The following is a 144,179-nucleotide window of genomic DNA, read 5'->3' on the forward strand; positions in this document are numbered from 1 at the left end:
TTCTTCTTCTACTCCTCCTCCTCCTCCTCCTCCTCCTCCTCCTCCAAACATCTGTTTTGTGGTATCATCAGGGCTCTCTTGGGGCTGGGCAGCCTTTTCATCAATGGCCTTCTCATCAAAGATTGATGACATATTCTCATTAACGGCCTTCTGTAGAGCTGAGTTAAACCTGTTGACACAGTAGGTGTCCACGCCGGATGGATTTACGAAGATAATAGTCTTTACCCATGCTTTGAAATGTTTTGGAGAGTGCATAATAGCTCCTCAACACTTTTCAACCCACGTTATCTTTTGTTGGTGTGTTTAATTTTCTTTACATTTTTTACAATATGTTTTGGGGGATGTTTTTAACGCTATAAACTCGTCTATGGGGGTTAGGCCTGTTTTCAGGGCTGAAATAAATGAATGCATAATTAGACTAAATTAAAATGTTTCTCTGACTTTAAGCTATGCATCGGATCGCATTCATTATAGAACATCTATCACACACATTTCTACAACCAAGTCCTACACTTGTCCAATTGGCAAATCATGTCAGTCAAAGTTCTGAAGCACATCGAGGAAGACGATTCGAAACCATCGAAGGCAATGACCAATCCAGAGGACAACAACCCAAATTATGAAGAGGAGACAAATATGAAGGAAAGAAAAAAGAATGAAAGAAAAAAACAAGTATTTTCATTGCAAACCCAGAACTTACTGGCTAACTCTAATTGTGCTTCGACGTTCCATTGCCTCCATTTACTGTAGCCTAAGTGTGTGATGATGTAGCAAGTTATGAACTGGCTACATTGTAAGCTCACTTTCAGACGTTCTTCTAGGTCCAATGCTGTGAAATACGTACAGTTGAAGTTTACATACACTTAGGTTGGAGTCATTATAACAAATTTTTCAACCACTCCACATATTTCTTGTTAACAAACTACAGTTTTGACAAGTCGGTTAAGACATCCACTTTGTGCATGACACAAGTCATTTTTAAAAACAATTGTATACAAACAGATTATTTCACTGTATCACAATTCCAGTGGGTCAGAAGTTTACATACACTAAGTTGACTGTGCCTTTAAACAACTTGGAAAAAGATGCCATGGCTTTAGAAGCTTCTGATAGGCTAATTGACATCATTTGAGTCAATTGGAGGTGTACCTGTGGATGTATTTCAAGGCCTACCTTCAAACTCAGTGCCTCTTTGCTTGACATCATGGGAAAATCTGCTCAGCAAGGCTGCTCAGCAAGGAAGAAGCCACTGCTCCAAAACCACCATAAAAAAACAGACTACGGTGTGCAACTCCACATGGGGACAAAGATCGTACTTTTTGGAGAAATGTCCTCTGGTCTGATGAAACAAAAATACAACTGTTTGGGCATAATGACCATCATTATGTTTGGAGGAAAAAGGGGGAGGCTTGCAAGCCAAAGAACACCATCCCAACCGTGAAGCACGGGGGTGACAGCACCATGTTGTGGGTTGCTTTGCTGCAGGAGGGACTGGTGCACTTCACAAAATAGATGGCATCATGAGGAAAAAAATGATGTGGATATATTGAAGCAACATCTCAAGACATCAGTCAGGAAGTTAAAGATTGGTTGCAAATGGGTCTTCCAAATGGACAATGACCCCAAGCATACATCCAAAGTTGTGGCAAAATGGTTTAAGGACAACAAAGTCAAGGTATTTGTGGGCAGTACTGAAAAGCCGTGGGCAAGCAAGGAGGCCTACAAACCTGACTCAGTTACACCAGCTCTGTCAGGAGGAATGGGCCACAATTCATGTATGTAAACTTCCGATTTCCCCCATTTTTGATTGTCTCTGTTTTTGCACATTTTCGACACTGAATTTTGTCAGATCTTCAACCAAAATGTAATTTAGATAAAGGGAAACTGAGTGAACAAGTAACACACAATGTGGATACTTGTTTCATTTATTTTATAAACAAAGTTACGCAACACCCAAAGTCCCTGTGTGAAAAAGGAGTTGCCCACTTACACTTAATAACACTTAAATAACCTTTAGCTGAAATGACTGCAACCAAACACTTCCTGTAGTTGTTGATCAGTCTCTCACATCGATGTGGAGGAATTTTGTCCCACTGTCCTACTCGTTTCATGTCCTGCCACAACATCTCAAATCGGGTTTAGGTCTGGATTTCCAAAATATTAAATGCGTTGCTTTTCAGCCACCCTGATGTAGACTTGCTTGTGTTATTTGGATTATTGTCTTGCTGCATGACGCAGCTACGCTTCAGCTTGAGCTCACAGACGGATAGCCTGACAACCTCCTGTAGAATTCTCTGATACAGAGTGGAATTCATGGTTCCTTCTGTTAAGGCAAGTCATCCTGGTCCTGAGGCAGTGGTAGTGTGATGTGATGGTAGATGCTTTGCTGCAATCATTGCAGCTACAGGTGAAAAAAAGTTATTGAGTGTAAGAGGGCACCTCACACTTCCCCAATCTCTCTCACTCTCTAGTCATTGCATTTACTGTTGCCTACAACCAGAACAAGCTGCTGATCGGAGAGCGAGGCCTCATGCTGTGTTTCAAAGACGACCTGATCAGTATGACGCTCTATGTGGGGGGCAAGATCAACCTCTGCCTTGGCCTAGACCCCCTCCATCCTGTGGTTCCCGGGCTGGACGTCATGGATGCTAACCTGGATAGCATTGTCCTGGTGGGGATGGCACTGTCAGGCTTTGTGTTGGTGACTATAACCGCAATGCTTGCTCTTTGGGGTTTTAGGCTGGGTTTCTGTATAAACACTTTGTGACAACTGCTGACGTAAAAAGGGTATTATGATTACATGTGATTGATTTATTGTAAGTCCCTCTGGATAAGAGCGTCTTGAATGACTAAAATGTAAATGTTTACCTTGGCTTTTGTCTGTAGAACTGCTGTGGGAGACTTTACCCGTACACGCTAAGTGACATACTCTGCATTTCTGGTGTCCCTTTATTGGTTCCTGCAGAATAATACCGCTTAAGTCCCTCAGACCATTCTTACTCCCCTGAGAGCGCTAGCCTTCCTGATCCTTTTCTCCCATAGCTGTCAGAACAATATTAGCACTGTCTGTGTAAGTCTGGTTCTGACAGCATTTACTCTGATCCCTCTCTCCCGGCTATCAATCTGTCTCTCTCCTTCTCCGCTATCCATCTCTCTCCTCCCTCCCCCTCTACTTTCTCTCTCAGCCTCTCATTGCCCCCTCTTTCTTGCTCTCTGCTACCCCCTCTCTCCTATCTCTCTTTAATATCCCCCTCTTTCCTTCTCTCTTACTGTCTGTTTGATCAGGGCTGTCAGAGGTGTCATGTCAGTTGAGGCGTGTCCAGGAGCACTAGCAGAGCCAGAGGGTTTGAAACTCCACTCAAATTAGACAGTCCAATAACTGATGGAATTAGACACACTCACTGACAGGGAGCTTGTGTAGAATGTGTGTGTGTGTTTGGGGAGTATGCATGTGTGTGTATAGGGGGGAAACAAAATGTGAGCAAAAAGGGTCAGCCAAAATGTTCCTGTTGATAAATGGAATTAACATCATAGAAGTGTACAAAACACTAACACCTGTTTTTCCAGACTGACCAGTTGGACACAGGTGAAAGCTACGATCCCTTATTGACGTCACCTCCAAAATCAGTGTGGATGGGGAGGAGACAGATTAAAGAAGGATTTTTAAGCCTTGAGATATGGATTGTGTATGTGTGCCTTTCAGAGGGTGAAAGTGCAAGAAACAAAATCTTAAAGTGCCTTTGAACAGGGTATGGTAGTAGGTGCCAGGCGCACCGGTTTGAGTGTATCAAGAACGGGTTTTTCACGCTCAACAGTTTCCTGTGTTTATCAAGAACGATCCACCACCCATAGGACATCCAGCCAACTTGACAACTGTAGGAAGCATTGGAGTCAACATGGGCCACCATCCCTGTGGAACACTTTTGACACCATATAGAGTCCATTCCCCCGATGAATTAAGGCTGTTCTGAGGGCAACTCAATATTAGGAAGTTGTTCCTAATGTTTTGTACACTCAGTGTACATACAACCTGATGTAGCAACAACGGGCCATTGAAGGGAACAAAGACCCTACAGAATACATATTCGGACTGTCACTGCATATTTAGATCTGAGGTTATCGTATCCTCATCTATGCTCCTAATGCCCCTAATGTTTTGTACACTCAGTGTATACCAACAACATATTTTGATTAAGAGATGTACGTATTTTAAGAGAGATCCCTACCAATGAAAAAGGAGCTTGTTTCATGTTTTGCACGACTGTTGCTTCTCAGAACCCAAATACATTCCACTAATAATATGTGTATGTGGAACGTCAGTCTGGTCATAAAGTTGTCTCCTGATGTAATACATGCATTTACAATTCAATACAACTGCTGCCCTGTAAGATAGATACCCCCATAATACATTTAAAACATAACTTTTATTAAAAGGTTGCTATGTCGGCTGGCACATCAAAGATGAAAAAATACATTCATTTATTACCCAATTGCAACTCCATAAAATACATATTTGCCATTCTTTCGAAAATTATCTACAAACAGATGATTCAAACATTCTATGGTCGAATTTTAGAGCTTTTTCATTATTTACATTTAATTGGTCTGCTAAGATCTCATGGCAGATGTCCAGTTGCACTGGCATGATTAGAGAATCTGTAAACAAGCATGTGGTTAGTGTGTGAGTGTGTGTCCTATCAGCTGCTCCATGTAAGCCTGAACCCAGAAGGCAGGACAGAATACTGGGCGTTGAACACGACGTAGACGTGGTGTGAGGATGCTGTGAACGGAGCGATATTCGTCTCCTTTGAACGACAAGAAAGAAGGGAGGGTTAGGGGAGAAAAACGGAACCCTTGCCCTTATATGACAACAATCATTAATCATATGTTATAATCTGTATATTAACTGTATAATAAACGCTATTGATACATTTTTACAAATGCCACATAATCCAGATATGCTCTTTTGTTCCTCAATAAAATGTCAATTATTTTCGTTTGCCCGCTGAAAAGCAAGGAAAAATAAGTGGTCTATTTTTTAGTGCGAATCACCGTTCATTTTCTGAACATCATTGTTTATTGGTTCATCGCACCAAAATAAGACCATTTGAGGTTGAGTACGATGATACCTACGTTCCCCACAATAAAATGGAAACAAATCAACAAAGTCATCTAAAGTTAAATAGGAATTCCTATGTTACGTACCGCTCCACAGTAAGGGCCAATAGGAGGAGTGCTGGCATCTTTCCCATCAAACAGCTTCAGGTAGTTGTTCTGGCAGTCTCCTGGGTCATCAATGCTGATCTGGGCGAAGGTGACAGTCACCACACGCCCATTAGGAGCCTTAATGCCCCACTCACAGTGGGTACCGTTGGCATAGTTGCCAGGGTAATTAGGACTGGTCACCGAGCCGTGGTCTCCGTATAACCGCCCTCCACAACCTGGGGAGAAAACACACATGAAAATACACATCCTGCACTGACCCACACCTACAATATAAAAGCGAGCAACTTCTCTGTTGATATCCCCTTATACAATTGTGTACTACAGATACACTGTTAGAACCTTTTGGCAGGATCCTTTTTTAATAAACCAAACAGCTATTTTGTCATTAGAAATGGATAGATCTTAACCATTGCCTCAGTTGCATCATATGGTAAACTACAGAAGGAGGAGATGGTTTAGGACTAGGAATGTGTCACTTGTCTTTCAGGATGGGGACGCCCTATAGGGTTAAATCACTCACCCTCTGGAGAAGAGGTCCAGGTGATCTCAAAGCCATCCTTGGCACCAGAGAAGTCACTCTTGAAGCGCATGTAAAGCTGGTTGGTGCCCGGGAATATAGGATTGGGAAGTGTGGACCCGCAGTACTTTCCTAACAGTGGGGCAGATTCTGTACTGCCATTCCGGACCTGAGGAACAGGGACGAGACGTTGCCTTTTATAAACATACAACACCAAGAAATGACTGACTGGGATACACAGAATTCATAAAGCAGCTAAATAATATTTTATGTGGTCATCCAAATGCCATCAAAATGGAACATTCCAAGATATGAAAATGGGCATAAAAAACTAACTTAGAACAGACTGTCAGGAGAGAATTTCAACCACGCCCTTGTATGGTATAAAATGGTCATGCATCAAGTAAAGTGGCAGACTGAGACAGTCTGTGTCCTCACCTCTAGGTAATCATAACTACAGGTGGAGTGGGACTCCAGGTTGAAGCTGTTGAAGAACAGAGAGATGGAGTTGTTCTGGGGGGCCATGAGGATGATGGTACAGTCGACATTGTGGGGGTAGATGTTAGGCCAGTCGGGGCTCTTCAGGTAGCCGTAGGCCTGCTCATAGGTCCTGCTGCAACCTGGAGGAACACACAGGAGAGACGAATAATCAGACAAGGGAGAAAACACCAGACAAATACATTAAAGATAAAGACATGGGACAAACACAGATGTTTAAAATAAGTCACTAGTAAAAGGAGAATAGGGTAAGAGGGAGCCTCTTAACAGTTGGAAGTCTGCTATCACCATACCTGCCACCTGATAGGTCAGACTCATTCCGTTGCCGGTGATGAAGGCATCAGACTTGAAGACGATGTGCATGGTCCTCCCGTAGCTGTAGAAGTCTGGGATGTGGTCCGCAGCACAGAACTTGTGTGCCTGTCCGTAGTCTCCCTGTGAAACACACAAGACAGAAAGATTAAGGGTATTAGAGTAAGTCTTTTTAGGAGACTCACAGAGTGAAGACGGACTTTCTAAAATAATATTCCCAGTCCTGACATGCAATACGTATCGGCTTCACAAGGAGGTGCAAGTATGCCTGTCAGTACAGTAATGGTGTCGGCTATTGTCACAGTTTAAAAGAGCTGACATCTAGAGTAGTAGTATCCTACAAATTTAAGTATATAATACAACGTTTAATTGTAGGTGACTTTCAAGTGACCCAAGAACACTCTGTACAAATAAACACATAAAAAAGCAACAGAAAATTGGCTAGCCTGTCTCACCACAGGCCAGTCACTCATGTGCAGGAAGTTGGTGTTACAGCTCTGGCTGGGCTGCAGGTTGAACTGCTGTACGGCTACTTTAACGCTCTCCTGAGGAGGGGCGTCCAGGACCCAGCGACACGAGATGAACGGGGGATAGGCGTTGGGGTACATAGGAGATGTTATGGTCTGGACCGCATTTGTAGCGTTCAGAGTGCCTCCGCAGAGTCCTGGATAACGCGCACGCACGCACACACATCCACACACACACACACACAGTCACACACAGTCTTGTGAATCGCAATACCCACACGCCAATTAATATACAGTACCAGTCAAACGTTTGGACACACCTACTCATTCAAGGGTTTTTCTTTATTTTTACTATTTTCTACATTGTGGAATAATAGTGAAGACATCAACACTATGAAATAATACACATGGAATCATGTATTAACCAAAACAAGTGTTAAACAAATCAAAATATATTTTAGATTCTTCAAAGTATCCACCCTTGATGAAAGCTTTGTACACTTTTGGCATTCTCTCAACCAGCTTCATGAGGAATGCTTTTCCAAAAGTCTTGAAGGAGTTGAGCACTTGTTGGCTGCTTTTCCTTCACTCTGCGGTCCAACTCATCTAAAACCATCTCAATTGGGTTGAGGTTGGTGATTGTGGAGGCTAGGTCATCTGATGCAGCACTCAATCACTCTCCTCCTTGGTCAAATAGCCCTTACACAGCCTGGAGGTGTGTTTTGGGTCATTGTCCTGTTGAAAAACAAATGATAGTCCCACTAAGCGCAAACCAGAAGGGATGGCTCAGTGCTGCAGAATGCTGTGGTAGCCATGCTGGTTAAGTGTGCCTTGAATTCTAAATAAATCACAGTGTCACCAGCAAAGCACCCCGACACCATCACATCTCCATGCTTCACGGTGGGAACCACACATGCAGAGATCATCCGTTCACCTACTCTGCATTTCACAAAGACACAGCGATTGGAACCAAAAAAATAATAATCTCAAATTTGGACCCATCAGACCAAAGGACAGATTTCCACCATGATTGGCCAAGCAACTCTCTTCTTCTTATTGGTGTCCTTTAGTAGTGGTTTCTTTGCAGCAATTCGACAATGAAGGCCAGATTCACGCAGTCTCCTCTGAGCAGTTGTTGAGATGTGTCTGTTACTTGAACTCCGTGAAGCATTTATTTGCGTTGCAATCTGAGGTGCAGTTAACTCTAATTAACTTATCCTCTGCAGCAGAGGTAACTGTGGGTCTTCCTTTCCTGTGGCTGTCCTCATGAGAGACAGTTTCATCATAGTGCTTGATGGTTTTTGCAACTGCACTTGAAGAAACTTTGACATTTCCGGACTGACTGATCTTCATGTCTTAAAGTAATGATGGACTGTCGTTTCTCTTTGCTTATTTGAGCTGTTCTTGCCATAATAAGAACTTGGTCTTTTACCAAATAGGGATATCTTCTGTATACCACTCCTAACTTGTCACAACACAACTGATTGGCTCAAACGCATAAAAGGAAGGAAATTTCACAAATGAACTTTTAACAAGGAATATCTGTTAATTGAAATGCATTCCAGGTGACTACCTCATGCAGCTGGTTGAGAGTTTTCAAAGAGTGTGCAAAGCTGTCATGAAGGCAAAGGGTGGCTACTTGGAAGAATGTAACACTGTTTTGGTTACTGCACATATATGTGATATTTCATAGTTTTGATGTCTTCACTATTATTCTAAATTGTAGAAAATAGTAACAAATAAAGAAGAACCCTTGAATGAGTAGTGGTTTGTCCAAACTTTTGACTGGTACTGTAAATATGTGTTCAATATTTGTATTAATAATAGTGTGATGGATTAGCCAATGAGTGCAGGGCAGGTGAACTTTTATAGAAAGAAAGGAAGGGAATAGATCAAAGGGTGTCTTACTGTCCTGTGCCCTGTAGGTGGCGTTGAAGCCCCTGTAGCTGATAGAGCTGTCAGTGACGAAGTGTACAGTCAGGAAGTTACTAACAGACACAAAGGGACCCGGGATTACATCACGTCCACAGTACGTCCCCACCAGAGGGAAGTTCATATTGTCTCCGTCAAAGATCTGATGGTGAAGGGTAGAAGGGGGGAAGAAAGAAAGAAAGAAAGAGCAGATTAATGAGTGAAAGAATGAACAAACGAGAGAGCAAATAAACAAATGAGTGAACAAATGAATGGAAGGAATGCTAGATCTCCTAACCTTGACGTAGTCGTAATGGCAGGTAGATGTAGACGTTCCCTCCAGTTCAAACGAGGAGAAGGTGAGGTTAATGACTTTGTTGATGGGCATGGTGATAGTCCACAGGCAGTCCATATTGTACTCATAGTTCCCATCACCGTTAGAGTCCGGAGAGCCAAACATCCCTATAGGTGTAGAGAGATAACCCCCACAACCTTGTGCCGGGCCTGGAGAGAGAGACATGGGAGGAAGAGAAAAGTGGAAGAGGGTAGAGGAAGACATGGGCATATGTGATAAAGAGTTATGATATAGCGTGTGGGCTTTGGGAGTTCTCATGCAGGCTTCCATAAGTGAACAGCAGATAGCGCTAAATATCCATGAATTCTCAAAGAAGGCTGTTACTACACATGTATAGGCCTACATCATCAAACAAGGGTGGTACACATTCAAAACAGTACTTGTTGAGTATCCACCCATCAAGTGATATTTAATATCACATCAAGATATCACATGTCCCCATATACCCAGTTGTCCCTCCTGCTGTTGCTGTATGCATCAAAACTAACTGAGGGACTGGATGTCTGAGCTCTGAGGGGGTATGCTGTGAACACTGAACATAATGTGTTAAAACCTATAGAACTCCCAACATTCCCAGAGACAGAGGAGTGTTTGTGTGCGCCATCATAAATCTTCCCCCTCTGCCCAGTCTGTTCAGCTGCTCACATCCCTCGGATGGCCTTCAGCTCCATGGGAAACAGGGGTAACCACAGCTGGAGATTGATTTAAGTGTAACACAGAGTGGGGTGATTCACCATGGCTCTCTTCTATGACAATGACGGAATCTTGGGATTCTTTTTCAGCCCTCTATACTTTATAGAGCCTTTTGTATCTACAGTAGACTATCAAACACAAATCAACCCTCTCTATACTTTATAGAGACATTTGTATCTAGACTATCAAACACTAATCAACTAGATAAAATGCATTAAAATAAATGGCAAAAGAGATAAAAAACACAAAAAAAACATTCTTGCCCTTTATTCACGAGCTTGATGCATGCAGAATGCCTCTCTCACTCTCTCTTTTGTCCTGGTCTGAGTACACTAATATGGCTGGCTGGCCCAATGCCCATCGGATGGACAAAAGGCTGTTTATGCGCAGCGGGGCAGTCATTGGGAATGTACAGCCCCCCACTCCCCACATAGCGATTTAAGACATGTGGGTTAATATTGGAGAGAGTAGAACAACAATCCTGGCCTCTCACTTCTCTAGAGTGAGTGTAAAACAAACTATATTAACTGAACGTTGACAGTAGCTTGAGGCCTGAATAAGTATAGGACAATGTAAGATATGTACCCATCTTTTATATAGATACAGTCCGTTGTTTTCAAATAGCCCATATAGTGTCTGGGACACTTAGATAAGAAAAATTTAACACCATCCACTGTTTTAAAATAGACAAATAGAGAAGCCGGGTGTAGGATGACCTACCCAGAGTCTCAATGTAGGTGGCCCTCCAGCCAATCCCAGACACAGATGAGTCGGTCGTGAAGGCGATAAACATCTGATTGGTTGTGGACTGGAGGTTGGGCGGGAGTTCCGTGCCACAGAACTGCCCCATTATAGGAGCCATGGCGTTGGGCCCGTCGTACACGATCACATAGTCATAGCGACAGGACGACGATGCCTCCAGATGGAAGGTGTTCCACCTGATTGGTGGAAGGAGAGGCAGAGGGTAATGGGACATCTGAGGAGATGTGGAGGTCACTTAAAGCCTGACACGACTTTCTGGAAGAGGTGTCAACCTGTTCATGTGGGTCTGTTAAAGCAATGCCACGCACAGAATGTCCCTTAGGAGGAAAGTAATTGTTTTGAGTTAGGCTGTGCCTGGTCCATAGAGGAAATCTTTCCTCACACACACACACACACACACACACACACACACACACACACACACACACACACACACACACACACACACACACACACACACACACACACACACACACACACACTCTCTCTCCCTCTCTCTGTGTGTGGGGGTTATGGTGTGACACAAAGGCATTAACACCTGCAGGTGGAAACGGGGGACATGAGACGGTCTGTTCTCAGAATCAGAATGATCTTACTACACTACAGACATGAGGTACTTATTGTTAGCTAAGAATGCAGTCTGTATGTGCTTTAGGCTAAGTCAACACTTCAGCTTAAGCCTTGCATTTGCTCCCTGTTCTTATTTTGAATGATGATGGATTGTGTTGGTTTTCTGATCATTATTAGACCTTCTCTGGGTTAGTAGACAAAGCAGCATGTCCCTTGGACTCACTTGAGGTTGATGACCTTGTTTTCAGTAACGACGATGTGGTAGGTACAGTTCATGTTGTGGTGGTAGTTATCGATGCCAGCCGGGCTGCTGACCGTACCAGAAGTGCTGTTGAAAACACCTCCACATGCTAATAGTAAAAAAAAACACACTGATTAATACCATTCTGACCATACCAGAAACACCAATCCCTTAATTAGTCTCCTTCCTCCCCCTTTTTCTGCTACTTGAAGTAAATATACTTGAATGAATCCTACTTAAATGAATTCGGTTTATTTTCAGACTGTATTTTGTTGTGTTTCTTGGGCTCTGAGAGAAGAGCTGTTTTCACTATGAAGCACGCAAAAAAATAAAGCAATAAGTCTTTTTGTTTTTGACTACTCTGAGCTTTCAATGTGCAGCCAGTCACGTTTACCCTGCCACTCCAGACATGAATCATCTAAAAGGCTTGATGGAGAGTGGTGTCTCCCCCATTATAGAGGCTATAATGGCTGCCCTGTCTGAAGTGTGTGGGTGCCCGTCTGAGTCATTTAGCTACTGATGATGATACGTATTTACTGTTCTGTCTGACAGGCTGCATGTCTGAATATTACAGAGGTCAGAGTTTAATCCTTATGAATTGAAGGGTGTGTGTGTGTGTGTGTGTGTGTGTGTGTGTGTGTGTGTGTGTGTGTGTGTGTGCGCACGTGTGCATGCTTTCAGAAAAGTATTCACACCCCTTGACTTATTCATTTTGCTGTGTTACAGCCTGAATTCAAAATGATTAACAAACAAAACAAATCGCACCCATTTACCACAATACCCTGTAATGACAAAGTCAAAACATGTTTTCAACAACATTTGTTGAAAATGAAAGTAGATTTAATTAAGTCAAAACTGTAAATCAGCAACTCTGGAACATTCACGGTCTTCTTGGTAAGCAACTGCAGTGTAGATTTGCCCTTGTGTTTTAGGTTATTGTCTTGCTGAAAGGTGAACCCATCTCCCAGTGTCTGGGGGAAAGCAGACTGAACCAGATTTTCCTCTAGGATTTTTCCTGCACGTAGCTCAATTACACATTTATTTTATCCTGAAAAACTGCCCAGTCCTTAATGTTTACAAGCACACCCATAACATAATGTAGCCATCACCTTGCTTGAAAATATGTAGAGTGCTACTCAGTAATGTGTTGTATTTTTGCTCCAAAACATCACACTTTGTATTCAGGATAAAAGTTAATTGTCTCGCCACATTTTTTGCAATATTACTTTAGTGCCTTGTTGCAAACAAGATGCGTGTTTTGGAATATATATTAAAAAAAATCTATTAGGTTAGTACTGTGGAGTAACTGCAATGTTGTTGAGCCATTCTCAGTTTTTTCCTATTACAGCCATTAAACTGTTTTAAAGTCATAATTGGCCTCATGGTGAAATCCCTGAGCGGTTTCCTTCCTCTCTGGCAACTGAGTTAGGAAGGATGCCTGTATCTTTGTAGTGACTGGATGTATTGATACACCATCCAATAGAGAAATTCATAAGTGCACCCTGCTCAAAGGGGTATTCAATGTCTGCCTTTCATTTTTTAAATCCATCTAGCAACAGGTGTCCTTCTTTGTGGTTGAATCAGTGTTTGAAATTCACTGCTCGACTGATGGACCTTACAGATAATTGTATGTGTGGGGTACAGAGATTTTTTAAAATCATGTTAAACACTATTATTGCACACAGAGTGAGTCCATGCTACTTATTATGTGACTTGTTAAACACATTTTTACTCCTGGACTTATTTAGGCTTGCCATAGCAAAGGGGTTGAATAGTTATTGACTCAAGACATTTCAGCTTACATTCTTTTAATAATAATAATAATTCTGCTTTGACATTATGGGGTATTATTGTGTGTAGGCTAGTGACCAAAAAAAAAAGCTATTTAATCCATTTTAAAGTCAGGCTGTAACACAACAACATTTGGAAAGAGTAAAATGGGTGTGAATACTTTCTGAAGGCACTGTATGTGTGTGTGTGGGTCTATTGTGTGTATGTGTTGTCCCTGGCCTGGTATCCATCTGCTGTGGCCTTGTATCCAGAGCCCTCTTCTCCTCTCAAATCCCCTCTAATTGTTAGAAAGCGCAGCCTCTCTCCATTCCTCACATTCTCCACTGGGCTGAATGGAGCGCCAGCGCAACGGCAGCATTCCCCTCTTAATGGTAAACAACCCCAGAACTATGAGGCCAAAAGCCCAAAACTCTGAGCCCAGAGGCTCAGACAGACCCAGTCAGGGCCAGAATGCACTGATACTCAATATGGTAATAGCTCCCCCTTGCCTTTTGTAGGCTAGGTGGACGTTTTATCACATTTGCTTACACAAATAAAATCTTCTCTGATTTTTTCAAGTGCATACAGCAAATGCGTCAAACTCCAGTCCTCTGAAGGTAGTTAGGAACTCTCCTCACCTTGTTATCTAGGTCGAAATTGGAAAGGAAAGGAAATAACAAAAACCAGCAGAGGCACGGCAAGGAATTGAGTTGGACACCTCTGGTAGATGGCTTAGGGTCCATGGGTTGATTTAGAATTGGGCCTCAGACTTGAAGCATGAAACTCACGTATAGCTCTGTACTCAGCCAGGAAGCCGTTGTCGTTGATGATGGAGTCGGAGTAGAAGTTGACCAGCATGGGTCCCAGGGTGCTGAAGGGCCCAGGGATGGAGCTGCCACACACTGTGGCCACAGGGGTCCCCGTAGGGTGGGTACCACCGTACACCTTCACCCCATCAAACATACACGTGGAGTGGGCTAGGACAGGACACAAAGGACACAGGCTAGGACAGGACACAAAGGACACAGGCTAGGACAACATGGGGGGAAAATAACTGTCAAATGAATCATAGTATTATGAATGTGATTTGAAGGTAGAATAAGCGACACACATTTCGGAAGCAGCATATCGGGCGGACTTTCTCAACAGCAAAGAGCAAGAGACAAATCTCTTGTGCAGTTGTTACACATCTATCATGTTGCAGGAGAGCCAAGATGACCATCTTCTTACCTTCTACCTGGAAGGTGCGGAACTCCAGGATGACAACAGTCTGGGGTCCAACGTCTATGAGGTAACTACAGTCGGAGAATAAGGGGTAGTCGGCTGGGTAGTTGGGTGACACCACCCGGCCGGTGGGGGCAGTGAAGTTAGCTCCACACCCTGAGAGAAGACGCCAACAGACAGAACTTTATAGTAGTTCAAATACACTGATATATTACGACTGTAAATGTGTACCTAACAGACAGTAGTAGTACTCTACTCACGTGTGATGTAGTTGGCTGAGAAGCCTCTTCCTGGGGTTCCAGTGGACTGGAACCTAGTGGTGATGGTGTTGTAGGGAGCGATGATGGGGGCTGGGGCGGTGGTACCACAACCTGTAGCTAGCAGTCCATCAGCGGTCTCACTATCACCTGACCACACCTACAGGTAATACAACAGAGATAGTAACAAACAGACGTTATGTTCAGTATGTACTGAACAGTAGGGAGTGATGATGTCAACTGGATCAGTGCTGTCACACCCTGCAGCTAGCGTACCACACACCCCTGCACAGAACCATTATACAAAATAATTCCCACTCCTTGGGTTCATTATTTTAGTCATATGATGTCAGCGGAGCATCAACCTTGCAATACCAAAGGTATTGCGCAATCTTATCAAGCAAGTGTAGGAGCTAGGAGGTTCAATAGTGTGTGTTCACCTTGATGTAGCTGCTCTGACATTGCCCGTTGGCATCAGGAATTTGGAAGTCAGAGTTGAAGTTCATCTCCAGGTGGTTACCCTCGTGGGCGATGATGGTCCAGGAACACTCAATGTTGGCAGGGAAGTTCTGGGGGTAGTTGGGAGACTTGATGACGCCAGTGTCGGCGTGTATCACTCCTCCACAGCCTTTAGGGATACAACAGTACATCATATTTTCACAACATATCACACAACTATCACAGAACAATCCCAAGACCAGGGCTGGGGTGAATTCCATATAAATTCAGTTAATCCAGAAAGTAAACTGAAATTCCAAGTCCGATTTCCATTCTTGCTTTTTAAAATTACTTGGAATTTTTGTTAACTCCCAGAGTTGACCTCAACCCTGGGCAAGACGACATTCTGGTCATTCATCGGCCCATAGCCTACCTGAGGAGTCAGTTGACCAGGTGGCCACAAACCCTCCTCTGGACACTGAGTGATCGGCCAGGAAAACCACCACCAGCTTGTTGGACCCTGATTGGATGGTTCCTGGGGAGGTGGTTCCACAGTACTGGCCAATCACAGGAGACCCTGGGGAGCCCCCGTTGAAGATGGTGACAGAGTCCCAGCCACAGGTATTGTGAGGCTCCAGGTTGAAGTAGCTGAAGGTGAGCTGAGGGGGACAACAGAGGGTAAATGGAGGGGTGGTTTGAATGTTTTTAAGGTAAATCTGTATGGTATGTGATGGCTGTTTGTGTTGCACAAGTTGAGTTTATATTATACCATCCAATTTATAGCACCAGCTCTGCATAAATACCATACACTACATCAATGTTACTATTAATGTCACTATTACCTAAGAAATTGACCATCCAGGTAAACAAATATAACAATCACACCATCTACCAGAAGACAATAGAGAAACGCATCACAAATCCTCCTCACTTCCCAATATGGCTAGCTAGCTAGTTCACATGCTGATTGATATTAGTCTTACAGTGTTAGCTATGTAGCTAACTTTAGCTACCTAACCACACACACAAGATTTAACCCAGCTCCAGGACATGCTGCTGAGGGATTCTCTACTACTCACAGTGATGGTGTGGCCCTCAGGGGCCTCCAGTAACCAAGTACAGCGGCTGGGGCTGGGGTAGAGGTTAGGGTAGGCAGGGCTGGAGATTACACCTCCCTGTCCGGTCTGCCAACCACCACATTCTACAGGGAAGTAAGGAGACAGAGGTAGAGGTTAGGAGCTAGACACAATGGCTGAGTAAAAAGGTAAATGTTTGAGAAGGCAGGATTATACCTCCTTCCCCAGTCTACCAACCACCACACTATATAGGGAGATGGAGAGGTTATGTCTCAGTGGAGCATCTATATCTTGATGCCTTAGTGGAGCATTGATCTGTGCCCGATATCCCTCAGAATAAAACTAGTGGTGCTTGGACCACATGATGTTGAGTTTAGAGGCATTGAGGAACTGTACGTGAGAGATGGGGCTAAGCTCACCGGAGAATAAGTACTTGGCCTTGAAGCCCAGGTCTCCTATAGCTTGGTTGGTCTGGAAGTGGACCCAGAGTTCAGGGGTGGACACCACCAGGGGAATCATCGGAGTGGTCTGGCCACAGAACTGGGCCAGCAGCTCCCCGCTAGAGTCACCTAGGAAGGGAAGACATCCACACAGTTACACAGCCTGTTTATGGGGATCAGTTACAGAACGGTTAGGCACATAATCACTTGTCTTTATCACTTAGGGGAAATTTCCCAGATACAGATTACGATTAGTCCTGGAATAATAAGCAAGCTCAATGAAGAATCTCCATTAAAAGTGCTTTTTAGGGCCTCCCGAGTGGCGCAGTGGTCTGAGGCACTGCATCGCAGTGCTAGAGGAGTTACTACAGACCCGGACTCATTCCCGGGCTGTGCCACAACGGGCCGTGGCCGGGAGTCCCATAGGACGGCACACAATTGGCCCAGCGTCATCTGGGTTAGGGGAGGGTTTGGCAGGTGGGGCTTTACGTGGCTCATCGCGGTCTAGCGACTGCTTGTGGCGGGTTGGGTGCCTGCAGGCTGACCCCGGTCGCCAGTTGAATGGTGTTTCCTCCGACACATTGGTGCGGCTGGCTTCCGGGTTAAACTGGCGGGTGTTAAGGAGTGCAGTTAGGCGGGTCATGTTTCGGAGGACGCATGACTCCCCCTTCGCCTCTCCCGAGCCCGTTGGGGAGTTGCAGCGATGAGGCAAGATTGAAAATTGTGGAGAAAAAAGGGGTAAAATTTAAATATATATATATATATATTTTTTTCTTCTACGGCTATGCTTAAATCTGTGTCTGTGAAACTGCCCCAATGAGTAGTTACTTTGGATACGAACACAAACATTCTTCGATCAGCAAAACGACACATCCAGCATTGTGACTCACCGAGGCGGAACTCTATGTAGTCGGACTCGCAGGTCTGATGGTTTTCCAGGTGTAGGTCTTCTAGGATGACCACGATGGACGAGTTGATTTGTGTAGGGTTCTGGATCAGCCACTCACAGTTCAGGTTGTTGCTGTAGTTAGAGGTGAGGTAGCCCGGGGAGGTGAAGTTACCTCCAGCTGGGTCACTGAGGATGCCACCACACACTATGGAGAAGGACATAGAGGTTTAGAACAAGAAAGCACTGAAGGGTATTTTAAATGTATGATATTTCCCTTGAGAGCAGTTCTGATAATTCAAATCCAAATGTTAACATCCCTATGAGGATGGCAAAACACTTCACACATTAAAGACATGCTTTGCATTAAAAGTCTGTTTAAATGTCTCTTGAAAGAGGTCAAAACGGAACCCTTATTAAACCCTGAGAAAACATGATCTTATACTAAACACCCTGGGGAAGGTTGCGAGGGAGAGGAGAGGAAAGCTGTACTCACATGCATCTTCATTGGAGGAGTAGGTAGCTGTAAAGCCTCCATTAGAGACAGAGGAGTCGGTACGGAACACTACAGTCATGGTGTTGCCCGACGACTTAACCTGGTAGCCTGTTGGCACGGTGCCACACAGCCGCTCGATATGAGGGGCGGTTACCGCCACGCCGTTTAACACCTGAGGGAGGAGAACCACGCCATCAGAACCAGTTAGAACAATTAGAACTGCTTTAGAACCAATAAAGTCATACTGGAACCATGGATGTGACCGAGCTGATTATGTGCTAGAAGGATTGAGTAGATTTTAGTCTTAGATGATATGACTGCACAGCAAACGGAGGCAAATGAGAAAATAAAACAACACACTGACTTAAAGGATGAAAAAGTGAACCGAAAAGAAGAGAAGCTGAAAGATAAGTGGGACCCACATCCACATAGTCGGCGTAGCAGCTGCTGCTGCTGGTGCCCTCCAGCCGAAGGTCGTTGATGGTGAGAGTGACCCTTCTCCCCGGGACCACAGTGATCTCCCAACGGCACGTACGGCTGTGAGGGTACAGGTTGGGATAGTTAGGGGACGAGATGGTCCCCGAGGGAGCGTTCAGCTCACCTCCACACACTGTAGGGGGACAGGACCGGAAAGAATGAGAAAGAAAGAACGGGTTGTTAAACATCAACACAGCTTATTAACTTCTACTGTCAGCCAGTCATTTTCACTGCTAATACCAATACTACACAAAGCTATGACACAGAAATCACACACAGCTCATTCGGAAACTTTTCAGACCTTCCCTTTTTCCACATTTTGATACGTTACAGCCTTATTCTAAAACAGATAAAATCTTGTTTTTCCTCATCAATCTACACACAATACCCCATAATGACAAAGCGAAAACAGCTTTTCAGAAACGTTTGCTAATTTATAAGAAATAAAACCAGATACTTTATTTACATAAGTATTTCAGACATTTGCTATGAGACACCTAGATTGAGCTCAGGTACGTTCTGTTTCCGTTAATCATCCTTGAGATGTCTCTACAACTTGATTGGAGTCCACCTGTGGTCAATTCAATTGATTGACATGATTTGGAAAGGCACACACAATTGACAGTGCATGTCAGAGCAAAAACCAAGCCATGAGGTTGACGGAATTGTCCGTAGAGCTCCGAGACCGGATTGTTTCGAGGCACATATCTGGGGATGGGTATAAAAACATTCTGCAGCATTGAAGGTCCACAAGAACACAGTGGCCTCCATCATTCCTAAATGAAATAAGTTTGGAACCACCAACACTCTTCCTAGAGCTAGCAGACCTGGCCAAACTGAGCAATCGGGGGAGAAGGGCCTTGGTCAGTGAGGTGACCAAGAACCCGATGGTCACTCTGACAGAGCTCTAGAGTTCCTCTGTGGAACTTCAGCGGCGAAGACTGGGAGACTAGTCAGGATCGACGGAAAGATGAACGGAGCAAAGTACAGAGAGACCCTTTATGAAAACCTGCACCAGAGCACTCAGGACCTCAGACTGGGATGAAGGTTCACCTTCCAAAAGGACAAGCATACAGCCAAGACAACGCAGGAGTGGTTTTTGGGACAAGTTTCTGAAGAATGGGAGAAACTCCCCACATACAGGTGTGCCAAGCTTGTACCCAAGAAGACTCAATGCTGTATTCGCAGCCAAAAGGTGCTTCAACAAAGTACTGAGTAAACAGTCTGAATAGTATATGTGTGATCAGTTTTTTTATTTGTAATACATTTGCAAAAATGTCTAAAAATAGTTTTTTGCTTTGGTCATTATGGGGTATTGTGTGTACATTTTAGAATAAGGCTGTAACGTAACCAAATTTGGAAAAAGTAAAGGGTTCTGAAAACTTTCCGAATGCACTGTAAGTCTTAAATGAATTGACTTTTACCTTCCACACTGCCCACAAAGGACAGAGTGAATCCAGGAGCATTTACACTGCTGTCGCTGACAAACTTGACATAAGCAAAGCTGTCTCCTGTTTCCATAGGGCTAGGTATGCTGTTCCCACAATGCTTTCCCAGGAAGCGCCCTGGAACAGGACATACCGGCAACACATTCGTCAACTTTTATTTCGTCACATTAGACAAAATGAATTACACAAATTGACAAACTGAATTAGACTTCTTAGAAAAGAGATATGGACACAACAATGTGCACACGCCGCTGTCATTTTTAGGCAGAACATTACTAGAAACATGTCAAGAATCCGTAAACATAGAACAGGTTACCTGAGGCATTGTACTCTCGTATCTCGACATAGTCACTGCTGCAGTCTACTGTGCTCTGCAGGCTGAAGTTGTTGAAGCGGATGGTGAGGTAGTGTCCTGTAGGGCCCTCCAGGTACCACTCACAGGATGAGCTATCTGGGTAGTTCGCAGGGAAACCTGGGCTCTTGAGGTTAACACTCTGGCCAGTGTATGTGCCTCCACACGTGGCTGTGTTGGATTGAAAAGACAAAAAAAAACTGAGATTGAGATCCGGGTCATTCCAAGTATCACCTGTATCTTGTAGAAGAGGCAGCAAAATACATCTGCTTTCTGAGATACGTTTGATACTGTAACATGCCCACTGAAAGGGTTCATGGTCTCTGTAGGTGGTGAAGTGTATTTGAGTGAGTGTGGGAGCGTGTGCGAGACTGTACTAGGGAGTGTGGCGGAGTGGGTTGATTCTGTTCCAGTTACACACTCACCGATGGAGTACTTGGCCTTGAAGCCCTTGTGTGTGATGCTGTTGTCTGTGCGGAAGCGCAGGTACATGGTGGAGCCAGTGGAATGCTCGGTAGAGGGCCTGGTGTTGCCACATAGTTTTGCGAGGGAGTTAGCATCAGAGGTGGCACCATCACGAAGCTCAACGTAGTCATAGAAACAGCTGATGACAAAACATTGGGGGTAAATCTCATGGTAATTGTTTTCTTCAAAAAAAAATTACAACAGAATGGTACAATATATAGCTCTTGGATCCAATCTATTAGAAACACTATTATACTCTGTGCTCATATATAATAAACATATGGCGTTCTGACATATGAACTTATAACAAGTACAAGTAAAAAGAAACATGGTGAAGAATTACAACATGACGATGATATCAAATGGGACATTTTCATACTTGGACGTAGGCTCGATGTCGAATTCATCGTCAAAGTCGATCTGGACAGACTCCCCGTTGGGCACGGTGATGACCCAGATACAGTCCATGTTCTGGGGGTAGTTCTGGGGGTAGTTGGGTGACGTGATATAGCCTGGAGGGTCGGAGTCACTCAACACAATGCTTCCTCCACAAGCTACAGGGGGAGAGAAAATGCATGTGATTAGGAAAATCTAGAAATCAGAAGGTGTTTTCTCACATACACTTTGACTTCTATGCTCTTAAGCACAAAATACAGTGATGTCTCAATCATGTAAAAACATACATTAGAGTGTTTCTATCTAAACCTTTGATTGTCTGTGTTATAAACATTTTTATAACAATTTACTGTTATTACAGTCTCACCCTGGCTGTGGGCCTCAAAGATCAGCTTGAAGCCACTGCCCTCGTTGGTGGCGTCTGAGATGAATCGTATGTGGAGGTTGTTGTCTGTTGTCTGGGTGATGGAAGGGGGGCTGGTGCCACACAGACGACCCCCCAGAGAGGGGGCTGAGGCATCCGGACCGTTCCTCAACTAAGACAGACAGGCGGCGGGTTGAACACACACACGGACACACACACAAACACACACACACACACACACACAGTAACGCACGCACACACACAGAGGGGTAAGGGTCATGTTACAATCCATATCACTCCCTGGGTAAATTGAATCTGTCAGAGCAAATCACTCTTCCTGGCTATAACAAGGTTTAGTATATTATGTGTAGTGAAGTATGTAACTGTGACTTTCAAAATGATTTAGGAGACTGGTTCATTCACTATATAAACTCAGCAAAAAAAGAAACGTCCTCTCACTATCAACTGCGTTCATTTTCAGCAAACTTAACGTAAATATTTGTATGAACATAACAAGATTCAACAACTGAGACATAAACTAAACAAGTTCCACAGACATGTGACTAACATAAATGGAATAATGTGTCCCTGAACAAAGGAGGGGTCAAAATCAAAAGTAACAGTCAGTATCTGGTGTTGTCACCAACTACATTTACAGTGCATCTCCACAACATGGACTGCACCAGATTTGCCAGATATTGCTGTGAGGTGTTACCCCACTTTTCCACCAAGGCACCTGCAAGTTCCCGGACATTTCTGGGAAGAATGGCCCTAGCCCTCACTCTCCGATCCAACAGGTCCCAGACGTGCTCAATGGGATTGAGATCCGGGCTCTTTGCTGGCCATGGCAGAACTGACATTCCTGTCTTGCAGGAAATCACACACAGAACGAGCAGTATGGCTGGTGGCATTGTCATGCTGGAGGGTCATGTCAGGATGAGCCTGCAGGAAGGGTACCACATGAGGGAGGAGGATGTCTTCCATGTAATGCACAGCGTTGAGATTGTCTGCCTTGACAACAAGCTCAGTCCGATGATGCTGTGACACACCGCCCCAGACCATGACAGACCCTCCACCTCCAAATGGATCCCGCTCCAGAGTACAGGCCACAGTCTAAGGCTCATTTTTTGGACGATAAACACGAATCCGACCATCACCCCTGGTGAGACAAAACCACGACTCATCAGTGACCACGATTAACAAGATTATCTGGTCTGATGAAACCCAAGATTGAACTCTTTGTTCTGATTGCCAAGTGTCACGTCTGGAGGAAACCTGGCACCATCCCTACGGTGAAGCATGGTGGTGGCAGCATCATGCTGTGGGGATGTTTTTCAGCGGCAGGGACTGGGATACTATTCAGGATCGAAGGAAAGATGAACGGAGCAAAGTACAGAGAGATCCTTGATGAAAACCTGCACCAGGGCGCTCAGGACCTCAGACTGGACCTCAGGTTCACCTTCCAACAGGAAAACGACCATAAGCACACAGTCAAGACAACGTCCCTGAGTGGTCCAGCCAGAGCCCGGTCTTGAACCAGATTGAACATCGCTGGAGAGACCTGAAAATAGCTGTGTAGTGACACTCCCCATCCAACCTGACAGAGCTTGAGAGGATCTGCAGAGAAGAATGGGAGAAACTCCCCAAATACAGGTGTGCCAAGTTTGCAGCGTCATACCCAAGAAGACTCAAGGCTGTAATCGCTGCCAAAGGTGCTTCAACAAAGTACTGAGTAAAAGGTCTGAATAGTTACATAAATGTGATATTTCATTTTAATATATTTGCAAACTTTTCTAAAAACTAGTTTTTGCTTTGTCAGTGTTGTGTGTTGAATGATGAGGGGGAAAAACAATTTAATACATTTTAGAATAAGGCTGAAACGGAACAAAATGTGGAAAAAGTCAAGGGGTCTGAATAGTTCCCAAATGCACTGTATCTCACCTCTAGGTAGTCTCCAGAGCTGCAGGCGGTGCCGAAACCCTGGACCTGGAACGGGCTCTGGATGTTAACAGACACTCTGAAGCCTGAGGTCACCATCACGTGCCAGCTACAGTCCAGATTGGATGGGTAGTTCTCGGGGTACCGCGGGGTGGAGAGTACACCCCTGTCCACGTGCAGCAGACCACCACAACCTAGAATGAGAATTAGAAAACAATAACTTTATTGTCACTTGTCAAAGAGATACTGAGAGTTTTCTTTTTCCTTTAGATAAATACAGTCAATGATATCATCCTCTATGAAATAAAAATGATCTGCATTTGTCAAAGTCAAAGAGAAACAGACTCCAGGAAGATCAAAAACCTATGATACAAACCAATATGAAATCAACAGCCTGGGATTTTAACCAATAAGACACAAGCAAGGTTAAGAGAATGAGATGTGAACCGATGACACATTAGCAGGGTAAACAACATGACATGTCAACCAAGTTAGCAGGGTCAACAACCTCCAGTGATTGGATTGCTTCAGAGAGGGTTGTGAGTGAGCTCACCCTTGGAGTAGGAAGCGTTGAAGCCCTTCCCGGAGACGCTGCTGTCTGAGGTGAAGCGGAGGAACATGGAGTCCCCTGTAGAGTGGATGGGACCAGGCAGCTCACGGCCACACACAGTGTTCAGCAGGGGGGACAGGTTGGTTTCACCTGAGAGAGGAGAACACACAATGGGGTAAACATTAGGAACACAAAGGAAAGGACATGCAGTGTTCACTGAGGAGACGTGTCCATTTGCTTAGCTAAAACATAAACACACTGTAGTGTTGTGGTTGTGACATACGGTCTCCCAGACACTAGAAAGTAAACCTCAGTGTTTTACGCTTCACACAAAGCTGATTAACCAGTAGTCTAGTATAAAGGTCTTACTAAACCATGGTCATGTTCAGTTTGCACGAAACAGAACACAGAGTGAAACAAACAGGCACTATCTGATTTTGTCCAATGAGAAATACTTGATTTTTTGCTACTGTGTGGCCTAATGAACATGATCCAGGCCTCTCTCTCACTCACCATCCCTGATGACCAGGCTGTCAAAGTAGCAGGTGGGGTAGTCCTCCATGTCCATAGACAGCAGGTTGAACTCCACAATAGAGTTAGGGGAACGAATGACCCAGGTACACTCCAGGTTAGCGTCATAGCTGTCTGGCCAGCCAGGGGAGAAGAGGAACCTGGGGCTGTCGCCTGGCATCAGAGCCCCCCCACAGGCACCTACAGAGAGAGAGAGAGATAGAAATCAGTATAGTAACACACATGGATGGGTGCACAAATAGTCACTGGCTTAAACACACACCTGGTGCTATCGTGGGCAGGGGTCCAGAGCTCTGTATGGCTGACCATTCAATGAGGAAGCCTCTTCCCCCCACCACAGTGTCCGACTGGAACTCTAGAGTCACGGTGCTGCCGGAGCTACTGACCGAGGCGGGCAGGGATAGACCGCAGAACTTCCCCAGGGAGTAGGCGTGGATGTTGGGCCCATCAAATATCTGACCACACACAGAGAGAGGTTAGAGGTTATGAAAAAGACTGGCCAAATGGTTTATGGTTCTTATATAACATTTGTATTTTATTATTCATGTTCACAGTGAGTTTTTCAAGGATGATAGTGATCTAACATTTCCTAATATCAAAACGAAGATGACGGTTTTGAATTCTATTGAAGGAAGAGGTTGTCATTTCAAAAGAATCAGTCGCCTCGACGACACACACCTTAAGCTGGTCATAGTAGCAGTCGTACAGGTCCTCGATGTCCATGTCTAGGAAATGGATCTGTATGTAGTCGTCTCCAGGTACAGTGATGGTCCAGCGGTAGTCTGCGTTGTTGGGGTACGTCCGGGGGTACAGTGGAGACGCTATCTGTCCTGACGTACCTGTGATGTCATTCCCATACACTGGAGAAGGCGAGACCACATGTCCTGTGTTTAGCATACCGAGTATGGCTGGACGCATCTAAAGCCAAAGTACTGTATCTTGTCATTGAAAGCGTTTGTGCATCAGTAGAAGAAGACAGAGATGTGATGCTGGGCATGGAGTTAACAGAACGGAGAAAGCATCTGAAGAGATGCATTGTGTCATCGAGAGAGTGGGTTAAACAGTAAGACACTACGGCCCTCAGTAGAACACGCGCATGCACGCGCCCACAAAAACCCAACACACACTCACAGTGGGAGAAGGTAGCTCTGAATCCAGCTCCACTGAGAGAGGAGTCTGAGCGGAACTTGACCCACAGGATGTGGCCAATCAGAGACGTGTAGTTGGAGGGGAGGGAGACCCCACAGAACCGACCAACCAGAGCGCCTGTGGAGTTTCCCTCCCGGATCTCCAGGTAATCATTGTTACAGTCAGAACTCTGCTGCAGCTGGAACATACTGGCACAGGAGAAGTAAATAATAACTATTAGCTTAGTCATTGATGTGTAATGACCTATGTAATAACACTGTTATAACCACTGTATTTACAACTTATTCCATGGTGAAAGAACATATTTAATGTTCTTCCCTGAGGCAATGTCTTACAGTATAATAAATATTCAGAATATGTAGAAGATGCAATATGGAGGCATTTGATCATGTAATAACCCATGTCATAACCCGTGCAATAAGTATAGGAGACTCACATGAAGGAGAGCTGGAGGCGGTTGCCGGGGGAGCTGGTGATGGTCCAGACACACTCCACGTTGGGAGGGTAGGCATCAGGGTAGTTAGGACTGTTAAAGGCCCCGGTCTCCATGAGCAAGTCCCCTCCACAGCCTAGGAGAGGAAGACGGGGTTAGGATTCGTGAGAGGAGGGTTAAGAGTTAGTCGCTGTCAGAACTGATCACTGTCAGATGATATGGAGATTTCCAAAAAGGTAGGCAATAGGCAGCAGTAGATGTGTGGAATCAAACTCAATTTCTGAAGGTACTTTAAGACCTTATGTGACACAACCATTGGGTCCCACTAATAGACGCATTACTTGAGGTGGAGCCAGTGTAGGTTGCTCTGAAGCCCTTCATGGCGACAGAGGAGTCAGAGACAAAGTTGACGACCAGGGCGTTGCTGAACGATGTGACTGGGTGAGGGATCTCAGTGCCACAGTAACGACCTGAGGGGAAAATAAATAATCACCACAACTAACATGGAAAACGTCATCTATCATTGTGTTGGAGTAGTAATCAGTAATACTTCGACACAGTACTTTTTTCATGTTAAAGGCCATGTGCTGCAACAATGACATTAACCTTCACACTCATGGGAATTTGCTTTTATGAGCATGTTACGGTACAGCCACAGCGTACCAATTTAGGAGGTGATCAGTGCTCAAATCTGCCAATTTCCACCATATACAGTTACGAGTGTAAAGGGTTACACAGTCCTTGTTATATCCCGTTCTTGTTAATATTATTCTATAGTATGTAACCTCAGAGGACCAGTATCCACTGTGTAGCACTGATCTGTATTATTATATATTATTTATTTTCTGTAACATGACCTTACCAATGACTGGTGCCATGTAGTTATCTCCATCTAGGATCTCCACAGCGTCGTGGGAACAGTTGGAGTTGAGACTCTCCAGTTCAAAGTCCGTAAACGACAGGGTCACATGGTTGACTGTGCATTGGGTAGAGTGTGGAAAGAGAAAACAAGACACAGCATCACTTCAGTTTGTTACAGATAACTATCAATTACATTGCAATATAAAAACAAAGTATCACTGGTTAATACAAATACCAAAGCTGGCAGGCCATTGAAATGAATGGGAGTTGTAGTGCAGTGGATCGAGTGGTGTGTATCTGTGATGTGATTGGCTAACTCACATGGCAACTGAGCCTTGATGATCCAGCTGCAGTTCTGATTGGCTGGGTAAACAGCAGGGTACCGTGGCGATGCGATGGTCCCACCCACGTCATCTGTCAAGAAGGTGGCTCCACAAGCTGAGAGAAATAAAAGTTTCTTACCAATAAGAATCCAAACCAAAATCTACACTTTTATAACAAAATGTGTTTTATAAACATATGTTTTTCAATGTTGGAACAGACTTCGTCCACATAAATATTTTTAATAATAAACCAGAAATGTGTTCAATGTCTCAATAACGACTAAGAGAGGTAAAGTATATGTATCAATATTTGTATCTATTGCCGTGCCAGCTGTGCTGATGACCCACCCTCGGAGAAGGTGGCGGCAAAGCCCCGGTGGTTGAGGCTGGCATCAGACCTGAACCGCACAAAGATGGTGTTCTGGGTGGAGGTGATGGGGGCGGGCCGTGTCTGACCACACACTTGACCCAGCAGCGGAGCAGATATACTGGGTCCATCATAGATCTACACACACACACACACACACACACACACACACACACACACACACACACACACACACACACACACACACACACACACACACACACACACACACACACACACACACACACACATACACATACAGAATGGAAAATATGGAATCATTTCTGTTTCCTGTAGTTCAATGAAGTGAAAAAATAACATTCACCAGCTCTTTATTACATTTTTTAAAATGTTTATTTAACTAGGCAAGTTAGTTAAGAACAAATTCTTATTTACAATGACGGCCTAGGAACAGTGGGTTAACTGCCTTGTTCAGGGGCAGAACGACAGATGTTTACCTTGTCAGCTCGGGGATTCGATCTAGCAACCTTTCGGTTACTGCCCAACGCTCTGACCACTAGGCTACCTGCCTGACTCATACAGGGGCTTTTCAAAGGATAACTATTCTGTTGGCTACCTCAACGCAGTATTTCATAGCAGCATGTATCTTACACACTGAATGCTCTTTCGCATAGACTGAATTCTACTTGTTTCCCTGAACAGAATCTGTAGCACTAGCTTTTGTCACCGACAACTAGGGCACTTGACCAGAGGGACATCAGGGTGTTAGCATTCACATCATTTCAGTAGTACTATCTGCCCTTCACTGTGTTAACAATGGGCCCTGGAAGATGGGCCCTGGAAGCTCTGGCCTGTTTGCGTTTTGTCTCTCTGTGATGGGGGGGGGGGGGGGGGGGGGATGGGAGGATGGTGACAAAGGCCACTTAGAACGGCAGAGGCAGTGGGAGGGACAGATTGGAAACTGCCCTCAGAACAGCGGTTGATGTGTTCAGATGCCACGTTTCTTTCAGAGGACCTTGACATCTGTTAGTGTGGACTTGCCAATGCCGTGACATTGAGAGAGATACTGGCATAAAGACACTAAGACCACAACCACATTCCTCATTTCCTCCTCAAACCAGGAGTAATAATACCATACACACGTTATCATTCAGAAAGTAAGTCACTCACAGCTACATGGTCCCACTGGCACGTGGAGTGTAGCTCTATGTCCAGGTCAGTGAAGTTGAAGAGGACCCGGTGGCCTACGTCCACTGAGATGGTCCAGGAACAGTCCACCGTGTTGGGGTAGTTGGCGGGGTAGTTGGGGGAGTGGATCTCTCCACTGGGGGCCTTGATCGGACCTCCACATCCTAGGGAGGAAGAGAGGGGGGGGGGGGGGGGGGGATTTGGTGAAAACCTGTGTGTATGTGCAGTACAGTATGCGTCTATGGCCCACTATCACCCACCTCCCTGGACCTCGACCCAGCTGGCATTGAATCCTCGGCCACTGACGTAGGGGTCAGACTTGAAGCGGACTGTGACCATGTTCCCTGTGCTGGAGACCTGGAGGGGGCTGGAGGTGGTGGTGCAGAGCTGGGCCAGCCTGGGGGCTGAAAGGTCAGGGCCTCCGTATACCTGTGGAAAGACAGGGGTTAGAGATGAAGGGTTAGAGGTTCAGGTGTTAAGGGGTATGGAAGATACAGTTAAATGGTGGTGGTGGACAGAGAGATGACAGGTCTGGACCTAGTGAAATTCTTGTGTTCCAAGGTCCAACAGTGCAGTAATATCTAACAATACACACTAGTCTAAAAGTAAAATAATGTAATGAAGAATTATTGTAGTATGAGCAATGTGTGAGCAATGTGCTAATGTTATGGGATGTATAGATATTATGGACAGTATGTCAATATAATATGTAGTATATCTGAAGAATACTTGGATAGAACAGTATATATACAGCATAAGTTGAACTGGAATACAGTATATATATACGGTGCCTTGCGAAAGTATTCGGCCCCCTTGAACTTTGCGACCTTTTGCCACATTTCAGGCTTCAAACATAAAGATATAAAACTGTATTTTTTTGTGAAGAATCAACAACAAGTGGGACACAATCATGAAGTGGAACAACATTTATTGGATATTTCTCATTTATTATTGTACGTATTTATCATCATTAGTCATTTAGGTCCAACATTGGATCATTCAGAGATCCTCACTGAACTTCTGGAGAGAGTTTGCTGCACTGAAAGTAAAGGGGCTGAATAATTTTGCACGCCCAACTTTTCAGTTTTTGATTTGTTAAAAAAGTTTGAAATATCCAATAAATGTCGTTCCACTTCATGATTGTGTCCCACTTGTTGTTGATTCTTCACAAAAAAATACAGTTTTATATCTTTATGTTTGAAGCCTGAAATGTGGCAAAAGGTCGCAAAGTTCAAGGGGGCCGAATACTTTCGCAAGGCACTGTATATATATATATATGAAATAGGTAAAACAGTATGTAAACATTAAAGTGACCAGTGTTCCATTCAATATGTGTAGATGAAGGGGAGGAGACAGATTAAAGAGGGATTTTAAAGACTTGAGACATGGATTGTATATGTGTGCCATTCAGAGGGTTAATGGGCAAGACAAAAGATTTAAGTGCCTTTGAAAGGGGTATGGTGGTAGGTGCCAGGCTCCCCGGTTTGAGTGTGTCAAGAACTGCAACGCTGCTGGGTTTTTCACGCTCAACAGTTTCCTGTGTGTATCAAGAATGGTCCACCACCCATAAGACATCCAGCCAATTTGACACAACTGTGGAAAGAAAGCATTGGAGTCAACATGGGCCAGCATCCCTGTGGAATGCTTTCGACACCTTGTAGAGGTGCCCCGACGAATTAAGGCTTTTCTATGGGCAAAAAGGCGATGCAACACAATATTAGGAAGTTGTTCCTAATGTTTTCTACACTCAGTGTACATACAACCTGATGTAGCAACAACGGGCCATTGAAGGGAACAAAGACCCTACAGAATACATATTCGGACTGTCACTGCATATTTAGAGCTGAGGTTATCACTTAACTATGTTCATATCCTTATCTATGGTCATTTGTCTGGTTTAAAAATAGGACATATGGGAATCAAATTAGCTAATTGTCAGACCATCCTTCACATGTGTTGCTGGACTACAGATGGTTTCCTCAATAACAAACATCTTTGGTCAGTTACAGGACAGGAAGAAGCAGCTGATAACCACATGATGATAAAGTGACATTTGTGGGATGTTAGGGTGTGGCACCAGCCTTTGGGATTGTGGGTAGTTTGTCAGTGGTCGGGGCTAGTCCAGCATTGGAGGCAGTTGGACCAGAAAAAGGCCAGCTAGCTAGCTCCCTAAGCTGTGATTTCCAGGTCATTTCTGCCCCACTGGCTCCATTCACTGTTCTGTCTGGTGGAAGTCAGCATTCCACTGGCGTGAGCTACTCTGCGCTAGGCCCTCTGGGTACAGCTAGCACAGGAGGGAGCACAACACAACTCTGGCATACATCACGCAGAATCAAATATATACTCCCTAAGAGCCAAACCAACACACATTGATACACCACACACATTACCTCCAGTACGTCATAGTTGCAGTCAGGGTGGTACTCCACATCAAACTCATAGATGGTAATGGTGATGCTGCTTCCTGTGGCAGTCTGAATGTACCAGAAACACTCTCTGTTGTCGGGGTATCTGTTGGGGTATCCTGGGCTGTTGAAGGAACCCGTGGGACCAGACAGATCCCCACCACAACCTGTAGGGGGCCACACTGAGTCAGTGAGGCTGATGGAGACAAGGGGTGGGTCCCACTAATCTCTCCTTTAACCTGAAGTGTATACTTGCTCACCACTTCCCACACATCTAAAAGCATTGGATTGTTGAAGCTATGGGTTAGTTGGAGTTTCCACCATATTTGCTATACCAGTCCTTTCAAATCATTGAAGGGAAGTGAACAAGTGCAAGATGGGAGGAAAGAGGTAATTGGGACACAGTGATAGGAAAGATGAAAGAGATGCTGGTTAGTGTTGGTCACAGAGACTAATCATGACAACAATCCACCTGTCATTAAGGTGTGTAATTTCATACAGTATTTATACAGATGATTACCAACTAAACAGATCCTGTCCATACTGTATGAGGTGTTACCATACTACACCAATGTAATTACACAGAGCAATTTACCTCTAGTAGGGGGCAACAAACTAGATCATCGACATGTTCCTGCAAAAGTCATGCTGTTGTCACAATATTAAACATGAACAAGATTAACCATGATGATAACATGTTCACATGAGTTGGCAATGCAACATTAACCAAACAGATGCACATTCCCCAAAACCTTGACTGCCAGAGCATGTCCGATTTTTCCATAAAGACACATGGACCTCACTAAACACTTCACACGGATATGTGTTTACAGGGCTTGGAAGATCCTAGTGGGCTCAACATAGGAGGGCTAACGACGTTGAGAGTCCAGGTAAAGAATGAGGGGTGTTGCAGCTCTGTTGGTGTTATTGTGTGGTGGTCGGACTGGGGCAGAAATCGAGGGCATATTCACAGGGAATGAGATCACTTCTGAGATACATGGAGGGAGAGAGGGCAGAAAGTCAGGAAGCTAATAGTCAAATCCTAGAAGACTCAGGGAGAAGCTGCCAGCCTGACATTTATTTTACTGATAAAGATAGAAGGAATGGAGGCCAGGCTGAAAGCGACTGAGGAGGAGCTAAGCAGCTAGGAGTCTACAGTGGCTGTCCTACAGACTGAGATCAAAGGTATCAATTAATAGACTATTTAACCCGTTAGACCTGTTATTTTTCTCTTTTAAAAATAAATAATGGATTCAAAATTGGCTGATTCATAAACGGAGCTCACCTTAACTCTCTGCTGTTTTGTCCATTATGGTTAAGGTCTGTAATGTCTCAAACGATGGCCCTTAAAAACACTTCTACTTACAATACAATGGCTCAAGCATTGGAGTTGAGTGCCAGCGTGAGGCAGGTGGAGCCTAGTTGAGTCTGAAAGCTCGCTAAAGCTTACATCCCAACTGAGCACCACAGTGGTTGAGCTCAGGGACTTGAAGGCCAGACTGACAGGGGCGGAGTCTACAGTGGCTACCCTACAGACAGTGAATGAAGGTAATACGAAATTCATAGATTTACACTACGCCCTTTCAATAATCGGTCTTGAAAGCTTGCTATTCATATTTCTCCTATTTCTTACATCCCAACTGGGCATCACAGTGGCTGAGCTCAGGGACATGGAGAGCCAGGTGGGGGAGCTGAAGAAGAATGCAGGTAACATTGTTACCTGCATTCTACAATCTCATTTACCGAGTCTGTGGTCATGGCAGTTATTTTATTTAAAGATTGTGAGTATCATATCCATTCCAAATCGTACAGTATTATCCCCCGAGCATACGGTATTCACAAGCTGTCAAATTCAGATTTACGATTGTTATTAATGATCTGTATATTATCAATGTGTTCATTAATTTCATCAAACATTTTTAACGTTGAAAGGGTTAGGCTAACTTCCTTTCCCATTGTTTGGATGAAATATGCTAATACTGTAACTGTTCACTACAGTTTGTTACAGCATTTAACATGAGTGATTATATCACTCAAGTTCAAACACTCTGCAGGTACCCTGGCCAAAGCAAAGGCGGCATTCTTAGCTGGACGAGGTGTCGGGTACGTCGGACACCACCCTGATCTACAGCAAGATCTACAGCAAGACGCTTATAGCGTCACTGTGCAGTTGGAGGAAGGGAATGAGATCTATGTTCGTCTATGGGAATCTAGATAGGTCTATGACGATCAAGATCATTTCAGCAACATCAATGGCATCCTGCTATTCACTCAGTAAATCTCAGTGTTGTGGAATATAAATAAAAGCAGGGGACCGAATGGCTAGGGAACAATTTGTAAAAATGATACTGTGTGTACACTGCATGTGTTGCAAATGGGAATGCAAATTGTGCAATGTAATTGTGCAAAGAAGAGCACAAACAATTAATCTGTAAACGACTTTGAGCTAATTACAACTTCTTCAATATTAACCAAATTGGAGTGTAATACTTGATGAAAAATCAACAGGAATGCTGGCCTCTAAACTTTGTGGCATCTCTTATCTTCCATAAGCCTCTTACAGCTTTCCAGGTAGTCTTGATCTAACTTTTCCTTTGGACTAGCTCCCCAGACTAGCTCCACAGACTAGCTCCACAGACTAGCTCTGTGTTGTAAATCATTGAATATCCCTGAAACATGGGATTACTTTAAATTAGGAGTGTATTTTATGACAAATGCATATTCTACCACAAGCAGTCACATTTGACAATTTCTCTTGCCAATTCCCTCCATTCAGTCTTATACCAAATAATTCAACACAGAACACTTTGGCTGTACTTTAGGCCTATTTTACAATGAATCGTCCAGTAACATTGAGTGTTCGGGCCAGGCCCTTCCCTATGTGGGAGTGTGGGCAGGGGGAGTTCCCAGAGTTGTTTGGAAAGAAGTGAAGAGTAGGAACAGATGACATCATAATGGAACACAGCAGTAAGAGGAAGGGGGGGGGCGTGGTATTTGTGGTCCCTCTCCGATCTAGCTAGTAAAACGTGATATTCATACTAACAGTCAGACCTGGTTTTAAATACTATTTGAAATATTTGCTCTAGCTTACCTGGAGTGCCAGATGGGCGGGTTTTGCTGGTCAAAAGTACTGCACTATGAAGGGAATAGGGTGCCATTTTGGACACAGACAGTTTGTTGTGTAAGGTTGTTATGGTTCTATTACTTATAGTGGTATTGTGATTGTGTTGTGGTACAAGAGTTAGTTGTGGTTGTGTTTGTGGTCTCACCGTTCTGGTACCAGAGCATCTGGAAGCCCGTCATGGCAATTGAGGAGTCAGTGCTGAACACCATATGAAGGGAGGAGCTAGTGGTGGTATTAGCCGGAGGGGGCGTGCTCCCACAGTACGAGCCAATCAGAGGGGCTTGAGCATTGGGACCATTGTACAGCTGGGGAAAATATCAAAACAGGTTAGGAACCGTTAGCTATTCTGAGAAAACTGAATTATTATTAGAATAAAGCTACAAATACAAGCACACACATATTTGGCTAGCTTCACGGGACTTCAGAGCTACAGGAAATGTATTTAAATTCAAACATATGTACTAATAACCTGAAATATGGCTTCCTATTGTAAACATACTGTATTAGTATAGTGGTGTGGTGACAATGCAACAATAAGCTCCATTGTCTTGGCATGGTGTATTCTTATGTAACAGACCAGAACAGAGAGAGGGGAGGAGAGAGGAGATGAGATTAATGAATCCTGACATATTCTGAGGCCTGAAAGGGAGGTGGAAACTGGGAGGGGGGGGGGTCTAATCTAAGAAGGGCAGTGCCTTCAGAAAGTATTCACACTCCTTGAATTTCTCCACATTTTGTTGTGTTACAGCCTGAATTTAAAATGGATTAAATAGAGATTTTGTGTCACTCGCTTAGAAACAATGCCCCTAATGTCAGTGGAATTATTAATAAAAAATGAAAAGCAAAATATTCAACACCTTTGTTATTACAAGCCTAAATAAGTTCAGCAGTAAAAAAAGTTCTTAACAAGTCACATAATAAGTTGCATGGACTCACTCTGTGTGCAATATTTGTCACATGTAAAAAAAAAAAGGTATTAGGTGAACAATAGATAAGGAAATAAACAACAGTAAAAAGACAGCGAATAATAACAGTAGCGAGGCGATATACAGTAGCGAGGCTATATACAGGCACCAGTTAGTCGGGCTGATTGAGGTAGTATGTACATGTAGGTATGGTTAAAGTGACAATGCATATATGATAAAGAGAGTAGCAGTAGCGTAAAAGAGGGGTTGGCGGGTGGTGGGTGTCGGGTGTCGGGACACAATGCAGATAGTCCGGGTAGCCAATGTGTGGGGGCACCGGCAGTCGGGCTAATTGAGGTAGTAATGATGTACTGGGCCATACGCACCACCTTCTCAAGTGCCTTGAGGTCGGAGGCCGAGCAGTTGCCGTACCAGGCAGTGATACAACCATGCTCTCAATGTTGCAGCTGTAGAACCTTTTGAGGATCTGAGAACCCATGCCAAATCTTTTAGTTTCCTGAAGGGGAATAGGCTTTGTCGGGCCCTCTTTACAACTGTCTTGGTGTGTTTGGACCATTCTAGTTTGTTGGTGATGTGGACACCAAGGAACTTGAAGCTCTCAACCTGCTCCACTACAGCCCTGTCAATGAGAATTGGGTCGTGCTCGGTCCTCGTTTTCCTGTAGTCCACAATCATCTCTTTAGTCTTGGTTACGTTGAGGGATAGGTTGTTATTCTGGCACCACCCGGCCAGGTCTCTAACCTCCTCCCTATAGGCTGTCTCGTCGTTGTCGGTGATCAGGCCTACCACTGTTGTGTCATCTGCAAACTTAATGATGGTGTTGGAGTCGTACCTGGCCACGCAGTCGTGTAATAGTGTATAATAGAGTATAATAATACGTGTTTAACATTATTTTTAAATGACTACCTCATCTCTATAACACGAACATACAGTTTTTTGTAAGGTCTCTCAGTCGAACAATACATTTCAAACACAGATTCAACCACAAAGACCAGGGAGGTTTTCCTACACCTCGCAAAGGGCACCTATTGGTAGATGGGTAAAAGCAGACACTGAATATCCCTTTGAGCATGGTGAATTATTCATTACACTTTGGATGTTGTATCAATACACCCAGTCACTACAAAGATACAGGTGTCCTTCCTAACTCAGTTGCCAGAGAGGAAGGAAACCACTCTGGGATTTCACCATGAGGCCAATGGTAACTTTAAAACAGTTACAGAGTTTAATGGTTGTGGTAGGAAAAAACTGAGGATGGATCAACAAACTTGTAGTTATTCCCCAATACTAATGACAGAGAGAAAATAAGGAAGCCAGTACAGAATAAAATATTCCAAAACATGCAAAGTGTTTACAATAGAAACACTACAGAAAAACATGTGGCAAAGAAATGCACTTTATGTCCTGAATACAAAGCATTATGTTTGGGGCAAATCCAACACAATACATCACCGAGTACCACTCTTCATATTTTCAAGCATGGTGGTGGCTGCATCATTTTATGGGTATGCTTGTCATCGGCAAGGACGAAGGAGTTTTTCAGGATTAAAATAAACGGAATAGAGTTAAGAAGAGGCAAAATTCTAGAGGAAAACCTGGGTCAGCCTGCCTTCCAACAGATACTGGGAGACAAATTCACCTTTCAGCAGGACAATAACCTAAAACACAAGGCCAAACATACACTGGAGTTTCTTACCAAGACGACATTGAATGTTCCTGAGTGGCCTAGTTACAGTTTGACTTAAATCTATGGCAAGAATTGAAAATGTTTGTCTAGCAATGATCAACAACCAACTTGACAAAGCTTGAAGAACTGAGACAGATGTCTCAAGTTGAGGGAGCGTGCAACTGGCACACTGACTGCAGAAATGTTCACCAAAGCCTGTTGCCAGAGATTTGAATGTTAATTTCTCAGCCATAAGCTGCCTCCAATGTCATTTTAGAGAATTTGGCAGTACGTCTGACAGGCCTCACAACTGCAGACCACATGTATGGTGACGTGTGGGTGAGCGATTTGTTGATGTCAACGTTGTGAAAAAGATTGGATCGATGTGTGCGACAGCATGTTCCAGTTCCCGTCAATATCCATCAACTTCGCACAGCCATTGAAGAGTGGGACAACATTCCACAGGCCACAATCAACAGCCTGATTAACTCTATGCGAAGGAGATGTGTCCTATGACTCCTATGCGCCTAAAAACTCACCAAATTCACTGAGAATACATTACATAGGATGAAGAAACAATACTCTGTGCCGCAGCTCCATACTACTTGTCAGACATCCTCTTTCTTGTGCTTTTTAAGGTGAAACGAGCCAATAGCTATCACAGACTCCGGACTTGTGGTTTGAATTGAAGCAGGCAGTCCATAAGCGCAGACAAAGGATATCAAGGATCTGGAAAGATTCATTATGGAGGAATGGTCTAAGATCCCTCCCAATGTGTTCTCCAAGCTCATTTTTTATTTTTTATAAAAAGGCTCATTGTCATTATCCTCGCAAAGGTAAGGTATTGAGTATTGAAAACGGGTGTTAAAAATGTACCCATCTTTTTTAGACAGTTTAATTTTTATTACTTGTTAAATCAAATCTATTTCACTGACCAACTGTATTTGTATAAAATATTATAATTGTCCAAATGTTAATAGCATACAATATAGCTCAGTATTTGTATTATTTATTTGATATAGTATTTTTTGCTCATCTTTATCAATGGTGCCAATAATTATGGATCCCACTCTATGTCTACATGTCAGTGAATGGATTTAGAGGCCTAAGATTGAAGAGGTGAAATTAAAGCTGGATAGATGAATCATTCCCTGTTAAGACCTGTGGATATACTGTGAGGACTAAAGAACAACGCAGACCAATATAACTACAGAGTTGAATTACGATTGTGTAATGTGTTATTGGTGATTTGCAACAAGGTTATCGTTCCCTCAGTTACAATCAACATTATTTGAGAGTACAATGTCATGACAATGTTCATGAGACATTTCTGTTCTGTACACTGAAAATTATTAAATGTTTGGCATTCATTTCGACCAGGGTCCATAGGGGTGTCATTTGTGCCATAGTGTTCTATGAGTAAAATACTTAGACTGGCACCATAAAGTTGCAGGTCTGTGGAATAGAGTAGAGGCAACAAAAACAGTGGTGAGATCAGCCTAGCCAAATAGAGGGGCAGCAGGAGGAGGTGAATTACCAGTCTCCAGGAAATCTAGACCCGCACAGAATGAGTCTATTTAACTACAAGAGCCCATGATGTCATCCATGTGTGCTGGGGTTGTCATGGTGACCAGGGGGCGAGTTGAAAACAGCACTATTTTGTTTCCACAAAGACATTTATTTCCAGTGAGTGAGTTAGATGAAGAGCCATAGAACTCACTTGTATTATGTAAGCCATGAAAGGTCCACCTTGTAGCATGTTCTAAGAAATTGGGTCTTCCTTGAAAATCATGTCAAAAGGAACCCCTGAAGAAAACCTGTGAGAACTTGTGCAGATCACAGGAAACTGTCTATCAACTACTTCCCATGCAGGTTTCAGTCACATTCTATTTCAGCTCAGTCCAGGACACTAGTAACTATTGTACAGAGGAGAGAGAGCTGAAATCCAACTTCTCACTAAGAATTGTTTTTATTTTTAAATTGCATCAAAACTCACACCTATCAGGTAATGTCAAAAGTGTTGATGCATGTAGTGAGAACCAGTCACTGTCTACACTATCTCCAGAGTATAAGCAGAGTCAGCGGTCCATCTGTCTCCTGCTCCCTGTCCATGTGGTGAGTCAGTAGAGCACAGCAGAGGAAACTGATACTTCCTCCCAGAATTGAATAGGCCAACCCATCACCAATGACTACGAACACGCAACACTAATCACATGAAGGGGGTTCTGACCTCCTGACCTGACGATTCCTTTCCTGGAGTGATGTCATCCGGGAGAACAGAAAGCTCAGGCCAGGTCAACAGAGACAGTTTCTCAGTTTCAACCTCTATCATTAGATCCATTCAGTTTCCAAATGTTATGATGGTACTCTGATTAGAGTTCATTAAACCGCACTAGCATCACATTATCTTGCACTGTTTCCCAAAGAGCACCACCCACCTTGACGTAGTCGAAACTACAGACGCTGGTCCCCTCCAGGTCAAAGGTCATGAAGGTGTAGTTGATGGTGTTGCCCATGGAGGCCTGGATGGTCCAGCTACACAGGGAGTTGTGGGGGTAGGTGTTGGGGTAGTTCAGAGACTCAATCTCCCCACGCGCCTGGTTGGCGATCAGCACACCTTGACAGTCTACGGAAGACAGAGAGTGAGCTCATAGTAACGTGTTTAGTGAATTTAGCAGTATTCCATTTACTAGATTTCATGGTGATATAAGGATATATTTGCTTGTTACCAAAATATATTCCAATATTAAAAGGAAATAAATGTACATTGTGTTTTAGGACAGAAATGTCAAGCTTAAGCATGAGAGACAACAAAAAGTCAAACTGAAAGTGTGTTATTTTTCCAGGAATAACTAAATAAATCTTCAGAGCAGAGCTGACCTCTCTGTATAAACCTAAGTGACAATTAGTGTTCCAGGGCCAGAATGAGAACATGAGTCCAGGGCCAAATTGGAAAGCGCTGTGACAGAAACAAAACAAGATAGACATCACTAAGAGTGACCTCTTGTTCTTTCAGCATGACTTCCAGAAAGACCATTTGACAACACTGACAATAAGAACAAAAGCCAGTCCCCACTCTGACATTCTTTTGTAGTGCGAGTACCTCTGGCAACTCGGTCTCCTCACCTCTCGAACCTCAAGAGTGCGTTCCCTAACCCCATTTCCATGGAAACCAAACAAAAGGCACCCTGGGATACCAGTTGTAAGCCTCTTAGGTATGGTACGGCATGAACTGTAGTAAGGTTTACTGTATCTCAAGATTCAAATGTAACTATGTCAAGTAAACATGTACAAATTGGATAACAAGAAAGTAAAATGGAACCTACAAAATGATAACAAAATCAACATGAGCGTACCAGCTCAAGCAGCAAACAGAGATGGCTGAATGTCTTTGGAAAGCCAGATGGCTTATAATCACCCAACAGCTCCATTAGGACACGTTGACACATCAATTACATGGAGTGGCTACTGGGGAGGTATATTTGCATAAAGCTAGATGTGTGTGTGTGTGTGTGTGTGTGTGTGTGTGTGTGTGTGTGTGTGTGTGTGTGTGTGTGTGTGTGTGTGTGTGTGTGTGTGTGAGAGATAGATGCTCACTGGTTGTATACATGGCCACGAAGCCTCCAGCTGCGACGACACTGTCTGTGCGTAGTTTCACATAGAGCTCACTCCTACTGGAGTTGATTGGGGCGGGCAACTGAGACCCACACAGGTTGGCCAGCTGTGGAGCATTAGTGCTGTTCCCATCGTACACCTACGGACAGACGGGCGGACAGATGGGCAGGCAGACAGACATTATGTTAGATATCGAAAGGGGCAAGGGATATGCTTTTCTTTCAGCAACGTCATAGACACATATTGTCTCTCCTGTTCAATTTCAGTTTGTACTGACTGACTGTTATGTGGGTGTGATAACCTTGAACAGTGCTCTGTACTCACGGCCAGGTAGTCATATGTACAGCTGGTGCTGGACTCCAGGTCGAAGTCACCAAAGCTGAGAGTGATCAGGCTCCCAGCGCCGGCCTTGATCAGCCAGTAGCACTCAGCGTTAGTGTGGTAGGGTAGGGGGTAGTTAGGAGAGGAGAACCCTCCCGAACTGGTGGTCAGAGTACCTCCACAGCCTAGGTTGGGAAAGGGCATGAACAAAAGGAGAGGAATAGGAGGAGAGAGGTACAAACAGAGGGGTGGAGTTAAGATTCGGAGTAGTTCAAGTATAGTACATTTTAGGGTATGTATCACAATACCTGTTGAAGATGATGCTAATGAAATAGACATTTCTCACACACACCCACCTGTCTGCGTGCCGTCCCAGTGTGCCCTGAAGCCAGGGAGGGTGACAGAGGAGTCAGAACGGAACATGAGCCACAGGCGGTTGCTATGGGACACCATCATTGGAGGCCTCTGGTTGGAGCAGAACTTGCCAATCAGAGGAGAGGTTTCATAACCGCCATCTCTGTGGGACAGAGAGAACCGTGGGAGATACAAATAGTGGCATTTAAGTTGCTGGCTATATTAACAGCTTTCGTCTCATCACGCTTGCTGACATAGTTCTCATTTGATTCTAATCACATTATTGTACATTGGTTTCACAGTCACTCACTTTGGCATGGGTTCTCTTGCCTGGCTAGCTGCTAACTACACCAAAATGACTGCTCAAGTGAAATTGAATCATACAACTGACAAACATCCTCCTGTAACAGCTGAATAAGATCAGGCCCGTTATGACTGGGTGCTCACCTGATCTCTACATAGTCGAAAGCACAGTTGGGTGGTGAGCCCTCCATATTAAAGTCAGTGAAGTTGAGCATGATCTGCATGTTGACCCCAACGATGATCTTATAGATACACTGGCGGTTGTTGGGGTAGTTACTGGGAAAGTTAGGAGAGCTGAGTTCTCCTGTAGGGGAGGTGAAAGTCTCACTACAGTCTGGGGAAGACATGAGAGGAATAGGATTTAGTGAATATGAGGGGAAGGATGGGGTTAACATAAGGTTAGTCTTGCAGTACCAGACCTCAACACCATAAAGGGGTAATGTTGTGTGTAGTAAATTACAGTACCATTCAAGGAAGAGGCAAAGCATTGGTCAAACTCAGATATAATCTTCTACTTTACTACTGCCATCTTTTCTGTATGTTTTCTTGTTTAGTTTTCTTTATTTTGTTATAAAGGTTTGAACCCCCTCTAACCCTGGTATCGCATCTATTTTATGTGACAAGATATTTTCTATTTTTCTGTTCATTTGAATTCTTGATGTTGTTGAGGGTAACAGTACTCGTAGGGGCGGTGATTTCTTCTTCCTAACCCTCATATATCACAGATTTTATGTGACTTATTCTGTGAATGAATGTGTTGTTGGGGGGGGGGGGGGGGGGGTTGTAAATGGAAATAGCGGTTGCCAAGGGTAACCATAATGTTTCTTGTTGCCGAGGGTAACCGTACCGGTGGTGGCATCGATGGAGACATAGTTGGCAGAGAAGCCTTCGGTTGCTAGGCTGATGTCGGAGACAAAGAGGACAGTCATCAGGTTGTCTGTGCTGGTCAGAGAGGGAGGGACGGACCGACCGCAGTACCTGGAAAGAGATAGGCCGCATGCGGAGGGGGAAAAAAGGGTTATTCTTTCCCAAACAATCAACAGAAGTTAACTGAAGTTTGAGTTGATGTCGAGTTGGGAGTAAATTATCACGAGAGTGAATCACTTCTAGAGTGCATATTGACTTTGAATCATGCCAAGGTTCACACACATTAACATGATTTATGGTAATCACCATATTGCCACGGGTTCTTAACACCTTGACATGGGTTTGTTTGCGTGTACTGTACTCTACCTGCCAAGCTTGGTCCCAGTCGCCACGGTGCCATTGTCATACACCTCTACGTAGTCATAGTTACAGCTGATGTGGTACTCCATGTTGAAGGAGGTGAAGGACAGGCGGATGAGGTTGCCTGGGGCGACAGAGATGTACCAGGTGCAGTTGGCTCCATGGGGGTAGTTGTTGGGATGGCCAGGGCTGGTGAGGGAGCCCGATGGGGCATTAAGAGTAGCGCCACAACCTGTAACCATGGTATCAAACAGGGAAACAGGCTCAAAATTACTATTCTTTTTACACCTCACTCATAGTCAACACAATTAATATATTTTTTTAAATATTATACAGAGACAAAGGATTTGTCCCAGGACACATAGGCTCACAGATACCACTCACTGACAACACATACACACTACTAGATACTTGAGCTTTAAGTTAAGGCAGAATAAACTACATATCTTATGAGTGCCAGGGGCTTACCCTCCATAGCAGAGTCATAGGCTGCGGTGAAGCCATAGTTGGAGACAGACGAGTCAGTCTTGAAGCGGATGTACATGGACCTCTGGGTGGACTGGAGCATGGCTGGCATGGTGTTGCCACAGTATGTACCAATCAGAGGAGAGCTCACCGTGGAGCCGTCCCTTACCTGGGGGTGGGGGGGGTAAAGAAAGAGAGAGATAAGGAGAGAAAGAGCGAAAGAAAGAGTGAGAGAGAGAAAGAAAGCAAGAGAGAGAAAGAAGAGATAGCGAGAGCGAGCGAGAAAAAGAAAGAAAGAAAGAAGAGAGAAAGGAGTGAAAGATAGAGAGAGAAAGAAAGAGCGCGCGAGAGAGAAAGAAAGAGCGCGAGAGAGAGAAAGAAATAAAGAAAGAACATTTTGCATGAGGGTCTGCTATACAAATTGATGGAAAGTGGTGTTGGGGATTAAACATTATAAAATAAATGTACACAAACAACAAGTGTGCAGTTAAAACTGGCAAATCAACACACACGTCTTTCCACAGGGCCTTAGGGTGAGACAGGGATGCAGCTTAAGCCCCACTCTCTTCAGCATATATACTGACTAGTACAAGGGTACTAGAACAGTCTGCCACACCCTGCTAGAATTTGAAGTAAAATGTCTGCTGTTTGCTGATTATCAGGTGCTTCTGCCCCCAACCAAGGAGGGTCTACAGCAGCACCTAGATCTTCTGCACAGATTCTGTCAGACCTGGGCCCTGACAGTAAATCTCAGTAAGACAAAAATAATGGTGTTCCAAAAAAGGTCCAGTTGCCAGGACCACAAATTCCATCTAGACACCGTTGCTCTAGAGCACACAAAAAAAACTATACATATCTCATCCTAAACATTGGCGCCACAAGTAACATCCACAAAGCTGTGAAGGATCTAAGAGACAAGGCAAGAAGGGCCTTCTATGCCATCAAAAGGAACATAACATTTGACATACCAATTAGGATCTGGCAAAAAATACTTGAATCAGTTATGGAACCCATTTCCCTTTATGGTTGTGAGGTCTGGGGTCCTCTCACAAATCAACAATTCACAAAATGGGACAAATACCAAATTGAGACTGCATGCAGAATTCTGAAAAAATATCCTCTGTGTACAACGTAAAACACCAAATAACGCATGCAGAGGAGAATTAGGCCGATACCCACTAATTATCAAAATACAGAAAAGAGCCGTTAAATTCTACAACCACCTAAAAAGAAGCGATTCTCAACCCTTCCATAACAAAGCAATCACCTACAGAGAGATGAACCTGGAGAAGAGCCCCCTAAGCAAGCTGGTCCTGGGGCTCTGTTCACAAACACAAACTAACCCCACAGAGCCCCAGGACAACAACACAATTAGACCCAACCAAATCATGAGAAAACAAAAAGATAATTACTTGACACGTTGGAAAGAATTTACAAAAAAAGACCTGAGCAAACTAGAATGCTATTTGGCCCTACAGTGGCAGAATACCTGACCACCGTGACTGACCCAAAATTAAGGAAATATTTACTATGTACATACTCAGTAAGCATAACCTTGCTATTGAGAAAGGCGACTGAAGGCAGACATGTCAAAAGAAGACAGGCTATGTGCAAACGGCCCACAAAATGAGGTGGAAACTGAGCTGCACTTCCTAACCTCCGGCCAACTGTATGACCATATTAGAGACACATATTTTCCTCAGATATGCCACAAGAAAAGGGCAACCAGTGAAGAACAAACACCATTGATAATACGACAGGGGTTGGGTTAAATGCGGAAGACACATTTCAGTTGAATGCATTCAGTTGTACAACTGACTAGGTATCCACCTTTCCCTCATTTATGTTTATTTATTTTCCCTTTTGTACCTTAACTATTTGCACAACGTATATAGCCATCATTTTTTAAATGTCTCTATTCCTTTCGAACTTTTGTGAGTAATGTTTATTGCTAATTTTGTATGGTATATTTCACTTTTGTTAATTATCCATTTCATTTGCTTTGGCAATGTAAATAAACTCAGCAAAAAAAGAAACGTCCCCTCACTGTCAACTGCATTCATTTTCAGCAAACTTAACGTAAATAATTTGTATGAACATAACAAGATTCAACAACTGAGACATAAACTAAACAAGTTCCACAGACATGTGACTAACAGAAATTGAATAATGTGTCCCTGAACAAAGGCGGGGTCAAAATCAAAAGTAACAGTCAATATCTGGTGTGGCCACCAGCTAAACTTAGTACTGCAGTGCATCTCCTCCTCATGGACTGCACCAGATTTGCCAGTTCTTGATGTGAGATGTTACCCCACTCTTCCACCAAGCACCTGCAAGTTCCTGGACATTTCTGGGGGGAATTTCTACATGATTCCATATGTGCTATTTCATAGTTTTAATGTCCTCACTATTATTCTACAATGTAGAAAATAGTAAAAATATAGAAAAACCCGTTAATGAGTAGGTGTCCAAACTTTTGACTGGTACTGTATATTAATTGACAATGTTTGACAATCAGAGGCAGAATTCAAGAATGAAAGGCTGGAGTGAATTTTGAATACCTCAACAAAGTCATATACACAGGAGCCACTCTCGATGTCGAAGGTGAGGAAGTTGAGGGTGACAACGTAGCCCTGTGGTTGGTTGATGACCCACTCACACTCCTTGTTGTGGGGGTAGGCATCAGGGTGGTAGGGGGACCGGATCTGACCTGTCCCAGAGAAGGTGCCACCACAGCCTGGGAAAGAGAGAACTCCATTGAGACAATTCTAGATGGCTATGCACAAACTAATTGGAAAAGGAGGTCAAGTTAATTCATTCTAATGGACCGCAAACCAGTGGCCAGATAATGAAAATTAACTGTAAGGACCTGTAAGAGAGCCTGCTAAATGACAAAACTGTAAATGGTCTTTTGGCTCAGATCACCATACACGACTGTTACACTTCACATACTGTATATGCAAATCCAGAGCGAAGAGAACCAGCATGGAGAACTTTGACACTAAGTAGTCCAGTCTGACAGGCCATTTCCAGGTGCAGAAGATGGAGTAGAGGGTGGGCCATTAAAGTGCGCACACACACACACACACACACACTATTCACGGTGTGCGTTAAGAGTGTGTTTAATCACCAGAGATCGCCATTGGCGCAGGAAGACTTAGGGTTCAATAAGAGAGGTAGAGAACATTGAACAGAACACGACTATGTCAATAATTCAATTGTGCTGATATAACCTCAGTCTCTCTCTCTCGAGCAGCTGTTAAATAACACACAGGCCAGGCATACAGACATATGAGATGGCCACACACACACACACAAAGCTGCATGGTGGGGGAGGGGGCAGAAGAAGCTGAATACACAACCCTTTTTATCCGTCACATAAAAGCCTCACACTTTCAATAAGCTCTGCGAGGCAGCTGTGCTGAAATGTGATTACTACAGAGGTAGAGATCGGGGAGACGTGTCACAGGACTAGAGATTTTAACTGCTTAGAGACCTAGTGAGAAGCACTATATGGATGCAGTACATTATCAGTAACCCTATATGTCACCGGGTCATGCTTTTTTGGCATATCTGAAGAGCTTGTGGTTTGTTGGGGTTTTCCAGTGACAAGACAGTGAAGAGATAGTGTTTTGCCACTGGTGTGGTTAGACAGCGCTTGTGTTTCTCACCGACTTCATATGTGGCCCTGAACCCGGCCTGGGTGATTGATCCGTCAGACTTGAAGCGGATCCAGAGAGCATTGGAGGAGGACAGGATGGGGGCAGGGATGGTGTTGCCACAGTACTTCCCAATCAGAGGGTCTGTCTCTGTGGAACCGTCACGGATCTGGGAAACACAACCAGGAGAGTCAAACAGGAACAATGTTACGAGGACACAGAGATACAGGTACACACATCATAGCTAATCCCCCTCCCAGAGACAAAGCACCTTGACATCACCAACAATCTCAATCACAAACACACACATACACAGTTTTGTATTGCTATCCTTGTGGGGACCAAATTATTTATTCCCATCAAAATCATTTTTTCCTTAACCCCAAACCCTTAACCTAACCATAACCCTAACCTTACACCCTGAAATCCTAACCCTAAAACTACACCTAACTGTAATGCCTAACCATAACCTTAATTCTAATCCTAAACCTAACCTATCATTTTTCATTGTGGGGACTGGGAAATAGTCCCCAAATGTCAGAATTTCTTTGTTTTCCTATCCTTGTGAGGACTTCAGGTACCCACAAGGATAGATAAACAAAAACACACACACTACTGTACCTCCACATAGTCAAACACACAACCGCTGTGGGACTCCAAGTCCATGTGCGTGAAGTTGAGCGAGACAATCTCATTGGCCGGCAGGCGGATGACGTAGACACACTGGCGGTTGTGGGCGTAGTTATTGGGCCAGTTGGGGGAGATGATGATGCCCTCGCTCTCTGTAAAGGTTCCTCCACAACCAGGGTCAGCTAGAACAGAGAGAGACGGACACATGACCTTCAGTTGGAGAGGGAGATCCTTTAGAATAGCCTAGTCCCAGACCACTTTGGGATGTTTATGGAATTTATGGAATGACCATAAGAAGGAGCAAAACAGCACAAAGATCTGGGACCAAGAAAAGCTGCATATGACATTGCAAAACATAGAGAATCCTTGTAATAATCCTATCCTTATCAAAGGTCAGTTGTTAATAGTAGTTGATATGACAGAGATCTCTTACATGGAGAGGTGGTGTATGTGATGTGGAAGCCACGGTCAGAGTTAGAGAAGTCAGAGTGGAACCGGATCCATGCTGCAGGTCCCGTGGTCTGGAGAGGGGCGGGAGACACATTGTGGCAGTACTTCCCTAGAACCGTATCTTCTGGGAGTAGACCATCCCGAATCTAGAACACAGAACACAGAACCAAGGGCAGACAACCGTTACAGTAACAGACCTAGAACTTTCACAGTTGCGGATGAAAATGAAAAATCTTAATATTCACATAATGTGTGGGGGGCTATATATATATATATATATTCCATAGCTGAAGGGACATGTTGCCATGGTGCCTGCCTCACCTCCAGGTAGTCATAGTTACAGTCAGGGTGGTTTTCCAGGCTGAGGGTTCCGAAGGCAAAGGTGATGAGCAGGCCGGGGGCCACGTCAACCGTCCAATAGCAGTCGCGGTTGGGTGGATAGTTGCCAGGGTAACCAGGTGAGTTGATGTTACCGTAGGGTTCGGTCAACTCCCCGCCACATACTGGAGGTGGGACAAACAGGTACATATTGCCGTGAGGAGAGGACTGCACATGGGTAACGCCTGACTAAGCTATTTCAGGTAGATTGCAAATAATACATTTTGTCTAGGTCTCTTGCTAACACAGACACGCACAGGCACACACAAGCACAGACACACACCTGGTGTCTGTGAGGTCCAGGCCACAGTGAAGCCGCCTGCGTTGACGGAATGGTCAGAGCGGAACCAAAAGTACAATGCATTGTGGGAGCTGAAGAGCTCTGCGGGGGAGCTGGTACCGCAGTACTTCCCTAACTGATAGGCCGAGGCGCTCTCTCCATCGTGGATCTGAAGGAAGTCAAAGTTGCAGTTGGCACTGTTCTCCAGCTCAAAGTGAGGGAATGTGATCCGTAGAATCTGGGAAGAAATTAACACCACAGTATTAACACAGCATTAAAGAACTATTCCACTTCTCTTGTACTCACTCATCTTCTATAGCTACTTGGCGTGCACAATGAATAGAACAAATGTCACATATTGTTAGGCATTCAAATCAACAAATGCTTATTCCATGGGATACTGCATTACTACTGATGTAACAGCATATGCCAAACTCTTTGTTAGACTGTGAGTCGAGTCTTGTCATGTGTAGTCTGGTCCAGGACCTGCCGCGTGTAAGTGACTGTGTGGCATTAGATTACACCGACCTTGTTGACGTCTGTTCTGATGACCCAGGCACAGCTGACCTGGTGGTCATACTGGTCACTACCAGGGGTGTTGGGGTAGCTGAATGTACCAGCCGGGCCAGTCAGGTAGCCTCCACACACTGACAACACACACAGGTAAGTGAAGCACACAGTACACACACTGTACAAACACAGCAAAACGCCCTGAAATAAGTCCATTTCTCTTTATCATTCCATAAAGACACAGATATACATGCAAAGCAGTGACGGCACGAACACATGCACACACCTTGCTGTGCGGTCTGGCAAGTTGGCCCTGTCCACTGGTCAGTGCAGGTACAGGTGAATCCATTGAGTGCATCGTTGCAGGTACCTCCATTCTGACATGGGTTGCTGGCACACTCATTGACATTCTGGTCACAGTTCACCCCTCCCCAGCCAGGACTACAGGTACAGAGATACCCGTTGGATGTAGGCTGGGGGGATACAGCAAAAATGTTACCAAAACCCAATTATAAACAGGGTTTTTTCAAGCCCTGAATGCTGATTGACTGACAGCTGTAGTATATCAGACTGTATACCACGTATTTGACAAAACATGTATTTTTACTGGTCTAACTACGTTGGTACCCAGTTGATAATAGCAATAAGGCACCTTGGGTGTTTGTGGTATATGGCCAATTTACCACGGCTAAGGGCTGTATCCAGGCACTCCGCATTGCGTCGTGCATAAGAACAGCCCTTAGCCGTGGTATATTGGCCACATACTACACCCCCTCATGCCTTACTGCTTAAACAATATACTGTATAGATGAAAACTGGACTAATCATAGGTTAAGGAGTAAAATCCTGGTTCTGAGAAACTGTGAAGCTGCTAGAGTCCCATGTAACCCACGCTCACCACACACTGTCCGTTGACACATGGATTGTTGGTCTGGCAGATATTGCTGCTCTGGGTGCATCCTGTTGGGCCGTAGCCATTTCCTGTGTAGTCTGGGGGACAGGTGCACACTGGGAGGGTGGAGCCTGGAAGCACAGAGACATAGTCAGGATACCTGATTAACTCACTCACCATAACATTAAAAGACACAGGTGCATTTACTGGAGTGGGTATAAAGATGAGGGATAAGGGATACAGCACAAACAAGGACAATTTGTTAGAGAAATAAACCAAATCTCCCTAACTACCATGCAACAAAAGTATACTACATTTCCTCCCATAGGTGAATAGGTAATTGAGCTCTGGTGTCTCTGCTCTCTCAGCACTCACAGCCTCTACTCATGAGATAGCATCATAATCTAGTCTCCTGGCTGTAACAGTCTTCATAGTGGATGTCAGCCATTGTGGAGGTGAGAGAGAGCAGAGCTGTCAACGCCTGCTATAATGGCCCTGTCTTATCCTCACAGCCAGTGGTCATTAGGTGCCGTAAAGGTAGGTGTGTGTGTGTGCTTGTTTACCTGGAGTGGAAGAGCAGGTAGCAAGGGGGTAGCAGCCTCCATTGTTATTGGCACAGATGTTAGCCTGAGTGCAGGTTCTCCCATCTCCTTCATAGCCTGGATACAGATCAATCAATTAACCAATCAATCAATCCACCAATGAACCAGTGGGTCTATACATTAGTCAAAAAGCAAGATTTTGAATTATAAAAAAGGCCATCAAATACTGTTGAGCACAATGACTAATTATGAGAGACAGACAGGGACAGACGGAGGAGAGGTCGACAAAGTGAGATTGAAAACGAGAGAGACAGAAACTGAGCCAGAGGGGTAGAGAGTATACACACAGAGATCTCTGAATAGGGCTAGCGCTGAACACACTACATAGTCAGGCATCTGCTTTTCATCAGAGCTATATTACTGAAAACTACCAGGAGTCAGCTAGCATCCACCTGCCAGCTGGCATCCGCCGTAACCACGGACAGGAAAACAAGGACAGCTTTCTTCTGTGGTACACCAAATCCACCAGCTCAGTTTTGACTTTCAAACCAAGGGTTGTGTACGGATACTCTTACAGTAACCTGAGTAAGACCATGTTGGTCTAAATGCTGTGTATGTGTCACCAAGAGATCAGTTGTAGCAACAGAAAACCTTTTCTAACTCCTAGAAAAATACCAGAAAACAGTACAGAGAGGAAGGTAAAGAAAGAAGAGGGAGAGGATCCAGAAGACATTCCTCCAGATACAGATATGGGTACCTGGAGGACAGGTTCCACAGTGGAAGGAGCCCATGGTATTGAGACACTGGACCATGGGAGTAGTGGAGCATCCTCCGTTATTAGTGGAACACTCATTCACATCCAGACAGCTGTAGCCGTTGCCCTGCCATCCTGGGGGAATGCACAACACACAGTGCTAAGGACATTTACTGTAATACAGGAAATCATTGTTTATTACACAGTTAGGCAGTGGCATATTATTCAAGGTTACATTCACATTTAGTTTACAGATGCATTGTTTGTTGAAATGATATATAGTTTACTGATGCACACACACACACACACACACACAATAAGCATCATAAAGATCCCCACATCTTCACACATAGAACAGCCTGTGTTCCTCTGTAGAGTTCAGTTAATCACGATGGGGCTGTTCCCAGAGTAAAGAAATAGGACCCAGATCCCTTATTGTCAAAGTATCACTTGAGAGGGGCAGTCCCGCTAGGAGCTAAGGACAGCCGTTTCCAAATTATATTCAATAACGCTCACGAATCGCAAATCTTGTGTTTTCTTGTACTTTCCCAAGTTCAAACCCTAGAAATACAGTAAAGTACAGATTTGCTGGAGCAATGTCTTTGTCTTAAGAAGTACTCTTGTATAACTGAATTTGAGAGCACTTCGACTAAAGATCAAAACATGCTATTTTGGAAGATGGAAGAAGCATCCATCTGGCAACCACATGGAGGTAACCAACCATGACAGCCATTTTGGGTCAGCAAGCATCAGTTTGCTCAGACCTAATGCACAATATCATTGATGATAAGGAAACTGTGAGCACTGAGCGGCACTCACCAGCAGGACAGGAGCCGCAGTAGAAGGATCCCTGGGTGTTGTAACAGGTCACAGGGGGGTTGGTGGAGCAAGGCTTCTGGGCAAGGCTACACTCATCCACGTCTGAGATACAGGCCGGGTTGCCGGCTGGGGCCATCCAACCATCATCACAAACACACTTAAACTTGGGCTGGAAGGAAATAACACAACATGGCATGGCCTGGATTAATGTCAACTCCCATGAATAGAATATGTACAGAATGTGTACCGAGCACATTTAGATGCACTAGTAGTGAATCAATAATGTGAAATTCTATTTCCACGACGATCATGGCCTACTGAGCCGAGACTCAATAAGATTAGCAAAGGGCCTTTAAAATAAAATAAAGAGAGGATGAAGGCATCTTTGCCTATAAATAATTTATTTGATATTCAAGGGGTAAATGGTCATAGCTACTCCCATGTAAGACCACCGGCACTGTACTACTGCTAATGGATCGGTCCCTACTACTCAAAACCAGGCCTCAGATCTATCATCACTATGAAAAATAAGTGTTTCATTGCTCTAGTCTACTCTAATAAAATGATATAAACATTAAGGCTATGGTAGCTAGCAGTGCTAAATCTAATCCAGTAATTGCTTTCTTCACAGGGCATTTATCACATTAAACTAATTGTTTGACGCCAAGGGACCAGGGTGAAGACGTTGGCTGAAATAAATGACCTTGTCTAGACAGTCTTCATTAATTAAATGAAAGTATCTTTGGCTAGTTAAACAGGGCAGGCGACAGCTAAGTAAAAGAAAATCGGACAATTCGGTTTTTATACAGATGAGATCCATGAAATCAAATAGTAGACCAATACTGTTGAATGATGATTGACAGTTACCACATTCGGTGTGATTCTGTCTGCGTCGATGCATGTCCCATGGACACACAGGTCCTGGGCAGCACCCTGACAATCGTCATAGCGGGTTGTACACAGGGTACCAGACCACTCTGGTGAACAGGTGCAACTGGAAGAGAAATACAAGAAGACAGATTCAGTGTGTGTGTGTGTGTGTGTGTGTGTCTGTGTGTGTGTCTGTCTGTCTCAGTGTGTGTGTGTGTGTGTGTGTGTGGCCTCACGTAAAGGATCCAGGGGTGTTGATACAAGTGGCTCCATTCTGACATCCCTGAGAGGTCCCGACAAAGATCTGGCACTCATTCACATCCACAGCACAGATGGGACCCTGCAGACACACAAAACCAGATTTAAACAGGAATAACACATAAATGCAGCTTCGAAGCACACTCTCTCTCACTCCGTGTCAACTCCAGTGTCCACTTACCCCCCAGTTGCTGGGGCACATGCAGTGAAAAGAGTCCAGCAGGTCTAGGCAGGTGGCTCCATTCTGACAGGGATTACTGGTACATGTCTTTCTCTGGACCATCTTGGAGAGGCAGGAAGAGAGAGGAGGGGACAGAGGCAGAGGGTAAGGGTGAGAGGAAGAGGATAAGGGGTTTGGGAAATTAGGGAAATTATTATTTGTTATAATAAGAGTAAGATTCATCATACTCAATATGTAACATGTAAGAAGTAGGCCCTACTGTACTTACCTGTTCTAGTGCTGTCACTTTAGTTTCAAGTGATGACACCTTTGTGTTGAGCGTATTGAGTTGGTTAGTGACATCAGGGGACGTTCCACCTCCATTTTGTTTTATATTGTCGATGTCAGCTTTGTTGGTTTTGATCTGAAATTATATGAAGTAAGAGGTAAAGAAGACTTGGTATGGAAGTTTTGATGTTACATTTTCTTCACCATTATTAAATTATTGTTTTTAAAGAGTAATAACCATGCTACAATAAAATTAGATATTAATACTTTTTGATCTTTGGTCAAATGCTGGTTGAATTGCAGAGTCTGCTCTTTCTAAGTTGTTAATGATTCATAGTATCATGTGAAAACACTCGCTTGTAGAGATGTTGAGAGACAGAACAAAGTCCTGAACAGATGGAATATTTTGAAGAAAGTGCTTTTTGGACATATTTTCCTAAAGATAGTTACGTGAACAAGATAAGTGGATAAGAAAACGAAATAACTTCCCAATGTTCCAATTACCATATCTATGGTGACATCCACCACTTGATCTGATATGATTTCTACAACTTTAACAGAGACGGATGCCTTTCGATAAGATAGTACAAAATATGAAAACATTTGTACAAATTGTCTGTCAATGTGGATATGTTTATCCATTTAAGACTTTCTCTCGCGTGTGTGTACCTGACTCATCAGCTGAGTGAGGTCCTCATCTCCCACTTTGACACTGCCTGACCCTGAGGTCTGGAAGCGGATCTCTTTGTTATGGGTGGAAAATACCAGGTGACCGTTCTCTGATAACATGCGTGGCCTAGGAGGACCAGATATTTATTTCAAATCATTCATTTACATGTGAACAGATTTAATGTATCAACATTTTAATTGTACAGACACACACAACACGTACCACTATACAGAAGATATGATATAGCATGTAGGTTAGGCACTAAATGCTGTTAATCTTTTGGGGGGGGATTTCAATGACAAATGAGCTCATTCTCCAATAGCAATAGATTAAATGCACCCTTTGGAGGTGATGCTTGGTTGAGCTTTGAAGAGCAGAGTTGCTTGACTGAAGCGAAAATATTTCCAGATAACTACATTTTTACCCGTTGCAATAATGCGGAAGTTTATGTAACAAATTCAATCATTTTAGATAATTATTACATTACACAACTGCTTTTATCAGACACTGCATTCTTGCAGATTAACAAAATAAACTACAACCACAATTCCAACAACCACTGGCCATCACTAAAATCCTCTCATCACCAAACTCACTGGTCATTACTGATGTCCCTCTTGCTGCGAGGTCCTTGGGCGGTGTGCTCCCCTTGGTCACACTGTAGTCCAACCAGGAAGAGGAGGCCGAAGAGCAACCAGGAGAGCTGCTGTATCCGAGCCATGCTGAGAGAGTCTGGTCCCTGGACACCTGCTCTTCAGACACTATACTGCCGTACAGATCTGATATAACACTAATGCCTCTAGAAAGGGACAGGGGAGGACAGGGGTGCACTTTGTCCCTACTGGTCTTATGGAAGCAGGCATTGGCAGCCACATAGAACCATAAAACACCCAAACCTACTCAACGATGAAAGGGGGATGGGGGGGGGGGGGGGGACATTTTAAACACAATTATATACCGGTTATGTCCTTTTATTGGGTGACTGACACGAGCCATCACATGATTTAAGAGATGAATAACCAGAGGTTAAGGATAGGCTGGGGTGAACATTAGTTAGCTAACAGTAACACATGCAGGGACCTGGCTGTTTGAAGCTTATTCCTTAGTGTATGGTTCAAATGAGTGTACGTCCGAATGAGATGAGGAGTTTCTCTCATGTATAAAAGATTAAAGGTTTTTGAACTTCCTTGACAAACGAGGAAGGCTCAAATCATATTCATAATTACTGCCAAAAAGAAGAACCATCACAATACATACAAGTTGAGAAAATCAGAACAAAATAATGTAACAAAAAACATTTTATTTAATTCAGTTAGCAAAGGCATCTGCAAAGGTTGATTCCATGATTCTAATCCATGTCGTGTAGAACATCATTTACACAGTTTGGTCAATAAATACAGAATGCAACTTGTCCCGCTGGATCAACTGTGGACTGTAGGACAGACAGACTGTGGCTACATTATCTCAGTTATAAAACATACACTGGAAAACAGTATTTTTCCCGAGGCAGATAGTATTTTTTGTTAGGATACCATGAGTTGTATACACCTGGTTAGGATACCACGAGCTGCATATGCCTGGTTAGGATACCAAGAGTTCTATGAGCCGGGCGACCACATGTACATTCAGGCTATTCCCCAGGACTCGGTATTGCTGCTTGGTGGAAATGTTCTTTGGGACAGCTGCAAAAAAACAACACAAAATCATTACGTCACATATTATCCTATTATCCTATGAACAAGACTAAACAGATCCTGATTTCCAGGTTAGTTTTTCCCAATATTGTCAAGTGACTAAACAGTATTATGAGAATGCCCATACCTCATTAAAATCCTTAAGAGAGAGTCTATTGACACGTCTAAGGAACATAATGAAAAAACAACCATCAAAATGTGGGCTGCGTCTCAATCCACCAAGTCCGCCTATGTCGATCTTCCACATTTGTGGTGGAAGGTGGCCAAGCTACAGCTGTGTTTGTCAGATCATGAGACATCTCATTTTCTCACGAAAACGTCTGTAGCGTCCGAATGGAATGTCCTATAAAAAGGCCAAACCTTTGTAGGCCAGGGGTGACTCTCTCCGTTTTGCTCTGCGACCCCCATGTGTGATTGGGACTCGTCTGAAGGTAACACATACAAACTAATGGAAGTAGTTTTGAGCCAACAAAAATAAGGGGTTAAATACAGTGCATTCGGAAAGTATTAAGACCCCTTCAATTTTTCCACATTTTGTTACGTTACAGCCTTATTCTGTTTTACCTCAATCTACATACAAAACTCATAATGACAAAGCAAAAACAGATTGTAGAAATGTTTGTAAATTTATTACGCTTAAAAAAAGAATCACCTTATTTACATAAGTACTCAGACCCTTTGCTATGAGACTCTAAATTCAGCTCAGGTGAATCCATTTCCATTGATCATCCTTGAGATGTTTCTACAACTTGGGAGTCCAAAACATTTCTGCAGCATTGAAGGTCCCCCAGAACACAGTGGCCTCCCTCATTCTTAAATGGAAGAAGTTTGGAACCACCAAGACTCTTCCTAGAGCTGCTGCCCAGCCAAACTGAGCAATTGGGGAGATGTCCAAGACCCTGATGGTCACTCTGACAGAGCTCCAGAGTTCCTCTGAGATGGGAGAACCTTCCAGAAGGACAATCATCTCTCAGCACTCCACCAATCAAGCCTTTATGGTAGAGTGGCCAGACGGAAGCCACTCCTCAGTAAAAGGCACATGACAGCCCACTTGGAGTTTGCCAAAAGGCACCTAAAGGACTCTCAGAACATGAGATACAAGATTGAACTCTTTGGCCTGAGCGCCAAGCATCACGTCTGGAAGAAACCTGTCTCCATCCCTACGGTGGTGGAGCCATCATGCTGTGGGGATGTTTTTCAGCGGCAGGGACTGGGCGACTAGTCCTGATCGAGGGAAAGTAACAAAGTACAAAGAGGTCCTTGATAAAAACCTGCTCCAGAGCGCTTAGGACCTCAGATTTGGGGGGGGGGTTCACCTTCCAACAGGACAATGACCCTAAGCAACCGGTCATCAATGCAAAGGATGGCTACTCTGAAGAATCTCAAATATATTTAGATTTGTTTAACAGTTTTGGTTACTACATGATTACTACATGATTACATTGGTTTTATTTCATAGTTGTGTTGTCTTCACTATTATTCTACAATGTAGAAGATAGTAAAAATAAAGAAAAGCCCTGGAATGAGTAGGTGTCCACACTTTTGACTGGTACTGCATGTAAATGTTATATTTCAGTTTTTTAAATTTTAATACATTTGCAAACATTGAGCAAAAACAGGTTTTGGCTTTATCATTATGGGGTATTGTGAGTAGATTGAGGGGGGGGGGGGGGGCAATTTAGAATACATTTTAGAATAAGGCTTTAAAGTAACAAATGTGGAAAGTCAAGGGGTTTGTATGTGTACAAATTAAATTGTATATTTCCTGAGCTTTCTTATATCTCCTAGAAAAAGACAGACACTTCAAAACCTTATTCCTTATGATTTATTTTTTGACTCATTTTTTGGCCATTTATGAATGTCTTAGTCGATGCGTTTCTATAGTAGTAAAGACCAAATTCTGTATCTTAACCCAAACAAACATATCTATATATATTTTTTTATACCTAAAAGGGTCAAAAAATTTAATTATCCATGAAATGACCACCTTAAAACAATTCCATATGTTAGCTTAGTATTAAGATCCCTTCTTTTGTCATCCCATTAGCCCTCAGGCCCTTACTCTCTGGTCTCTCTCATCTTGTTACCTTGGCCGGCTTCCTACGTCCTCTACTCTCTAATTATATCACCAACCCAGAAAGCTCCTTACACTAAAACCTTTGCACAGAAACACACAACAGCCAACTAGGCTTAGCACTCACCGTAACTAACCTGGTTACATGGCGCAAACTACCAAGCGCAGAAGACTACGCATTAGCTGTGCTGTGTTTGCTGTGACGACAACAAACTAATTAACTAGTGTAGGCTGCGGGCTAGTTTTAATTTCAGCACTTTGTGAGTAAGGTCCCCACATGGCCTACAGGCCTATGATTTATGGAGTTTTGTACTGCATTTGATTGGACATATTCTTGATCGACTAACTAATCAAATAGACGTCTTATGTTATTGGCTAATGGGTGTGTATGACTCACTGAAGTGCTTGGGGAAGCCCATGAGGTTGGCTATCTCTCTGGGGGAGAAGTAGCGGAGCTTCAACCTGGACAGCTGATTTAGTTTCTCCTCATCAGACAGACACTCCGGAGACTTAAACGCTGCTTCCATCTGAGGGGAAACGCAAAACAAAGAATATATCTGTCATGGCAGAGCTCACCCTGTTCTCCTAGGCACATGCAACACCCTGCTCACTTCTGCTTCCTGTCACGTTAAATGTACACATTGTGACAGGTAATGGAGCAGCTAGGCAGGTCTAAGACCTACTAGACATTGCGAGGGTGGACGTATCCATAAGCTGGCTAAGTGATCTATTAGAAGACACGTGTGGCTTGTGTAAGGTTGTAAGGTCAAAAACCTACATCTGTTTCCATACAGGACTGAAGCACAGAGCCTGTTCCCTCAACGTAGTGTCCATAGCTGTGGAAAAATAGGGGACACAAAATCAGCAAATACTAAAGTTTACACAAGAATGATACCAACACATGGAAAACATGTAGGGTAAAATGCATGTTATCCCAGAAAAGATTAAGTGAGAGTATGATGTAAAGCTGTGCTACTCTACACTGTTTTTCTGCCACTGAAATCCTTCGGCGGGCCGCCTAGTGTTTTTTTCGGGTCGCCAAAGTGCAAACAGTGTGAAATAAATATATTCAATGCCTTCGGAAAGTATTCAGACACCTTGACTTTTTCCACATTGTTAGGTTACAGCCTTATTCTAAAGTTAATACCCTATAAAAAAAAAAGCAAAAACATTTTTTAAAAATGTGTTAATTTATTCAAAATTAAAAACGGAAATGACATTTACATAAGTATTCAGACGGTTTACTCAGTACTTAGTTGATGCACCGTAGGCAGTGATTACAGCCTCGAGTCTTCTTGGTCTATGACGCTACAAGCTTGGCACACCTGTATTTGGGGAGTTTCTCCCATTCCTCTCTGTAGGTCCTCTCAAGCTGTGTCAGGTACAGTATGATGAGGAGTGTTGCTGCACAGCTATTTTCAGGTCTCTCCAGAGAAAACTTTTTTGCTTTGTCATGTGTTATTGTGTGTAGATTGCTGAGGATATGTATTTATTTAATACATTTTACAATAAGGCTGTAACGTAACAAAATGTGGAAAAACGCAAAGGGTCTGAATACTTTTCCGAAGGCACTGTATATATATATATATTTTTAAATGAAATGTTATTAGAATAATGGGGATGGATAAACGCTTTCACTGCAAATTTAAAATGACTAAAAAACAGATATGAAGTATGTAGAAGATAATGAACCTGAATATTTTATATAATATAATCTTTGAAAATGAACAATTACCTAAATAAAAGCTAGACAGTCAGGGAGAATTGAAATTTCCTAAATTTCCTAAATTTCCCATTTAGCAGTATAGATTTTGTTATGTTTGAGCAAATGTACACAGCATTAGCCATGGCAAAATGCATAGAACTGCAGGAAATTAGCTTTAGCGGTAGACTCAGCGAAATAACATTGCCACAAGCAGCACTGTAGAGCGAGATTTATGTGTACGGGTTCGCTTCACACTTACAGAGCGGGAGCCACGAGACCAAAACCGGAGAAGTTGAGCCTCGCACAACGCTCTTTGTTGTTGCGGAAATTGACCCACTATGGTGTTTACTTTCTGCATCTACGTCAAGTCTACCTTTAAAACTGCAACATTTTCTCTCAGCTCCATAGCAGACTGTCGAATTGCAGGAAATTCCTTTAAAAGCTGAAAAAAATGTCTCTCAGCTCTATGGAGAAATGTTTTGAAATGCAGGAAATTTAGCTTAAAAATTCCTAAAAGTCACTACACCGCCAAGATGGGGGCCTCTAAAACATTCTCTGAAATTCAGCTGCACCGACGGGCTTACCACTTAAAGCCTTTTTTGATCCAGGAAAAAAAAAACTACTGTGTCTATGCTCCAGCGCAGCTTAATGCCATACCCTTTGGTGAAGCAGACAGATCTCCTGCAGGTGGGCCTGACTATATCCATGAGCAGAGCGTAGCGCAGCAAGGTCTTCGTGGGAAGGAGGTACTGCTCCATCTCCCCTTCTCCCTGGTCCTCCAGGTAGACACTGATCTGTCTGAGGGACTGGTCTCTGTTCTGACTGCTCTTCCTCTCAGTATCCTGAGCCCGCTCCAGCTTGTACAGGATACCACCTTCATCTTCCTTGTGATCTTCCTCTTGGTAGGCAGTTGAAGTAGGACTAGGTGAGATTGGAGAACTGGGCTCTAATAAGACCTTGTCTGCGGGTTGCGGGAAACCTTCCTGGATCTGGTCATGGGAGGAAATAAGTTTACCTCACATTATTTACTTGGTGGTGACAAAGACATAAAACCAGGATGTTGTCTACAAAATGTATATGAAGACAATGTTGCCCACAAAGTGTATGGAGCTACTGTCTTTCGGGAATGCAAAGTAGACATCAGTACATGTAGTTAGGTACATCCTATCCATAACATAATACAGATTGATGTTAAGGTGCCCGAGCCCCACCTCTGAAGTGGTGTGGAAGGAGAAAGATCCTGGTGATGCTTTGGCAATCATGAAATACCGGAGTCTGGAGTTGGGCATCCCCAGCTGTGAACAGAGATAGACAGAATGAAGATGTGTAAGCTCACTATGCTGCTCATCATTTCAATATAAGCAAATGTAAAGAAACGTGATGTCTTACACATGTAGGAGAAACCATGAGCTCCTGATAGTTGTATCCACATTCCTTTAGCGTTTTCACCAAAGAGTCTCTAGGCAGAGTAGAAAAAACTATTCAGACATCACTCTTGGCATACCTTCTGCCATCTCACAGACAACGTAAGATCATATTTTTTTTTTTACAAGACTGTAGTAAATGCACTGTACATGACAGTTGAAAAGTAAAGGGGCTCTAGAGAAATGATGTGGTAACCAAAATAAAAAAAATTGCATTTAGCTGAAAAATGTATAGGCCTACAGGACTTAGTAGAGAAGTGGGCTCTCTGGTGCTCAGAGAAAGTTTTGTACACTGATCTGATCCACAGCGACAGAGAAAGGCTAAACACACAGCCTGTCCCGGGACCCCATTGGCCACCAACAGGGTAACCATGGCGACCTTCCAGAGCAGGGGACTCCCGTCTCCATGGTTACCTGGCGGAGGACGTCTCAAAGCCTTTCACGTTCTCCAGCAGAATGAAGCGTGGCAACTTGATGAGCCTACAGGGAAAGATGAGGGTCAAACCACACAGCATGTATTTATTCATTAAAATAAAGACATAATTCAGAGAGGTGAATTCATATTGATGCTAATATTATTACTCTGAATGTGCAATATGCAACAGGATATTATTACATCAGTCTATCTATGAACAGAATGTAATGAGTAAGAAAATGACATGGTCACGATGGTGTCGAACAATGGTTTCAGTGGCCAGGAACTGAATTAATGACTCCAGAAATAGCTACTAGCTAGGCAACAAAGAGGGGAAACTGAGTAACTACAGTAGAGGAAAAGAATGAATGAACTTCAATCCTATGGCTAGAAATAGTACAAAACAGAGTAGGCCTATTGGCTACCTATAAAACAAACAAGGCCTTGGAAAGAGTGACCAAGAGGAAAGATGAATAGGGAGTGTAAATGTATGTGTCTAACCTTGGTAGAAGGTCGAGGATGTAGAGAAAGCTCTTGGTTCTGGGGTCAGATATGTCACCTTGTAACCCAATCCTACAGAGAGGAAGACAATTGCAGTGTCCCTTCATCAACACATCTATGAAGAGATTATCTGTACATGCTAACACCAGGTCTTAGGGACATGTGTACACACACATACACACACGCACACGCACGTACCTAGTGAAAGGTTGGCATGGAGGGCTCATCAAGATCATATCAAACGCCAGTTTGTTGAAATCATCCAATGTCATTCCCTGAAACCAAAACAAAAATACTTTGAAGCGACACAAAATGACAGATACAGTTTTGGTTTTAATTGATTAAAAAAACAGCGTTTCATCTTCTACTCAAAGCTGTGATTGTGCTATGGAATTATGGCTGATTGAGAGCTTTCTATGTAAGCCATTGCTACTGTATATAAGACTGATTATGAAAGCAACGATTTATATAAAAGTATTTAGTCAGCCACCAATTGTGCAAGTTCTCCCACTTAAAAAGATGAGAGGCCTGTAATTTTCATCATTTGATAACCTGTCGATTTTGCAGGTTTTCCTACTTACAAAACATGTAGAGGTCTGTAATTTTCATCATAGGTACACTTCAACTGTGAGAGACGGAATCTAAAACAAAAATCCAGAAAATAACATTGTATGATTTTTAAGTAATTAATTTGCATTTTATTACATGACATAAGTATTTGATACATCAGAAAAGCAGAACTTAATTTTTGGTACAGAAACCTTTGTTTGCAATTACAGAGATCATAAGTTTCCTGTAGTTCTTGACCAGGTTTGCACACACTGTAGCAGGGGTTTTTGCCCACTCCTCCATACAGACCTTCTCCAGATTCTTCAGGTTTCGGGGCTGTCGCTGGGCAATACGGACTTTCAGCTCCCTCCAAAGATTTTCTATTGGGTTCAGGTCTGGAGACTGGCTAGGCCACTCCAGGACCTTGAGATGCTTCTTACGGATGTAAGATGTTTCCACCTCCATGCTTCACGGTTGGGATGGTGTTCTTGGGGTTGTACTCATCCTTCTTCTTCCTCCAAACACGGCAAGTGGAGTTTAGACCAAAAAGCTCTATCTTTGTCTCATCAGACCACATTACCTTCTCCAATTCCTCCTCTGGATCACCCAGATGGTCATTGGCAAACTTCAGACGGGCCTGGACATGCGCTGGCTTGAGCAGGAGGACCTTACGTGTGCTGCAGGATTTTAATTCATGACGGCGTAGTGTGTTACTAATGGTTTTCTTTGAGAATGTGGTCCCAGCTCTCTTCAGGTCATTGACCAGGTCTGCCGTGTAGTTCTGGGCTGATCCCTCACCTTCCTCATGATCATTGATGCCCCATGAGGTGAGATCTTGCATGGAGCCCCAGACCGAGGCTGATTGACAGTCAACTTGAACTCCTTCCATTTTCTAATAATTACGCCTACAGTTGTTGCCTTCTCACCAAGCTGCTTGCCTGTTGTCCTGTAGCCCATCCCAGCCTTGTGCAGGTCTACAATTTTATCCCTGATGTCCTTACACAGCTCTCTGGTCTTGGCCATTGTGGAGAGGTTGGAGTCTGTTTGATTGAGTGTGTGGACAGGTGTCTTTTATACAGGTAATGAGTTCAAACAGGTGCAGTAAATACGGGTAATGAGTGGAGAACAGGAGGGCTTCTTAAAGAAAAACGAACAGGTCTGTGAGAGCCAGAATTCTTACTGGTTGGTTGGTGATCAAATACTTACGTCATGCAATATAATGCAAATGAATAACTTCAAAATCATACAATGTGATTTTCTGGATTTTTGTTTTAGATTCCGTCTCTCACAGTTGAAGTGTACCTATGATTAACATTACAGACCTCGACATGCTTTGTAAGTAGGAAAACCTGCAAAATCGGCAGTGTACCAAATACTTGTTCTCCCCACTGTGTGTATATATATATGTATTACACACAGTTGAGTCGGAAGTTCACATACACCTTAGCCAAATACCTTTAAACTCAGTTTTTCACAATTCCTGACATTTAATCATAGAAAAAAATCTCTGTCTTGGGTCAGTTAGGATCACCACTTGATTTTAAGAATGTGAAATGTAAGAATAGAGAAAAAAAAATCTGCTTTTATTTCTTTCATCACATCCCCAGTGGGTCAGAAGTTTACATGCACTCAATTAGTACTTGGTTGCATTGCCTTTAAATTGTTTAACTTGGGTCAAACATTTTGGGTAGCCTTCAAAAACCTTCCCACAATAAGTTGGGTGAAATTTGGCCCATTCCTCCGGACAGAGCTGGTGTAACTGAATCAGGTTTGTTGGCCTCCTTGCTCGCACACACTTTTTCAGTTCCCACAAATGTTCTATAGGGTTGAGGTCAGGGTGTGATGGCCACTCCAATACCTTGACTTTGTTGCCATTTTGCCACAACGTCAGAAGTATGCTTGGGGGTCATTGTCCATTTGGAAGACCCATTTGCGACTAAGCATAATTTCCCCTCTCATGATGCCATCTATTTTGTGAAGTGCACCAGTCCCTCCTGCAGCAAAGCACGCCCACAACATGATGCTGCCACCCCTGTGCTTCACATTGGGATGGTGTTCTTTGGCTTGCAAGCATCCCCCTTTTATCTCTAAACATAACAATGGTTATTATGGCCAAACAGTCCTATTTTTGTTTCATCACACAAGAGGACATTTCTCCAAAAAGTACAAATCTTTGTCCCCATGTGCAGTTGCAAACTGTAGTCTGGCTTTTTTTATGCCAGTTTTGGAGCAGTGGCTTCTTCCTTTCTGAGCGGCCTTTCAGGTTATGTCGATATAGGATTTGTTTTACTGTGGATATAGATACTTTTATACCCATTTCCTCCAGCATCTTCACAAGGTCCTTTGCTGTTGTTCTGGGATTGATTTGCACTTTTCGCACCCAACGTGGTACCTTCAGGCGTTTGGAAATTGCTCACAAGGATGAACCAGACTTGTGGAGGTCTACAATTTTCTTTCCTGAGGTCTTGGCTGATTTCTTTAGATTTTCTCATGATGTAAAGCAAAAAGGCACTGAGTTTGAAGGTAGGCCTTGAATCCATAGGTACACCTCCAATTGACTCAAATGATGTCAATTAGCCTATCAGAAGCTTCTAAAGCCATATAATTTTCTGGAATTTTCCAAGCTGATTAAAGGCACAGTCAACTTAGTGTATGTAAACTTCTGACCCACTGGAATTGTGATACAGTGAATTATAAGTGAAATAATCTGTCTTGTAAACAATTGTTGGAAAAATTACTTGTGTCATGCACAAACTAGATGTCCTAACCGACTTGCCAAAACTATAGTTTGTTAACAAGAAGTTTGTGGAGTGGTTGAAAAACAAGTTTTAATGACTCCAACCTAAGTATATGTAAACTTCCGACTTCAACTGTATGTACACATGTATAAAACATTAAGAACACCATCCTAATATTGAGTTGCACCCCCCTTTTGCCCTCAGAACACCCTCAATTCATCAGGGCATGGACTCTATAAGGTGTTGAAAGCTTTCCACAGGGATGCCGGCCCATGTTGACTCCAACGCTTCCCACAGTCGTACCAAGTTTGGCTGGATGTCCTTTGGATGGTGGACCATTCTTGATACACAAATATTGAGCGTGAAAAACCCAGCAGCTTCGCAGTTCTTGACACAAACTGGTGCGCCTGGCACCTACTACCATAACCCATTCAAAGGCACTTATGTTAAATCTTTGTCTTGCCCATTCACCATCTGCAAAGGACACATACACAATCCATGTCTCAATTGTCTCAAGGCAACAACAAAAAAATCCATATTTAACCGTTCTCCTCCCCTTAATCTACACTGATTGAAGTGACATCACTAAGGGATCACAGCTTTTACCTGGTCAGTCTATGTCATGGAAACCTACTCAGTGTAAGTCTGTGTGTAACCATTAACTCTCAGTGGTATGCACATAACATGAATCTCTATTTTTACAACCAATAAAATATTTGGTAACATCATACTAAAAGCCTGCAGGTATACTGCTGTGTAAATGTGTTATAAGCATTCAGGCTTATGAGCCTTTATATTGCCTTCAGTTAAGGTTATGTCCCTGGATTTAAGACACTACAATAACATCATTTCCATTTACTTCTGGGCAATTCTACGGAAAGGGAAGCAGGTCTAGTCACTTTAAAAGCATGCATGCCAAACAAAAAATATTGATTAACAAACCATACAACTCTATGCAAAATGACTGGGCCTACTTTCAAACTGTACACAGAAAATGCAGATGCAAGGTTTGGTAACAGAATTACGGTATAATCTCTTTAAATGTTATTCTGTTACCAAACTTTGTATGTGCACATTTCTTCCTGTAAATCCAGGCTGTATCACAACTGGCCGTGATTGGGAGTCCTATAGTACACACACACACACACACACGTTTGGGGTCACTTAGAAATGTCCTTGTTTTTGGGGGGGGGGGGGGGAGCTATTTTTTTGTCCATTAAAATAACATCAAATTGATCAGAAATACAGTGTAGACATTAGTCATTTACAACATTAACATTGTAGCTGGAAACGGCTGGCTTTTAATAGAATATCTACATAGGCGTACAGAGGCCAATTATCAGCAACCATCACTCCTGTGTTTCAATGGCATGTTGTATTAGATAATCCAAGTTTATAATTTTAAAAAGGCTAATTGATCATTAGAAAACCCTTTTGCAATTATGTTACCACAGCTGAAAACTGTTGTCCTGATTAAAAAAGCAATAAACCATCCTTCTTTAGACCAGTTGAGTACCCACAAAAGACCAGTCTCAACGTCAACAGTGAAGAGGCGACTCCAGGATGCTTGCCTTCTAGGCAGAGTTGCAAAGACAAAGGTAATATCTCAGGCTGGCCAATAAAAAGAAAAGATTAAGATGGGCAAAAGAACACAGACACTGGACAGAGAATCTCTGCCTAGAAGGCCAGCATCCCGGAGTCGCCTGTTCACCGTTGACGTTGAGACTGGTGTTTTGTGGGTAGTATTTAATGAATCTGCCAGTTGAGGACTTGTGAGGCGGCTGTTTCTCAAACTAGAAACTATAATGTTCTTGTCCTCTTACTCAGTTGTGCACAGGGGCCTCCCACTCCTCTTTCTATTCTGGTTAGAGACAGTTTCTTTAAAAAACAAGGACATTTCTAAGTGACCCTAAACTTTTGAACGCTAGTGTATATAAAAAAAATATATTTTAATTACATTTTTATATATGTGTTTTGGTAAAATGTGTTAAATATAGTAATTGTGCATAGAGTTCTATGGTTTGTTAAACTTTAAAATCAATGTTTTTTGTTTGGTATATATTTTAAAGTGTAAAAAAATTAAAATAAAATCTCAGCATAATTCCGTTACCATGGAATTGCCCTTCTGCTTTCACTGAAACTCTGGGCTAGTTTGAAGAGTGACGCATAGACCTATAACAGCATGAATATTCTATCCTGTTAGGAACACAGTGCAAGTTGTGCATCATGTCTGACTGGATGCTGACAGAGCACACAACCTTTACCCCTCACTTAACTGCTCCTCAGTTACTAAATGACCTCAAACAGCCTATTAAAACACAAGTCATGGGATTATGTGGGGAAAAGACAAACAAACAAATACATCCTAGACTATGCAACACTAAAGGAGTAGGCCCTCTCTCAATGGGTCTTCCACCAAGTCAGTGACTTTTCAGACATTTTGAAAAAACTTTGGATTTCACATTAGTTTTTACATTCTGTCATAAAGAGCACGTTTAATTTAATAAAAAACAAGTTTTCCCATCTCAAGAGGTTAAACGAAGAATGACTATACTAAGTGCCAAATAAAGTAATAAGGTTGACGATATCCTCATAAATCAGCCATAAATCCCCTTGTGACAGGGGGAATGGAAGGTTGGGCAGGAATTGAATGCAAGCTTCACAAAGAAATGTATCTAGCTTGTATCTATGCACACCATGGTTGATGTGTTATGCTCGATCCGCTGGGTTTTCCAGTACAAAACAGCAAATGGCCAAAAAGAACAGAACCAGCTCACCAGCTTTTACACTATGATTCGAGTATTAGATGATCAATGTTTCTTCATCATTTTATTTTTTAAGAAATAGTTTCCATGTTAAAAAGAGAGTTCCGTTCACAGGGTTTGCCTTCAAATTAGGGACAGAAGTAAATTAATCAGTAGGCTAATCACATGAAATAGCCTAAATAAGAATCTTCATAAATGACTGTCAAAACAACAAAATAACCACAGCTTTACAATGATGTTGAACACATGGAGAAATGTTAGGGTTAAGTGGGTTCAAATCTTCCTAGTAGTAACAGAGGGTGCAGAGAGGGACATGTCAAAATGCAGAATTTTGACACTTTAGTAAGTCTATATTTATAATAACAGTCTGATTGAATTAGCCATATGGTCTATATTAAAAAGGGTGCTTCATTTAATATAACAGGCTTTTAAAATGCAATATTTGTGCACAATTTCTACTTAAAATATAAAATGGACACGAAAGGCATTCATTTTGTGATACGCCCCCACTATTAATAAAGCATATTTATCCAAATTAACAATCTTGTGTCAATAACAGCTACTCTTGTATAAGGACTAGACTAATTGACAAGAATTCCATGCTGGTTTCTATTATCCAGGTGAAAGATCACTTAAACTCATCTAAGAATAGTAACAGCGAAATGACTGAATTATCTACACATGTCAGCAAAGTGCTTCCTTTTGAAACGAAGACAACATTTAGAAGGTTACAGCTTAAAAGAAATGTTCCGGAACTTTGGCGACTACTAAGTGTTTTTTTAAACCTCCCGCTTTGGGCTGGATGTGTCAATGTGTAGTTCATAATTTATGAGCAGAATTACTGTCTTGCCCTAATTAACCACGAAAACCCTAGTTTGAAAGTGACTGCTTTTCTGGAAGCTGTGCCATTTTCCCTACATTTTGTCTGGGCTAATTTGAAGAGAGTGACATATAGACCTATAACTGCTTGACTATTCTATATTATTAGAAAGACAGTGCAAGTTGTGCATCATGACTGACTGGATGCTGCCAGAGCAGACAACCCTACATTTTCCCCCATGTGGGCCAGCCCCCTAGCAATTCAAATTCTAGCCAACGAACATCAGCCCCTCACCATTTGAGTGACCGCTAGCAAGATGCACACAGCAGAGTGAGCGAGAGAGTGTATTGATGTGGTGCACATATGTGAAGTAGTACACAATATTCAGGGACCACTTTTCGCTCATGAGGCTACTTTCAGATCTATTTGCTAAAAAGTATACAAATGTAGCAGATAATCTCTTTAACCTAAAATCGCTGTTTGATTGAGATACTTTAGTAAGAATTTTCATATCCTTTAATTTTAACCTTGGCACTTTGAATGTCTCTCAAAGTGCAGGTGTATGTGACTTAACATGAGCTGACAATTTCAGTTAAATTGTTTATTTCCTTTGGTAAAGTGTGCCCCAGAAGTGTAGCCTGTTGGTTAAGATTGCAGTATGGCAACTCTTGTGAACCCGGGACCTCAATGACAGGTCTAAGAGTGCTCACCTCTATGGTCTTGGGAAGTAAAGGAGTGTTGGGGAAGTTGTGTTTGTAGATCTCATTGGCTGTGGTGTTCACATCCACTGCAGCTACCACCTTTGCTGCCACACCACTCTCTGCACAGAGAAAGAAATAGGAGTGTAAATCAACATGAAAAACTGACTTGTCTAGTTAAATAAAGGTTAAATAAAAATTACAAAATAAAAAGATGGACAGCTAATTTACAACAGTAGGCACTAAGGTCTAGTGGTTTGCTGATGAGCCTGGTAATCTAACGATCAACAGGTATTGTCCCATAGACTTTATGAATACCGACAGTGACACCTGTTGAAAGCCAAAGCATGACAGGCTGCGTCAACTTTCGGATTCCAAATTAACGTCACTGCCTGAGCAAAGCGTACACTCGTTCACTTCCTCACTAAATTGAAAGGAAATAACTGGTATAAGAAATATGGTAGACATACCCGCTAGCCATGCTTCCACTAACGAAATAAACTCCACAGTTGAAACTTCTTTCACCATGGAGTAGAGTTTAGTCCACTATGCCTCCACCAATCCAATGCTTTAAGATTTGTGGGGAGTAGTGAACGAGTGCACACTTCAAGAAAAAGTTGCTTTATTGGAAATAAAAAGGGTTAGTTGGCTGGACAGGTGCTATTAACCTTGGTCAATTGAGCATGAGCGAGAGTTGGGGTAAATTTGCGAGATTTACTAGGCGAGAAGCTAGCTACAAATCAATTTCCAGTCATCTTTGCAAACAATAACTTAGTATTTGCTCTCCAATTAAGAACAAGATAACGCTAGCTAGCTATCAACAGTAAGAAAACCATTTACTTGCTACCGTTAGCGGACGCGGCTAGCCATTTTATAGCATGCTTGGACACAAAAAGACAGTCAGACTCACAAGTGACTAGCTAACAGTTACATATTTCACATAACGTTACCTGTTAATGCATAATGCATTCCTCCGATTCCGCTGTACAATTCTAGTACTCTGAGGTTTTCCATGTTTGGTCCCTAGTTGAGCTATCTAGGTTTAACAGCATACACATTGTAAACAAGCATTACTGGTGCGTTTCCGATCAGAGTAGAGTACTAAAAGAAAGGTTCCGGATATTAAAGTTCCGCAGGCGCACTTAATTGCGTACTATGGAATTTGCATAGACATTATCTGTAAAGACTGTGTAGATAGTTAGGCTGTTAATTATATTAGGCGACATGCGGTTTATAATATGTAATACACTGTAATGTCATTAGTTAAAAATGTGTGATTTTCTCTTATGTTCTGTTCTATTGTATTTTATTATAATTAAGTCTACATTATATCCTAAAACCTGCCTGAAATACTTTTCTACCTTGCTAAAATAGACACATGCTATATCAGGAAACAGTCAGCTTGAATAGTTTTCATGTCAAGAGGGAATGTTGCAATACGAAACCTAAACCTTTTCCCCCAACACAAAGAAATTAAGATGAGATGCAGGCTATAGTGTGTGTGCACTTATAAAACCCTGCAGGGGGAAGGGTCAAGTCTGTGAGGTAAATATGCACATTCCCATAGCAACACATATAAAATGGGGTGGGGGAAGGGGGAGTCAACTTTGATCTGAATAATGAGTGCCATTCAGTTCTTTATCAACCTTGACTCTCATGTTGGATACATGTTGGTGGGTAGCCTAATGATACATATCAAATGTAGAAGAAAAGCCAAATCACATAGTTCCGTAAATTATTTATATATACTGCATAATTCTGTATTCTTGGCAATCCCATGCAAATGTAATTTTTATTATGGGCCCTGTAATGAATAAGTTAAGGATGTGACCAATATCAGTTTTTGAAAGAAATGTTGTACCAGAAGATAACAATATCCATAAAAGGATGCTTAAAGGGATGTAACGACGGCACACCCTTACATGCGAAGTCTCCTATAGGCTATATTTAAAACAGTAAGGCCCATCAGTAAACACTTTTTGTGTCTCTGTGGATGTGTCCTGGCTTTTGCCAAATGGCAACTGGGAAAAAACAACCTCCGAACAAAAGGCTCTACCGGACAATAGAAGAATGGCCTAATGCCATGAGCGCGCATACCAGTGTTTTCACTGGTAGGCTCCGGCCTTCGTCAATCACACCCACATGTGATTTGCATAAAGGAGTGGACTATAAAATCCGACATTGGTCAACTGCAGAGTTCTCGCTGGGGTAGTACTGTTCAGAGGTTTCATCACACACTGAAGTGGAAGTCCAATTTCAGAGAAGGCATTTACACCGCTTTTTGAAGAAAGAATAAACCTTAGGGACCAAAGGATTACAATATGAACCGGACAACCAACAGGCAAACCACCTCTTCATCCTCTTACAAGAGGATGTTCGGCGGCGAAGGACGGCCCAGTGTCGGGATGGCTCGGTCCACCTTGTCTAGCCGCCAGTACTCGAGCCCGGTGCGCTCCTCTCGGATGTCCTACAGCGTCTCCTCCGCTCCGCCGAGCATTTACGCCTCCAAGAATGTCCGACTTCGCAGCAGCGCCCCGATGCCCCGGCTCTCGTCGGATACGGTGGACTTCGCCCTGTCCGATGCCATCAACTCGGAGTTCAAAGCCAACCGGACCAACGAGAAGGCGGAGATGCAGCACCTCAATGACAGGTTCGCCAGCTACATCGACAAAGTGCGCTTTCTGGAGCAGCAAAACAAGATCCTGTTAGCGGAGCTGGAACAGCTAAAGGGCAAAGGCGCGTCCCGTATCGGGGATCTGTACGAAGATGAGATGAGGGATCTGCGGAGGCAGGTGGACCAGCTCACCAATGAGAAAGCCCATGTCGAAGTGGACCGGGACAACATGGGAGAGGACATCGAGAGGCTCAGAGAGAAGTAGGCAACGACTGTATTTAATTTTCTAAATGTCCCCCCCCCCCCCCCCATCGCTGAGGGACTATATGAGCTATTAATGCACTACACGTCCCTTTTCAGTTTGTTTCTCCATACCTTTGTTGGAATACATGCATTATTTCCCCCAAATGTTTCTCTTGGCAACGGCCCATCCATTCTTTAGTTCTTTGTAAAGCCATTAGCCCACAGCCCCAGAACTACACGCAGATTACGGGCTTTTTAAGCGCTCTTCACTCAAGGCCTGGATGCAGTTTTGCACTGAACATATTATGCAATCACGAAATACTTAAATGAGCTCATTCTTCCAATTGCAACTTTCTATTAGACTATTTTAGCTGTTTTTAAAGAAAGGGGAACGATTTTCCTTTCTTGTACTTCAGATAATCATATATGCCAAAGAAGGCATATAACGTTGTAGCCGACTGCAAAGAGTAAGTTATTGGTGAAAGTAACCTCAGATAAAAGACTCTAGATGTTATGGTGATATTACAGTCGAACTCAAGAGTAGCACCACGGCCTTCCATACTCCAGGACTTCCTCGCCAAATGTGGGTGTGGCAATTGAAATGCATTATATAATACACTCCAATGCTATTCTTAGGCTCCAAGATGAGATGATCCAGAAAGAGGAAGCAGAGCACAACCTGCAGAGCTTCAGACAGGTATGGTAGAAAGTCCCATTCACAGTACTCCTTCATTTGTTTCATTCATCTAAAAAATTTGTAAATGCAACAAACAATTTTTTTTATACATGTGTGACTCCATCTCTTTATTTTCAACAGTAAACGACATAGTCCTGTTCATTTCATACTGAGTACTTGTGATAGTTTTTTCCTACTAAAGCATGTCTTTTGAAATGTGACGATAAACTTCATGCCTGTTGCTTTGCGTGGTAGCATAGGTCCCATGTAGAGATGTTTCACCTCCAGTGACAATCTCTCGGAACAGCCAGCCATGTTGGGTGTGTTGCATCCAACTCCATTTGACAAGTCATTTTGACATGAGTGTGTGTCTATGTAATTGTAAGATGCAGGGCTCCCTTGCAAACGAGACATTTGTCTCAGTGGCACACCCTGGTAAAATAAAAATGTTTTTGCTGTTCACTCATGGAGGGAAGTGTGTGCAGTTTACATTAGAATGATTGTGCCTTTCCACTCATGCTGCTACTCAAGTGGGCCCTGTGGGCTCATGCTGCTACTCAAGTGTTAATCTAGACATTTTAGAAGGTATTTTGGGGATTTAGTTAAAATCTCCATTGGTTTTCATTAATTTGGTGGCTTTGCAGTGAGGAGCAGCTTTGTTACTGAGGACCTTGGTGGTTATCGATCCTCTCTTACACCTCAGTGGGCTCCCTGTTCAGAATGCAGTCCCATTCAAATGAGCAATACAACTTCGTTTTGGCGAGAACATGAACTCGAGTGGAGCTCCCTGATAACATATACGCAACCTAATCCCTATTCTTAGAATTCTGTATATACCTCATCAAGATGCCACTTTCTAGCCTCATTGTGTTTTTATCCATTTGTTCTCCCCTTGGGGAATTGCCCGTGGGAACACTTAGTGGGTTTGTCAAATATAATGTTACAAGAACCCAGCTGTTGACAGGTCTGTCAGAACCGAACAGAGGAAGGTCCACAGCAGCTCTCCTCCATCCAGGCCCGGTCTGGTCCGGGCCAGCCACCGTGTCACTGTCTGTGTTTTAAACACAGAGCTCAATGGACAGCTTTGTCCCAGTCGGAAACTATGGCAGGAAAGCTGATTCTCCAATGCCATTGTTTCTGTTCTGTTGATGAGGCGATGGAGAGGGGGGTTGTGGGTTAAATGACAAAGCAAGCTGTTGTCTGGGTGGGCGGTACCAGTGGTGGGGATGAGGGGTGGGTGAGCGGCACTGACTGACCTCTGCACACTGGTCGGCCGGCAGGCAGCAGACAAACTGACTGTTTGTTCAAGTACATCTGGCGCTGGCAACAAGGGCTCTCCACATCCGGGCCAGAGGGTGACAGCGCCGAGACCAGAAGCCAGCAATCTGTATGTGTGTCCAGCAGTAACGCACTTATGCTGGGAATACTTATAAATTGAGTTTTTTTTTTTTTTTTTTTAATATTAAAAAATATATATATTTGTTTAAATATATTTTTTTAATTGATTTAAAAAATATATATATATTCCTGACTGATTATTTTCCCCCAGTAACTACGCTGCTTGTTCACTTATTCTTCATTAGGGTTTTTAAATACAGGAAACAACTGCTTCTGTGTGATTTAATGCCATAGTATACAGGAAGCTGGGAGTTTGGCTCAAGATGATCAGCACTGACAGGCCTTCAAGATGTGAAAAATGTGGGTGTAATACAATGCATTGTACTGAAGTTACCTGAGACATGATAAGGAGACCATGTCTCTGGATTTGGAAGATTGATTAAAGGTATATTCTATAATATATTAGTATTTCCAAAATGCTATACACACTTTTCACATTTGTGTTTTTTCATCAGAAATGATTGCTCCATGTGTGTGCAAAAAAAAAAAGTATATATTAGGTGCTTTTTTTTTTGTTGGCAAAATGCTATATAGCCATTGTTTACCTGACATGGAATGTTTTGTGTCCTGTATTTTTGACTGGTTGTCACACCTAGCGATCGATGTTAAGATGAATGCACTTAGTGTAAATCCCTTTGGATAAGACCACCTGCTAAATGACTCATGACGTTATTGAATTATAACAAATTGTCACGTGTATAATTTGTACATTTCTTTATTGAAAATTACTTATTTGTTAGTTGACTGAACTTGTCTTTGAGAGTGAGGTGGATATAGCATTTTGCTATGACATAACTCTCAAGTGATTTCAAACAAATATATGTCATTGAACAACCCCATCCCATGATTAGATAAATGTTTTTTCACTATTTAATTATTTAAAGAACAAAGGCTAATTTACCAACATTTGTGAAAATGTGTAGATTTTTTGCATGAAACTCTTTCTATGCCATTTAGACTCTTATCCAAACATTTTATGTACAGGTGGGCCCAGGTTTGAACCCACTATCCAGGCATCGTAAGTGCCATGCTCCACCGATTGCGCTACAGTGGCCCATTTATGCCATGTGGACCACTATTTTCTGCAATGCCACTGTACGGGATCTAGAATGTGATGTAAAACTTTGTACTACATTTTTACTGTGTAGGATGTGGACAATGCCTCCCTTGCTCGTCTGGACCTGGAGAGGAAGGTGGAGTCTCTTCAGGAGGAAATCATCTTCCTCAGGAAGCTGCATGATGAGGTGAGACTATAACAGTGGTTAACATCTCCAACCTTACCTGAGACCCACACCTGTCCCAATGGATTGTGTTTATTAGGAAGCTGAATGACCAAGTGTCTCACCTGTCCCGACAGACTTCACAGATGACCATGGTGTTGTCACTTAAGTCTGTCCATCTAACCTTACACCCCCACCTGTGCCAAGTTCGGAGAGTCTGTGTCCGACCATCTCCGCCGTCATAAAGGCCTAAGAGGATCATGGTATTGGCCTGGCCAGCAGGGTCATTGCCATGGTGATTACACACTCTCAGCGGATCGGAAGTCTGGGATTTACTGTCTAGAGGATAAATGCATGGCAGGTGGAGCAAAGACTTAGATCAAGGAGGAAGCCCCCCCCCCCCCCGCCCCCCCAGGAAGTTCAACAGCAAAATCAATTTGAAATATACCTTTTTGAAGGGGTTTGGCTGAATATACATCAAGTTACTCAACAACCCATCTACATTGAGTATACTGTAACAAACACACCTGTGACCACGCTACATTATTGGACGTTAGCCATTGAGGTAATCTTCTGATCTAAGAGTCAGTATTGTAACCGTCCCTCTCCTTTATCCACTCTGTAGGAGGTTGCTGAGCTGCAGGCACAGATCCAGGATCAGCATGTCCAGATTGATATGGATGTTGCCAAGCCTGATCTGACGGCTGCCCTGAGGGACGTGCGTGTGCAGTACGAGACCCTGGCCAGCAGGAACCTCCAGGACTCTGAAGACTGGTACAAGTCCAAGGTCAGTACCCCCTCACTCACACCATGGCTGTGTCCCAAATGGCTTTGGTCAAAAGTCGTGCACTGAATGGGGGTGCTATTTGGGATGCATCTGTGTCCCCCTCACACTGTCTGTCCTCCACCTGTCGTTCAATCCCTCACACTGGCTTCGTGTCTCTTTGGCCCCGTCTGTCACTAATCACAAGGAACGTTTATACTTTGAGAGGACGTAGTAGGCTAGTGTCTTGCTATGGAGCCGAACAACATCAGGGTTTTAAATCTTTGAAGATTGATTGCAAATGCTATTTAGTTGACTGTTTTATGAATCTAAAGCTGTCCTACCATGACAAAGCACAGTAGCAGTTCTGGTGTGCAGGTGCAGCAGTGATTGCTCTAGGGATGACAGAGTAGAAATGTCTAGCAGGGCTATTCCTTGTAGGATTAGCTTTTCAGTCTCCTAACAGGCCAGATGGTGCTGTAGGGCTCAGTGGATTGAGTGGACAGCTGACCACTCACTGAGTCAATGATAATGGTCTGTGAGTGACCGCAGGGTGCGTTGCTCTAAAGCATATTGATCTTCTCCATGGAAAACTAAATGGAAACATTTGAGGACAATGTATATTGGATAAAAGGTAATACAAAGTGATTTCTCTAATGCTGTAGAAGTGTTTTCAGAGAGCGAGAGACAAATTGCCTGTTTTGCGTTAAGGCTAAACGTCTGGGCTTACAGCCTGGGTGAGAAAGAGGCTGAGCGTTCAGCTTTTAATCTCAGGGTTCAGGAGTAGAGCAGAGTTTTCTCACAAGTCCCTCTCTTGCTCATGCTCACCTTCTGTCTATATCCCCTTGCCTCTGAGACTCCCACACATCAATTAAGGCTAATTAAAAAGCCTTAATCTCCAATGATGGCTAACAAGGCCTCTCTGCCCGCTCTCTTTCCCACGCCCATCTATCTTTATCTCTCCCCCTCAGTTTGCTGACCTGTCGGAGGCTGCAAACCGTAACACCGATGCCATCCGGCAGGCCAAGCAGGAAGCTAACGAGTACAGGCGTCAGGTACAGGCCCTAACCTGTGAGGTGGATTCTCTCAAAGGAACTGTAAGTACTTTCCCTGTTCACTTCCTCTATTGACTGACTTTACCTTATTCCTTTCAGCTCCTAGTGGAGCAAAGGGCCTCGCTCGTGAGTCTCCAGCAAACCCGACGTCTCACTCCAGAGGAAATGTAGTGTACTACTAGAGTGAGGAGTACTGGCAGAATCTCTTGATGAAATGCAACTTTAATGAAATGAGTGGTTGAATGCAAAAAATAGATTAGCAAAACCACCTCTGCTGACTGAGTGCCTTCTGGTGTCCTCCCAAGACTTGACTTTAACAACCCAGATGCAATACAATGTTAACGGAATTTCTGGAAGTGTCCTTGCAGATAATTTTGAAATGTGTAGCATCAGACAATGACCTGAGACGATCAGTCATCTCAGTCATCTCTTATCAACCTATGTGTAGAATGAGTCCATGGAGCGTCAGATGAGGGAGCTGGAGGAGAGCTTTGGCTGCGAGGCTAATAACTTCCAGGACACCATCTCTCGCCTGGAAGACGACATCAGGAACATGAAGGATGAGATGGCCCGTCACCTCAGAGAGTACCAGGACCTTCTCAACGTCAAGATGGCCCTGGACATAGAGATCGCCACCTACAGGAAGCTGCTGGAGGGAGAAGAGAGCAGGTGAGGTCATGATGGACAGATGCCTACCAAGCTGCTGGAGGGAGAGGGGAGCATGTGACATAAGCAGAGAAAGTAGAGGGCAGAGAATGAGGGGGGAAAGGGGGAGGTGTGTGTATGTATATAGGGAAATATATTTCCCTGTTGGTGTTTGTCCACTATGTGTATTTCAGTGTTTATGGTGGCTTATACAAGAGACAGATGAGTCAAGACTGAAACAAAAGGTTTTATCTTGTGTTCTCCTCTGGACTGTAGATAAGCGTATTAAACGGGCCTGTAAGGAAGATTAGTGTTTCAGTGGTTTGTATGCCAGTTTCTCAACTTCAGACGTCAAGCTGTGTCTAATGCGCTTTTCCTTCTCTATCTACCCCCTCTGTCTCTTCATCCCTCCTAGAATTACCACTCCCATGCCCAACTTCTCATCATTTAACCTGAGAGGTAGGTTCCCTTTAAAGCTTTAGAACAGAGCACTACCTCTTGTGGGAATGTTACTTGTGAGGATATACTTAACACTAGCTTGACAACTTCACCAGGTAACCAGCAGCACTAGCCTCATATAGCCTCCGAGTGATGCAGTTGAGCCTTTCAATTATGGATAGATGGGATTCTGAAAGTCCTTCTCAAAGAAATTGTAACTGCTTATATGGCGACATAAAGGTTGTATGCAATAATTCAATTCAGTTACCGATTTGACTAGAAAGGTTAATAATATGGTGTTGTATTGAGTGGCCATTTTATCATTTGTAAAAAAAATTATTAAAAAAAATACCCTGTTTTCTCGCCAATTTTGTGGTATCAATCGTTTTTAGTAGCTACTATCTTGTCTCATCGCTACAACTCCCGTATGGGCTCGGGAGAGACTAAGGTTGAAAGTCATGCGTCCTCCGATACACAACCCAACCAAGCCACACAGCGCACATCCAACCCGGAAGCCAGCCGCACCAATGTGTCGGGGGAAACACCGTGCACCTGGCAACCTTGGTTAGCGCGCACTGTGCCCGGCCCGCCACAGGAGTCGCTGGTGCGCGATGAGACAAGGACATCCCTACCGGGCCAACCCCCTCCCTAACCCGGGGGACGCTGGGCCAATTGTGTGGCGCCCCACGGACCTCCCAGGCGCGGCCGGTTAAAACCGAGCCTGGGCGCGAACCCAGAATCTCTGGCACAGCTGGCGCTGCAGTACAGCGCTCTTAACCACTGCGCCACCCGGGAGGCCTGAGTGGAACATTTCAATATCATTTTATCCAAGTTGCACTCTATTTAATATTTTGTCTTATTGCAGAATCCATGCTGGAGGCAAGACCAATGATTGACAACATGTCAAAGAAGGTTGTGATCAAGACCATTGAAACTAGAGATGGTCATGTAAGTACTAGACTCCATTTAAGTCTATAGAATTAAGAATGCATAACATCAGTGACGGCCGAGTTGAAAGTCTGTCCGTTCGACTTTCATGTTAGACACAAGTCCACTGTGGCCTGATACTAAGACATCACAAAGGCACATACATTCTTATGACAAGTTATAATGCGTTATACCTGTAAAGTGTTGCCATACTCACTATAACCTCCCTCTCCTCTTCAGGTGATCAATGAGTCCACCCAGAACCATGATGACTTGGAGTGAACATCACATAGCATGTCTCTATTGAGAAGAGAAAATAGTTAGCAGCAGCATACTGGGGGGAAAATACACTGTCTGGGGATGAGAAGGCAAAATGGGATATTTCTGTTTGTGAGTAAAACTAAACAAAAACAGCTTTAAAAGTGCCTTTATGACATGTTAGGGTACTTGCTGATGGTAGGGGTGTTGCTAGGTAGGATAGACACTGTTTAGAGGAGATGAAACCAGCTTTACTGAATGTTTCTGTTTGACCACAGACACTGGGCAATTCTCAAATGACACTTATTTTTTCATGTTATAGTGCTCTACCTTTTTATAGGGCTCTAGTGAAAAGTAGTGCACTAAGGGAATAGGGTGTCATTTGTGATGCAACCACACTGAGTCTAGTTTACACTTGCGCTGTTAGACTTAGACCATAGCAACACTTTGAGCAATGGCTGTTTTTTTTCTATTCTAATTTACCAAAATCATGGGAAGGATTGAAGCACTGTTTCATGTACACAAACGAGACCAACACAACTGTCAACGCTTCTGTAAGTCAATAAAGCTTTGAGGAAAATAACATTTATTCTGAGGTGTCTTGAATTATACTCTTTTTTTTTTTCTTCGAGTTTTATGGCCAAAGTACTCTTTGTTTAATTCCATTTAATTCAAATTCCAGGTCAGTCTCAATTCCTATGTTAGGTGAATTAATTTCCAAGTCAATATTATCACTGACAATTTTAAATTCAATTCCTCCAGGCTGATCATGTCAGTGTTCAGACAGCCTAGCTACACTGGAGATTTAGATAAGTTGAAATGATTTAAAACAAATCCTGCAGTCAATAGTTGATACTAAGTGCATTCATTTCATCATGGGAAATGTAAAAATATGGAATTCTGAAGATTGAAATGTTTTTCCAATTCACTAATTTCAATTCCATAACTTGAATTAAACAATTCTCCACTTCATGAGTGCATTCAAGAATTGGGGTAAATTCCAATTCAACCCTGCTAGTATGCTGTTTATTGATATTTATCTACTATAAAGTTCAAACTTGGACTTAAACACTATCATGAAACCTCAGCGCTCTACACAATTGTCCTCTTGGTAATTATCAAGTCCACATCTGTTTCCTCTGCCTATCTCCTGGCCCGCTACAGTGGAGGAAGTGACAGAGCATTATCAAAGTGACAGCGTAATGTCAGGTCCTGCTAACGCACAATAAGGCAACTTCCCAAACCCTGCTCTCTACAAGACAACTGCATGAGCGTGCAAAATACAGCTGGGTAGAGTTGTCATTCTACCCTATTGAGTTTGGTGCATTTGGTAGGTAATGGTCACGAGGAATTCACTATACAGTAAGTGCAAGATGCAGCTTAGCAATAAAGTGGGGGAAATGAGCACAAAACCATGCTCTCTACTAGGATGCTAACAAACAGAAACATGAGCTTGAAAGAAGTTCAAACCTCACTCTAACCCTTGTCCCTTCGCACCAATCACGAGAAAGCTGGATCAAGAGCTCAGTCCCTTGATAGGCCCTCTGACCTCTATTTGGTGTTAACATTCCTGTGAGTATTCTGGGGCCGAGACAGCCAAATACCCAAAAGGGTGCTGTTTCGGGTCAGTGGGTTAGATCTGTTTTCAGACTGCTTCAGTCCCACTGGTGATGCTGTGTTGGTATCAGGAAATTTAGAGCTAATTTAAGCCGTATTCTCCACACAGCCTGGACATAAGTCCACATACTCCTGCTGTGTGGCAGAGTAAATGAGTAGTTCATAAATTGTGTTGGAGACCAGGTCTGTGCCCCAAATGGCATGCTATGCCCTATAGTGCACCACTTTTAACCAGGGCCAATATGGCTCTTGTCAAAAAGTAGTGCAGATAGTCTACAATCTGTAGTTCCTGAGCAGATTTCCTGTCTTTGACTACCTCCTAGTGGAAAATGCTGTGTAAAAGTGCATACACCCACACCTAGGCCTACCTAAGTCATTCATATTCATCCCTCAACATGTTAGTGCTGCTCACATAATCCATGCATCCACACACTTTATTCTATGGTCATTTTTGTGTTAGCCTCCCACTGGGCACAGACGTTAGTTCGTCTAGTTTTGATTTACGTGAACTCAAGGTGAAATCAAAACATTTCACCATGTCATTGGATTTAAGTTCAAATGTGTGCAGAATTTTTTTTCTTAAATTACGTGGAAACACATTGATTCGACCAGTTTTTACTTGTGGACGGGAAAGGCATGAAGACACATTCCTTTTGCCAGTAAATCTCCGCACATTAATATCATACTGTTGCATATTTATCAACCGATAGTTTTTATACGGTGAAACATTAAGTTTATTGTAGCCTAAAACTTTTAAAAGAGAATTGTTTGTTGCCACTGGACATCCACAAATTAATACAAACCATACGAAATTAGTTTGTTACATCTACCGCTGAATTTGAAGTCTCGTCAGAGGTTGTGTCGGGCTTTCTTCTATGCGTCCATGTCCAGTTCCATGTAAACTGTAGCTCTAGTCTTTAGCCCAGTCCCGATATTGCCTGTAATCCATGGTTTTTGGTTTGGATACGTTCTTATAGTAACTGTGGGGATGACATTGTTTATGCACTTATTGATGAAGCCTGTGACTGTCGTGGTAAAGTCCTCAATGCTATCAGATGAATCGCAGAACATACAGTGGGGCAAAAAAGTATTTAGTCAGCCACCAATTGTGCAAGTTCTCCCACTTAAGATGAGAGGCCTGTAATTTTCATCATAGGTACACTTCAACTATGACAGAAAAAATGAGGAAAAAAAATCCAGAAAATCACATTGTAGGATTTTTAATGAATTTTTTTGCAAATTATGGTGGAAAATAAGTATTTGGTCAATAACAAAAGTTTATCTCAATACTTTGTTATATACCCTTTGTTGGCAATGACAGAGGTCAAACGTTTTCTGTAAGTCTTCACAAGGTTTTCACACACTGTTGCTGGTATTTTGGCCCATTCCTCCATGCAGATCTCCTCTAGAGCAGTGATGTTTTGGGGCTGTTGCTGGGCAACACAGACTTTCAACTCCCTACAAAGATTTTCTATTGGGTTGAGATCTGGAGACTGGCTAGGCCACTCCAGGACCTTGAAATGCTTCTTACGAAGCCACTCCTTCGTTGCCCGGGCGGTGTGTTTGGGATCATTTTCATGCTGAAAGACCCAGCCACGTTTCATCTTCAATGCCCTTGTTGATGGAAGGAGGTTTTCACTCAAAATCTCACGATACATGGCCCCATTCATTCTTTCCTTTACACAGATCAGTCGTCCTGGTCCCTTTGCAGAAAAACAGCCCCAAAGCATGATGTTTCCACCCCCATGCTTCACAGTAGGTATGGTGTTCTTTGGCTGTAACTCAGCATTCTTTGTTCTCCAAACACGACGAGTTGAGATTTGACCAAAAAGTTATATTTTGGTTTCATCTGACCATATGACATTCTCCTAATCTTCTTCTGGATCATCCAAATGCTCTCTAGCAAACTTCAGACGGGCCTGGACATGTACTGGCTTAAGCAGGGGGACACGTCTGGCACTGCAGGATTTGAGTCCCTGGAGGCGTAGTGTGTTACTGAAGTTAGGCTTTGTTACTTTGGTCCCAGCTCTCTGCAGGTCATTCACTAGGTCCCCCCGTGTGGTTCTGGGATTTTTGCTCACCGTTCTTGTGATCATTTTGACCCCACGGTGTGAGATCTTGCGTGGAGCCCTAGATCGAGGGAGATTATCAGTGGTCTTGTATGTCTTCCATTTCCTAATAATTGCTCCCACAGTTGATTTCTTCAAACCAAGCTGCTTACCTATTGCAGTTTGACAGTTCTTTGGTCTTGGCCATAGTGGAGTTTGGAGTGTGACTGTTTGAGGTTATGGACAGGTGTCTTTTATACTGATAACAAGTTCAAACAGGTGCCATTAATACAGGTAACGAGTGGAGATCAGAGGAGCCTCTTAAAGAAGAAGTTACAGGTCTGTGAGAGCCATAAATCTTGCTTGTTTGTAGGTGACCAAATACTTATTTTCCACCATAATTTGCAAATAAATTCATAAAAAATCCTACAATGTGATTTTCAGGATTTTTTTTCTCATTTTGTCTGTCATAGTTGAAGTGTACCTATGATGAAAATCACAGGCCTCTCTCGTCTTTTTAAGTGGGAGAACTTGCACAATTGGTGGCTGACTAAATACTTTTTTGCCCTACTGTATATCCAAAATGTACATTTATTTGGAGAGTTTGATCCAGAAAAAAAACCAGCTTCCAAATTGCGCATCGTCACTGCAAAATATCTCAAAAGTTGCCTGTAGACTTTGCCAAAACATTTCAAACTACTTTTGTAATACAACTTTAGGTATTTTTAAACGTTGATAATCGATCCAATTTAAGACGGGTCTATCTGTGTTCAATACAGGAAGAAAGCAAGCTAAGCTACTTTTCAAGTCTTGCGCAACTCTCAACAGTGTTACCCAGTTCCTAGATGGCCGTACTTATTCATTGCACAAAGGAATAACCTCAACCAAATTTGAAAGACTGACATCCAGTGGAAGCGGTAGGAACTGAAAACAAGGTCCTAAGAAATATCGTTTCCCAATGAGAACTCACTGAACAGACAGACCTAAAAAAAAAAAATCTGAATGGTTAGTCCTCGGGGTTTTGCCTGCTACATAAGTTCTGTTATACTCACAGACATCAAATCAAAATCAAATTTATTTATATAGCCCTTCGGACATCAGCTGATATCTCAAAGTGCTGTACAGAAACCCAGCCTAAAACCCCAAACCACAAGCAATGCAGGTGTAGAAGCACAGTGTCTAGGAAAAACTCCCTAGAAAGGATTTCAATATCTAATCATGGCATGGGGTTGTTCAATAACAGACATTTGTTTGAAAGCTATCCCTTGATGGTTTCATTTCAGAGACAATCATGTTTTTTTGCAAAATAACATTTTCTTTCTCACATACACGTGTTCATCAGATATTAATGCGGGTGTAGCAAAATGTTTGTGTTTCAAGCTCCAACAGTTCAGTAATATCTAACCATACACACAAACTAAAAGTAAAGAAGGGAATTAAGGAATATATTAATATTAGGATGAGCAAAGTCGGAGTGACAAAGACTAAAATACTGTAGAATAGAATACAGTATATACACCACCATTCAAAAGATTGTGGTTATATAGAAATGTCCTTGTTTTTTAAAGAAATTCACATTTTTTGTCCATTAAAATTACATCAAATTGATCGGAAATACAGTGGATACATTGTTGATGTTGTGAATGACTATTGAAGCTGGAAACGGCTGTTTTTTAAATGGAATATCTACAGTTGAAGTCGGAAGTTTACATACACTTAGTTTGGAGTCATTAAAACTCGTTTTTCAACCACTCCACCAATTTCTTGTTAACAAACTATAGTTTTGGCAAGTCTGTTAGGACATCTACTTTGTGCATGACACAAGTAATTTTTCCAACAATTTTTCCAAACAGATTATTTCACTTATAATTCACTGTATCACAATTCCAGTGGATCAGAAATGTACATACACTAAGTTGACTGTGCCTTTAAACAGCTTGGAAAATTCCAGAAGATGATGGTCATGGCTTTAGAAGCTTCTGATAGGCTGATTGACATCATTTGAGTCAATTGGAGGTGTACCTGTGGATGTATTTCAAGGCCTACCTTCAAATTCAGTGCCTCTTTGCTTGACATCATGGGAAAATCTAAAGAAATCAGCCAAGACCTCCACAAGTCTGGTTCATCCTTGTGAGCAATTTCCAAACGCCTGAAGGTACCACGCTCATCGGTATAAACAATAGTACGCAAGTATAAACACCATGGGACCACACAGCTGTCATTCCGCTCAGAAAGGAGACACGTTCTGTCTCCGAGAGATGAACGTACTTGGGTGCGAAAAGTGCAAATCAATCGCAGAACAACAGCAAGGGACCTTGTGAAGATGCTGGAGAAAACCGGTATAAAAGTATCTATATCCACAGTATAACGAGTCCTATATCGACATAACCTGAGAGGCTGTTAGGCAAGGAAGAAGCCACTGCTCCAAAACCGGCATAAAAATGCCAGACTACAGTTTTCAACTGCACATGGGGACAATGATCGTACTTTTTGGAGAAATGTCCTCTGGGCTGATGAAACAAAAATACTGTTTGGCCATAATGATCATCGTTATGTTTGGAGGAAAAAGGGGGAGGCTTGCAAGCCGAAGAACACCATCCCAACCATGAAGCACAGGGGTGGCAGCATCATGTTGTGGGGGTGCTTTGCTGCGGGAAGGACTGGTGAACATCACAAAATAGATGACATCACGAGGAAGGAAAAGTATGTGGATATATTGATGCAACATCTCAAGACATCAGTCAGGAAGTTAAAGCTTGGTAGCAAATGGGTCTTCCAAATGGACAATGACCCCAAGCATACTTCCAGAGTCGTGGCAAAATGGCTTAAGGACAACAAAGTCCAGATATTGGAGTGGCGCTGACCTCAATTCTATAGAAAATGTGTGGGCAGAACTGAAAAGACTCAGTTACACTGAGTTACTGACTCAGATACACCAGCTCTGTCAGGAGGAATGTGCCAAAAGTCACCCAACTTATTGTGTGAAGCTTGTGGAAGGCTACCTAAATGTTTGACCCAAGTTAAACAATTTAAAGACAATGCTACCAAATACTAATTGAGTGTATGTAAACTTCTGACCCACTGGGAATGTGGTGAAAGAAATACAAACTGAAATAAATAATTCTCTCCACTATTATTCTACTACATTTCACATTCTTAAAATAAACTGGTGATCCTAATTGACCTAAGACAGGGAATTTTTGCGAGGTTTACATGTCAGGAATTGTGAAAAACTGAATTTAAATGTATCTGGCTAATGTGTACTGTATGTAAACTTCTGACTTCAACTGTATATGGGGCAGCAGCCTATGTGGTGCAGGGTTACGTATCTGGGTGGAATCTGCCTAGTGATGGCTATTTAACAGTCTGATGACCTTAAGATAGAAGCTGTTTTTCAGTCACTCGGTTCAAAGTTTAATGCACTAGAATGACCTCGCCTTCTGTATGATAGCGAGGTGAACAGGCAGTGGCTCGGGTGGTTGTTGTCCTTGAATATTTTTGGCCTTCCTGTGACATCGGGTGCTGTAGGTGTCCTGGAGGGCTGGTAGTTTCTCTGTCTCAATTTAGGTGGTCTCGAACACAACACTGTAGTTGTCTCCAGGGTGGCCAGATATTTCTGAGTTTACAGACAAAGACAGACAATCTAAGCTCAACCAAAAGAACCACTCCGACAGCCGAGATTGCGCAAAGGCCCTCAGCTCTCTATGCATAGGAACTACAGTGTGGATACAGGACATCCGGGACAAAGGCATAGTGCAAGGACATGCAGACACACCCCACTCCATCCTAGTAAACACTCATGGCCAGACAGACAGGAGAAACCACCGACACCTCACACTGGCTCAACCAGAAATTGCGCCACCACAGCACCTCTGACTCGAGCTCCAAGGAGCCTACCCCAGCTCAGACAGAGCCCTCAATTACCTCTCCACAACGTTCTCCCTCTCGACCATACTCTATGAGGACTAGGTTGTCACCCACTTACCGTGAAGACTTTACAGCTCCATAGTTCACACCAAACACATTGAATGGGGACAGAATAAAGCCCCAGGTGTATGGAGAAGATTTGCAGGTAGTAGGTACCATGTGCTCTCTTGAAAAGAAAATAAGAAAAAAAGTGACTGGATCTCTACATGTTGTTCATATGTTAGTTGTGGCATTTATTGAAATGCTAGTACAAAGAACTGTTACAGTTGTTGACGATTTGATGTTAGACAATGCAGTTCTGTGTAGGAGTAGTTACAAGGTGACCGAGTTAATAAATACTGTGTTGAAGCCAGATAAAGTCATTCATATTTCCTACTAACTCTGGTGTCAGTGTCTCTTCGCTTCATAACTTAACAATTCCATTGGTAGTAAGATGATATGTCCACCCACCCGGGGCATCGGGCCATGAGAAACAAACTGGCTCATTCCAAGGACATTAGGCTATGCAAGCATGTATGCATGCATCGTTTTCCTGGAAGTAGGCTTTTTTAATTTTTTTTTACATGTTTTACTTTTGTAGGCTTTTTGAATTGTATTCAATGGGCAAAATGTAGCGCAAAGGTTTTCAGCACAATAAGTTCATAAAAGGCATCTGGCAAAAGTCAATTCATCCACAAACACAAATGTAATTGTATATCTTAAATAACCACATTTTAATGATATAATCATCTTGCCAATTCAAAAGATTAGGGGACATGATACGGAAGTAAGACAGAAGAGGTGACTACTTTCACATGGTACTGTACATTCAATACAACTCAACTCGCAAACTTGACATTTCTGACTTGGAAACTCGTTGTAGAAAGAGGAGCTCAGATTTTCCCACTTGAAGAGTATCAGAATCAACCAATAATAAGCTCTACCCGAACAACATAAGCAAATTTAAACTTGGAGGTTCTGAGTTTCAGAGTTGTCTTGAAAGCACCAATAGAATTGGGCTCAACTATGAGGGCTAGGTTAATGTCATCGTCAACCTTGTAGAAGGCTTCCCGGGATTCAAATGAATGCCTCGTTCACCGGAAATGTCACACCCTGATCTTAGATATCTCTGTTTTCTATATATTTTGGTTAGGTCAGGGTGTGACTACGGTGGGTACTCTAGGTTTTTGTATGTCTAGGGTTTGTATGTCTAGGGGTTTTGTATGTCTATGTTGGCCTGATATGGTTCCCAATCAGAGACAGATGTTTATCGTTGTCTCTGATTGGGAATCATATTTAGGCAGGCCTTTTCCCCACTTTCTGGTGTAGGATCTTCTTTATGTGGAGTTGCCTGTCAGCACTATATTCTATAGCTTCATGTTTTGTTTGTTATTTTGTTAGTTTGTTCGGTGTTCATTCTTTTAATAAAGAGAATGTACGCATACCTCGCTGCTCCTTGGTCTCCTTTACACGACGAACGTGACAGGAAACTCTGAACCTCAGAGTTAAAATGAACAGACATTATTTGTTCAGAGCTTCCTATTAGTTGATTCTGATACTATCCATTTGGGACTCTGGATAATCTTTCTACAACGAGTTAAAGTAAGACATTTCTGAGTTTCCTAGTTCCGACTCGCACGTGAATGCGGCATTAGTATGGCTATAATTCCCAGAACTTCACATATTTTGTGATGAAGACTGCCTTAGTTTCAATCCGTTCAAGCCTTTTATTGCTGGGCCAACCTTATAATAGCACTCAGTCGGCCTAATTACAGTTCAAGGTGTTTTATCACAGCTAGAATTATCCTTGATAGCCTGCCTCTTAAAATTACCAGTATAGCCTATGCAATCTTAATTGAGGGGGAGCATTTCTGAAGGAAGGAATACCATACTGGCAACATTATGACATTGGTCTTCAAAAGTTCAGAAGTTGCAACCTTTTTATATCATCCTTCATCCACAATAAAAACATGACAATTGCATTTATTTACTTGGATCTCTGGGAATAACAAAAGAAAATACATTCACCTAATTTACAAATGTCTATAATCACGTTTCCATCCACAGTCATCCCTTATAAAAAATAAATCACTACAGCTGTGATGGAAACAGGAAGTTTCGGTACAGTTATATGAATGCTGACACATAATCTGTTATTTTGTGTCTGTAAGATTAATTATGTGGAAAATGGCTTTATGCGCAAATATTGATATAATAGCCATCATATCGAAGTAAACATGGAGTGAAAGTGGGGAGAACAAGTATTTGATAGACTGACGATTTTGCAGGTTTTCCTAGTTACAAAGCATTAAGTAATTAATTTGCATTTTATTGCATGACATACAGTAAGTATTTGATCACCTACCAACCAGAAAGAATTCCGGCTCTCACAGACCTGTTAGTTTTTCTTTAAGAATCCCTCCTGTTCTCCACTCATTACCTGTATTAACTGCACTTGTTTGAACTCGTTACCTGTTTAAAAGACACCTGTCCACACACTCAATCAAACAGACTCCAACCTCTCCACAATGGCCAAGAACAGAGAGCTGTGTAAGGACCTCTGGGATAAAATTGTAGACCTGCACAAGGCTGGGATGGGCTACAGGACAATAGGCAAGCAGCTTGGTGAGAAGGCAACAACTGTTGGCGCAATTATTAGAAAATGGAAGAAGTTCAAGATGACGGTCAATCACCCTCGGTCTGGGGCCCCATGCAAGATCTCACCTCGTGGTGCATCAATGATCATGAGGAAGGTGAGGGATCAGCCCAGAACTACACGGCAGGACCTGGTCAATGACCTGAAGAGATCTGGGACCGCAGTCTCAAAGAAAACCATTAGTAACACACTACGCCAACATGGATTAAAATCCTGCAGCGCACGCAAGGTCCGCCTGCTCAAGCCAACGCATGTCCAGGCCCGTCTGAAGTTTGCCAATGACCATCTGGATGATCCAGAGGAGGAATGGGAGAAGGTCATGTGGTCTGATGAGACAAAAATAGAGCTTTTTGGTCTAAACTCCACTCGCACGGTTTGGAGGAAGAAGAAGGATGAGTACAACCCCAAGAACACCATCCCAACCGTGAAGCATAGAGGTGGAAACATCATTCTTTGGGAATGCTTTTCTGCAAAGGGGACAGGACGACTGCACCGTATTGAGGGGAGGATGGATGGGGCCATGTATCGCGAGATCTTGGCCAACAACCTCCTTCCCTCAGTAAGAGCGTTGAAGATGGGTCGTGGCTGGGTCTTCCAGCATGACAACGACCCGAAACACACAGCCAGGGAAACTAAGGAGTGGCTCCGTAAGAAGCATCTCAAGGTCCTGGAGTGGCCTAGCCAGTCTCCAGACCTGAACCCAATAGAAAATCTTTGGAGGGAGCTGAAAGTCCGTATTGCCCAGCGACAGCCCCAAAACCTGAAGGATCTGGAGAAGGTCTGTATGGAGGAGTGGGCCAAAATCCCTGCTGCAGTGTGTGCAAACCTGGTCAAGAACTACAGGAAACGTATGATCTCTGTAATTGCAAACAAAGGTTTCTGTACCAAATATTAAGTTCTGCTTTTCTGATGTATCAAATACTTATGTCATGCAATGAAATGCAAATTAATTACTTAAAAATCATACAATGTGATTTTCTGGATTTTGTTTTAGATTCCGTCTCTCACAGTTGAAGTGTACCTATGATAAAAATTACAGACATGCTTTGTAAGTAGGAAAACCTGCAAAATCGGCAGTGTCTCAAATACTTGTTCTCCCCACTGTATGTTATGTGGTCCTCCCACTACGACTCGGGAAAGTAGCCAGTTTATTAGGCTACACATTAAATAAGTTATGATGAACTTCACAGGGTGGTGGAAGTGTATGGTGCTGAGCTTGATGCTGCTTTCCAATAAATATCGAGGGTCTTATTCTGGTTATATGATGATCAATGCTTGGCTGCCATTTGACAAATTATCCATAATAATCTCGTCATGTACTCATAGTAGTTTGCGCGTAGTTTGGAGGCAAAAAAAATCCACTGTGTTACAGACGGCTATATGGGTCTGCTAATTAAATGTATTTTTTTGTTTTTTATTCACATTTTTCAGCGGGTGCTGCGGCACCCTTACTGCCCGTGGCTTTGCATACTACTGTAGGTAGCCAATCTGTTGGCTAGAGCGCATGTGCCAAGACTAGTCTGGGCACATTTACTATATAACGCAATTTTGGGGGGACGAAACCACCAGTAGAGTTGAAAATGCGATGGAAACCCATTTAACATTTAAAATGTTTTATTCGGTAGACTTACATGGGAATTTAACTTTAAAAGTTATTTTTATACCACTACGTCATCATGTACTGCCTTGTATCCACAACAGGTTAATTTGATGGAAACAAATCTCTGATGGGAAAGGTTTTATAGGTTTCATCCTGATTTTTTAATATTCGCATGAAAGTCTGTCGCCAATTTGATGGAAACGTGACGATAAAGTGAATAATTGAACGTGTGGAGCTTTTAACCGAACTTGAACGATTCTGGTTGCGTCAGTTCCTTCCCCTAGGAGTTTTATGTGGAAAACCGATGGGGAACTTTAGTCATTAGGCTATAGACTAGACCACATCAATTGACTGTTACAAGAGAAGCCTTTAAAAACAACAAGTCAGTCAACAGAACAGTCTGTCTGACTAAAACTCAGTTGGTTTGGTCTCATGAGTTGGACAGGATGTTTTGGCATGCCAATTTTCAAGTCGACGAAGTGAAAAGTAAATAGCCTCGGGAGACTTCAAAAGTTGTAGAAAAATAGGCGGTAGACTTATTAGGCTAGATTCCTGAAACAAGTTTATAAAGTTAACACTGCTGCCATGGGCTCCGTCACCTCGGCGTTGACAAAAACAAGCAACACCATCGTGCTGGGGTCTTCATCAGTAGAGCCCGAGCGAAGCCAGTCTGTCCGGAGCGGAAGCAAGCGGAGAAGTCCTCGATCAACCATGCCCCAGTGTCAGAGAAGTGGACAGAGCACGCGGAGGTCGCTGTCCGAGGTGCTGAACGCACAGGACAGTAGAGGAGCCGCGAGAGTTCTAGAGACCGTGTCGGAGACTTTTGGTGGTAAGCTAAAAAAAACATTCAGCACGCCTTTATGCATAGTGAATAAGAATCGGATGTTTTCTCTCTGTAATGTTGTCTTTTGGTATATGAGTATTGCATTATTCCTATTTTTTTTTTGTCAAATCCTGCCCTTCTTGTCACTATGAAATATGCATTTTCCCAGAAAAAAGACCATGCTACTTTGTTTTTTGGATGAAAATGAAGGGTGTCTACTAAATTCTGACTGTGTTACCACCACTCTAACTAAGCACATCCATTCTGAGAAAAGGCAATAATCAATGGTGTGAACCACACAGATTAGTCCAGTTTCAGCGCTTTTTGAGTCTAATTTCTGATTGAGATTTTAATATTGGACAATGAAAATTGCTATGTAAAAATGTTTTTTTTTTTTACTACTTCAGGTTGTTATGCTGCAGTTGTAGTTAAGTAATTGTGGATTCTGTGTAGTCCTGCCCAATCAACCTGACAACTCTAGCAATTGATAGAACCCACAAGCTATCTGCAATATTAAAGCTGATCTACAAAACAAAAGCAATTATGGGGCAAAATTCCACAGACTCTTATTCTCCTTTTTCATGGAAGGTTTCCAGTATTTAACAACAGCTCTAGCGTCCTACTGTCTCCAAAGACAAACACCAAAATATAATCTATCTGTCCCCCATGATGTTCTCACCAAGGTTACGTTAATGCTTCCCTTGGAACCTCAGAGGGGAGAAAGGGGCCTTGTAGTGTGGTGCTGTCTGCCTGTAGTCTCTCCTGTAGGCTACAGTCCTCAGATCATACTGTATTCACAGTATGGGGCTGTTGTCATATTAGAGATGAAGTATTGTGTTGATAATTGTATAAAGGTTGATAGATGATACTGTATATGAACAGTGAAAACAGGGAGTACGCTTCCAAATACTGGAAATACTGAAATACAAGGACATTTATCCAACAAATCATGATATTTTCTGGGTATTGCACAGTATAGACAGTTGAACAATTGCAGGAAGTGGATGTTTAAGCCCAGTATGGTTGACAGATTGTAGAGGATTGTAATTACACAGCAATTCATCAGCATCTGGTTAGTTGTTCCACACTCAATCTTATCGTCAAACCAGAGGGCCTGAATAAGACAAACCCTGCTCTAGCTGTCCTATTTGGCCCCATGGAGCTGGTTGGTGGCCACTTTGCAAAACTGCTGCCTTCAAGTGTAATCGGTTTAATCTGCAATGGTGCTATATAGCTGGACATCTTTATTGAGACATATCCTGGCTTTTTGTAAAAGTTGTGTGGTCTCATCATGAAGGGATTTTGCTAAAATGGGTTACCTCTGTCCCTGCTGGATATTCCTATGGGATTTTAGCTAGAGTGACGTGTACAGAGCAGGTTTCCTGTCACAAGTTTCTCATAAGTAAATAATATCATATTTCATTGACTTTTAAACAGTAGTCATCAGGGAACACTTATAAATATTTTTAGAGTGTCAAAGGTGACTTTGTATTTAAAACATCACTTTGAAAGGGAAAATATCAACATTTTACTGCAATTTCTGATATTTTTTCAAAATTGTTATGATCATAAATGACAAAACAAAGGTCATATAGTTTTGGTTGTTGGTTGAATGTGTTCCCCAAACATTTTAAGCAATTTTGGAGCCATGTAGACCCGACCCAGCAATATATCGGCTTTTGCTCAGCATGAAAAATTATACAAGTGTGCCAATTTTCAACTTCTATACCAAATCAAACTATTTTAAAACGTACCTTCTGGACCATGATCTGATCCCAGCTGTGCAAGGCCTGAGCATTTACTCGTGAGTCTGTGCACTGAGGAGCCATTATTGTAAACAGGAAATGGTAATGTGCTGAAATTACATGTATTACTCCAATAGCAGTTTGATGACTGCAAATTAGATTGTCACAAACCCACTTGTTTACATCCTAATCCTGGCTGAATGGAGGGACATTTCATGTGTAATGGGGAAAGTCACATCCTGTGTAGTATGAACATGGCAGTTTAGCAAGCAGGAGAGTGGCTTCAGAGTGATATCACATAGTGATATAATACTGTATATCACTGTATATCACTCTACATCAGCATATGACCTTGGTGCGTAATCTAACATACAGTAATGAATGTTACAATAATACTGTATACAGTTCAAGTCAGAAGTTTACATACACTTTAGCCAAATACATTTAAACTCAGTTTTTCACAATTCCTGACATTTAATCTGTCACGATCGTTTGTAGAGAAGGACCAAGGCGCAGCGTGATTACAGTTCCACATAATTTATTAAAGTGAAACTATAAAACAAAACAAGAAACAAACAACGAACCGTGACTACAGAGGTGCTACATACACTAACTCAAAATACAAAATTCAATATCCCACAAAACACAGGTGGAAAAAGGCTACCTAAATATGATCCCAATTAGAGACAACGATGCCAGCTGCCTCTAATTGGGAACCATATCAAGCACACCAACATAGAAATATGTCAGTCTCTCGATGTGCAAAACTGATAGAGACATACCCCAAGCGACTTACAGCTGTAATCGCAGCAAAAGGTGGCGCTACAAAGTATTAACTTAAGGGGGCTGAATAATTTTGCACGCCCAATTCTTCAGTTTTTGATTTGTTAAAAAAGTTTGAAATATCCAATAAATGTCGTTCCACTTCATGATTGTGTCCCACAGTTTTATATCTTTATGTTTGAATCCTGAAATGTGGCAAAAAGGTCGCAAAGTTCAAGGGGGCCGAATACTTTCGCAAGGCACTGTAGATACTTTTGTACCTGTTTTCTCCAGTATCTTCACAAGGTCCTTTGCTGTTGTTCTGGGATTGATTTGCACTTTTCACACCAAAGTACGTTAATTTCTAGGGGACAGAACGCGTCTCCTTCCTGAGCGGTATGATGGCTGCGTGGTCCCATGGTGTTTATACTTGCGTACTATTGTTTGTACAGATGAACGTGGTACCTTCTGGCATTTGGAAATTGCTGCCAAGGATGACCCAGACTTGTGGAGGTCTACAAAATTTTTTCTGAGGTCTTGGCTGATTTCTTTAGATTTTCCCATGATGTTGTCGTGTCTTTACTATCATTAACTGAAGACTTATAGTTTTTATCAAATATTCTCTGTAATTAATATTACGTGATTAGACTGATTAATCATGTAACCGTAATTACTAGGAAGTTGGAGCCCCAAGGAAAAATATTCTGATTTCAAAGTTATAATTTCTTAAAATAATGTCTCAGATATTTTATCTGATCAATTAGTCTTCGAATTAAATGCATTATTTACTTTACCTCACGTTAGTCTCATTCCAAACGTCGTAAATTGTTGGTTATCTGCACAAACTCAGTCTTCAATATGAGTCATCCATACATCAATTGTCTTAAATCATTTATTTGTTGCTAACTAAATAATTCACAGAAATGCATAAACAAACAAACAAAGTAAATGTGGTTATATGAAATGATAATGTGCCCTAGTGGGCTAAACCGGCATGGCGGCAAAAGGGGAAGTGGGGGTCGACTAAGAAGTCACTACAGAGCGATAATTATAACAATTGAAATGCTAATTCTTTGCACATGAACGCTCACTCATTCGGGAACAATTGCAATCAATATATATATTTACGCTCAGTGTGTCGTCTTGTTCGCTGGTGAAAAGTTTGTTTCAGTTGGAGAGTTTCGTCCTCTCTCTCTCTCTTTGTCAGTGGATAGTTCAGAGTGACATTCATTCATTTGTTATAGAATGGATGTTTCAGCGGTTGTCGTTCTTCACGTTCAATGATTCCGACTTCCTAGATGCAGACTAATAATTAATATCAAAGACTTGTTATTATTCTGTCGGTATCGTTAGTCTAAGAGTTTAACCTCATGGTATGGTTAAAAGATTCAGCAATGGTTTTGCAACCTTTGTCCTTTCCTAATGGAGAAAAACATGGTCTGCTGATAATTTCTCAATGTTGGGTTCTATTCGGAATGGCTGTCCCAGGACGCCTGACCATAACTGGGCTCAGGGGCGGTCCTCTTTTTTAGTTCAAATCAAAAGGAAATAGGATTTTCTGTCATTAAACAGCCCAAAATCATATTACACAATTTTACAAACAGTATCATACTCACTCATTCATATTATACAACAATTAGATGTGAACCTCAAACAGTGCAGGGAGAGAATGAATGACCATGTTGAGGATTAATTAGGAAGCTGAACCTCAACACAGATCATCGCTATAAGGCCTCGATTGGTTGTGTGCAAGGACGGTTACCTAGCTCAATCGAAGTCAACGGGGGCGTCATGGTTATGTGAGAACTGTAGGTAATGCTTTTCTATAGAAGAAAAGCCTTGTTCTCTGTGGGACCAAATTTTAATTGTGAAGAGTTCATTTCACATGGTCAGATGTAGGTTTGCGTTCATCGGGAGCGTCTGTTGAATGATCCCATGCGTGAATTTTGTCAACCGTTCTGCCAATGTCAGTCAAAAGCACAATAACTCTAGCTTGGCTTCAAGTGAGGACTACCTTTCTGCCACCTAGTGGTGGGAGGGGAAATTAATTAAGGTTAGGGCTAGGTCTAGGGTTGAGGCCCTAACCCTTATCCTAACCCTAGCTTCATGTCCATTCCCAGCTCAACCCTAACTCTAACCATAAACCTAAATCTAGCTTCAAGTCCACATCCCGGCTCAACCCTCAAACTATCCTCAACCCTTAACCCTTACCCTAGCTTCATGTCCACATCCTGGCTCAACCCTAAAACTATCCTCAATCCTTAACCCTAACCCTAGTTTCATGTCCACATCCTGGCTCAACCCTAAAACTATCCTCACCCCTTAACACTAACCCTAACCCTAGTTTCATGTCCACATCCTGGCTCAACCCTAAAACTATCCTCAACCCTTAACCCTAACCCTAGTTTCATGTCCACATCCTGGCTCAACCCTAAAACTATCCTCAACCCTTAACCCTAACCCTAGCTTTATGTCCACATCCTGGCTCAACCCTAAAACTATCCTCAAGTCTTAACCCTAACCCTTGCTTCATGTCCACATCCTGGCTCAACCCTAAAACTATCCTCAACCCTTAACCCTAGCTTCATGTCCACATCCTGGCTCAACCCTAAAACTATCCTCAAACCTTAACCCTAGCTCCATGTCCACATCCTGGCTCAACCCTAAAACTATCCTCAACCCCAACCCTAACCCTAGCTTCATGTCCACATCCTGGCTCAACCCTAAAACTATCCTCAACCCCTAACCCTAACCCTAGCTTCATGTCCACATCCTGGCTCAACACTAAAACTATCCTCAACCCTTAACCCTAACCCTAGCTTCATGTCCATTCCCAGCTCAACCCTAACTCTAACCATAAACCTAAATCTAGCTTCAAGTCCACATCCTGGCTCAAGCCTCAAACTATCCTCAACCCTTAACCCTAACCCTAGCTTCATGTCCACATCCTGGCTCAACCCTAAAACTATCCTCACCCCTTAACACTAACCCTAGCTTCATGTCCACATCCTGGCTCAAGCCTAAAACTATCCTCAACCCTTAACCCTAACCCTAGCTTCATATCCACATCCTGGCTCAAGCCTAAAACTATCCTCAACCCTAACCCTAACCCTAGCTTCATGTCCACATCCTGGCTCAAGCCTAAAACTATCCTCAACCCTAACCCTTGCTTCATGTCCACATCCTGGCTCAACCCTAAAACTATCCTCAACCCTTAACCCTAACCCTAGCTTCATGTCCACATCCTGGCTCAACCCTAAAACTATCCTCAACCCTTAACCCTAACCCTAGCTTCATGTCCACATCCTGGCTCAAGCCTAAAACTATCCTCAACCCTTAACCCTAACCCTAGCCCTAGCTTCATGTCCACATCCTGGCTCAACCCTAAAACTATCCTCAACCCTTAACCCTAACCCTTGCTTCATCTCCACATCTTGGCTCAACTCTAACCTCATTGACTATAATGTGTTTAGAAAAAAGTCAACACTGTGACACTCATCTAATCCCATTGACTGCAATGTTTTGAGAAAAACGACAGCTTCTGTGACATTTGACCTTTTTGCAAAAATGTGCCAGGATGACATTTTCAGGCTGATAATGGGCTGATCACCATTAATATGATGTTGCATTTTAGACCATGGCCTGTATTGACAAAGCATTTCAGCGTAGCAATGCTGATCTAGGATCGCTTATTCATTATGATTTAAAATGCAACTTCAGCTTCCAACAATTTGGTTAGAATGCTGTTAGTTGTTGACGCAAAAGCTGATTCTCTCATTCCACACGATTGAGATCCTGTTTTAGATAACATCTGTGCCCCATGGCATTGTATGCCAAGAGGAGGAGAGGGTGTGTGTGACAGGGCAAGCCTTATCTGAAAGACCCCCCTGGACTTGCAGACACATATAAATATTCACATCTGAGCTCAGTTCTATCAGAGTGTAATCTGTTCAAGTATCTGCCAATGTGTGGTAGTCTTATCCATGAGATGGTACTTTGTTATTGTGGTCATAGCTCATGCAGTTACTTCAGTGCCTTCCTTTTGAGAGGAAAGACCGCCATCTAGTGGTGTATAAGGTGAACTGCAGGACAACGTTTTTCTCTCATGTAGGGGAGTGGGGGTAATAACATAATATCATGGAGTCTTTGAAGGAAGAAACCACATTGAAAAAAAAAAAAGATTTTCATGAAGTCAAATGAATTTATTGTGTTAAGAGGTTTCAAGATGCTTGTATCTAAACCCAAGTAGATAATTTAAAGATGGTTCTATACATTAGTTGGGGTCTCTATAAGCTTCGATATGAGGTTCTAAACCTAGCATATAAGTTTCAAAATGAGAGGCGGTTAAAAGCATTGGGCCTGTAACCGAAAGGTTGCTGGATCGAATCCCTGAGCTGACAATGTCAAAATCTGTTGTCCTGCCCTGAGCAAGACAGTTAACCCACTGTTCCCCGGGCGCTGTCAACGTCGATTAAGGCAGCCCTCGCACCTCTCTGATTCAGAGGGGTTGGGTTAAATGCGGAAGACACATTTTAGTTGAATGCATTGAGTCGTACAACTGACCAGGTATCCCCCTTCACCATCCTTGTAGCTGTTTGGGCTAAATAATGAAAATGTTTGCCTTGGGGTAAGTTGAGCCAATGGTTGAGTCAATGGTTGAGTCAATGGTTGAGTCAATGGCAAGTTGAGCAAATGTAAGTGTTTTCTTCCCATACGCATGTTAAAAGTGTTTAAAAAAGTAAAAAAGTTTTTGTTAGGGGTTAAACCTGTGTTTTAACGATGCTTACAATAAAATAAAAACATAACAGCAGCTGTGATTGTGTTTGGGAAATAAAGACAGACATGGTTTTAAAAGGATAGTGGTAATATTTAATGCAGTACATAAATGTATAGGCTGCTTAATTTATCCTGTTTATCCTGTTCCACAGCTCAACTTATACCCAACTTATACCCACAGCTCAGCTCATACCCTGGGTACCCTGTGTACCCATACCCTGAGTACCCTGTGTAACCATATCCTGGGTACCCTGTGTAACCATATCCTGGGTACCCTGTGTACCCATACCCCGGGTACCCTGTGTACCCATACCCTGGGTACCCATACCCTGGGCACCCTGTGTACCCATACCCTGAGTACCCTGTGTAACCATATCCTGGGTACCCTGTGTACCCATACCCTGAGTACCCTGTGTAACCATATCCTGGGTACCCTGTGTACCCATACCCTGGGCACCCTGTGTACCCATACCCTGAGTACCCTGTGTAACCATACCCTGGGTACCCTGTGTACCCATACCCTGGGTACCCATACCCTGGGCACCCTGTGTACCCATACCCTGGGTACCCTGTGTACCCATACCCTGTGTACCCATACCCCGGGTACCCTGTGTACCCATACCCCGGGTACCCTGTGTACCCATACCCTGAGTACCCTGTGTACCCATACCCTGGGTACCCTGTGTACCCATACCCTGGGTACCCTGTGTAACCATACCCTGGGTACCCTGTGTAACCATACCCTGGGTACCCTGTGTACCCATACCCTGGGTACCCTGTGTACCCATACCCTAGGTACCCTGTGTACCCATACCCTGGGTACCCATACCCTGGGTACCCTGTGTAACCATACCCTGGGTACCCTGTGTACCCATACCCTGGGTACCCTGTGCCAAGAGACCACTTTATTTTGGACAAGCTACGTTTTCAAAACTGTAATGTTTACGTGAATTCTGATTATTTCCCGGGATACACAACATCCTGAAATATATGTAGATACATTTGTTAGAAATAATATAATATTTCCCTTGACGGAGTGATGCTGAATGTACAATGTACAAATGGCTCAACTTACCCCACTCTCCCCTACTGTTACAGCAGTGTAGTTCTCTTGTTGAGCGATCCACTTGTCAATCGCTCTACGATGTCATGGGCTATTCCTTATATCCTTATATCCTTAGACCTTTACCCTCACCATATTTCAGGCTGTCATGATTGGCATAATTCTAAGACTGCACGGCATGTGGTTGGTGGCTGCTCACACAATCACACTACCATTATGCAATCTCTTGCATGCCCTTGTGTGTGTGTGTGCGTGCCTGAACCTGCTTTCACAAGGTCAGAGCCTTTAGCAGTAGAAGTGGAACGCTGGCATGTCTTCACTCTCGCCCACTAAGCCAGCCCAGGGGCAATGAATGGTGGATGAGAGGAGACGGACTGAAAGGACTGAGTTAATTGCTACGGTCAACAGAGCTATCTCAAGGCCATTAGTATGCTAACTCAGGAACAATAACAACATATACAGTATATCCCCTAGTCAAGTCTGTTCCATCCACACTGTGGAGTGGACATCGGTCATTGGTTAGAGGTTAAAGGTGAGGGTCAGGCCAATGCTCTGGGCATCTGGTAGGGGAAAGCATTGTGATGCTGAGTGTACTGCACCACACTCTAGTGTGTTCTCGGTCAAACTCCGCCTGGCTACATAACCACTGTGAAATTCAATATTTAAACATAAATTACTGTGCGGTAGGTATTACTCTGGAGATGAAAATTAACCGTAGATGGAAAAAATGATTCAGTATTGCAATGCAGACGGAAAGTATTTGAATATTCAAGCAAAGATCATGCAATTCAATTTTTTGAAAAAGCCCCTGGTAGTGACATTGACAAGAGACTATGCATGTAGTACTGCTCTCTGGTGACCGAAGCCCAAATCAGAGGGAGAAGAAGAGAGATAAAGAGAGCGATATACATATATATACAGTGCCCTGCGAAAGTATTCGGCCCCCTTGAACTTTGCGACCTTTGCCACATTTCAGGCTTCAAACATAAAGATATAAAACTGTATTTTTTTGTGAAGAATCAACAACAAGTGGGACACAATCATGAAGTGGAACGACATTTATTGGATATTTCAAACTTTTTTAACAAATCAAAAACTGAAAAATTGGGCGTGCAAAATTATTCAGCCCCTTTGCTACAGCATTCTGCAGCAATACGCCATCCCATCTGATTTGCGCTTAGCGGGACTGTATCATTTGTTTTTCAACAGGACAATGACCCAACACACTTCCAGTCTGTGTAAGGGCTATTTGATCAAGAAGGAGAGTGACGGAGTGCTGCATCAGATGACCTGGCCAACACAATCACCCAACCTCAACCCAGTTGGGATGGTTTGAGATGAATTGGACCGCAGAGTGAAGGAAAAAAAATCCAACAAGTGCTCAGCATATGTGGAAACTCCCTCAAGACTGTTGGAAAATAATTCCTTAATGAGGCTGGTTGAGAGAATGCCTATAGTGTGCAAAGCAGTCATCAAGGCAAGGGGTGGCTATTTTGAAGAATCTCAACTATAAAATACGTTTTGATACGTTTAGTAGTTACACAAGCTTCCCATAATAAGTTGAGTGAATTCTGGCCCATTTCTCCTGACAGAGCTGGTGTAACTGAGTCGGGTTTGTAGGCCTCCTTGCTCACTCACGCTTTTTCAGTTCTGCCCACAAATTTTCTATAGGATTGAGGTCAGGGCTTTGTGATGGCCACTCCAATACCTTGACTTTGTTGTCCTTAAGCCATTTTGCCACAACTTTGGAACTATGCTTGAGGTCATTGTCCATTTGGAAGACCCATTTGTGACCAAGCTTTAACTTGATGTTGCTTCAATATATCGACATCATATCCACATCATATCCACATCATTTTCTCCCTCATGATGCCATCTGTTTTGTGAAGTGCACCATTTCCTCCTGCAGCAAAGGACCCCCACAACATGATGCTGCTACACTCGTGCTTCACGTTTGAGAAGGTGTTCTTCGGCTTGCAAGCCTCCCCCTTTTCCCCCAAACATAATAATGGTCATTTATGGCCAAACAATTATATTTTTGTTTCATCAGACCAGAGGACCTTTCTGCAAAAAGTCCGATCTTTGTCCCTATGTGCAGTTGCAAACCGTAGTCTGGCTTTTTTATGGCGGTTTTGGAGCAGTGGCTTCTTCCTTGCTGAGCGGCCTTTCAGGTTGTGTCGATATAGGACTCGTTTTACTGTGGATATAGATTCTTTTGTACCTGTTTCCTCCAGCATCTTCACAAGGTCCTTTGCTGTTGCTCTGGGATTTATTTGCACTTTTTGCACCAAAGTACGTTCATCTCTAGGAGACAGAATGCGTCTCCTTCCTGAGCGTTATGACGGCTGCGTGGTCCCATCAGGCATTTGGAAATTGCTCCCAAGGATGAACCAGACTTGTGGAGGTCTACAATTTCTTTCTGAGGTCTTGACTTATTTCTTTAGATTTCCCCATGATGTCAAGCAAAGAGGCACTGAGTTTGAAGGTAGGCCTTGAAATACATCCACAGGTACACCTCCAATTAACTCAAATTATGTCAATCAGCCTGTCAGAAGCTTCTAAAGAAATGACACCATTTTCTGGAATTTTCCAAGCTGTTTAAAGGCACAGTCAACTTAGTGTATTTAAACTTCTGACCCACTGGAATTGTGATACTGTGAATTCTATGTGAAATAATCTGTCTGTAAACAATTGTTGGAAAAATTACTTGTGTCATGCACAAAGTAGATGTCCTAACTGACTTCACAAAACTATAGTTTGTTAACAATAAATTTGTGGAGTGGTTAAAAAAACAAGTTTGAATGAATCCAACATACGTGTATGTAAACTTCCGACTTCAACTGTATTTAAATATATACAGTGCCTTCCGAAAGTATTCAGACCCCTTGAATTTTTCCACATTTTTTACGTCCATTCTAAAATGGATTAAATAAAAATCATCTCAGCAACCTACACACAATTCCCCATAATGACAAAGCAAAAACATTTGTTCCGAATTTTTTTCAAATGCATTACACATAAAAAACAGAATACCTTATTTACATAAGTATTCAGACCCTTTGCTATGAGACTCTAAATGGACCTCAGATGCATCCTGTTTCCGTTGATTGTCCTTGAGATATTTCTACAACTTAATTGGAGTCCACATGTTGTAAATAATTGATTTGTACATGATTTGGAAAGGCACACACCTGTCTATATAAGGTCCCACATTTGACAGTGCATGTCAGATCAAAAACCAAGCCATGAGGTCGAAGGAATTGTCCGTAGAGCTCCGAGACAGGATTGTGTCGAGGCACAGATCTAGGGAAGTGTACCAAAAAATGTCTGCAGCATTGATCGTCCTCAAGAACACAGTTGCCTCCATCATTCTTAAATGGAAGAAGTCTGGAACCACCAAGAGTCTTCCTAGAGCTGGCCGCCCGGCCAAACTGAGCAATCGGGGGAGAAGGGCCTTGGTCAGAGAGTTGACCAAGAACCCGATGGTCACTCTGACAGAGCTCTATAGTTCTTCTGTGGAGATGGGAGAACCTTCCAGAAGGACAACCATCTCTGAAGTACTCCACCAATCAGGCCTTTATGGTAGAGTTGGCAGACGGAAGCCACTCCTCAGTAAAAGGCACAAAATAAACACGTTTCTTTGGTGTTTTGAAACCAAGATTTCCCTCTTTAGCCTGAATGCCAAAGGTCACGTCTGGAAGAAACCTGGCACCATCCAGCTGTTGGGATGTTTTTCAGCGGCAGGGACTGGGAGCCTTGTCAGGATCGAGGCAAAGATGAATGGAGCAAAGTACAGAGAGATCCTTGATGAAAACATGCTCCAGAGCGCTCACAACCTCAGACTGGGGTGAAGGTTCACCTTCCAACAGGACAACGATCCTAAGCACACAGCCAAGACAATGCAGGAGTGGTTTCAGGACAAGTCTCTGAATGTCTTTGAGTGACCCAGCCAGAGCCCTGACTTGACCCCGTTCGAGCATCTCTGTAGAAACCTGAAAATAGCTGTGCAGCAACGCTCCCCATCCAACTCGACAGCACTTGAGAGGATCTGCAGAGAAGAATGGGAGAAACTCTCCAAATTCAGGTGTGCCAAGCTTGTTGCGTCATACCCAAGAAGACTCGATGCTGTAATCGCTGCCGAAGGTGCTTCAACAAAGTCCTGAGTAAAGGGTTTGAATACTTATGTAAATGTCATATTTCTGTTTGATTTTTGGAATAAATTAGCAAACATTTCTATAAACCTGTTTTTGCTTTGCTATTATGGGGTATTGTGTGTAGATTGATGAGGGGAAAAAAATATTTAGTCCATTTTAGAACAAGGCTGTAACATAACAAAATGTGGAAAACGTCAAGGGGTCTGAATACTTCCCGAATGCACCGTATATACAGCAAAGAGAGAGAGAGAAAGCCAAAGAGCGCAAGAGACAGTGAGAGGGTTAAGACACAGGGTTGTGTGTTAAGAAGTGAAAGATGCCGGGGGCTTTTGTGCTCAGAAGAGGAAGGTCATATCATAAACTACCAATTAAACTCAAGTCATCCGAGCAAGTCATCCATGACACGTCTTGGCCCTTTTGTTATTGAAGGGGTAGCCATACCACTGCACCACTTTGCTCTCTCTCTCTCTTTCTATCCCTCTCTCTCTCTCTCTTCCTCTCCCTCTCTTTCTCCCTCTCTCTCTCTCTCTCTCTTTCTCTCGATGGTAAGGCCTAATTGCAATTACAAGAAAAGCTTGTAAATACACTCATTTTACATGCAGGTCTCCTTTTGAATCTTAAAGATGCAGTCCGGGTTCTTAAGCACAACAAATTCATAACATATTGTACGGATTGGATCCTTAACATACAGTGTCATACGAATTGCAAAAAATAAATAAAAAATAAAATGATGCAGGGTGTAACATATCAAATTAAACGGATGGCATTGTACACAATTGGATGAAGTTGTACACACAAAACAGGGACGCGTTTTTCCTCGTGAGCACCACTTTCAAAACTACTGGCTGAAATTAAATGTATAGTCCTGGAGCATCACTTTAAGCGTTAAGAACTGATTTAATTGCTATAGCACTGTCGGAAGAGCAATTTTCTAACTATTGTAAGTGACATATGGCTGAGAGCTGGTGTCACATAGCCTTACACAGCAAATCACTTGTCTTTCGGTTTACATTATAGCTCTGACAAGATCGAGCCTTCACCTTCTCTCTCTCTCTCTCTCTCTCTCTCTCTCTCTCTCTCTCTCTCTCTCTCTCTCTGTCTGTCTCTCTCTCTCTCTCTCTCTCTCTCTCTCTCTCTCTACACAGCATGTACTTAAAGACACGGTAAAAGGACACTAAGCACTCCTGATAATGTGTCTCTCCCCCTCCACGTAGAAGAGAGTAAAACTGAGTCTACAGAGTGCTTTTGTAAATAGGACTTAAGCCACTTGGTCGTTGGTGTCACTTCCATTTTTTGGTCCCACACAAACCCTACACTGTTTGTATGTACAATACCCTGTGTACATTAACCAGTGCTGTTCACTGTTATCAATGGTCTAATGTATTAAATATTGATTCAGCCAAGCCTCCATCCTAATTTCGCTTTTAAAGATTGTCGTGCTTACCTGTGTGGTGTACTAGCTAGCTGAACACATGGTTCCTATGGTAACCTGAGCTGAGAGAGTTAGCGAGAGAGAGTGAGAGCACCCAGGAGGCAATACAGTACAGTGTTGAAGGACCCTGGCCCTATTCAATAAGCGGCAAGCGAGAGGCACCGGATTGAATGGTGAGAAAAGGCAAAGAGTTGCCTTTGTGTTCCTACTCCTACTCATTCTGAGAAAAAGTTAGAGCTGCTGAATGGTCAAGCTAGCTGCCTGGAACTTGTCCTTGAGTTCCTTTTTTTCCTTCCCCTGCTGTGGAGCGGGGGATGGGTGGATGGATGACAGTTGGTGTGGTATTTACCTGGGCTCTTTAGATCAGGGATGGACAACTGGCCTGCGGCCCCCTTTTGTAGGCCCGCGGACCAATTTCAAGGTTTTAAGAACCTAGTCGGGATCTCAACTTACTGTTGAGAGTTAAAATAATAAGAATACACAACGTGCAATTTTGAAATGTAGTTGTGTATCAGCAGCCACTCAATTAGCCCATGTCAACACTTTTTTTTTCAATTGATAAGTTAGTCTAGTGGCCAGCTATCTAAACTTGTAGTAAGAATGTTCTAATTACTGACCAAGGTGGGGCCCATTGATTATCAGTTATCATATTAAAAGTGAAAACATTTGCCTCCACCCGATGGCAAAATGTGTAGAATGGCAGGAAGTTGGTTGTAAAACTGCACAAAAAAAGGGTCTTTGTGGCCCATCATGATAAGTTCTGGGGGGTTTTGTGGCCCCCACCCCCATCAAAGTTGCCCATCCCTGCTTTAGATGATTGTTTTGTAGTATTTGTTTCAGTTTGTGGAAGGGTTTCTGAGAACAGTAAGTACCTATTGATGATGATGGAGTGGTTGGTGAATGGTATGATTAAGAGAAGTTTAATGGTATGAATTATGCATAATTTGTAGAATTCTAATACTGTGATATTTTCCTCTTAACACACGGCATTATTCTGATAAACAACTCTCACATGTTTCACAATGCATTACACCTTCTTTTCCAAGTGGCACAAACAACAAAAACAAAATCTAAGATGATTATGCATGACTACCAGACCTGGGTTTCAATACATGTATTTTGCTATTTTAATATTTACTTTGTGTATTTGAGTACTTTCAAATAATGTGGCCATAATCAACTACTTCTATTGGAAGTATTTGAAAGTATTTTCAAATATCTTCAATAAGTAGCCTACTATTAGATTTGTTTCTCAAATACATATTTCCAAATAAAGTTTTTTCAAAGACTCCTAGGACCTGGGTTCATATACATGGGAGAATTTAATTTAATTTGAAAATACATTGTGTAATGGGTATATAAAATACGTGCCAATAATCAACTACTTGTCTTTTCAAATAACAAATATCTGAATATATATGTGAAAGTAATTGAAGTATTTGAAATAATAGTTGAACCCAGGTTTGATGATCAGTTGACTAACAGCTATGTTTGTGAACTCTGCTGATTGGCTTCAGAGTAGTAATATTTGTCACGCCCGTCAGAAGAAGTGGACCAAGGCGCAGTGTGGTGAGCGTACATTATACTGGAGGCTTTGTGCCATTGATCATAACTGGAGGCTTCATGCCATGGATCATCACTGGAGGCTTTGTGCCATGGATCATCACTGGAGGCTTCGTGCCATGGATCATCACTGGTGGGAGGAGACGTATAGGTAGCCTGGTGCGTGGGGCTGCCACAGGGCCCACCAGGCTGGGGAGACATAAAGGAGACCTGGTTCTGGGAGCAGGCACAGGATGAACCGGGCTGTGGGGGAGCACTGGAGATCTGGTGCTGATCCCTGGCACCACTCCTCTTGGCTGAATGCTCACTTTAGCCCGGCACGGGCGAAGCGCAGTCATAGGTTGCACTGAGCAGTCACAGCGCACCAGAGACACAGTGCGCAGAGCCGGCGCAGGATACCCTGGGCCGAAACGGCGCACCGGAGACCAATGGCGCTGAGATGGCACAATCTGCCCTGGCTGGATGCCCACTCTAGCGTGGCACTTGCGGAGAGCTGGCTCCGAGCGCACGGGGCTGTGCATGCTCACCGTGCGCTTTACCGCATAACACGGTGCCTGCCCGGTCACTCGCTCCCCGCGGTAAGAACAGGGAGTTGGCTCAAACCAAACCAAATAGAGACATAAAAAGGCTCTCTAAGGTCAGGGCGTGACAATATTAGCATTTGCTACTGGCAAAAGCTCATAGTTCCTGCCCATATGTCATAGTGTGTTTTGTTAATTATGTATGTTTAGGATATGTAGGATATCAGAACTATCCCTTGTTATATTTGACTGTGTCAGATTCATATGCTGTAAGCATGAAGAGGAGGAGGCCCAAAGCTTGTTTTCTGTTTAAGCAGGGGGTGTGCTGGGTCAGCTGTGCCAAACATTAGTTAATGGTCCTTGTTCCAGACATCTGTGGTTTGTGTGATTTAATGCAACATTCATGAACTGCATTTAAATGTGATGACCCATTTTATATGTTTGTCCTTCAGTTAAAAATAGGTAAAGTGCTGGTCCCATGTTTCATGAGCTGAAATAAAGGATCCCAGAAACTTTCCACACGCACAAAAAGCTTATTTCCTTCAAATGTTGTGCACAAATGTTTTTACATCCCTCTAAGTGAGCATTTCTAAATTGACAAGATAATCCATCCACCTGACAGGTGTGGCATATCAAGATTCTGATTAAACAGTATGATCATTGCACAGGTGCACCTTGTGCTGGGGACAATAAAAGGCCACTCTAAAATGTGCAGTTTTGTCACTACATAATGCCACAGATGTCTCAAGTTTTGAGGGAGCATGCAATTGGCATGCTGACTTCAGGTATGTCCACCAGAGCTGTTGCCAGACAATTTACTGTTAATTTCTCTACCATAATCCACCTCCAACATCGTTTTAGAGAATTTGGCAGTATGTCCAACCAGCCTCACAACAGCAGCCTACGTGTACGTGTGGGCGAGCGGTTTGCTGATGTCAACGTTGTGAACAGACTGCCCCATGGTGGCAGTGAGATTATGGTATCGCCAGGCATCAACTATGGACATCAAATTGCCATTGCCATTTTATCAATGGCAATGTGAATGCACAGAGATACCGTGACGAGTTCCTGAGGCCCATTGTCGTGCCATTCATCCGCCTCCATCACCTCATGTTTCAGCATGATAATGCACAGCCCCATGTCACAAGGATCTGTACACAATTCCTGGAAGTTGAAAATGTCCCAGTTCTTCCATGGCCTGCATACTCACCAGACATGTCACCCATTGAGCATGTTTGAGATGCTCTGGATTGACGTGTACAACAGCATGTTTCAGTTTCCGACAATATCCAGCAACTTCACGCAGCCATTGAAGAGGAGTGGGACTACATTCCACAGGCCATAATCAACAGCCTGATTCAATCTATGCGAAGAAGATGTGTCGTACTGCATGAGGCAAATGGTGGTCACACCAGATACTGACTGATTTTCTGATCCAAACCCCTACCTTTTCCCAGGAATCCATTGATTAGGGCCTAATGAATTTATTTCAATTGACTGATTTCCTTATGTGAACTGTAACTCAGTAAAATCTTTGAAATTGTCGCATGTTGCATTTGTGTGTGTTCTATTACAAATCAAATCTGTTCTGGCCATAGAGTCTCTATTGTAGATGAAACTGCATGCGCCATTATCACATATACAATGAAACCCTCTGGCCTGACTGGTTTCACAGGTGCCACAAGACAGGTGTTTAAGAGACTGGATGTAGAAGGGTGACGCACTGTTGACGCTCCTGTACTTCACACCTTCACTCACTCCGTGGGGATGGTCACATGAAATACTTGGTTCTGAGGAAACTGCACAGTCTGGACGTGTCCGTGTGGGATATTTTCTACGTCGACACATTCAATTCAACTGGATCACATTATTAGTACTCCCCGGTAGTTATTCAACAGACTGTGAAAAGCACCCTATAGCCTGAGAACAACACTCTCCTCTGAGATCTCCTACCTCCCGCTATAGCACAGTACGATCTGTTGAGATGACCACGTCAATGTAAGTGAACTGAAGGGTTCTGTTGTTACTAAGGGACATATTGTGTAATCGTTCCTCTTGTTCTGTGTTGGAAGAGAGACCTTGAGGCGAATGTCTGCGCTACGACTCCAACTGCTGAGAAGAACAGCGTCTTTTGTGAGGCTGTAGTCTGTATTCATGCCTGTGAACAATGGTGCCCGATAACTATTTAAAATTTAAAAAAATAAAAACACAAACACACACCTTTTTCAGAAATAATTGGTGAAACAGGAAATCAGAAGTGGCACTAGACGAACAGTAGTGAGTAGTGGTGCAGACTGTGTTTACATTATGGATGTCGGGGGAAATGATGCAAAGTCTGTACTGAAACATGTCATTGTTCTACAGTCTGCGGTTTTCTGAGGCACTTTCATGTAAAAAACCTTTCACACAGTCTTAAGGACTTCTTCAATGTAATCAGCATACTATACAATGATAGCACGGCCCCAGTGTGCAGGATATCTTCCCCAAGAGCCTAGTCAATCATTGCACTTCATCAGGATACGACCTAGCAGTTGATATATTAATGGGATGTAGTCCAGTTGACAGAACCTCGTCCACTACTATCAGTAAAGTAACTTCCAATGTAAGAGGATCTATGCACCTGCAGACCTAGTTGACTAGTGAAATTGCATTAAAGAGTAATCGTGGATGTGTCCCTGCACAGCAACAGAGCAGTATGTGGGTGTGTGTGTGTGTGTGTTTGTGTGTATTCAAGTCTCCCAGGTCAGCCATTACAGCGTTCTTAGCGATGAGGCAAAGTAAATATTTTGGTGGATCAGCAACAAGGGACTAATGCAACCAAACACAAATAAACATACACACAGACACTCATGCACACACCCATGCACAAATACACACACACACACATGAATGCAGGCATGTACGCAGCAAGAGAAACATCCATATTAGCACACCTACAACAGGGAGAAGAGAAACGTGATTCTGATAGCAACTTCATGCAAGGAGGTTGAGAAAGAGAAAGGGAGGGAGAAAGAGAGAGAGAAGGGGGAGATGTGACAGAGAGAGGGACTAATCAACTGCTGTAGGAGCAGAACAGTGTGGAGGGTCATAGAGATTACTACAGGGGAGGGAGGGAGGGAGGTGGGAGAGAGAGAGGTTTATATCTTCTGTATTCTCCCACATGGGTTCTACTGTGGCTGTGGTGAGTGGTTGTGCCAGAGATAGCTGGACAGAGAGAGGGAGAGCTGGAGTAAGAAAGGGAAACAGAGAAACAGAGAGAGAGAGAGAGAGTTAGAGCTATAGGCTCCTGAAGAGCTCTTAGCGGGCCTGAAGTAAGGATGCACAGTGAGACTGGACGGCGCTAATGCTCCGTCCCTGGTGTCGCCACATTTCAGTTAGCGCTAGAGCTTTAGCCTTTATCCGCTAACTCTCTCTTACAACACCTACCTGGCTTCACCACCGTCACTACCCAGGGGAGAGAGTCTCTGGTGATACCCCCGCGCAGTGCACTTCTCCTGGGGGACAGGCTGAGGGGGGACCCCTTCACCTCACAGAGCCTCCACGGAGAGAGAGAGAAAACACAGGAGAGGGAGAACAACAGGCAGCAGAGAGAAGAGTTTTGATACAAGACAAGTGCAGTGACAGAGTGAGGAGTTGAGGAAAGATGACGGAGCCTAGCTCCAAGAGCTCCAAGAAGCAGGGATTTAAAAAGTGCCGGAGCGCCACTTTCAGCATCGATGGGTTCAGCTTCACCATCGGTGAGTGAGAGAGAGAGAGAGAGTGTGTGTGTAGGGGATAGTTGAGTGCAGCTGTGTGTCTTTGCAAACTGAACTGAACATATGGTGTTCTTTACCACTGGCTGAGGCTGTCTTTGCCATAGTTGAGCATAAGCTTCAGTCACTTAATATATGTATCTCTTGAGTTTTCTATATAATGATTGTATATATTCTTTGTTTGAAAGTTAAATTGCACTTTAACAGTGTGATTTTCTTGTGTGATATCACAATGTAACTGACCTACAGTGTGAACATTCAGATTAATCAGTTTCGTATGTTTCCCCTGCATCATTAGCAAGTCTAGTCATTGTCTGTACAGTCGTTCACTGTCTGTACAGTCGTTCACTGTCTGTACACAGTCTATCAAGACAAAAACAGAGGGAGGCACAGAGAGAAATATATCTCTATTCTTCTGAAGTGTCATTATTTTTCAATAGATTGAGGAAAATCTAAAAAAGTGAAATAGCCTGTCAATATTTTATGCATCTTGGTGGCATCTTCATTTTCCTCTCTTTGTTTGTCAAGTCCCTGTGTGTGTGTGTGTGTGTGTGTGTGTGTGTGTGTGTGTCCATGTGTGTGTGTCCATGTGTGTGTGTGTGTGTGTGTGTGTGTGTGTGTGTGTGTGTGTGTGTGTGTGTGTGTGTGTGTGTGTCCATGTGTGTGTGTGTGTGTGTGTGTGTGTCTGTGTCTGTGTGTCTGTGTGTTTGTGTGTGTGTGTGTGTGTGTGTGATGAATGGAGAGGGGGTGATAATGAACAGAAATCAGTGAGGTGAACATTTGTCTCATCCAGTCAGCTAGTTCTCTGTTGAGCGGAGGAATATTGCAGTGTCGTCTGAACAAAGCAGATAACAGAAGGAGGCTGTAACACGTCTCTTTTTTCAGACAAAATGTCTCACATCTGTACAATTACTTTCCGAGATCCCATTTATTTCATCCCCAGAGCTTGTTCTCTTTTATGGGGCAATTCCACGTTAACAGAGTGATGCTGAGACGCTTCACTTTAAAATGTATGCCAAACATAAATGATTGTGGAGTTATACAAACCATACATCTCTAGACACAATGACTAATTATAACAATTTCCACAGAAAATGTTACACAAACACATTTACTTGAGTGCAGATGCAAATGTTGGTAACACAGTGACTGCACAAACCATCATATACAATAAACTTGTTTTTGTACGATTTTGAGTGGAAGTTGATAGAAGTAGTCATTTTGCATATTGTTTTAATGGTTTGTTTAACTTTGCAATCATTTTATTTTGTTTGACATACATTTTAAAGGGAAATGTGAGTTGTGAGCGTCATTCTCTTTTCATGGAATTGCCCATGGCTGTTTCAAATGTCGAGAACTAAGACTGCTGAGAGAAGAAAGTGTTTTATTTTACTGTGTCAAGCCAGAGGATAGGGAAGTAGTTAGCTGTTGAAGACGGCAGAATTATTTGCATTTAAAGTAAGGATTCAAATCTACAGTTTGAGCGGTGGAGGAGAGGAGTGACATGAGCATTGTGCATGTGGGGGGGGGGGGGTGTATGTGTGACTGTGTGTTTGCAGAGAAACAGGGCAGTAATTGCAGGCTTTCAAAGGTCAAGTGGTACATCTTATGTAACCTCCCTCCTCTCCTCTCCATGTTCTGTCATTCCTCTCCTCTCCATGTTCTGTCATTCCTCTCCTCTCCATGTTCTGTCATTCCTCTCCTCTCCATGTTCTGTCATTCCTCTCCTCTCCATGTTCTGTCATTCCTCTCCTCTCCATGTTCTGTCATTCCTCTCCTCTCCATGTTCTGTCATTCCTCTCCTCTCCATGTTCTGTCACTCCTCTCCTCTCCATGTTCTGTCATTCCTCTCCTCTCCATGTTCTGTCATTCCTCTCCTCTCCATGTTCTGTCATTCCTCTACTCTCCATGTTCTGTCATTCCTCTCTTCTCCATGTTCTGTCATTCCTCTACTCTCCATGTTCCATCATTCCTCTCCTCTCCTCTGTTCAGTTGTTCCTTCAGTGGTCAGAGATGAGAGACAATTAAAGGATAGAGGAGGGAAAGTGGAAGGGACGAAAAGAGGTAGGGTACTATTTACAGTAGATATGACAGGGGTCCTTCTGAAATATATGACTCTCCAATTCATGGGAGGATGGGAAAGGAATAATGGGAAAGGAAGACACATAATCATCACGCCAAACATGCATGTGAAGTATGACAACCAATGTGAAAGGAGTTGGCTAAAGCCCATACATATCTGTGATGGCGGTAGCTACAGCACTATGCAACCAGCTAACCTAACCGTCTACACCTGGCTGCGATCTGCTGTTAATGAACAGTAAATAGTTGTAGCTTAATAGTTCCCCATTGTGTAGACTATATAGTTGATGATGAAGACCCATGTAAGTAAACAGACATGTGATCGAGTTCAGAGTTCCAGCTGCTTCTATGTGGTCTGTAAATGAAAGGTACATAAACACCCTCACGCTTTGACTTGCTGATAAGGGTCTCCCTCTCCCTACCTCACACTTACATTACCTGCCCACGTCGCACACACACACACACACACACACACACACACACACACACACACACACACACACACACACACACACACACACACACACACACACACACACACACACACACATTACCTGCCCACGCTTGCCGTGTGTGATGATGACTGATTACTGTTACTATGGGAACGGGGGACGAGGGACGGGGGAGGATATGACATTGCTGTGTGTGTGTGTGTGTGTGCTTGTGTGTATTTGTACGTGTACATGTGTGTGTGTGCACGTGTGTGCGCATGTGTTTCAACTTTCATAGTTTATTTGCCACACACACAGGATACAACAGGTGTAAAACAGTACATTGAAATTCTTATCTTGAAAGCTCTTTCCAACAATGAAGTGACATCAACAATAATATAGATGATAATAGACCATAGAATTTAAAAAGCACACAAGACGCATGATGTGAGAGAATGGAAGGGTAGAGGAGGGAAAGTGTGTGTGTGTGCACAAGTGCATGTTTGTGTGGGTTTGTGTGTGTGTTTGTGGTAAATTAGCCTGTCCCCTCCTCTATCAGTGGAAGGGTAGTCTGTGGAGACCTCATTAACACACACACCTGTTTGGTAATCTCTGTGACTCTGGTTTGTCGGGGCATGGAGCAGGGGGGGGTTATGGGATATCACCTTTGGTTACCTGGGGCACCGATTTGCAGACATGCAGAGAGAGGTAAGAGGGAGAGAGAGAGGTAAGAGGGAGAGAGATGAGTAAGAGGGAGAGATGGAGGAGGGATAGAGAGAGAGGTAAAAGAGAGACAGGTAGGAGGGAGAAAGATATGTAGGAGGGGGAGAGAGGGGTAGGAGGGAGAGAGAGAGGTAAGAGTGAAAGAAGGAAGGAGAGCGAGTGAAGAGGGAAAGGAAGAGGGAGAGAGAGGGAGGTAAGATGGAAATAATAAGGGCTGAGGGAGGAGAGGGTCTGACGTGTAAGTAGTCAATGTATTGTCTGGGCGACAGTGATGGAGGAGGCCACTTCATTAGTGGTAATGACTCCCCCTGCTCTGCTCTGCCGGGGACTACACTTCTATCGTCGTGGCGACTGAGACGACACAAATTACGTGAACAAACACACACTGTCTCTCTACCTCGCTCTCTCTCTTTATCTCTCCCTCTACTACCTCTCTCCTCCCTCACTCCTTCCTTACTCCTTCCAGCAGATTATCTCTCTCTCTATTGCTCAATCGATCACTCCTCCCTCCTCTTTCTCTCCCTCCACTTCTATTCTTCCTCTCTCTTCCCCTCCCTCCTTCTCACTGTCTAGTCATCCTCTCTCACCCTCCCTACTAAGGGGAGCCTCTCCTGGAGACCCTCTGATTTCTCCTAATTACCTGCTGGCCCCTGTGGATCTCCTCTTACCCAGCTCCTCCCGAGACCCGCTCACTGGTTTGTTCACTCGACCCCTTCGATCCACCCCTCTACCAATCTGTCACTCTCGATGTCTGTCGCCGATTATTTTATTTTTATTGCACCTCTTTCCTTGTTCTCTCTCTTTGTTCTATCTCCTTTCTCTGTCATTTTCCATTTTCACCTGCACTCTCTCTTACTTCCCTTTCTGTTCTTCATGTCTCTCTCTCTCTCTCTCTCTCTCTCTCTCTCTCTCTCTCTCTCTCTCCCTTCTTTCTGACCTGTAGATGTCTTTGAGGTGGTGGTCATCAGTGGGGTAGGTAGAGCAAAATGCCATGGTAACCCAGAGTAGCCCATTATAGGTGTAATCCCATGTAATGACCTAACCACAGTACAGTCCAGCACTGCAATGATTCTCTATATCAGCGGTCTTATTCCCGTCCTCCTCATCTCTTACTGCCTGTTTCATTGCCAATACATAGGCTGCACTATCTGAATGAGGACAATATGATTTGTGTAAAATTGAAAAGCTCTTGAAGGACAGTCGTTTTATTTAATTGTACCTTTATTTGACCAGGCAGGTCAATTAAGTACACATTCTTCTTTACAATAACGGCAGGGAATGCTGTCCTACAAATTCCTAACTGAACAGTGAATCCTTGTAACTAATTGTACTTGATGATATCAATATTGGTCAGCCAAATATATCATTACATAAAACATTGTTTTATATAAACAAAAATATTCATTGCTTTTGCTTATACTGTTGCCAACACGTTGTGAATCTAAATTCCTTATGGCATAGTCTTTATAATTCATCAGGTAGTCCATTAGTCTCAACGGAATAACATCTATTTAGACTTTCAAATGAAGACCTTTCAAGAGCATCAAATACATAGTTGTGCATTAAAGTAATGTACTAATGTAATACAAATTCAGTTTACAGTATTTCCCACACTGTGTAAACACCACTTATGACCAGAAGGTCTGTGACCTCAGCAGGAGAATCTGCTTACCATCTCTGTCATGTTGGTTGACATTCTGTGTTTGTTTCTCACTACCAGAAAGGGACAGATGTGTGTCGGTTGGAAAAGGAGCTAGCTCACTAAAGAACTAAACTGCTGTAGGTGTATAGTCAAGCGAGCTAGCTAGCTACATGTCTCCTGGCAACTGGGGTAGAACTGCAGTGTGTGTGTGTGTGTAGGTCTCCAGTGCATCAATGAGCCTTTGGTATGTGGCATGGCACATGTTGATTTGACCTTGCAGAATATAATTGCTACTCATTGTGCTAAAGTATGGTGACTACTCTGTGGAATCACAAAGCTAGTAGTAGAATAGTTGAGTACTGAAGGTAAATGGAAAAAATGTAATCTATACTGAACAAAAATATAAAAGCAACATGCAACAATTTCAAAAGATTTTACTGAGTTACAGGAAATCAGTCAATTTAAATAAATTCATTAGGCCCTAATTTATGGATTTCACATGACTGGGAATACAGATATGCATCTGTTGGTCACAAGATACCTTTAAGAAAAGGTAGGGGCTTTGATCAGAAAACCAGTCAGTATCTGGTGTGACCACCATTTGTATCATGCAGCGTAACACATCTCCCTTGCATAGAGTTGATCTAGTTGTTGATTGTGGCCTGTGGAATGTTGTCCCACTCCATTTGAATGTCTGTGCAAAGTTGCTGGATGTTGGCGGGAACTGGAACACGCTGTCGTACATGTCGATCCAGAGCATCCCAAACATGCTCAATGGGTGACATGTCTGGTGAGTATGCAGGCCATGGAAGAACTGGGACATTTTCAACTTCCAGGAATTGTGCACAGATCCTTGCGACATGGGGCTGTGCATTATCACGCTGAAACATGAGATGATGGCGGCGGATGAATGGTACTACAATGGACCTCAGGATCTTGTCACGGTATCGCTGTGCATTCACATTTCCATCCATTAAATGCAATTGTGTTCGTTGTCCATAGCTTATGGCAGCCCAATATCATAACCCGCACATCAACCATGGCACTCTGTTCACAGTGTTGACATCAGCAAACCGCTCGCCCACACAATGCCATACATGCGGTCTGGGGTTGTGAGACTGATTGGACGTACTGCCAAATTCTCTAAAACGACATTGGCTTATTGTAGAGAAATTAACATTAAATTATCTGGCAACTGCTCTGGTGCACATTCCTGCAGTCAGCATTCCAATTGCATGCTCCTACAAAATGTTTGTGGCATTGTGTTGTGTGACAAAGTGCACATTTTAGAGTGGCATTTTATTGTCCCCAGCACAAGGTGCACCTGTGTAATGATCACGCTGTTTAATCAGCTTCTTGATATGCCACACCTGTCAGGTGGATGGATTATCCTGGTAAAGGAGAAATGCTCACTAACAGGGATGTAAACACATTTATGCTCAACATTTTAGAGAAATAAGCTTTTTGTGTGTATGGAAAATTTGGGGTATCTTTTATCTTCTAACTCGTTGATGGATTAGTTAATTCATTATTTCATATGTATTCATAATTTATTCATTAATTCACACATTATTTTCGCTTGTCCTGAACTTTAACAGGAAATTGGTCAGCCAGTCATGCCCATGAGAAAGCATGTTTGTAAACAAATAAAATAAGATGAATTTAATGCGTTAATTTCTACACTCATTAAAACCGCCTTCTTCAACCTCTCCCCTGCTCAGATCCTCTCCTCCCCCTCTTCTTTCCTCATTTGTTAATTCATTATCTCGGTCTCTGTTTTCACAGTTGCCAACAAGGCTGGGGAGACTACCCCTCCACCACTGAATCGCTTTGCACGTGAGTCACCACAGTCCAACAAACACACACACACAAACACACACAAACACACACATACACACATACACACACACACACACACACACACACACACACACACACACACACACACACACACACACACACACACACACACACACACATACACACACACACACACACACACACACACACACACACACACACACACACACACACACACACACACACACACACTCACACACTCACACACACATACACTCACACTCACACACACACACAAACACTATGAGAACGCATGCCCATTGGGTGGAACCAGCTACTTCAAAACATTTTAAACACATCTGGCATATGACAAATATAATTTTCTTCATAGTCAATGGCTGTTTAATTGAATAGCTGTTTGTTGCAATGCTCATCAACAACTTTGACACCTTTGCCTTTTGATAAATCCATACATAGGCTAAGATGGCAGCATCACACCACAACGCTCATCAACAACTTTGACACCTTTGTCTTGTGATAATACCATACATAGGCTAGATGGCAGCATCACACCATGTGTTGATACACCACAGACACGTGACAGAGTGTTATGCACTCCTCCTGTTCCAAGTGGAATCTGAGTGCATTCTAGAGACCTATCAACAGAGGGCGACAGACACCCACAGCCGCAAGCAGTGTTTCGTCATGGAGTTGTTACGAACCCTCACCGCCTCCCTGACTGACTGATGTGTTACATCTATAGTCTAGCAAAATAAAACACACTGAGCTGCGTCTCACCATCTGTAACATTATGGTCTTTACTCATTGCATTACATTTCTCAGATCCAAGTATTCTTCTCCATTTGTAATGCCCAGAGTTTTTCCTGGTTATGTCAAAATGTGGTCAGGGTAAAACTCCATGCCCTACCCATTATATGAACCCTGAACTCTGTCCCTTGACCTTCCTGTCCAGGCTCCAAGTCCCAGAATGCCTTGTGGAATGCCATCACTGCAGGGATCGGGATCAAGGATAAGGATAAGAGAGGGATTCTCATCGATCCCCGCAGTCCAGAGGAGATTCTGGCTGACGACCTGCCAGTCGTGGACGGGCCAGACGCCATGGAGAAGACTGCCATCAGGTCTGGAGTTGTGTGGCCTTGCGCACACACACACACACACACACACACACACACACACACACACACACACACACACACACACACACACACACACACACACACACACACATTTGTACTGCATCGTTAGGAGCTGGTAACACAAGCATTTTTTTGTGTTCTGCAATAACATCTGCTACAATGGGTACGCGACCAGTTCACTTTGATTTGATTTGAAACATATACACACACACACACACACATTGTCCTAGTGTGTGCTCTCTTCGAACAGACGTTCTCAAAATAGGGTGGTGGAGGCACTGTAATTTAAGCTTTTAAAAAGTTTTACCTCTGCCTCATGGGAAATGTGTATAATTGCAGGATATGAGCTTTAAAGCTGCAACAACAAAACATCTCTCTGACACATGGCAAAATATGTACAATTGCAGAAAATTACAGTGAACCAAAATATAAAACACAACATGCAACAATTTCAAAGGTTTCACTGAGTTACAGTTCATTTCAGGAAATCAGTCAATTGAAATGAATTCATTACGCCCTAATCTATGGATTTCACATGACTGGAAAGGCAGATATGTGTCTGGCGAGTATGCATGTCTGGTGAGTATGCATGTCTGGCGAGTATGCATGTCTGGTGAGTATGCATGTCTGGCGAGTATGCATGTCTGGCGAGTATGCATGTCTGGTGAGTATGCATGTCTGGCGAGTATGCATGTCTAGTGAGTATGAATGTCTGGCGAGTATGCATGTCTGGCGAGTATGCATGTCTGGTGAGTATGAATGTCTGGCGAGTATGCATGTCTGGCGAGTATGCATGTCTGGTGAGTATGCATGTCTGGTGAGTATGCATGTCTGGCGAGTATGCATGTCTGGTGAGTATGCATGTCTGGTGAGTATGAATGTCTGGCGAGTATGCATGTCTGGCGAGTATGCATGTCTGGTGAGTATGCATGTCTGGTGAGTATGCATGTCTGGCGAGTATGCATGTCTGGTGAGTATGCATGTCTGGCGAGTATGCATGTCTGGTGAGTATGCATGTCTGGTGAGTATGCATGTCTGGTGAGTATGAATGTCTGGCGAGTATGCATGTCTGGCGAGTATGCATGTCTGGCGAGTATGCATGTCTGGTGAGTATGCATGTCTGGCGAGTATGCATGTCTGGTGAGTATGCATGTCTGGTGAGTATGCATGTCTGGCGAGTATGCATGTCTGGTGAGTATGCATGTCTGGCGAGTATGCATGTCTGGTGAGTATGCAGGCCATGGAAGAACTGGAACATTCAGCTTCCAGGAATTGTATACAGATCCTTGCGACATGGGGTTGTGCATTATCATGCTGAAACATGAGGTGATTGTGGCAGATGAATGGCACGACAATGGGCCTCAGGATGTCTCTGTGCATTCACATTGCCATAGGTAAAATGCAATTGTGTTCGTTGTCCGTAGCTTATTCCAGCCCATACCATAACCCCACCGCCACCATGGGGCACTCTGTTCACAACGTTGACATCAGCAAACCACTCCCCCACACGACAACATACCATAACCCAGTATGCCATCTGCCTGGTACAGTTGAAACCGGGTTTAATCCGTGAAGAGCTCACTTCACCAGCGTGCCAGTTGCCATCGAAGGTGGGCATTTGCCCACTGATATCAGTTACGGCGCCGAATTGCAGTCAGGTCGAGACCCTGGTGAGGACGATGGGCACGCAGATGAACTTCCCTGAGACTGTTTCTGACAGTTTGTGCAGAAATGTTTAGGTTGTGCAAACCCACAGTTTCATTAGCTATCCAGGTTGGTGTGTCAGACAATCCCGCAGGTGAAGAAGCCGGATGAGGAGGTCCTGTGCTGGCGTGGTTACACATGGTCTGCGGTTATGGGGCCGGTCAGACTTACTGCCAAATTCTCTAAAACAACTTTGGAGGCGGCTTATGGTAGAGAAATTAACATTAAATAATCTGGCAATAACTCTGGTGGACATTCCTGCAGTCAGCAGACCAATTAGGCTACCACTAGGCTACTACCTGAGGCGGCAGTTAGCCTAGTGGTTAGCGTGTTGGGCCAGTAACCGAAAGGTTGCAAGATCAAATCCCTGAGCTGACAAGGTAAAAATCTGTTGTTCTGCGCCTGAACAAGGCAGTTAACCCACTGTTCCTGAACCATCATTGTAAATAATAATTTGTTCTTAACTGACTTGCCTGGTTAAATACTTATTTTTTATTACACACTCCCTCAAAACCTCAGACACCTGTGCCATTGTGTTGTGTGACAAAAAGGCATATTTTAGAGTGGCCTTTAATTGTTCCCAGCACAATGTCCACCTGTGTAATGATCATGCTGTTTAATCAGCTTCTTGATATGCAACACCTGTCAAGAGTATGGATTACCTTGGCAAAGGAGAAATGCTCACTAACAGGGATGTTAGTGATGCCAAGAGGTGGGCCTTCCCAGGGCCCGAGACTTGTTTCGTCCAGCCATGCGCTGTTAAAGTCATAGCAAAACTCTTTGTGTGCTACTTTTTCTCACTCATTGTCAGAGTCGTGTGTATAGGTGGCAGGGAAGTCAGGCGCAAGAGAATCAAACTGAGTGTAATGGAGTTATTTAATAACGATAAACTAAACATACTCCAAACACGAAATGTAAACAAATAACAAAGTGGGTACGAGGACCCGTCGCTCACCAATACAAAAAAAACAACACAACACTGAATAACAAACAATCTCTGACAAAGACATGAGGGGAAACAGCGGGTTAAATACACAACAGGTAATGAATGGGATTGAAACCAGGTGTGTAGGAAAACAAGACAAAACCAATGGAAAATGAAAAATGGATCAATGATGGCTAGAAGACCGGTGACGTCGACCGCCGAGCACCGCCCGAACAAGGAGAGGTTTCGACTTCGGTAGAAGTCGTGACTCTCGTGTTATGAGTTATGATGAATTTTCTATCACTTAACGGGTCTCCGGGCCTCCCAAAAATGTAGCTGCTTTAAGTACGGCAGTGCATCTCCTCCTTATGGACTGCACCAGATTTGCCAGTTCTTGCTGTGAGATGTTACCCCACTCTTCCACCAAGGCACCTGCAAGTTCCTGGACATTTCTGGGGGGAATAGCCATAGCCCTCGCTCTCCGATCCAACAGGTCCCAGACATGCTCAATGGTATTGAGATTCAGGCTCTTCACTGGCCATGGCAGAACACTGACATTCCTGTCTTGCAGGAAATCACTCACAGAACAGCAGTATGGCTGGTGGCATTGTCATGCTGGAGGGTCATGTCAGGATGAGCCTGCAGGAAGGGTACCACATGAGGGAGGAGGATGCCTTCCCTGTAACGCACAGCATTGACATTGCCTGCAATGACAACAAGCTCAGTCCGATGATGCTGTGACACACCACCCCAGACCATGACGGACCCTCCATCTCCAAATCGATCCTGCTCCAGAGTATAGGCCTCGGTGTCACACTCATTCCTTCGACGATAAATGCAAATCCGACTCACCCCTGGTGAGACAAACCGCGATTCATCAGTGAAGAGCACTTTTTGCCACCCCAGACCATGACGGACCCTCCATCTCCAAATCGATCCTGCTCCAGAGTATAGGCCTCGGTGTCACACTCATTCCTTCGACGATAAATGCGAATCCGACTCACCCCTGGTGAGACAAACCGCGATTCATCAGTGAAGAGCATTTCTCCTTTGCCAAGGTAATCCATACTCTTGACAGGTGTTGCATATCAAGAAGCTGATTAAACAGCATGATCATTACACAGGTGGACATTGTGCTGGGAACAATTAAAGGCCACTCCAGCGACGGTGGGTTTTTGCCCATAGGCGACGTTGTTGCCGTTGATGTCTGGTGAGGACCTGCCTTACAACCGGCCTACAAGCCCTCAGTCCAGCCTCTTTCAGCCTATTGCGGGCAGCCTGAGCACTGATGGAGGGATTGTGTGTTCCTTGTGTAACTCGGGCAGTTGTTGTTGCCTCTGGTGATAGGGTTGGTGTACTGGTAGGGAAAAAATTCCCCAGTGACTATTTACAGTAAAGTACATATCTTGTCATTCTGTAACATAATCTGATGGTGACAGTCATTGAAATAGGCCTAACCTTGTTCTAAATAGGTTGCTAATCAGTTCTATCCTTACAAAATATGGTTGTATGGTTCAGAAGGGGATAGTTATGATTATGGAATAACATGTGAGAAGAGTGCTTTATTTCTACCCAGTGTAAGTGTGTGTGTGTCGTGTCAATTTAGGATAGCCAGGTAGATCTGTTCCGCCATAAAAAAGCCATCTAGCTCACTCAGTGGAGCATGGCGTCTAAGGATCGTGTGTGTGTGTGTGTGTGTGTGTAGCCAAGATGATAATTGGGAGTTTAAAGGTCCTAGTGTCACTATGACAGCAGTGTCAGGTACACTCTATTCCTGCCACAGAGGAAATGCTAACTTCAAAACGTGGCCTTTCACATAAAAAAAGACGTTTTTACTGGCAACTGGTTGATTGGAAGATCTTGTTTGACACGTGGCAGGAGTGTGTGTGTGTCCATGCACATGTGCTTGAGACTTTGTTACGGTTGATATTTGCATTGAAATGTATACATGTAATGTATCTGCATATTGAACTCATTCCATATTAGATACAGTGTCATTGGAAAGTATTCAGACCCCTTGGCTTTTTCCACATTTTGTTAGGTTGCAGCCTTTTTCAAAAATGGATTCAATATTTTTTCCCTCTTCAATCTACACACAATACCCCATAATGACAAAGCATATTTATAGACATTTTTGCAAATGTATTACAAATTACATATAACATTTGCATAGTATTCCGACCCTTTACTCAGTACTTTGTTGAAGATACTTTGGCAGCGATTACAGCCTCGGGTCTTCTTGGGTATGACGCTACAAGCTTGGCACACCTTTATTTGGGGAGTTTCTCCCATTCTTCTCTGCAGATTTGATTTGTTTAGTGTATTTATTTCACCTTTATTTAACCAGGTAGGCCAGTTGAAAACAAGTTCTCATTTACAACTGCGACCTGGCCAAGATGAAGCAAAGCAGTGTGACAAAAACAGCACAGAGTTACACATGAGATAAACAAACATACAGTCAATAACACAATAGAAAAATCTATATACAGTGTGTGCAAATGTAGTAAGATTAGGGGGGTAAGGCAATAAATAGGCCATAGTGGCAAAATAATTACAATTTAGCATTAACACTGGAGTGAAAGATGTGCAGATGATGATGTGCAAGTAGAGATACTGGGGTGCAAAGGAGCAAAAGTAAATAACAATATGGGGATGAGGTAGTTGGGTGGGCTATTTACAAATGGGCTGTGTATAGGGGAAGTGATCGGTAAGCTGCTCTGACAGCTGATGCTTAAAGTTATTGAGGGTGATATAAGTCTCGAGCTTCAGTGATTTTTGCAATTCGTTCCAGTCATTGGCAGCAGAGAACTGGAAGGAAAGGCGGCCAAAAGAGGAGTTGGCTTTAGGGATGACCGGTGAGATATACCTGCTGGAGCGCATGCTACAGGTGGGTGTTGCTATGGTGACCAGTGAGCTGAGATAAGGCTTTACCTAGAAAAGTCTTATAGATGATCTGGAGCCAGTGGGTTTGGTCGACGAATATGAAGCGAGGGCCAGCCAACGAGAGCATACAGGTCGCAGTGGTGGGTAGTATATGGGGCTTTGGTGACAAAATGGATGGCACTGTGATAGACTACATCTACTTTGCTGAGTAGAGTTTTGGAGGCTGTTGTCACCAGCAGCATGAGCGACATCATTGATGTATACAGAGAAAAGAGTCAGCCCTAGAATTGAACCCTGTGGCACCCCTATAGAGACTGCCAGAGCTCTGGACAACAGGCCCTCCGATTTGACACACTGAACTCTATCTGAGAAGTAGTTGGTGAACCAGGTGAGGCAGTCATTTGAGAAACCAAGGCTGTTGAGTCTGTCGATAAGAATGCGTTGATTGACAGAGTCGAAAGCCTTGGCCAGGTCGATGAAGACAGCTGCACTGTACTGTCTTCTATCGATGGCGGTTTTGATATCGTTTAGGACCTTGAGTGTGGCTGAGGTGCACCCATGACCAGCTCTGAAACCAGATTTCATAGCGGTGGAATTCAAAATGTTCGGTGATCTGTTTGTTAACTTGGCGTTCGTAGACTTTAGAAAGGCAGGGCAGGATGGATATAGGTCTATAACAGTTTGGTCTAGAGTGTCTCTCCGTTTGAAGAGGGGGATGACCGCGGTAGCTTTCCAATCTTTGGGGATCTCAGACGATACGATCGAACTCTGTCAGGTTGGATGGGGAGCAATGCTGCACAGCCATTATCAGGTCTCTCCAGAGATGTTCAATCAGGTTTAAGTCCGAGCTCTGGCTGGGCCACTCAAGGACATTCAGAGACTTGTCCCGAAGCCACTCCTGCATTGCCTTGGCTGTGTGCTTAGAGTTGTTGTCCTGTTGGAAGGTGAACCTTTCTGAGTGCTCTGGAGAAAGTTTTCATCAAGGATTTCTCTGTACTTTGCTCCGTTCATCTTTCCCTTGATCCTGACTAGTCTCTCCCAGTCCCTGCCGCTGAAAAACATCCCCACAGCATGATTCTGCCACCACCATGCTTCACCGTAGGGATGGTGCTCGGTTTCCTCCAGATGTGATGCTTTGCATTCAAGCCAAGGAGTTTGATCTTGGATTCATCAGACCAGAGAATCTTGTTTCTCATGGTATCAGCGTCTTTAGGTGCCTTTTGGCAAACTACAAGCCGCCTGTCATGTGCCTTTAACTGAGGAGTGGCTTCCGTCTGGCCACTCTACCATAAATGCCTGATTGGTGGAGTGATGAAGACATGGTGGTCCATCTGAAAGGTTCTCCCATCTCCACAGAGGAACCTATCAGAGTGACCATCGGGTTCTTGGTCAACTCCCTGACCAAGGCCCTTCGCCCCCAATTACTCAGTTTGGCCAGGCAACCAGCTCTAGGAAGAGTCTTAGTGGTTCCAAACTTCTTCCATTTAGGAATTATGGAGGCCACTGTGTTATTGGGGACCTTCAATACTGCAGAATTGTTTTGGTACCCTTTCCCAGATCTGTGCTTCGACACAATCCTGTCTCAGAGCTCTACGGACAATTCCTTGACCTCATGGCTTGGTTTTCGCTCTGACATGCACTGTCAACTGTGGGACCTTACATAGACAGGTGAGTGCATTTCCAAGTCGTGTCCAATCAATAGAATTTACCAATCAAGTTTTAGAAACATCTCAAGGACGATCAACAGGATGCAGCTGAGCTCAATTTCGAGTATCATAGCAAAGGGTCTGAATACTTATGTAAATAAGGTATTTCTGTTTTTAAGTTTGAATACATTTGCAAAAATTCTAAAAACCTGTTTTCGCTTTGTCATTATGGGGTACTGTGTGTAGATTGCTGCGTATTATTATTTTTTGATCCATTTTAGAATAATAGTTTCCGAAGGCACTGTATAAGCTTCAGTGTAACATATGGAAATGCAAATACAGTGTAGTGTCTCCATACTCAAATGGCTAGGATGGCTAGGATGGCTAGGATGGCTAGGATGGCTAGGATTTGACTGAAAGTTGTTAATCCATGTGTCCGTGATCGGTGCTGAACACTCGGCACCTCAGCGCCGCAAAACAGCTGGAGAATTAATGTCCACATAAAAGGGACATAATTGTTGATTTTTTATTCTATGACCAATTTCAAAACACAATCTGGGAATCCAGCTAGGCTGCTCACCACAGTACGAGGACAGAAGTACTCTGTGGGTTTTCATCAAGAGCCCTGCAGGCTGCACAAATAGTTCACTATAACCGCATCCCAAAATGGCACGCTATTCCCTACGTAGTGCGGTACTCTGCGCACTGACCTACTCACTCTGTAGTGTAAGGCTCACAGGGCTCTATTCATGACTAGTGCACTATGTAGGGTAAATGGTACCATTTGGGACACATGAAGTAGGTCCCTAAGACTAAGTTGTGCTATGGTAGCAGAATGGGAGTCCACTTTGGTTCCATTACAGTCCCTAATACCAGACCTGTCTTTTACTGCAGGGCTGTTCTGCAAGTCTTTTGCACGGCATAATCCATAACACTTACTATATCACAAAGCTTTTAGACAGAGTGGTAAGGCAATAACAAATTAAATGGCTGGCTTGAATAATATTCACGTCATTTCACACCTAAATAGGGATAGGGATGGATGAAGGGAGGGGGAGTCATCTTTCTGGGGGGAGAGGGAGGGATGAAATGACTGGCTTTAGTCAGGAAGAAGAACATGTCAGAGTTCAGAAAGATTTTGATCACTGAGTGACTATTGAATAAAACTCTGGCTGATTATATGTCCATGGGAGATGGGTGTTTTCTGCCCGAAAAGACAGAGAAATTAGTAGGTGTCAAACTGCTTTCATTTTTTGTGACCGTGACTTGCTTCACCAACATACAAGCACTAGCACACGTACACACGCACACACGTACACACACACACACACGTACACACACACACACACACACACACACACACACACACACACACACACACACACACACACACACACACACACACACACACACACACACACACACACACACACACACACACACACACACACACACACACACACACATGCTTCCAACCACCACTACCCCACACACACACTCCCCCCTGTCACATCCAGTCCACCATACAGACAGACGGTTAGGAAGGTAATACAGGAAATATGTTTCCTCCTCACAGCCTCCTGGCCTCAGCTGCTCATCAATCTGACTAACTGAACCTATAAAGAGTGCAGACAGCGGCCTCAGCCTTCCGCCTGCCTCCTCCATATGGCATGACAGTCTGACGTCAATGCAGCGCACTGGCCTCCTATAAATATCCTCGTAAACAGCGCTCCGTTGAATTCCCTAATGTTCCATTAAGGCTTTATTGTCGGCAGGTGATGGTCGTGATGGCACGCGCGGGACAGTGTTGCTGTGGTGCCGCCTCTGACTGGGGTTGGGGAGGGGGCACTGAGGCATGTTAGTAGGTAAGGAGGGTGTGTGTGTGTGTGCGTGTGGGTGCATAAAATGGATGCACTCACTACTGAAAGTCACTGGATAAGAGCATCTGCTAAATTACTAAAATGACATAGGAGCTGTGGTTACCTTAATACCTCACATCACAGAGAGAGAGAAAGAGAAAGAGAAAGAGAAAGAGAGAGAGAGAGAGAGAGAGAACGAGAGAGAACGAGAGAGAGTGAGAGAGAGCGCGAGAGAGAGAGAGCGAGCAAGAGAGAACGAGAGAGCGCGAGAGAGCGCAAGCGAGAGAGCGAGAGCGTGAGTGAGAGGGAGAGAGGGAGAGGGAGTTGGAGAGAGAGAGAGAGAGAGAGCGAGAGAGAGAGAGAGAGAGAGAGAGAGAGAGAGAGGGAGAGGGAGAGGGAGAGGGAGAGAGAGAGAGAGAGAGAGAGAGAGAGAGAGAGAGAGAGAGCGAGAGAGAGCTAAATGACTAAATATAATTTCTAATTGATCATTTCTATCCCATGTGTGATCAAGGGTCATCTTTCACAATGTAATCAAATTAAAATAAATGAAAGAAACACAATGATTAGCAGGCACTAGTTTTCATCTAGCCTGTCTTGAGCATTTGGCCATATGTTCTCATCGATTGTCTATGCACCTGGAGAAAAACCTTTTGGCAAGGCGAATCCAAGCCTGACATAACAACATGACCAAAAGTATGTGGACACTGCTCGCCAAACATCTCTTTCCAAAATCATGGTCCCCCACTTCGCTACAATAACTCTTCTGGGAATGCTTTTCACTAGATGATGGAACTTTGCTGCGGGGATGTGCTTCCATTCAGCCACAAAAGCATTAGTGAGGTCGGTCACTGATGTTGGGCAATTAGGCCTGGCTCACAGTCGGTGTTCCAATTCATCCCACAGGTGTTCGATGGGGTTGAGGTCAGGGCTCTGTGCAAGCCAGTTAAGTTCAACCACACCAATCTTGACAAACCATTTCAGTATGGACCTCGTTTTGTGCACGGAGGCATTGTCATGTTGAAACAGGAAAGGGCCTTCCCCAAACTGTTGCCACAAACTTGGAAGCACAGAATCGTCTAGAATGTCTTTGTATAAGATTTCCCTTCAATGGAACTAAGGGGCCTAGCCTGAATCATGAAAAGCAGCCTCAGACCATTATTCTCCTATGGGGACAGCCGAAGAACCCTTTTTGGTTCAAGATAGCACTTTTTTTTTCTAAGATTTTAGGATAGGGCTGAACCAGGTTTATTATTACATTTTTCAAACTTGATCTATATTCAAGATTGAAATGTATTCGTGGCCTAACTTTCAGAATTGCATTAATTGCATATGAATACTGTAGATCTGTTCTCATGAACACACATTCACAAATACACACCCTCGCGCATGCACGCAAGCATGTCCACACACACACAAACACACACACATTAGAAATGTCACCTCAGTGGGGACAGAGCAACTGCTCAATGTCCCTATGTAAGATGAAAAGGTTTTAGAAAGCCAGTTGACAGGTCCCTCCCTCCTTCTCTTTCTCTCCATCCCTCTTTCTCTATCCCTCTCTCCAACATCATTCGCTCTCTCTTGCTAAGAAGAGCAGAGAGTAGAGGTGAAATGGTGTACAGATCATTTGAGACCTCACAGATAAGAATTGAAAAGCCAGTCAGTCCTTTCAGAGAGTTCTACTGTGTCATGACTTGGACAAGGACTGGTCAAATAGATAGATAGTTCAGGTCCCTGGAGTGTCTCTGGATGGTGTGATAGAAAACCATTTAGTTACAAACTGAGGGGTTCAGCCAGACAATGACACGGCATTCCTACTGTAATCTATAAAGCTCTTTGATTTTTACCATTATTTTATTACTATGGCTTTCTAGTATTCAAGGCTGTGGCTGTTAATGGATTGGGTAGAATTTGCAGATTGATAGCAGCACCCAAGGTTATGAACAGAAATGTTTTGAGCCATGCTGTGCTGAATGACTGGCACAACTCCAGAGAGACCTTTAGGGGACCAATGATCAGAAAGGGCAGCCAGTGATCCCTACGGGCCACTGTACGACTGATGTGTCTGCCACACGGTGTGAGACATGTCACTTCGATTGACAGGGGTTCCCTTCAAACCAGAGTTAATTTGACCGTGGTGAATGTGACTGTGGTGGACCATGGTGTGTGTGTGTGCGTGTGCATGTGCGCGTGCGTGCGTGCGTGTGTGTTTGACCATGGTGTATAAGTGGAACGGAGGAAGTCTGGATAAACCCTGAACCCTGATTGGGCTGATGGTCACACTGACTCAAAGCATTCAATTACTATGAAGGTGACTTTATCTTTCAGATTATGGGATTGACAATCCTAAAGACTCTATTGTTGTGACAATAGCCTTTGGATAATGTATAATTTTATTTTGGAATACTTCTGGTTCAATTTATAATGGGAAAAGGGGTTTTATCGTTCATTTTGAGACTTATGTCTTCTTACAATGTCCAACAGAGCACTACAATCAATATTGATAGCCATCCACAGGACTGTATTATTGATTTCTCTGAGAACATTTGCATGCCATTGTATGCAACAATAAATCTGTTAGCAGGATGCTTCATATTATAATAATATAATAATACATATTTTATTAGAGAATACACACCAACACAGCACTATGTGTACATTCAGATGGTGGCTGGTTTCTGTATTACAGTTCTACCAGTTATTTATACCATTGACAGATCTTTATGAGCTGCTTTGTGCATGATTATAGCTAGTTATAAACAATTATAACTGTAGCCGAGTATATATTTATTTTACCTTTATTTTGACAGGAAGGCTATACTGAGACGAGGGTCTCTTTTACAGATGATCCCTGCATAAATACATTAAATGCATACAATATACAAAATTACTAAACATATTAAGAAAAACTCTAAATTGTTCAACTTAAAGGCTGCAAATAACTAAAAGCAGCTTACCCAACTTTATAGTTTTATCCCAGCCTGAGAACATGGGTTTTATCCCAGCCTGAGAACATGGGTTTTATCCCAGCCTGAGAACATGGGTTTTATCCCAGCCTGAGAACATGGGTTTTATCCCAGCCTGAGAACATGGGTTTTATCCCAGCCTGAGAACATGGGTTTTATCCCAGCCTGAGAACATGGGTTTTATCCCAGCCTGAGACCATGGGCTTTATCCCAGCCTGAGAACATGGGTTTTATCCCAGCCTGAGAACATGGGCTTTATCCCAGCCTGAGAACATGGGTTTTATCCCAGCCTGAGAACATGGGTTTTATCCAAGCCTGAGAACATGGGTTTTATCCAAGCCTGAGAACATGGGTTTTATCCCAGCCTGAGAACATGGGTTTTATCCAAGCCTGAGAACATGGGTTTTATCCCAGCCTGAGAACATGGGTTTTATCCCAGCCTGAGAACATGGGTTTTATCCCAGCCTGAGACCATGGGTTTTATCCCAGCCTGAGACCATGGGTTTTATCCCAGCCTGAGAACATGGGTTTTATCCCAGCCTGAGAACATGGGTTTTATCCCAGCCTGAGAACATGGGTTTTATCCCAGCCTGAGAACATGGGTTTTATCCCAGCCTGAGAACATGGGTTTTATCCCAGCCTGAGAACATGGGTTTTATCCCAGCCTGAGAACATGGGCTTTATCCCAGCCTGAGACCATGGGCTTTATCCCAGCCTGAGACCATGGGTTTTATCCCAGCCTGAGAACATGGGTTTTATCCCAGCCTGAGAACATGGGTTTTATCCCAGCCTGAGAACATGGGTTTTATCCCAGCCTGAGACCATGGGTTTTATCCCAGCCTGAGAACATGGGTTTTATCCCAGCCTGAGAACATGGGTTTTATCCAAGCCTGAGAACATGGGTTTTATCCCAGCCTGAGAACATGGGTTTTATCCCAGCCTGAGACCATGGGCTTTATCCCAGCCTGAGACCATGGGTTTTATCCCAGCCTGAGACCATGGGTTTTATCCCAGCCTGAGAACATGGGTTTTATCCCAGCCTGAGAACATGGGTTTTATCCCAGCCTGAGAACATGGGTTTTATCCCAGCCTGAGAACATGGGTTTTATCCCAGCCTGAGAACATGGGTTTTATCCCAGCCTGAGACCATGGGTTTTATCCCAGCCTGAGAACATGGGTTTTATCCCAGCCTGAGAACATGGGTTTTATCCCAGCCTGAGAACATGGGTTTTATCCCAGCCTGAGACCATGGGTTTTATCCCAGCCTGAGAACATGGGTTTTATCCCAGCCTGAGAACATGGGTTTTATCCCAGCCTGAGAACATGGGTTTTATCCCAGCCTGAGAACATGGGTTTTATCCCAGCCTGAGAACATGGGTTTTATCCCAGCCTGAGAACATGGGTTTTATCCCAGCCTGAGAACATGGGTTTTATCCCAGCCTGAGAACATGGGTTTTATCCCAGCCTGAGAACATGGGTTTTATCCAAGCCTGAGAACATGGGTTTTATCCAAGCCTGAGAACATGGGTTTTATCCCAGCCTGAGAACATGGGTTTTATCCCAGCCTGAGAACATGGGTTTTATCCCAGCCTGAGAACATGGGTTTTATCCCAGCCTGAGAACATGGGTTTTATCCCAGCCTGAGACCATGGGTTTTATCCCAGCCTGAGAACATGGGTTTTATCCCAGCCTGAGAACATGGGTTTTATCCCAGCCTGAGAACATGGGTTTTATCCCAGCCTGAGAACATGGGTTTTATCCCAGCCTGAGAACATGGGTTTTATCCCAGCCTGAGAACATGGGTTTTATCCCAGCCTGAGAACATGGGCTTTATCCCAGCCTGAGACCATGGGCTTTATCCCAGCCTGAGAACATGGGTTTTATCCCAGCCTGAGAACATGGGTTTTATCCCAGCCTGAGAACATGGGTTTTATCCCAGCCTGAGAACATGGGTTTTATCCCAGCCTGAGACCATGGGTTTTATCCCAGCCTGAGAACATGGGTTTTATCCCAGCCTGAGACCATGGGTTTTATCCCAGCCTGAGAACATGGGTTTTATCCCAGCCTGAGACCATGGGTTTTATCCCAGCCTGAGAACATGGGTTTTATCCCAGCCTGAGACCATGGGTTTTATCCCAGCCTGAGAACATGGGTTTTATCCCAGCCTGAGAACATGGGTTTTATCCCAGCCTGAGAACATGGGTTTTATCCCAGCCTGAGAACATGGGTTTTATCCCAGCCTGAGAACATGGGTTTTATCCCAGCCTGAGACCATGGGTTTTATCCCAGCCTGAGAACATGGGTTTTATCCCAGCCTGAGAACATGGGTTTTATCCCAGCCTGAGAACATGGGTTTTATCCCAGCCTGAGAACATGGGTTTTATCCCAGCCTGAGAACATGGGTTTTATCCCAGCCTGAGAACATGGGTTTTATCCAAGCCTGAGAACATGGGTTTATCCCAGCCTGAGAACATGGGTTTTATCCAAGCCTGAGAACATGGGTTTTATCCCAGCCTGAGAACATGGGTTTTATCCCAGCCTGAGACCATGGGTTTTATCCAAGCCTGAGAACATGGGTTTTATCCCAGCCTGAGACCATGGGTTTTATCCCAGCCTGAGAACATGGGTTTTATCCCAGCCTGAGACCATGGGTTTTATCCCAGCCTGAGACCATGGGTTTTATCCCAGCCTGAGAACATGGGTTTTATCCCAGCCTGAGAACATGGGTTTTATCCCAGCCTGAGACCATGGGTTTTATCCCAGCCTGAGAACATGGGTTTTATCCCAGCCTGAGACCATGGGTTTTATCCCAGCCTGAGACCATGGGTTTTATCCCAGCCTGAGAACATGGGTTTTATCCCAGCCTGAGACCATGGGTTTTATCCCAGCCTGAGAACATGGGTTTTATCCCAGCCTGAGAACATGGGTTTTATCCCAGCCTGAGAACATGGGTTTTATCCCAGCCTGAGAACATGGGTTTTATCCCAGCCTGAGAACATGGGTTTTATCCCAGCCTGAGAACATGGGTTTTATCCCAGCCTGAGAACATGGGTTTTATCCCAGCCTGAGAACATGGGTTTTATCCCAGCCTGAGAACATGGGTTTTATCCCAGCCTGAGACCATGGATTTTATCCAAGCCTGAGACCATGGGTTTTATCCCAGCCTGAGACCATGGGTTTTATCCCAGCCTGAGAACATGGGTTTTATCCCAGCCTGAGACCATGGATTTTATCCAAGCCTGAGACCGCAAGCTTTATCCAAGCCTGAGACCGCAAGCTTTATCCAAGCCTGAGACCGGAAGTTTTATCCAAGCCTGAGACCGGGAGTTTTATCCAAGCCTGAGACCGCAAGCTTTATCCAAGCCTGAGACAGCGAGCTTTATCCAAGCCTGAGACAGCGAGCTTTATCCAAGCCTGAGACAGCGAGCTTTATCCAAGCCTGAGACAGCGAGCTTTATCCAAGCCTGAGACCGCAAGCTTAATCCAAGCCTGAGACCGCAAGCTTTATCCAAGCCTGAGACCATGGGTTTTATCCAAGCCTGAGACCGGGAGTTTTATCCAAGCCTGAGACCGCAAGCTTTATCCAAGCCTGAGACTGCAAGCTTTAACCAAACCTGAGACCGCAAGCTTTATCCAAGCCTGAGACCGCAAGCTTTATCCAAGCCTGAGACCGGGAGCTTTATCCAAGCCTGAGACCGCAAGCTTTATCCAAGCCTGAGACCGGGAGCTTTATCCAAGCCTGAGACCGCAAGCTTTATCCAAGCCTGAGACCGCAAGCTTTAACCAAGCCTGAGACCGCAAGCTTTATCCAAGCCTGAGACCGCAAGCTTTATCCAAGCCTGAGACCGCAAGCTTTACCCAACTCCTGAGACCGCAAGCTGTATTCAAGCCTGAGACCTCAAGCTGTATCCAAGCCTGCGACTGCGAGCTTTATCCAAGCCTGAGACAGCGAGCTTTATCCAAGCCTGAGACCGCAAGCTGTATCCAAGCCTGAGACCGCAAGCTTTACCCAACTCCTGAGACCGCAAGCTGTATTCAAGCCTGAGACCTCAAGCTGTATCCAAGCCTGCGACTGCGAGCTTTATCCAAGCCTGAGACCGCAAGCTTTACCCAACTCCTGAGACCGCAAGCTGTATTCAAGCCTGAGACCTCAAGCATTATCCAAGCCTGAGACCGCAAGCTTAATCCAAGCCTGAGACCGCAAGCTTTATCCAAGCCTGAGACCGGGAGTTTTATCCAAGCCTGAGACTGCAAGCTTTATCCAAGCCTGAGACTGCAAGCTTTATCCAAGCCTGAGACTGCGAGCTTTATCCAAGCCTGAGACCACAAGCTTTACCCAACTCCTGAGACTGCAAGCTTTACCCAACTCCTGAGACCGCAAGCTTTACCCAACTCTGAGACCTCAAGCTGTATTCAAGCCTGAGACCTCAAGCTGTATCCAAGCCTGCGACTGCGAGCTTTACCCAACTCCTGAGACCTCAAGCTGTATTCAAGCCTGAGACCGCAAGCTTTATCCAAGCCTGAGACCGCGAGCTTTATCCAAGCCTGAGACAGAGAGCTTTACCCAACTCCTGAGACCTCAAGCTGTATTCAAGCCTGAGACCGCAAGCTTTATCCAAGCCTGAGACCGCGAGCTTTATCCAAGCCTGAGACAGCGAGCTTTATCCAAGCCTGAGACCGCAAGCTTTATCCAAGCCTGAGACCGCAGCCACACACGGCTGAGTGGTCCCATGGTGTTTATACTTATGTAATATTGTTTGTACAGATGAACGTGGTACCTTCAGGCGTTTGGAAATTGCTCCACCAGACATGTGGAGGTCTACAATGTTTTTCTGAGGTTTTGGCTGATTTCTTTTGATTTTCCGATGATGTCAAGCAAAGAGGCACTGAGTTTGAAGGTAGGCCTTGAAATACATCCATAGGTACACCTTTAATTCAATCAAATGATGTCAATTATCAATCAAATGTATTTATAAAGCCCTTTTTACATCAGCTGATGTCACAAAGTGCTGTACAGAAACCCAGCCTAAAACCCCAAACAGCAAGTAATGCAGGTGTAGAAGCACAGTGGCTAGGAAAAACTCCCTAGAAAGGCCAGAACCTAGGAAGAAACAGGCTTTGAGGGGTGGCCAGTCCTCTTCTGGCTGTGCCGGGTGGAGATTATAACAGAACATGGCCAAGATGTTCAAATGTTCATAGATGACCAGCAGGGTCAAATAATAATAGTCACAGTGGTTGTAGAGTGTGCAACAGGTCAGCACCTCAGTAGTAAATGTCAGTTGGCTTTTCATAGCCGATCATTCAGAGTATCTCTACCGCTCCTGCTGTCTCTAGAGAGTTGAAAACAGCAGGTCTGGGATAGGTAGCACATCCGGTGAACAGGTCAGGGTTCCATAGCCTCAGGCAGAATAGTTGAAACTGGAGCAGCAGCACGACAAGGTGGACTGGGGACAGCAAGGAGTCATCAGGCTGGGTCGTCCTGAGGCATGGTCCTAGGGCTCAGGTCCTCCGAGAAAGAAAGAAAGAAAGGAAGAAAGGAATAAAGGAAGAAAAAGAGAGAGAATTACAGAGAGCATACTTAAATTCACACAGGACACCGGATAGACAGGAGAAATACTCCAGATTTAACAGACTGACCCTACCCCCGACACATAAACTATTGCAGCATAAATACTGGAGGCTGAGACAGGAGGGGTCGGGAGACACTGTGGCCCCGTCTGACGATACCCCCGGACAGGGCCAAATAGGCAGGATATAACCCCACCCACTTTGCCAAAGCACAGCCCCCACACCACTAGAGGGATATCTCCAACCACCAACTGCCCATCCTGAGACAAAGTATAGCCCACAAAGATCACCCCCACTGCACAACCCAAGGGGGGGCGCCAACCCGGACAGCAAGATCACGTCAGTGACTCAACCCACTCAAGTGATGCACCCCTCCTAGGGATGGCATGGAAGAGCACCAGTAAGCCAGTGACTCAGCCCCTGTAATAGGGTTTGAGGTAGAGAATCCCAGTGGAGAGAGCATAACTGGACACGCAGAGACAGCAAGGGCGGTTTGTTGCTCCAGTGCCTTTCCGTTCACCTTCACACTCCTGGGACAGACTACACTCAATCGTAGGACCTACTGAAGAGATGAGTCTTCAATAAAGACTTAAAGGTTGAGACCGAGTCTGCGTCTCTCACATGGATAGGCAGACCATTCCATAAAAATGGAGCTCTATAGGAGAAAGCCCTGCCTCCAGCTGTTCGCTTAGAAATTCTAGGGACAATAAGGAGGCCTGTGTCTTGTGACAGTAGCATACATGTAGGTATGTATGGCAGGACCAAATCAGAAAGATAGGTAGGAGCAAGCCCATGTAATGCTTTGTAGGTTAGCAGAAAAACCTTGAAATCAGCCCTTGCTTTAACAGGAAGCCAGTGTAGAGAGGCTAGCACTGGAGTAATATGATAATTTTTGGGGGGTTCTAGTCAAGATTCTAGCAGCCGTGTTTAGCACTAACTGAAGATTATTTATTGCTTTATCCGGGTAGCTGGATAGTAGAGATTTGCAGTAGTCTAACCCAGAAGTGACAAAAGCATGGATGCATTTTTCTGCCACATTTTTGGACAGAAAATGTCAGATTTTTGCAATGTTACGTAGATGGAAAAAAGCTATCCTTGAAACAGTCTTGATATGTTTGTCAAAAGATCAGGGGCCTCCCGGGTGGCGCAGTGGTCTAGAGCACTGCACTGCAGCGCTAGCTGTGCCACCAGAGACTCTGGGTTCTCGCCCAGGCTCTGTCGCAGCCGGCCGCGACGAGACAATTGACGAGACAATTGGCCTAGTGTCGTCCGGGTTAGGGAGGGCTTGGCCGGTGGGATATCCTTGTCTCATCGCGCACCAGTGACTCCTGTGGCGGGACAGGCGCAGTGCACGCTAACCAAGGTCGCCAGGTTCACTGTGTTTCCTCCGACACATTGGTGCGGCTGGCTTCCTGGTTGGATGTGCGCTGTGTTAAGAAGCAGTGCGGCCTTGTTGGGTTGTGCTTCAGAGGACACATGACTTTCGACCTTCATCTCTCCCGAGCCTGTATGGGAGTTGTTGCGATGAGACAAGATAGTAACTACTAACAATTGGATACAAAGAGATCTTCTGTTGAATTTGACAATTAATCTTGATGGTTGTCTCAAATAAAACTGTGAAGGACCTCAGCATTACTTTGGACCCTGATCTTTTTTAAATAAAAAATTTTTACAATTTATTTTACCCCCTAAATTTTTTACAATTTATTTTACCCCCTAAATTTTTTACAATTTATTTTAGCCCCTAAATTAAAAAAATTAAAATAAAATAAAAAATCTGGGTCCATCACCCAGAGGTAAAATATATAGTGAAAACAATAGTGGTCCTAAAACGGAGTCTTGAGGAACACCAAAATTTACAGTTGATTTGTCAGAAGACAACCCATCCACAGAGACAAACTGATATCTTTCCGACAGATAAGATCTAAACCAGGCCAGAACTTGTCCGTGTAGACCAATTTGGGTTTCCAATCTCTCCAAAAGAATGTGGTGATCGATGGTATCAAAAGCAGCACTAAGGTCTAGGAGCACGAGGACAGATGTAGAGCCTTGGTCTGACACCATTAAAAGGTCATTTACCACCTTCACAAGTGCAGTCTCAGTGCTATGATGGGGTCTAAAACCAGACTGAAGCATTTCATACACATTGTTTGTCTTCAGGAAGGCAGTGAGTTTCTATGGGTGATTCGATATAGGCTGATAGTTCTTTATATTTACTGGGTAATGGTTTGGCTTTTTCAAGAGAGGCTTGATTACTGCCACTTTTAGTGATTTTGTTACACATCTGGTGGATAGGGAGCCGTTTATTATGTTCAACATAGGAGGGCCAAGCACAGGAAGCAGCTCTTTCAGTAGTTTAGTTAGAATAGGGTCCAGTATGCAGCTTGAAGGTTTAGAGGCATGATTATTTTCATCAATGTGTCAAGAGATATAGTATGACAAAACTTGAGTGTCTCTCTTGATCCTAGGTCCTGGCAGAGTTGTGCAGACTCAGGACAACTGAGCTTTGGAGGAATACGCAGATTTAAAGAGGAGTCCGTAATTTGCTTTCTACTGATCATCATCTTTTCCTCAAAGAAGTTCATTAATTTAACACTGCTGAAGTCAAAGCCATCCTCTCTTGGGGACTGCTGCTTTTTAGTTAGCTTTGCGACAGTATCAAAAATAAAGTTTGGACTGTTCTTATTTTCCTCAATTAAGTTGGCAAAATAGGATGATCGAGCAGCAGTAAGGGCTCTTTGACACTGCATGGTACTGTCTTTCCAAGCTATTCGGAAGACTTCCAGTTTGGTGTAGCGCCATTTCCGTTCCAATTTTCTGGAAGCTTGTTACAGAGCTCGGGTATTTTCTGTATACCAGGGAGCTAGTTTCTTATGACAAATTATTTTTGTTTTTAGGGGTGTGACTGCATCTAGGGTATTGCGCAAGGTTAAATTGAGTTCCTCAGTTAGGTGGTTAACTGATTTTTGTACTCTGACATCCTTGGGTAGGTGGAGGGAGTCTGGAAGAGCATCTAGGACTCTTTGGGTTGTCTGAGAATTTATAGCACAGCTTTTGAGGATCCTTGGTTGGGGTCTGAGCAGATTATTTGTTGCGATTGCAAACATAATAAAATGGTGGTTTGATATTCCAGGATTATGAGGAAAAACATTAAGATCCACAACATTTATTCCACGGGACAAAACTAGGTCCAGAGTATGACTGTGGCAGTGAGTAGTTCCGGAGACATGTTGGACAAAACCCACTTAGTCGATGATGGCTCCGAAAGCCTTTTGGAGTGGGTCTGTGGACTTTTCCATGTGAATATTAAAGTCACCAAAAATTTGAATATTATCTACCATGACTACAAGGTCTGATAGGAATTCAGGGAACTCAGTGAGGAATGCTGTATATGGCCCAAGAGGCTTGTAAACAGTAGCTATAAAAAGTGATTTAGTAAGCTGCATAGATTTCATAACTAGAAGCTCAAAAGACAAAAACGTCAGTTTTTTTTTGTAAATTGAAATATGCAATCCTAAATGTTAGCAACACCTCCGCCTTTGTGGGATGTGCGGGGGATATGGTCACTAGTGTAACCAGGAGGTGAGGCCTAATTTAACACAGTAAATTAATCAGGCTTAAGCCATGTTTCAGTCAGGCCAATCACATCAAGATTATGGTCAGTGATTAGTTCATTGACTGTAACAGCCTTGGAAGTGAGGGATCTAACATGAAGTAGCCCTATTTTGAGATGTGAGATATCACAATCTCTTACTGAAACACTAAACAATGATTTAGGTGTATTGAGAACTTTGATTGACAAAGTCATGCACATTTTTAAGAATTGAATAAACCACCTTTGTTCTGAAATATGCATCCGGTCAAAATGACCCCAGTCGGTAGTTTGAATGTTAAAAATAATCACAGAGAAGAAAAGAGAGGGAGAGATAAAATAACACTAATACAGCCAGGCCGCCTAATATAGAGTGTGTGAGATGAGATTCCTGTCTGTGTAATGTCGGTAAATGTGTTTGTGATAGATCAGGGGGAGATTCATCTCTTGTGGATGGGGTTATTACCCCTGAAGAGACCCGGTGCAGCAGAGAGATAGAGACAGAGTGTGTGTGTGTGGTTATTACCCTGGAAGACGTCACAACACACAGCCCCGCTCCATTCATCACATCATCACCAGATACATTATAGACGGCTTTACCTGCTTACCCATTGATACACACTTAAAGATGATTTGACCTTTGCAAAGCCTTCCCCCCCTGCCCCTCCATATAGCGATTCAAAGATGTTTGTGTGTGTGTGTGTGTGTGTGTAACAGAGAGTGAGAGACAGACTGTCTGTGTGTGTGTGTGTGTGTGTGTGTGTGTGTGTGTGTGTGTGTGTGTGTGTGTGTGTGTGTGTGTGTGTGTGTGTGTGTGTGTGTGTGTGTGTGTTTGCGTCTGTGTGTGTGTGCCCACTTGTGTTTGTGTGTGCAGGTGGTAATGCGTGGGATTCTCATCACAGTTATGTGCTAGAGACTTCCACTTCTTGTCTTTCCTTTTGATGATCTTTTTCCTTTCCCCCACTCCTCTGGACCTCGTGCCTCCACCGTGCCAATAGGGCCGTCGTGCTGCAAGCGCCAAGCTTATTTTAGTGGAGAAACCTCATTTTCCAGTTGAGTGGCGCCGGTCAGGGAAGATGAGGTGTGGAAAACCAGAAGCTTAGCGTGAAGTGAGGGGATTCAGGACTGGGTATAAGGTAGACGACCACTGAGATGGCACACACATGCACGCGCACGCGCGCGCGTGCACACACACACACACACACACACACACACACACACACACACACACACACACACACACACACACACACACACACACACACACACTGCTATGGGGTAAACAACCAAAGCTTTGTGACTCTCAGGTAGTGAGCGAGTGAGTCTGGCTGCTCTGTTGTTGAAGTGACCCTACTTTAATTCACTAAACTGGCAGGTTACTGGTAATGAACTCAACACCTTTCTGATGCGTTAATGGAGGATTTTGTAATCTGTAAGAAGGAATCATATGCCTATGGAGAAATGAAATTATACTGTATACAAGACGCACTCACACACGCTGCACGCACACGCACACACATGCACCGTTTCTCAGTTTTGTGGGAACTACTCAGACACCAAGGGGAACAGCCTTAAAGGGATTGAATGTTGTCCAAAGGGTTTTATCTGTTATTTAAACATGTCAGTCATGCACATGGATGACTTAACCTTAGTAATTTGGTCAATTTCAGATTTTTTAACACAATTACAATGAGTGTATGAGGAAGTGGTGAACATTGGATAAAAGGGTGGTGGTGATGTTGAAAGTGGGGTTGCAAAAGTAATTCTCATTCCACAAATGTTGAGAGCATTTACAATGTGGTAGAGGACATAGCCGTGTGACAGGAAGGGCACACTCACAGGGGAGGGACTGACCAGACAGTGGGTGTGATCGTCATGGCTACTTGGTCATGTAAATGGAAAGGGAAAGGGGGATACCTAGTCAGTTGTGAAACTGAATGCATTCAACTGCGAGATTCATCGTCTTACTTGGCCGCCATTTTGTGCCTCAGGTGTCCAGTGTCACTGATGACCACTGGTAAAATGGCCTAGCTGATTTATACATAAGGTAAATGATATGACCATTAATTGAGCTTTGAACCCTGGGAAGCAGAGGTCATTGAGTCCCTAAATAGTTCCTTCAGATGTAGGATCTTAATTTGATCACTCTTTTGTTGCAAACTTGTGGTGTTTTCGAGGTTTAAACGTTTTCTATAGATTGTAATTTACACTTCAAAATGTCAGACTTGATTTGTCCAAACAAAAAATGTATCAACCCCTACAAAAAATATCCATTAATTATAATCCACATAATAATGAAAATGTCCTGTTGCTGCTGGATTATTATCCTGCTGTAGCAAGCTGGCTCAAATTAAGATCCTACATCTGTATCACAATGAATGAAAAATGTATGATCTGGTGTGTGTGGGTGTGTCCATGTATTATTGCATTTGTGCGTATGTGTCTGCAGTATGTGTGTGTGTCTATGATGTATTCAGAGGAGCATTCAAAGCCTGTTTTCCTCTCAACAGGAGCGACTGATAATCAGAAATCAATTGGTTTAGCTTTTTTAGAGTGAGAGAGAGAGAGAGAGAAATACAGAAAGACAGGGACATTTGCCTGTTCTAACAAAGCGAACAAAAACATACAGGGAAAACAAACGCAACATCACATTAG

General features: G+C 43.4%; 2 protein-coding genes across 3 annotated transcripts; one reads left to right on the forward strand and one right to left on the reverse strand.

The window, feature by feature from the left end:
* Positions 1-4,405: 4,405 nt before the first annotated feature.
* cubn (cubilin (intrinsic factor-cobalamin receptor)) lies at positions 4,406-71,001 on the reverse strand. Of its 2 annotated transcripts, XM_020509116.2 has the most exons (76): positions 70,842-70,991; positions 69,904-70,013; positions 62,520-62,596; positions 62,322-62,393; positions 61,820-61,885; positions 61,371-61,440; positions 61,193-61,276; positions 60,639-60,970; positions 59,055-59,112; positions 58,674-58,803; positions 55,105-56,190; positions 54,508-54,634; positions 53,840-53,974; positions 53,572-53,673; positions 53,369-53,472; positions 53,130-53,256; positions 52,263-52,431; positions 51,447-51,578; positions 50,711-50,806; positions 50,154-50,278; positions 49,542-49,728; positions 49,274-49,392; positions 48,749-48,983; positions 48,409-48,590; positions 48,071-48,233; positions 47,629-47,819; positions 47,020-47,176; positions 45,910-46,085; positions 43,352-43,517; positions 42,890-43,115; positions 42,504-42,634; positions 41,801-41,990; positions 41,356-41,516; positions 41,003-41,184; positions 40,661-40,817; positions 39,502-39,689; positions 34,617-34,776; positions 31,333-31,514; positions 29,203-29,371; positions 28,925-29,106; positions 27,775-27,931; positions 27,425-27,541; positions 27,105-27,218; positions 26,584-26,712; positions 26,246-26,378; positions 25,792-25,997; positions 25,339-25,520; positions 24,923-25,115; positions 24,643-24,840; positions 24,133-24,279; positions 23,583-23,773; positions 21,645-21,813; positions 21,261-21,435; positions 20,842-21,020; positions 20,381-20,587; positions 20,041-20,181; positions 18,562-18,749; positions 18,140-18,311; positions 17,648-17,851; positions 16,737-16,886; positions 16,321-16,442; positions 15,675-15,900; positions 15,244-15,431; positions 14,807-14,963; positions 14,553-14,702; positions 14,111-14,299; positions 11,535-11,661; positions 10,700-10,917; positions 9,230-9,435; positions 8,929-9,094; positions 7,009-7,217; positions 6,535-6,676; positions 6,182-6,363; positions 5,747-5,912; positions 5,206-5,441; positions 4,406-4,805 (listed from the first exon to the last, which is right to left on the reverse strand). In XM_020509116.2, the coding sequence occupies exons 11-76, from the start codon at positions 55,227-55,229 to the stop codon at positions 4,698-4,700; spliced, it is 10,890 nt and encodes a 3,629-aa protein (XP_020364705.1). In that variant the 5' UTR covers positions 55,230-56,190; positions 58,674-58,803; positions 59,055-59,112; positions 60,639-60,970; positions 61,193-61,276; positions 61,371-61,440; positions 61,820-61,885; positions 62,322-62,393; positions 62,520-62,596; positions 69,904-70,013; positions 70,842-70,991; the 3' UTR covers positions 4,406-4,697. The 2 variants fall into 2 exon arrangements, with proteins under 2 accessions (XP_020364705.1, XP_020364706.1); XM_020509117.2 differs by lacking the exons at positions 4,406-4,805; positions 5,206-5,441; positions 5,747-5,912; ... (60 more) ...; positions 53,840-53,974; positions 54,508-54,634 and having other exon boundaries at positions 55,789-56,190; positions 70,842-71,001.
* Positions 71,002-72,044: 1,043 nt separating this feature from the next.
* vim (vimentin) lies at positions 72,045-80,713 on the forward strand. Its single transcript, XM_020509115.2, has 9 exons — positions 72,045-72,766; positions 73,385-73,445; positions 75,971-76,066; positions 76,668-76,829; positions 77,777-77,902; positions 78,309-78,529; positions 78,921-78,964; positions 79,809-79,891; positions 80,111-80,713. The coding sequence occupies exons 1-9, from the start codon at positions 72,213-72,215 to the stop codon at positions 80,150-80,152; spliced, it is 1,389 nt and encodes a 462-aa protein (XP_020364704.1). The 5' UTR covers positions 72,045-72,212; the 3' UTR covers positions 80,153-80,713.
* The last annotated feature ends 63,466 nt before the right edge of the window (positions 80,714-144,179 follow it).

The sequence above is a fragment of the Oncorhynchus kisutch genome, linkage group LG18 (genome assembly GCF_002021735.2).
Source record: "Oncorhynchus kisutch isolate 150728-3 linkage group LG18, Okis_V2, whole genome shotgun sequence".
Taxonomy (NCBI): Eukaryota; Metazoa; Chordata; class Actinopteri; order Salmoniformes; family Salmonidae; genus Oncorhynchus; species Oncorhynchus kisutch.

What these genes read in the sequence shown, in the direction of transcription:
- cubn (XM_020509116.2), bottom strand. Translation starts at nt 55,229, where the DNA reads ATGGCTCGGATACAGCAGCTCTCCTGGTTGCTCTTCGGCCTCCTCTTC. An exon ending in ACAGAATCACACCGAATGTG is followed by an intron (nt 52,432 to 53,129) that starts GTAACTGTCAAT and finishes ATTTCCTTCCAG; the next exon opens with CCCAAGTTTAAGTGTGTTTG. An exon ending in GTGTATATGACTTTGTTGAG is followed by an intron (nt 43,518 to 45,909) that starts GTATTCAAAATT and finishes CCCCACCCCCAG; the next exon opens with GTAAGGGACGGCTCCACGGT.
- vim (XM_020509115.2), top strand. Translation starts at nt 72,213, where the DNA reads ATGAACCGGACAACCAACAGGCAAACCACCTCTTCATCCTCTTACAAG. An exon ending in TCAGGAAGCTGCATGATGAG is followed by an intron (nt 76,067 to 76,667) that starts GTGAGACTATAA and finishes TCCACTCTGTAG; the next exon opens with GAGGTTGCTGAGCTGCAGGC. An exon ending in TTGAAACTAGAGATGGTCAT is followed by an intron (nt 79,892 to 80,110) that starts GTAAGTACTAGA and finishes TCTCCTCTTCAG; the next exon opens with GTGATCAATGAGTCCACCCA.